Genomic DNA, 142,308 nt, shown 5'->3' on the forward strand with positions numbered 1-142,308 from the left:
ACATCTGGGATTAAAGAGGTCAATGTGCTGGCACCTGGGGCATGAGGCCTGGGCTGCCTGTGGAAAGGGAGCAGAGGAAAATTTGCTGAGTGTCTGTGTTGTCCTTGGTGGCAGAGCCTGCAAAGAGCCAGCAATGAAAGGGTTTAACCCTTGTGGCTCTTTAAAGAGAGGAGCTCTTTAAAGAGGAGCTATTTGGGTCTGCACAGGTGACCAAACCAAGAAGTCACTGCAGATGGAGAAGGTCATATTCAGAAGGTGGATTATTTCAGGAGCTGCCCTTCTCAAGGAAGGATAATGCTGTTGGATTCGACCTTCTGGGTGTTTCTGGGCATTTCCCAGGCACTCTGAAAGGTTCATAATGAGTAACTATAAAAAGGTTTATAATTGGTATTGCTGTACCAATGCTGTACCATCTCTGGTTCAGAAACAACTTGGGTTCTTGGCATTCATTTTCTCAAGGGAAGTTGATGACCACAAAGTTCCTGTGGCCTCTAGATTCAAATTATGAGTGCAAATTACCTGCACTGGCACTGCTGGCAGCCAGGTGCCTGCTTGGCATCTGGGCTTAAGGACCAATTATTTCTAAAGATGTTACCTCAGTCTTTTCAGCTCCAGGTGTTTGGGCAGTTTCTCAGATTCTTTACAGGTCCACAGCACTGTTGGGAGGTCATCTGAAAAGCAGGGCTGGAAGGGGGGAAATCCTGCATTTTGAGAGGCTTGGTTTATGTTCCTGGGTTGTTTGGATGGGGCTGTTTTTTGTTTTTTCCCCATGCTCCTTACCCTGCCTGCATGCTTTGGTTTTGGAAGCAGAGCTCCTGAATCTGCATTAACTTCTCCTGATGGTGGAGTTAATTCTGGTGCAGCACTTGGATGCTCCAGCTGGATGTGTGTTGATCTCTTCCTGCTCACCACCTTTGTCTCTTCTTTAAAAGTGTAAATAATGATGAGTCCTGGGAGTAAAGAGTGAGCTCAGGAAGAGCTTATGTAGTAGAAAAAACTGACTAATTCTTGGCCAGGGCAAGCTGGCAGAGCTCTGCTGACTTCAAGGGGGCTGAATTGATTGATGTTCACAATGTGGCTGGGCCTGGTTCTCCAGATGTTCTGGGGAGTGCTTGCAGGCAACAAATCCTGTCTGGAAACCTGGAGAAATGTATGAATATTTGTGGGATAAAGACTGCTGCCTAGGTCAGCAGGCCCAGCTCCAGGCACTGCTCAGCACAGGGCACTCAGGAGCCTCAGAAGCTGCCAGGGAGCCCCTCAGCAGCTGCTGCTGGAGATGGATTTATCAGGTGAGTGATCTGGCTGCTTCTCCGTGGCTCTGTGTCTGACACAAGCACCTATTATCTTCATTTGTAAAATTTCTCTGTGGCTCACCTCGGGGCAGAGACTTCAGAGAGCTCAATTCCAGGCACTTTGCTGCTTGACAGCACTGCTGGCAGAGTGCAGGCTCCGTGTCCCTGCCAGGCAGCAGATCTCTGATTATTCATCTGCTGTCACCAAGCAGAAGTCACCTGGGAAGCTGCTGGGTTTCTTCAGGGGATGCAGCCTTCAGTATGAGGTCCTTGTGGCTCTTACAGGAGGTCCCAAAAGGTCTTGAGCCCCATAGGGATGGAAGGGCAGCACCCATGTGTGATGGGCAGCCCTGGAGATGCTGCTATTCAGAGAAAAGAAGTTTCATCCCTGCTCTGGAGGTGCAAAGGGGTGCAGGGATTTACCCAAGGAGGGGTACAGAAAGGCAGTGGCAGAGCTTACACTGACAGAATCAGGGTCTAGTTTGGTTTGGGACTTTTAAAGGCCCCCTTGTGCAACCCTGTTCAGTGAGTTGGGACATTTCCAGCTGGATCAGGATGCTCAGAGCCCCGTCCAGCCTGACCTTGAATGCTTCCATGGCATGGGCCATCTACCAACTCTCTGGGCAACCCAGGCCAGCATTTTACCACCCTTCTAACAATTTTCTTACATCTGGTCTTGCCCTTCCTTCTGTTTATTGCCATTACCCCTAAAGTCCCTGCCAAAAAGTCTGTGCCCACCTTTCTCAGCAGCCCCTTTCAGCCACTGAAAGGATGCAAAGAAGTCTCCTCAAAGACCTCTCTTCTCCAGGCTTCTCTCAGCCTTTGCCCTCAGGAGAGGTGCCCCAGCCCTCAGACAGTTTTTATGTCTGCACCCCCCTTCTGCAGAGGGGTTTTAGCAGAGAGGAGCAGAGGGACAGAACCCCCTCCCTTGCTGCTGCTGCTTTTGGTGTAGCCCAGAGCACAGCTGGGCTGGGTCCTGGCACTGGGCACACAGCTCTTGTCTGCAGCACTGAAGCAGATGGAAATCCCATCTGAGGACTGGACCTCTGATGTCCTGAGGGATCAGAGAGCAGAAACTCTGTCCCTGTGCTGAAACCTCTCTGGTTCCAGGGGGGGATGGTCCCTGCTCCCCTCCAGGTTGGTCCCTGCTCCCCTCCAGGTTGGTCCCTGGCTGGTGGGTGATGAGGAAGAATCCCTGGAGGCTCACAGAACCTTTTGGCCCAGCTCTCTGGCAACCTCCTGCTCTGCTCTCTGACACCAGGAAGATAGGAAGGGGGCTAAGAGCCTCCTGATAATTATCTGGGATCTTTAGAAGTTTTATTTATTTACAGAGACTTTCATTCTCCTTCTAAAAGGCAGTGGAAGGGCTCTTCCTGGCCACATGGCAGCTCCAGCCATCAATCAGATCTTCCTAATGACCAACATCCTGCAGCAGTGAAGGGTCAGGATCAATCAGTACCTATTATTATTATTATTGCATGATGAAATTGTAATTATGGGAGGGAAACACCGTGTTAGACTGACCCATCCATCATCCCAAGCTGCACACTGAGCTGGCACCTTTCAGTCAAGTTCAGCAAAGGACTCCATGAGCCCCTTCTTCCCCAGCCTCCTGCCCACAGACACACTGCTGCCTGGCCTGACACAGGCAGGAGGAAGCTGAGGGGAAAGTGTGCAAAATAAAAAATAAAATTAAAAAAAAGAGGTTATTGCACTGAAATTCTTCCCATCAAATCCCTCAATGCCCTTCCTGCTTTCCTGATGCCACAGAGCATCCCCTCCCCAGCTCCTGTCCTTGCTCCTACATAAATGGGTCTTGGATCCAGGTAAATAAGGATTATTTCTTTCTGCTGGCAAATGAAAATTATTTGAATTTATTGGTAGATCACAAAGCTTAAAACCAAATTAACTCCTTGGAGTTTTGGTTGCCCAAAGATGAATTTATTTTGCTGGGAACAATCTAGAAATTTGGAAGTGCCTCTTTTGATCCAAGTGTTAAAAGGAGTTTGAGTCTGTTTTGAAAGGACCTGGGCAAAGTGCCTTTGGGGACTTCTAAGTGTATATATCATCTGAGAGAAATGAATGAAGTATTATGTAGTCAGCCAAAGAAAAGAAATTTTTTTTAAAATATTGGTCAGATGCTTCCCTCTTATTTCAAAGGGGTCAGGAAGGAGTGGTTGGATGGGGTGGTGGGGTGGTTGGATGGGTTTAGGTGACCTCAAGGTCCCTTCTAGACTATCTTCTGTGACCCTATGACATTAATCTCTGCTCTAATGCTCTGATCATCAATTATCTCTGGATAAAGCACAATGTCATTCCCTAACACCCCCCTGGCTGCCTTTGCTCCCAACCCCTCCCCCTGCCTGGCGATGCAGGAAAGGGACCTGGGATGCTCCTGTACCAAGTTTTGGGTTCTACTGAGGATTCTTTGGAAGCTGCTTCAAATTCTGTTGGGGCTGGATATCATCCCAGCCCCTGTGAGAACAGGGAGGAAAAACAAATGCTCATCAGACACCCTCCAGCCTTGACCTCCCCAACAAAGAGGGGTGGTTTAAATGGGTCCTTTCTCTGCTGGTGGGGGTAGAGGGGATCCAGATGAATTATATTTTATATATATATTATATATATGGGTATTTCATGGGACTGAAGAGCATCTCAACCAAAATAACCACATGGAATCTCCAGTCCCAGGGCAGATCTGATAAGGAGAACAAGGGAGTTGCTGCAAACCAGCAGTGACTTGAGAGCTGCTCTGCTTGAGCCTCTTGAGTAATTAATGGCTTTCTCAGACCACAGCCAATGCCACATCTCTCTTTTCTGTTGTTTAAAATATTTTTTTTTAAAAAAGAGAGAATTTAGTTCCCAGCCCTGCTTTTCCCCCTGGAGGAGGCTGCAAATGATCTTAGAAATCTCCCCTGCCCCTATGGAGTGATTGGTTTGGGTTTTGGTTTTTTGTTTGTTTGTTTTATAATTTAATTCTTTCCCCTTCCCTTTCTGCCTCTGATTGCTTTTAGATTCACACGATCAGACTTTGCACTGCCCTGTCAGATACTTCTGTGATGTTTAAAAGTATTACCAGTTTTATGCTTCTGGCAAGCTCTGCCTTGGGGAGCCCATGAGGCTGCAAACAGCCCTGAGCTCCTGGTCCTGAAGACTTTTGAAGTGTTTTTTTTTTATTATTGGAGGATAAAAACTTTCTAAATGCAGACCAAAACTGGAGAGCTGGGTGGAAAAAGGCATCACTGGGACAGCACTGCTCCAAACTCCTGAGTTCCCATCTCCCCTGGCAAGGAAGTCTCTCCATTTCTTAAGCAGTTATTCTTAGACCTTGTATATAAAAAAAATGTTAGCACAGAATTCACCATAACAGAACCCTTATTAACCCAGAGTGTGGGGGTTAGATTAAAAAATAAATGGGAATAAGAGTAGCAGTGAGCAGTGTCTGTAGCAGACATCTGCTTTCCTGCAGCCATCTCTCTCCTGGCTCCTCAGCTGAGCTCAGCTCTGGGATGGACACCAGGATGGGGTGGGATGGGATGGGGTGGGATGGGATGAGGTGGGGTGGGATGCGATAGGGTGGGATGGGGTGGGATGCAATGGGATGGGATGTCAATGCCCTGGTGGGAGCTGTATGCTGGGGTGGGGTTTGGGTTTGGGGTTTTCTGCTCCCCCATACCCACCTGCAAGCAGAGAGAGGTTCAGGCACCCATCAGGCTCCCAGGGACCATCAGCCCGAGACAGAAGTGGGTGGGGAGGTCAGTGCTGCACATGGATTAGCAAAGAGCTTCTGTCCAGGGGTTGTTCCTGGGAGTTATGACCTCCTCCAATGTTTTTATGGGGTGTGGAATGGGAGGAAGGTGTCGGAGTTGCTTGTTGGCAAGAAAACAGCATAAACACCCAAACAAATGGTGGTTGGTGGTGTTCCCAGTAAGGAGGAAAAGGTGTAGCAGAGTTTGGAAGGATTTTAATAAAAAGGAAAGTGGAGGAAGTTTTTTCAAAGGGATAAAGCAGTTTCAGATGGAGCTGACTGATGTTAGCAGGGATTTGGCAGGACAAGAGGAAAGCAGCCCATGGGATGAGAGGATGGGGGCTCTGAATCTGCCAGGATGAAAGGAGAATTTTTGATTTGGAGAACTAGATTCTCCTCTTTGGGACAGTGGATTAACATCTGGCATAGCTCCTGAGCTGGGACTGGTTGTGAACCCCAAGAGGTTTTGTTGGCATGTCCAGGTGGGGCTGGGGTTCCCTGGGAATCCATTTCACCCCCAGTTCCACCCCTGGCCTTGGGAAATGAGTCCAGCCCTGCAAAGGGGGATGCTGCTTCAGTCTGCATGGAGCTTCTGAAGGCTCTTGGCTTTTCCTAGTGAAAAAGAGACAGAGCCTGAGGATGTACAGCACATCCAAAGAGGAATGTTACCTCCAAAATGTCAAGGCCCAAGCCAGAAGCAATTTCATTGTCCTAAATCCATGCTTCAGCTCCTTCAGCAGGCACCAGAAAGCTGAGGATGCTTCCAAAACCTGGCTGAGGTTACCTGTCTGGGGCAGCACAGACCCAGATGTTAGGGGTGATACATTCAGGCCAAAATCCTGCTGGGTGTGAGCAGTTTGGCGTTTGCATGTTGTCTGAAATAATTTGTCTTCTGTAATAACCTTCTGAATTTCAGAAGTCTGAATTCTGAAATGATCTTCTGTAATTAGATCTTGATTCAGGCTGATCATGTTATGCCTTGTTAAACTCCAAGTGTGTATTTAGATCCCCACTGAACACCGTAGGACACAAGGAGAAATAGGAAATAGTTTTAGCAGCTTCACTAAAACACCAAACTGCAAGACTTGGCCTTTTTGCTGTTTCAGCCATTTTTCCCCTGGCCAAAGAAGAAATGACCATTAATCACTAACCATGAGCTGTCTCCAATTATTTTGCCAAGCTGGGAAATCAGTGAAAATGCTGCTCTGGAAATGTGAAAGCAAAAGGAGCCAGTCCGTGAGAGTGTGTGAAAGCCACTGCTGAAGAAGTGGTGACGTGGTGGCTGTGTTCCAATTTTCTATCTGTGTGTTGGGTTTGGGGTTTGTTTTTTGTTTTGTTTTGCTTTGGGTCCCTGTAGAAATTCCAGGACTGATTCAGTTTTGCAAAAGTCACTTAGATTCCACCAGGACTGAATTTGCAGCCTTGCTAATGTAATTAATGTCTAGTTAAGTGAGTGTGTGCCCTGAGCAGCTTAATAAGAAAATCTAATAATGTTTCCTACTGGAATGCTCCCTGTTAAATTGTCAGAGTGCTTTAGTGTATGTTTTCTGTAGGCAGCATTGTTTAATGGAAATGTTACACAAATTAGTATTAGGCCCTTGGTGAAATGGGAGCTTTAATTTAATTTGGTTTTACAGCCAGGATGCAGAGGGATGGCTGCTGTGGCCTCACAGTGGGCAGGATGAGGTTTTGCTGGGATCACCTTTGGAATGATTCCTGAACAGCCCTCACCTCCAGAGGGGCAGGGGCTGGGTTATTAACCCAGCTGTAAATGGCATTAATAATGTCCTTGTGGAGCAATAGCCTGGCAGGATGGGCTCCATAAAAATAGGAAGCCTGTGGCTGACCAGTGTTTTGGGTTCAGTTTTCTTGGGGTTTCTATTTTTATTTTTTTTTAAGGTGGGTAATAAAAGAGGAAAATGGAAAGCCTGTGCCTTGGTTTTTGTTTGGCCTGATGAGGGGTGGGAGCAGAGGTGCAGATGTTTGGATAAAGCCCTCTTGTTCCAGGCTCTGGTTCCTGAAGCCCCTGGTGGGTTTGTTCAGGGTTTAGCAGTGATGGAACAGGGGCAGGACCAGAGCTCCTCAGGATCTGTCTTTATCAGCCTGGGTAGGAGATGTTCCTGTCCCCTCCAACCTGGGCAAGTGATGAAATCCCAAAGAAAAGGAGCTGCTTCTCTATAGCTCCTTGGCCAGGGGGTCAGGCAGCTTGCAGGGCAGGAGGACAAGGCTTGGCACTGCCCAAATTTAGTGTCTGCCTCACCAAACCAGAGTAGCAAATGCTCACAGTATGGGAGGGGGATGCTGGGGATGGTTTGGGTTGGGGTGGTGCAGTTCTGAGAGTTCATCCATGGCAAAATGTTAACTAAATTGTTAGGGGTTCATCCTTTGGGGTTTTTTTGGCTTTTTTTTTTTTTTTTCTCCTGGAAAAAAAGAAGGGCTGAAGATCCCTTTGGGCTTGGGGAGAGCAAGGAGGGGAAGTTGTGTAGGAAACTGAGATGGTGCAGGCTCTGCAGCTTCTGTGTAAAGGGAAAGGTTTCCCTCTCTCTTCTGGCTGCTGCTTTGAGTCTCCCCAGGAGAAAACTGCCAGGCCAGGGGCTCTTCAATTTTTCATAATGCAGGCAAAGCTGTTTCCTGCCCTTGCAAGGAAAATTTCTTCTCCAGAGCAGAATAATTCCCTCCCATGCACCATCTCTGGGTCTCCCAGCACAGCTCCTGCTGTCTCTTTTGCTGCTCTGGACCCTTCAGAGATGTGGCTGCAGCAAAGGTCCCTCCAGGAGCAGCTCCTGATGGAAATTGGGAATTTTGTGTGGACACAAAGCCCCAGCTGCATCCCAGCCATGGCACATGGTGTGGCTGGGGTTAAGAATCTCCCAGGATCTGATATTTGTCCATGGAGAGGTTGCAGCTGCAATTCCTGATGCAGGGCTTGGAAGCTGCCATGGTTTGAATCCTCCTGTGATCTGGGGTAGTGAAACTAAAGGTAGAGAAATGAGAAAAGAGGATGAAAGGTAGAAAAGACAAGATAAAAATTGAGTATTCTGCTAGGTTTTATCCATGGTAAAACCCCAGTCTGTGAGTGCTGTTTGATTTTTTGTCAGAGATGCTCTTGTCACAAGGACCTTTTTCTGCAGGGACAGCATCTGTGGGATGCTGATAGGAGCAGGGTTTTGGATTTGTGCTGGGCTATCTTCTTTGAATCATGTAAAGAACCACTCTGAATCCCTGCCCAAAACACAGATGAAACCTGCAGCATGATAACAAGATGAGAAAGTCAGGCCCAGGCATTTAACCTGTTCCAGGCTTTCCTTGGCTGCCAAGTGTTCATCTCCAAACAGGAGCCAAAACATCCTGGGAGAGGTTCTTGCTGCCCTATTTCCAGCCTCAGACCTCTGAGTGTCCCTTAGCCAGGGACATCAGGTTTGGGCTTCAAGGAAAGAGCCAAGGCATAAATGTAAAAGCAGAGATTGTGTCAACCAAATACTTTGTGTTGGACCTTGCATTCCTCCCCTGGGACTTTGTTTCACTGATAGGAAACTGATTTTCTTGTCCAAAGCCACACCAAAGCCTGGTGGCAGTCTCTCCAGTTAAAAGGATGGAGGGGGCTGTGCAAGCAACTGCACAGCACATGCTGAGAGGTCCAAGCTCACCTCTGTCCCCAGATAAATCCACATGGCAGTCCCATCCCACTTGTTGGGAATAACCAGGCTCTTGGGAGGACAAGGAAGCAGGGAGAGCCCTGTGCTGGTGTTTTGGGAGTGTTTTGGGGCTGGTGATGCTCTTGGTGTTGAAGCATCTCTGTTCCAGTCCTGTCCCTTGGAACAGAGCAAGCAGCACTGACTCTGAGCTTTCCCTGTTCTTCCTCAGTTTCCTGAGCTCCCTCTTGCTTTGGAGGGAGCAGAAGATTTTGTGGTGGGGCTCAGCTGCCCATGCTGGAAGGAGGAAAAACCCTGAGCTCCCTGGGGACAAATTCCTTTATGGATCTGGTGTGGTGGGGAAGGAGGAGCAGAGCTGGTGAGGAAGGGGGAGACTCATCCCTGATGATTTTCATGGGCACTTGATGGGATTGGACTCAAACTCAAGCCAAGGGACTTGTCTTTGCCCCCAAAGCCTGGCTTTGCTCATACTTAAACTGAAGATGCTTCAGACTGTTCAGTGTTTCTCTAAGTTATCTGTGTATTCTCCCACCAACACAATAACCAATTGCAATATTTTTCCCTCAAAGAGCTGAGTTTAGTCCCTTATTTCATCCAGGCTTCAGAGGAAATGGAAAGGTACTTAACTTATGTTTTATTCATTGCAGTCACCATGTCTCGTTAATTTACTTACATTATTTACAGAATTTTAAAGTATTTTGTGTGCCAGGCAGCATCCCAGGCCCTATAAAAAGCTAATTTTCAAACTGTATCAGAGGCAAACATCTTTCCTGGGCCTCTAGGTAGACAAAGGGTCATCCCCATTCTTAATTCATTTTTCATGATTCTCTATATAAATGCAACCAAGGCTGCTTGAATGGCAGATCTTAGGCAACCCTCTGCTCCATGTTTTTAAATTTTATGAAGATCCATTGTGGTTGTGTTACTGGTACCATAAATTTAATTTTTGATCTAGTGCCTTTAATTACTAAGGCTGACTGAACCTGCTTTAAAGACAGGAATAACTCCCTTGGATCTCTGCCCTAAATGGGAACCAAACATAAGGTTCAGCAAGTTCAAGTAACTTTCTGAAAAGAAACGAGGTTTTATTTTCACAGTTGCTTCTTTGCACTTCCTGATTCCAGGGTGAGAGGAAGCAGGGGGGAAACCCAAAACCCAGAAGGCTCCTGATGCTTTGGGTTTTAATCTTGTTTCTGTAAGCTCCTGGCAAATTGGTCCCGTTCCCAGCTTTGGGATGTTGGAACTTTCCAAAGTGCTGGGACAGCTGACACCATAAAATGGGGCAATACCTGAAGATTGAAGGACTTTTAGGTCACCTAAATCACCGTGACACACCTGAGCCTGGGGTGTCCTGATGCTCAGTGGGATCCCAAGGTCTGAGGCCAAGGAAGAGCAGGACATGGCCAGGGCTGGGGAGTCACCACTGCCCACCCTGCATGGAGAATTCCCATCTGTGGCAGAGATGAATTCTTTTTTGCAAGGAACTGCCAAGGAAATGCCCTCTAAGCAAGCTGATGTACCCAGATACAATGGCAAGAGATTGTTGGGTTGGTTTTTTTTAAACTGAGAGTAATTATAAGTCCCTGTTTCTGGAGATAAGTGGAAGGGAGGGCACAGTTTCTTTAGGGGCTACACTGGAATGTTTCTGGATCTTGGAAACCTTCTTACTACACACAAAAGCTAATGTATTCCAAGCTGGATCTCCCATCTGATCATTTCCATTGCACTTGCTGAAGTGCATTATGCTTCCAGGATGTAATTTGCTTTAGTGAAATTGTCTTTTTTTTCCCCTAAATAGCTAGCAACCACTGGGCTGAAGACAGCTCTCCAGAAAGTGACCTTGAAGATCACACCCCATTACTGAGGCCTTGTTTAAATTGCAGAGAAATGTTAGTGCTGCATAATAAGATGTTGATTGTCAGGCTGAGCAAGCAAGCTGAGATGAAGATGATTTTGGGCCCTACTCTTTTTGCCTGAACTATTCAAAATGCTGCTCTTGATTCTCTGTTCATCCACTATCTCTCCTCTGCAAACTTCCTGGAGATAAGTGTCAGCTCTTCTTGGACAAATATTGTTCAGAATAAATAGGGAGGCAGAGGAAAAGTGTTTGTTTTATACCTTGGTGGGGTGATAAAAAAAAAAAACAAACCTGGGTAGGCTTCAGCTCCTTTGTGGTTTTGGTAGAAAGGGTTTGGGGTGTGTTAATTTCTTGTGAAATGAAATGTTAACAAATGTGTAGCGACAGTGGGAGACATTTCCTTTTCTTGCTTGTGACTTTTCTGAGCCCAGGAGATTTTTTTAACCTTTATTCCTCAAATCCCTGGTTGGAAATGCAATGAGGTTGGTGGGAAAATTGAGTGCAGGAACTACCTGCCTGCTGAGATGGGTTCTTCCCCCAGGTGGGGGCTGTGGTATCTGTGTCATGCAGCCTGCCTGAGGTGTCTGAAAATAAATACCCACAAAACTTCAGACACAGGGCAGCTGTCCTGGTTTGGGGCAGGATAAAGGGGATTTTCTGTCTTGTACTTTTTTGCTTTCAGCTCAGTCTCTTTAAGTAGTTGCACTTGCTGAAATTAACAGCAGGTTTAGGACTGATAACACTTGATGTTTATAGTTACTGCTAGAGCCTGGTGTGCAGAGCCAAGGACACTGCTCAGCTCTGATGAGAACATTTTACCGTCCAGGAGGATAAAGAGGTTCCACCTGCAGCCTCCTTTGGGGAGGAACAGACAAGATAGATGCCAGAATTGACCAAACAGAGGATTCCATCCCATACACCTCATACTCAGGATAAATTTGAGGGATCACGAGGGTCAAGCCAGATTTCCTGATTTCCCTTCCTCCCTTCCTTCACCCGCATCCTGGGAGGATTCCATCCCTTCCTCTGCCTGTGCTCCTGATCCATCCCAGCCCATATCTGTGTGTTCCTGCCTCCAGCTCCCAACTGCTGCTGACCCCAGGATTCCAGCCTGGACTTTCCCAGGGCTGCCCTGCAGCCTCGGTGGGGATGTGAGAGTTATTTGGGAAAAGGGGGAGGGATGTGGTTTCCATTTTCCTGTATATTTGTATATATTTAGTAATTTTTTCCTATTTATCATTCCTGTTTCATTAAAGCTGTGTAGTTTAGTTTCCAACCCATCAGTCTCTCTCCCTTATTCTCTCTCCTTTCTTTACCAGGAGGAGAGAGAGATTAATAGAGAGAATCTGTCACTCAGTTTAATTGCTGGGCCAGTGTTAAACCCTGACAGCAGCATCAAAAGTAAGGTTCTGATTTTTCCCTTAAAAATCCTTATTGCTTTACACTACATTAACAAGTATTTTCTTGGAGGGAGGAAGATCCTTGGCAAGTTGTTCTCATTCCTGCCTTATTCTTGGGGTTTTTTTCACCATGCTATAGGCCCACACAAGCTTTGCAATACCCTGCAAGCTGACGGAGATGACCTGGGATGTCCATGTCCTGTGGGCAAAGCTGGGAACTGCCAGCAGCAGTTGGAGAAAAGGGAGGAAAGCTGAGGTTTGCTTTTCTGTTTTCCACCTCCTAACATGAAAAAAAGCTAATAAGGGGGAAATCAATGGGGAGCAGCCCCTCCTACTTGGGTGTAAGTAGCAGATTTCATCCAGATCTCAGTAAAATGCATCTAATCCATGTGCTTTGTGTTCCAGTGCTCAGCTCCTAAGCTGCCCTCCAGCACTGGGTACCCAGCACCATCCCATCCCATCCCATTCCATAATGTTCTGCTTCTCCATACGTGACCTCCCTGCATTTTAGGGCTGTTTGCAGGGTTATCTGGGTGCACTGCTCTGGAAGTACAAGCTCCCAACAAGCTCTCCCTCCTGGAGTTTACGGCATTCCCTGTTCTGGCAGGGAACAAAAGGCTCCGACCTTCCTCAGGGAGGTTTCTCAATAACCAAGTTCTCCCTTCCCCCAGGGGCTGTAAATTCTGCTGAAATAGTGGTTTCATGACATGTCAGATGAGAAGCTGTTGTAGGCCATGGAATGATTTCTAATTGGACATGAACCAGAGGAAATGGTTTATTCTGGGATGCTCCCACCTCCCCTCCCGTGCCAAGCTCGCTCGCTGCCTGCTCGCTCCAACCCCACTGGAGATGCTGGGAGTGTCCATGGGGCCAGAAGGGGCATGGTCCCCCCCAGAGAAGGACACCTCTCCCTAAATCTTCTCCCAGAGCATAGAGAAGCTTTCACATTGCTGTTTGTATCTCCTTTGAAAGCTCAGGGGTAGCTCAAGGTCTTGGGACGTGCTGGAGATTTGGTGGTGTGGAAGGAGCCAGGAGCTTGGGACCAGGTGGGCAGTGCTGGAAAGGCCACAGAGCCTGTGGGTTTGGGGGGGTTGGCTTTGGGGAGAGGTCTGATGAGATACAGAGATGAGGACAAGCAAGGGAAACCACGCTGGTCAAACCAGATCCCAAAGCCAGCAAGTAAATGAACTGGGTTTGTGCCACTTCCCTTCAGCTCCAGCTTATGCTCATCTCCTTGTCCTTGTGAAGAAGGCAGGACAACAGGATTTTTTTAAAAATTATTTTAATTTTTTTTCTTTTTTTTTTTCCTTTCTTTGTGGTTTTTATTAAACACAATAAAAATTTCCCCTTTTTTGAGGATAAAGTCCTTCCAAAAGGGCTCTTATGCTCTTTCTTCTCTTGGTTATTCTTTCCATGCTTTGACATCGTTACCAGGTTCCTAACTGGGGAAGAAATGGTTCTGAGCCAAAATTTACTGCTGGGTTAAAAACCAAAAAGGTATTTTCCATGGCTCCATCTAAGTACAGCCCAACTTGGTTTTCTGTAGCTCCAGTTTTATAGGAGAGATTTCTGAAGTCCTACCCTGAGGTCACCACCTTGTGGGAAAGCAATATGTGGTCCATCAGACCTGTGATTTCTCCCTCCCCAGCCAATAGGGATCAGTGCTAATTTTCACACCACTGGGGAATGATCCTAATTAGGCTTATTAAAGGGAGTTCTATATTAATCGTGTGGCCAGGCTCTTACAAACACCTCTGCATGTGTACAAATGTTATTAACGGTGAGGGAGACCCTGCTCCAGTCACTGAGCATCTGTGCTGAAAGCTGGAGGGGTGTGTTGGGGCTGCTGAGAACAAGGGCTGTATCCAGACTTCCCCTGCATTTTAGGATTGAGAGGGCTCTCTGGTCACTGCTGTGGGGTTTGGGCAGATTGTCTGAGGATGGAAGGAAAAGTTTTGTATAAAATAAGACCTGAACCACTCATTTGCTCAAAGGAAAGCATGATGCCAAGATTGTTTTCTTTTTCTTTCAAGGAAAAGCTGGGTTTAACTCATTTTTATACCATGCTGTTGTGGCTGGTGCCTTCTGAGCTCCTTACCAAGCCTTGGCCCTGATGCACCAGTTCCAGTTTCCTCATGCATTTCAGCTACAAAACGATGTCATTTCTCTCTCTGTTCTGCAGCTCACGGGGAGTTGTGGAGAGCAGATGAGCCCTGGGCAGTCTGGCAGGGCTCTCCCAGAGCTTTACCACCCAGAAATGATGTTCCTGCCCCTTCTGCTACAGTGGAAATCAATGCAAGAGGTAACAAGGGGTTGAACCAGGCCAAGCATCCCCCTGACCTGTGACCATCATTGTCCTGGCACTGCCTTGGCTGAAGATCAGATGTCCCCTGGGGACACCCAGGGCTCTGTCCCTCACTCTGCTCTCACTGGTTTCATGCTTCACTAAGAGCATTTTTCTTCAGGAAACTTTTGAGACTTCTGCTCCTCAGGTCTCTGGGGCTGGGCTGTGATCTCTAGGATCACCTCCTGGTGAATGTCTTTGTTCTCTGGCTAATTGGAGCTGCAGGAAGGGGATGTGCACCCAAGCAGGTTGGATTCACTGCACTGTGTCCTGCTGAGAACCTCCCAGGTTTCCCAGGTGCCACGGCTCACTGTGAGCTTTCTCCTCAGGGCTATGGTTCATTAATTCATGAATTAAAGTCATTGCTTCTTCAGAGGGAGGCTATATCAGAGCATCCCTTTGAATTTCTTTAGAGTTCTTGGGTTTGGTGATTCTGAGCTATTCAGAAGCCTGGCTTTGAATGGGTTGGAATAGGTGGAAAGAATTAAATTGATTTTTTTTTTTTTTTAAGGGAGGGAAGTTTGCTTTAGGTCATCGATGAAGCAGACTGAACACCACCTGAGGGTGTTTCTTGAGAGGACTCCTTCCTTTCCACTGCTCTCAGAAGAGGAGGGCAGGCTGACCATAGGTGATGGGAAGCCCTCAGCCTGGAGCCAGGATGCAGCTGAACAGTGGCTGCTATCACACACCCAGAGCTGCCGTTTGCTGGGGAGGCCTCTAATGAGCCAGGAACACTGGAACCCTTCCAAGACATCACCCCTGTTGGCTGCCCTCCCATTTGGTCATGCTAAAGGACAAGGTAAATAGGCCTTTCATGAAACCCAACACCCACCCTACCTAATCCCCCCTGCTTCAAACTCGGGGGCTAATCGGTTGTTTTGACATAACTGGGATCCAAATTCTGTAAGGAACATGGCCAAGAAAAGTTCAACTCCAAGCCCGAGATTAATGAGAACTTCAAAGAAATTTACCACCAAATGTTACTAATTTAGTGCACCCTGTGTTGGAAACCAATGACCTAATTGGAAACTATATTCTTTAAAAGCCATTCTGCCCCAGCTCTTTAGCATTCAGGAGGTGGCTCCTGAGATCAGAGGGGGTTTATGTCATTTGGTGGGATGGGGGAGTGGGGTTCCACACCCACCTCCTTAAAACTGGGATAAAATATCCTGCTGTTGACTGTTTTAGGTGATTGAACTTGTAATGCACAAGAACTAACAGATCCATAATCAGACAGCTTCCTTCTGCTCTTCTATGAGGGAATGTAACATTACAAATCCTTTAAAGCTGGGTAGAGACATGAAAGGTCTGATTAACTTTGCTGCTGTGTTGCCAAAAAATCAGCACATTTCGGAAAAAAAAAAAAAAAAAAGGCAGTGTAAAAATGTCCATTGCTGCAGGAGGCTGCTGGTGGTACAGCTGCCTTGCCAGAGCTGCAACAAGGTCTAAACAAGCATGTCAGGAATCAGTCCTGCAATTGGCTATGGATTGGGATCAAACTGGGAAGAACACCTGAAGAGGAAATCAGATCAATCCCTTTTGTAAAACCCCACCAGCCTGCTCTGCAGCTCAGAGATGTGGGGCTGGCTTGAGCACATCTCTGTCTTCCCTTCCTCCTAGCACTGCAGGAGGATTCCTCACTTTCCTGCCAGGGTCCTTTCTGTTGCTGTCACCTCCAACAAGGACACTTGTCCTGCATCAGACCACACCAACCCTCACCCAGAAAGCCAGGATGGAGGCACTGATGTTGGAGACCCTGCAGGGTTTCCCAGAAGATGAGCTCAAGTAAGACTTCTCTCACCTGCTGGTGTAAGTTCACTGGAGATGTAGACTCCAAACCTCAACTTTCTGTATATAATGGAGAAGGAAAATTCCTCTGCCTTGGTTATCTTTAGTGTGACCTTCAGCAGTAGCTGTTTCTCTGCTCTGACAGCTCAGGCTTTCCTCCCCATCTCCTGTGCATTAGTGAGGATGCTCAGGAAGATCCACATCAGCACCAACCTGCTCAGACACCAGAGCTGGGCTGGAGGAACAGCACAGCATCCTCAGGGTGGGGGAGAAAAGGTTCCCTAGGGATCTGACCACCCTCCCCTTCTCATAACTCTGCCTTTCTGTGCCATGTGGGAATGAAGATCATGGAGAGGAGCAGCTTCCCCAAGCCTTGGTGATGCTCCAGCTGCAGGGATGCTTCCAAAAAGCCGGCACCAGATCCAGCTGTGCACAGAGGTGCTCCCAGAGGTTTGTGTGTGCCCATCAGACACTCCCTGAGACCTCTGGAGTTCCCCATCCTTGGGGAAATACTGAAGGCTGCCAGGCAGCAGAGGGGTTCGTGGGGAGAAGGGTTTTTTTTGTTTGTTTCAAAAGCTGTGAGACTTTCTGAAACGAGCTGGGCTTCTTGGAACTAGTGAGAATTAATTTCTTGCCATTGAGGCCACTGGTGTCTGAGCAGCAGTATCTTCTTAAACAAACCTGATGGATTGTTCTGGGCGTAGCAGCAGCTCTGGAAGGATATGTAGAGAAAGCTTTGGTCCCTGTAGCTGAACTCAGTTAATAATTAGAGATGTAGTGCAGCTCCTTTAGGACACTTGGGAGGAGCTGGGATACCTGGTTCCCAAACACAGCTGCCTCTCATGCTGCTCATACCCCAGTGCTAAGGTGGCAAACAGACCAGGAAAGAAGAAATGGCAGCTCAGGGGAGACCTCATCACTCTCTCCAACTCCCTGAAAGGAGGTTGGAGCCAGGGGGGGGTTGGGCTCTTTTCCCAGGCAACTCTCAGCAAGACAAGAGGGCACAAAGGGTCTCAAGTTGTGCCAGGGGAGGTTTAGGTTGGAGATGAGAAAGAATTTCTTTCTGGAGAGGGTGATCAGGCATTGGAATGGGCTGCCCAGGGAAGTAGTGGATTCTCTGTGTCTGGAGATCTTTCCAAAGAGCCTGGATGTGGCACTGAGTGCCATGGGCTGGGAACCACGGGGGGAGTGGAGCAAGGGTTGGACTTGATGAGCTCTGAGGTCCCTTCCAACCCAGCCCATTCTATGATTCTGTGAAATGCAGAGTTTTAACATAAAACTGAGCCATGAGATTCTTGCCTGTAACTGCAGAGAGGAGCTCGGGTACCCAATCTGTGAACCTGCTGTTCCCCAAGGATTTTTTTAGTAATTTGGAAGTAAAAGTTAATTTCTAATGGAGGTCAGGGGATGTCTCAGGCTAATAGTTGGTGTTTTCCTTTCCTAAATCAAAGTGGAATTCCCCTCTCTGCCTGACTTAAATGCAGAGAGCAGTTATCAGTTAAAAGAAATAAAGGAACAGCAAAAAGCAAAAGAGGACTTGACCAGGCTGGAGCAATTAGGACACATTCAACCTTTAAGAAAGATTTCTTGTTTTCACATCAGTGAAATTTTGCCAGTAACTGCTTGGCAAACATCAAGGAAGGTTTTTCTTGGGTTGTTTTCAGAAAAGAGTTTTAAAAAAAGAGGAAAAGGAAAAAAAAAAACCCAAACCAAACAGAGCCCTTTGCTGAGGAGCTGATTCCTGGTGGGGTGTGGGTTCCCCAGTGCAGGTCAGAGCTCAGCTGAGCTCTTGATTCCCCCCTTTGGAAGAGGTTTCTGTGCATGCCCTGTGGTACAAAACTCATCTGTTAGACATTTCTTAGTTTCTGCTGGAGAAATAACCCCTTTCTTCCTGACAGCAGCCCCATCCAAGTGATGGGGGGATGGATATTCCAGGGATTTCCTCTTCAGGGCCTTACAAGCCCTGTGGGGTTTGTGCCACCTTAGGAGCCTGGGCAGAGCTTGAAAGGTTTAAGTGCAGCAGAGACCCAATTTCCCAGAAAAGGGAAATTTGGATTTTATAAACCCCACGGTGCCCATTTTGCTCACATCCATTTTATGATTATAATTACTTAGATTACTTTTATTTTAGATGGAGAAAAACAATAATGAAAGGGTAACGAAATAAATAAATCTTAAAAAGCTCAGAGAAAGAAGGAAAACACTGTGGTTTCTGTTCAGAACTTTTAACCCTTCAGCAAGAGGGAAGGCTGGAGCTCTGGAGGTGGAGGAAAAGGCTGGAGCTATGTACAGACCTCTGAGAATTCAGTCTGCTCTTTTCATTCCTGCCCTTAAAGGAAGGGGAATCTCCCATGTCTTTTCTGGGCTTAAAGGATTTCTGATTCTCCAGATGTCTAAAAAATTGGGCATTATAAGTACACGTTTATAATAAATCTTACAGGCATACACACACGCACTAAATATTTCTGTGTAAGTATCATGAAGTTTATGTGAGTTTTAGAGGGCAAGTCCAAGCTCTAGAAGATCCTTTCTATGGGCACCTGTCAGTGCTGGGCACCCCAGAGCTCAAAGGCTCACTTAGAAATGTGATTTAGCACTGGGCTTGGTGAAGTCAGGCTATGGTTGGGCTCAGCTCCTTTCCAATGAGAAGGATTCTAGGGGTATCCCAAAACCCAGTGTTTTGTCATGGGTGAGTTCCTGATTCTCAGAGCTGCTTGGTCACTGCTGGGAATTTCCAGAGGACTTTGTCCAGAGGACAGAAAAAAAAAAAATACAGAGTTTTCTGCCAACAGGCAGTGCAATTCCCCCAGAAACACCTCTTGCAGAGACACCCTCAGCCTCCTTCCTCCTGGGGACCCTCAATGAATGATCCCCTGCTCAGAGCATCTGTCCCCATCCCTGGTCCAGCTTGTCTGACCCCCCTGCCAGCCATCCCTGCCACCCAGCCCTGGGTGATGCCCTCAGCACCCAAGGCTTTGGCACCCCCTGGGCCCCTGCTGGGCTCTGAGCAAAGCTTTGCAGCCTCCAATTCACCATTTTTATGTCAATGAGATCAATAACTAAGATCACCAGGAAGAAGCATTACCCGGATTGGGTTGGCTGACTTTTATTGACCTTTTCTGGGTGTTTGACCCCCCAAAAAAAGACCAGAGCATCTATTTCTGGATCACTCCTTAATCCCAGGAAGCCCAGTGCTGCCCAGCTCAGAGAGGATGGGAAGGGCAGGATCCTGGTATTGGGATTGGTCTCTGTGCAGTGGCAGTCAGGAAGGGAATGAAAATTATGATATGTTGCCATGGTAATGAAGTCCCAGGATTTGGCTAGGAGGAAAAGTGAGGTTGTAGCTACTTGTTCCTGAATTCCTCAGCAGGCTTTTCAATTCCCTGTTTCCTTTCAATGAAACTGGAGAAAGAAACTTGCAGTTCATAGCGGGGATAAAAATTTTATGAAGCTAAATCTAGGCAGTGTTTTAGTGTCAGTCAGCATTAACCCACAGCAGGAACACATAAATAATTGAAATTTCAAAGACCCCCAGTGCTCTGGGTAGGGCTGGTGCTCCACAGACAGCCCAGAACCTCCTGAGCATCCTGGGCTGGATGCAAACACCTTTCCCAGCCTCCTCCCAGCATTTCTTCTGGCCAGAATAACACAAGATAAATCTGAGAGGTTTCCTTTGGCTTGGAGCAGGCTGAGTTATTTAAGGCAGGATTTGCAGCTCTCTCTTGAAGCCCAGTTCCCTGTTTACCCCTAGGAGTCTGGCTGTGGTCAGCAGGATGCTTGTGGGATGGAGCTCATGTCTGGGAGATCAACCCTGCACCTGCCAGGACCCCAGAGCAAGGGAATCCTCAAGCAGGTGAGCAGAAAAAGAAATGCTGCTCATAAAAAGGAAAAAAGAAAAAAAAATAAAAAGAATCACTGGAACTGTAACAGTGAAAAGGCTGCAAAGCACTGCTTGACTGTGAGGTGAGGATTGGTTTCGAAAATGGATATTCAGTGGAGATTTCAAAGAAAAAAACCCCACTTTTTTGGTTGGTTTGTTGTTTTTTTTAATGGCCAACCCTGTACTTAGTGCCACCTTTCAATCTCCAACAAGCCTAAATAGAGCAGATGGAAAATGAACGGAAAATAATGGAGAAAATGATGTTAAACTCCAGATTTTACATTTTCAGGAAGAATAACACCAGGAAAAGGGAATTGCCTTGAGGTTTCCCCCAGATTTTACTTTAACCATTCTATTTTCTGCTTTGCTCTTCCCATCTCTTTTTTCCAGAGGCAAATGGGAAAGGGGGAGGGGAAAACAGATGAGTTATAGATGAGTTCTCTACAAAGCAGGGTAGAGGTCCTGCAGGAAAAGAAGTGGAAGCCCAGGAATTACACATGAATGAAGTCTCAGGTTGGCTGCTGCTGGATCAAGAGATTGAATTTGGGTCTCTTATGGGTTTTTTTTAGGCTATGAGAAGACAAATGTCCCAAAGGAAAGACTTTGTCCCCTCCCTGCTGTGCTGCACCAACCCAGACTCACCCAGCAATAGACTTGAGATGCTCTGGGATGCAAAGGTGGGAAACTGGGGTGGTTTCAAACAAGTTTTCTTTTCACTGTGAGGTTTGGAGGCCTTGGAGAGCTGGTCAGAAAGGGAAAATCCCTACAGGTGTCTTTGTGGTGTGGAATTTTTTGTGTTGGTGGTTTGAGTCCTCTAGCCCTCCAAACTGGACTGGATATTTTTCATTTATTTTTCTTAAATCAGAAATACTCCTATGAAGCTGTTTTCTTTCTTTTTTTTTCATGTTTTTGTTTTTTCCCCTTTTTTTTCTAATCATATTTCTCAATTACTGCTAAGATATACTTTCCACTTCCAGTGCAAACTTGAACCATCTTTGGAATTTGTTGTGATAGGCAAATTTGCAAGGCAGTGATCTGGCAAAGAGATATTTTTGGATAAACATTTTGGCTTAAAAGGTTTATCACTCAAATGTTTGCTAAGTCAAAGCCAGAAATCCAAGTCTCTGGTAACGTGTTCAGGAATGGGCTGTTAATATATCTGAGGTTAGAATTGACTCAAATTTCCTGCTAGGGACCATGATGCAAAACAAAAAGAAAATAAACAGGCAGAGATTAAATCTCAGCAGTTGCCTAAGAGCAATTCTTAATTAGACAAAAGCTTCTCCAAAACTTCTAATGGCTTTTTCTGACAAAGGCTTCTCTTTAGGTTAAGTTTCTCTAAGTTTTTTGTTTTTTTTAAAAGAGTAAAACTAGAGAGTTAAATCCTCAGAGGTAACAACGTGCCTCTTCAGCCCAAGTAACTGAACCTTTCTGCTCAGAAACAAACTCTATTATATACTGAAGGAATGAAAAGTACCAAAGGAAATGTAAAACTGCTTCTTGGGAAGGATGAGGAATGGGAAGAGCTCCCCTTACTGTATGTGTCCTTCCAGGAAAAACCTTCTAAACCCAGTTCTCATTCCCAGTAAATGTGTCATGCCTGCCCAGCTGAAAACCAGCTGTGTTTTAGCATGGGAAGTAATTGGTAAATTGTCTTAACCAGAGGTAGGATGGGTACAGGGAAACCTCCATGGGATCTCAGTTCCAGTGGTTCCAGGTGTCAGGAAGCATCTGACCAGGGATGGTTGAGCTGCTGGGCCTGGCTTAATGAGGGAAATAATTACAAAATCCAGGTCTCATGGCAAGGGCTGGACCTGCTGAGTCTCCATCACTGAGTTCTTCAGGGGGAGGTTGATTTAATCAGTGCCTGGCTGGGTCTGTTTTGGGTCTGTTTGCTCTTTTCTCTGAGTTCCCATGTGATTCAGCATTAATGAAGGTCTAATTTGATAGTGTTGTTGTTCAGGTAATACAAGTCTGGGAATACTGGCAAGGAAATTAACTTTTGAGGTCCATGCCAGTAGCTAGCTCTCTGAACCAGTTCTGGTCAATGAGAAAATCAAACAGAACTTTGACTTTTGCCTCAAAAAGAGCCACAACAACCCCATGCAGCGCTACAGGCTGGGGACAGAGTGGCTGGAGAGCAGCCAGGCAGAAAGGGACCTGGGAGTCTGGATTGCCAGGAAGCTGAACATGAGCCAGCAGTGTGCCCAGGTGGCCAAGAAGGCCAATGGCATCCTGGCATGTATCAGAAACAGCATCACCAGCAGGTCCAGGGAGGTGATTCTGCCCCTGTACTCAGCGCTGGTTAGGCCACACCTCGAGTACTGTGTCCAGTTCTGGGCCCCTCAGTTTAAGAAGGATGTAGAGGTCCTGGAACAGGTCCAAAGGAGGGCAACCAGGCTGGTGAAGGGACTCGAGCACAGGCCCTATGAGGAGAGGCTGAGAGAGCTGGGGCTGTTCAGCCTGAAGAAGAGGAGGCTCAGGGGAGACCTCATTGCTGTCTACAACTCCCTGAAAGGAGGCTGTAGCGAGGTGGGAACTGGACTCTTTTCACAGACGACCTTCAACAAGACAAGAGGACACAGTCTTAAGTTGTGCCAGGGGAGGTTTAGGTTAGATATTAGAAAGAATTTCTTCACGGAGAGGGTGATCAGGCTATGGAATGGACTGCCCGGTGAGGTGGTAGATTCTCCGTCCCTGGAAACATTTAAAAAAAGACTGGATGTGGCACTCAGTGCCATGGTCTAGCAACTGCTCCGGTGGGTCAAGGGTTGGACTAGATGATCTCTGAGGTCCCTTCCAACCCGGCTAATTCTATGATTCTATGATTCTATGATTCTGCAGATTCCCATCAAGTTCTCCTCAATGCTTGTTAATTATGTTTCTCTTCCCTGGTGAGACAAACTGGCTGAAGGGGAAGGACCTCAGTTCCCCCTAGCCCCATCTGTGCCTGGGAAGCACCAGGAACTCCAAAATGCTGGAGCTGGCATGGCCATGGCTTTGGCTGTGCTCATTGGAGCTCTCCCAGTTACCCCTTGGCAGGGAGGTTTGCTGAGGTGTGGTGGGTGTTTGAGCATCTGTTTTGCTAGGAAACTGACTTTGTGGAGATGTGGAGATGGTGTAAACCCTTCATCAGTGACAAAAGTGGAGTTAGATCAGGGTAACCCTGATGGAGATGGCTGAGCTCTGGGTGAGGGCTCCCAAACCAGAGCTCTGCACTCAGGGTGGTTTCAGCAGCTCAGCTCTGCTGACCACCCAGGCCTGGGAGGTGGAGGTTCTGGAGGCCAAAACCAGAGTTTAAAGGTTCTTTTGTGCTGTACCAACTTGAAGGATGTGCTTAAGGAAAAAATAACTTCTCGGCTCCTGGTGGATGGCCCCTTTGGCAGAGCCTGGAGGTGTTTCTTCCTCCCTGCCCCCTTTTCATCCTGCTCTGAACTTGGTGATCTGGGACAACTCTCAGCTGGCTCTGGAGAGGGACAATGTCAGAATGTTCTCCATTGCTTTTCTTATTTGCCTCCTACGTGCTCTTTGGCCAGAAGTGAGAGGGTCTGAGCCAATAACCAAAAATAGTCACACAGCCTTGGAGGAAGGTAAGATTGCCAGCAGGAGCTTCTCTGCAGGAGTCCTTGCATCTGTTCTAGCCCAAGATCCCATGTGATGTGGGGGAAAAGCAGTGTCCCACTCTTCCCATCTCCTGCCAAGGTGCCCTGGCTGCAGCTGGAGATGTGTGGGCTCCTCTCTGACTCAGGTTCCATCTCCCCAGGAGCACTGCCAGAGAATAAAAAGGAGGAGAAGCTTTTTGCAGCAAGCCTTGCTGAGGCATCCTGGTGGGTGACTTCACTGCTCCAGGCACTGGAAAACAATGCTCATGGTAAGCAGGGCCCCGAGGTGGGTGGGCATCCAGGAGAGGAGGTGGGAGGCTGATGGACCCAGTGGCTGCCAGCAGTAAGTCTGATCTTTTTTTGCACTGATTTAGAACAGGTTTGGTCAATGTCCTCTGCAGATTTTCTTTGTCCTGTGCTCACATCTCTTCCTTTTCTCTCCAAGTCTGTCCTCAGTGTAAAAGGAGATGCCAAGGTGAATCCAGGCATTAATTACACCATGGACATCCTGTTGCTTCAGACCCCGGGGTGTGTTTGCCTTGGCTAATGTTTCTGTCTGGAGATCGATGAGTGCCCATCCTGTTTGCCTTTCTCTGAAGATAAAATAACCTCCCTCCCCAGCACTCCTGGGATTAGATTCCAGGTCTGGGCAGCCCAGCTGTGACACAGGACAGGTGTGGGTCTGCAGGCAGGATGGGGCTCCAGGGCATCCCTGCTGCCCTCTGACCATTGCTCTTGGGAGCTGAACCATCCCCATGACCATTCCAATTAGTCTGGGCCTCTGCTCCCTGTGTGCAGGCTGTGTGCATTTGGGGAAAAAAATGAGAGGAGGGAACTGGAAGGCATTGCTGTCTGTGGGAAGTGTGGTGGAGAGAGTAATAGATGTGAGGAAGGGGGGGAAAAAACCCAACAAAGTATTCCAAGGTCTGTGCTAAGAATGGACAAACTGATTATATGCAACATATCATCAATCCCCTGTGTTTCTGAGCCCAGCTCAGTGCTTCTTTCTCTTAACTCTTATTTCTTAGCCTTGGCTGGGTCTGGTACTGTGCTGGGAAAGATCCCTCCCTGTAGGAGGATCCCCATTGCAGCATCCCTGGGAGAGCTGAGCACAAACCCAGCAGGGCTGTGAGGACTGGGAGGAACTGGGAGGGTGACACCCATGGAGCACCAGGCAGAGAGGAAATTGTGGAGCAGAAGCTCCATTTGGGAGCAGTCCAGGCTTGCTTTAAACCCTGGGAAGGTTCTGGATGGCCACAGTAGCTGCAGCAGAGGTTTGCATCCAGTCTGTAACAGGAAGGTTGGTGCTGAAGGAAAGAGTTGGGAAGAGAGGTGTTGGTTTCCTAAATGAAACTTAGATGGCAAAGCCAAGGGGGGTGACAGGTTGTAGGGCTGGACAAAGGGGCAGTGGTTTGGGTAAAACACAGACTCCAGAGACCCCTCTGATTTCCTGGGGGGACAGAAACAACTGGAGACACGTCAGGAGTCACAGTGCTGTGTCCCCCACTGCAGGGGGGAATTATTGTCACCTGAAGACTTTATTACTGCTTTGCAGGATGGGCACAACTGATTTTCTCTTTCCCTCTGGGTTAGGAAGGAGTCAGGGACAGCTGGGGATTCATCCTGCCCCAGGCTGAGGTTGCAAAACCCCCTGCTCTAGTGTTCAGCTGGGCACAGCCTGATGCAAACATTGCCCACCCAGGCAGTGACAAAGCCCAAAGCCCTTGTGACACCCCAGGGAGCAATCCAGAGCCAGTTCTTGTGGCTGTGTGACCCAGGACACTGCCTGGCCCTCTGGCCCCACCATGGTGTCTGTTCACCCAGCCCAGGGCACAGAGATTTCCATTGATGCTGAGCACAAGCCCCAGGCTGCAAGCTGTTGGGGATATAAATGTGACTTAGTTTTTCTGCACTGCTGTTTATTTTCAGTGTTACAGTAGATCTATCCCTGCTGTGTCTAACACCAGCAAGGCTGTGGAGACAAAGACTTAAAAAAAAAAAAATAATCCAAATTCCCGTGACCAGTTGTACTGGGGGGGAAGCTGAGAAAGTGGAGAGAAACTGCAGAACTTAACCTGGGTTAACTAAACAGACTCTTAAACTCTGTTTCAACAGAAGACTTCTAACATTACCTGCCTGGCATGCCATGGCCAGGGAAAAGGGGCACCACACAGTTCATCCCCGAGCCAGCTGCCACCAGATACTCTGGGACATGAAGCTTGTCAGGGAGAGCAGCTCCTCTGACATCCTTCATGACACAGGAAAAAAAGGAATAAAGGATGGGAAGGCTCAGATGACAGCCACTAAAAGGGCCTGAAGTGCAAATTCTTCTGCAGAATGGGTAATGCCAGAGGGGTTGCTCTTGGTTTATGGGTTTTTTTCCCTTCTGTAAAAGTAAGACTTTCTATAAAAGTGTTTTATACAAGGGTTGTGGTGGACTTAGTCCTTCAGCTCTTGATTCTGCTCAAGAGAAATCCCACAGTCTTTTTGAGATATCTCATGTGGAACTAAACCAGGCATCTTCACTGTATCCTTGTGCTGCCTTTGACACACAGAAGGCAGATCCCTCCAGGCTGTTGCATCCTCCTGCCTTCAATTGCTACCTGATTTTTCTTGCCCTTAATACCTGGAGAGTGAATCTTTTACCATCTGATTTTTCTCTGAGGACATGAGGGCCAGCCCTGCCTCTTTTCCTCTGAGATTTCTGTGTTTGTATTGGTAGAGTCCATTCATGGGAATTTTGGTCTTAAAATCCAAAGCCCTTGGACTTGGCTTTGATCAAACTTCTGTGTTTCCACCACATCCCCTTTCAGATCTTCCTCTTGACAACCAAATGTCCCTGGGAGTCTGCAATGGTTCCTTAGAGCTTTTTTTTTTTCTGGGAGGGTCCTGAGTGAAATGCTGGAGGAAATGCAGGGTTGTGGGGTTTTTTTTTGGACAGCTTCATGGTTAAAGATGCTTGACAGAGACTTGAGAGTGTTCTTCCCCCAGCTCTGTGTCACTGACCTCCAGCAAACCCTTTTATCTTCCTGTTTCCTATCTGTGACGATAGAAATGTTCCCTTTCTTTCTCCCTTTGTCTGTCTTATCTATTTTTATTTTAAGGTCTTTGGGGCAAGGACTGTCTCTTGGCTGTACAAAGGCTGTCAGACAAAGGCATCGACCTTTTTTTTGGCTCTCGAAGTGTTAATGTGATAACAGCACTACACCAGTGGATGAGGGCAAAATAGCAGCACAAACTATTTTGGAACAGAAAGCAAAGTATTTTCCCTTCCTCATTAAAGCTTTTGGGATGCAACAATGAAGGAACCAAACAAAAAGCACGTAGGGCTACGTGAAAACTTGCATGTTCTGCAAAACTCTCTAAAACAAAGTGTTTTGCAAAAAATGAGGTTATCTTCCCAGAGTTTCCGGGTTCTGGGGTTGGGTTTTTTTTTGGGGGGGTGGGTTGGGTTTGTTTGGTTCTTTTTTTTTTTTTTTTTTTGACTTAAACCAGAATTCAACCCCTGGGAAAGGAAAGACCCTTGGACTAAAACATCTGTAGCTGGCCAAAGCTTTTGAAGTCACTTGGGGCACTGAGGACTCAGGGAGAGGCAGCTTTGGCTCTTCAAAAAGCTTCAGGAGTTCCTGGGCCATGATCCTTGCTTGGGCCATGTGTGTTACCTGGCACTGTAGAAATGCCTCAGACTATTTTCAACCCTATAAAAATGTTTTGATGCAGTTTTGCCTCCAAGGAGCAGAAGGAAAACTTGGGAGTCTTGCTAGAAAATGATGTTGTTCCCATGGAGAAGGGGAAAATCCTCTCACTCTGCAGTTAATCTGCCTTTCCCCACACTCAGGGGCAAAGTGTTAATATGTTGTTTCTTAAAACCCTAAAATTGCTGCTATCCTTTCCCACATCCTAATTTAAAGCCATTCGTCCTCTTTCTGCTGTAGAGATTCAAATAAAATACAGATATTGGTTTTAAAGGTAAATTCCAGAGGTTATCCTGCTTTTTTTTTTTTTTTTTTTTATGATCAGGTGACTCGTCTGGTGGATGAGGGGAAGGCTGTGGATGTGTTCTACCTGGATTTCAGCAAAGCCTTTGACACCGTCTCTCACAGCATCCTCCTGAAAAAGCTGTCAGTCCACAGCTTGGACAGGAGCACCCTGTGCTGGGTTAGGAACTGGCTGGAGGGCCGGGCCCAGAGAGTGGTACTGAATGGGGCTGCATCCAGTTGGCAGCCGGTCACTAGTGGTGTCCCCCAGGGATCAGTGTTGGGCCCAGTTCAGTTCAATATGTTCATTGATGATTTAGATGAGGGGATTGAGTCCATCATCAGCAAATTCGCAGATGACACCTAGCTGGGAGGAAGTGTGGACCAACTCGAAGGCAGGAGGGCTCTGCAGAGGGACCTGGACAGACTGGAGAGTTGGGCTGATCCCAACGGGATGAGGTTCAACATTCCAAGTGCCGGGTCCTGCACTTTGGCCACAACAACCCCATGGGGAGCTCCAGGCTGGGCACAGAGTGGCAGAAAGGGACCTGGGAGTCTGGATTGCCAGGAAGCTGAACATGAGCCAGCAGTGTGCCCAGGTGGCCAAGAAGGCCAATGGCATCCTGGCATGTATCAGAAACAGCGTCACCAGCAGGTCCAGGGAGGTGATTCTTCTCCTGTACTCAGCACTGGTGAGGCCACACCTCGAGTCCTGTGTCCAGTTCTGGGCCCCTCAGTTTAAGAAGGATGTAGAGGTCCTGGAACAGGTCCAAAGGAGGGCAACCAGGCTGGTGAAGGGACTCGAGCACAGGCCCTATGAGGAGAGGCTGAGAGAGCTGGGGCTGTTCAGCCTGAAGAAGAGGAGGCTCAGGGGAGACCTCATTGCTGTCTACAACTACCTGAAAGGAGGCTGTAGCGAGGTGGGAACTGGACTCTTTTCACAGACGACCTTCAACAAGACAAGAGGACACAGTCTTAAGTTGTGCCAGGGGAGGTTTAGGTTAGATATTAGAAAGAATTTCTTCACAGAGAGGGTGACCAGGCTATGGAATGGACTGCCCGGTGAGGTGGTAGATTCTCCGTCCCTGGAGACATTTAAAAAAAGACTGGATGTGGCACTCAGTGCCATGGTCTAGCAACTGCTCCGGTGGGTCAAGGGTTGGACTAGATGATCTCTGAGGTCCCTTCCAACCCGGCTAATTCTATGATTCTATGATTCTATTCTCTCTTCAGCTGTATATTTGGGTTTGACCTCCTAAGATGCAACTTCTTGTGGTCATTTAGTACCAAATTCCCATCAGATTAAGCACAACCTGAAGGAACAAGAGGAGAATGGCAGAGGAGGGGAATCCAAGCAGCATTTAATTGTCTTTTAATTGTCTTAATTGTTGTCTTTGCTCTTGTTTCATTCTGAAAAACAGTGAATTATTAATGCTGCAGCCTGGCACAGCCGTGGGCTGCCAAAGATGTGCAATGCCCACTGCAAAGTCAGGAGATGGGACCCCACTGGTGTCCATCTGCCAAAGTTCACAGTGGGAGAATTCAACCCAAGCTCAGAACTTGGCTGCAGATGAAACTCCCCCATTTGTCATCAGGTGCTGCAGAAGGGACCTCATGTCAGGAAGAAGTGATGCAAAACCCATGGAAATATCCCAAATAATTGTCCTCCAGATTCGGTCATTGTTGGTGAGGTAAAACATTAACATTCTTTGATTGTGCTTAAGCACTTGCTTGGTTTGGGTTTTGTTGTTTTGGGGTTTTTTTTGCTGCAGTCCAACAACTTTAAAGCCTAAGGAGTTAAGAATTGCCCAGGATGCTAATGGGGCTGCTGAGATTCTTTAATGATTGGCATGGATTGGGAAGGGGAGAAACAAAAGTGAAGGAGGCTCCCTGGGAAAGGGGATGAGGCCACAAAGGGGTGAGTGGGCAACTTGGAGGAAGGAACTGCAGTTTTCACACACTTAGGTGTTTAAAGGGAGACAGGCCCTGGCCACAGCTGACTAATTTTGGCTAATTGGAACCTGCACGGGTCAAGGCCTGGAAGTTTTGCTGCTCTCAGGTCAGGGCAGCATCCATCACTTGCCTCTCCCCTGAGCAGTAGCCCATCCCCAGCCAGAGACAAGGGAGATGAGATGGAAAATTGGCAGGAAAATATTCCTTGCCTTGTATCACGTTGCACCCCTGTGTCTTGGTGCTGATTTCCCAAAGCTGGGCTGGACTACCAAGTGCTTAGTGAAACAATCTCCTTGCTCTTCCCCCTGCTTCAGGACCAATTTATCCCTGGGGATAAATAAACCTTAGGTTGAAATCTCAGTAAAACTCTTTCAGGTGATGCTGGTGGGTACCTGGGCTCTGATCTTCAGCAGCGATGTCTCTGGTGGAGCAGGGAGTGCAGCTGAGTGAATCAAACTGCCTGGCTGGAGTTCTGCTTCCAAACCATAAATAAAAAAGTCTTTCTTGTGGAGCAACAGCTCCAGAGATGCAGAATCCTCTTAGAAAAGGGAGGAGGCCTTTCTGGTGGGTGCCTGGATGTGTGAGGTCAGCCCTGGTGAGAGGTGAGGGCTGGTCCCCTGCCTGCTCCCTCCTGCCAGCTGGGCTGCTTTGAGGCAAGAGTTTGTCACTCTGATCTATTAATCCTGAAATACATCAGGCAAATGTAGGATTGTGATAACATCTCCCCCCACTCACCTTTTCACTCCAAAAACCTCATTGCAGTGCGTGCTTGTTTGACACAATTATTATCCCAGGTAAACACTGCATTGTTTGGGACACAGTGGCTCCTTAATGCCTTTTTTGCCTTTTTAAAATGATGATAATAGAAGTTTGTTTGACTGAAGTGTGGGACAGGGGAGGAAAGATGGTTCAGTGTTCCCAGTGTAAATCCCAAGGTTACCTGAGGATGATGGTTAATAAAATGTTCCAGTCTTTTTTAGAGCACTGTTGAAGTAGGAGTTTTAGGGGGTTTGTTGTTGGTAGGGTCTGTTTGTTTGCTTGGTTTGCTTCTTAAAAAGAAATGCCAGATGGACCTGTCAGTCTCTCCCACAAAGTTTGAACAAAACTCTCTTTTTTGATCCTTTTATTGCACAAGGCTAGAAAAAGGGGAGGCTACATGATGCTCTGTAGTTCCAAGAAGGAGGGACACCTGGATCGAGTCATTTCCACCAGGTACTGCCTGGTGTTCAGCACACAAGGGCTGGGTAGTGATGATAAATCAGAGCTTTCCTTAAAGTAAGCATGAATATGAGGTAAACCTAGAAGAATTTGGACACAGGATGTAAAAGCTTTCTGGGTTTATTGGTGCTTGCTCTTTCCCTTTTCCACACTTGGTTTCTGCTCAGATGTTGTTGCCCTTTGCCACGTGGTAAATCCAGCAAGTGGAGGGAATGACCCTGTGGCATTTATTTGTTTATTAACCTGCAGTGAGGATGTGGAACAGAAGAGGTTTCCCTAGGTGAGACAGAGAAGCAGTAATGAGTCCCTGCAGAGCTCACCTGGCTGGGAAATGCCCTAAACCAGGGCTGCAGGGCAGGGAGAGCTGCTGGGAGCTGAGCCCAGGGCTGGGACAGGAAAGAAGCAAGGGAGATGTCTGCAGCTTTGGGTGAACCAACCCTGGGGATGCCCAAGACAAAAGAGCATCGAGGTGGACCTGTTTCTCTGGTTCCACTCTTCCATGAGAACAGAGATAAAGATGTTCCCGTGGGATGAGCTAAAGGAAAGGGCCAGGGTGGGGAAGTGTGTTGCTGTCTCTTTCTCCTTATCCTCCAGGCAGCAAGGTCCCTTCCAAGGGAAGTTCTGGTGCCAAGCAGTACCTGTGTCTGTGCACCTTTTGGGCAAACTAACATCTGCCATGTGTGTTTTCTTATTCCACTCCAAGTGTGAGACCTAGAGACTTTGAACCAGTTGCTGTCTTCAATTGTACTAAAAAAGTCAAAGAAAGGCAACTTATGCTTCGAGGTACAAGGGCTCCAGGAAGTTAAAGTCAGTTTAGTTACCCAGTTTAGCCAGGGCTGGATTAAAATCCCCTTAATATAAGGCCAGGAAGATCCTGAGCAATGCCAGAGAGGTTTTGCATGTGAGATGCCTGTGCTCCTTCAGCATGGTGAGAACCTCCAGAGATGCTGCTGGAGAAGGAAATGGGAGGGAGCAGCAATTTGCTTTGGGGTGTTTCTGTTAAAAGAGTTTTTAATTCCTCCAGAAGTTTTCCCTCTGCACAGCTCCTGGGTCCTTGCTGCCAGGCACTGGTTGTTTCCAGACTGATGGGAATTGGAAATCCCAGCAGGTTTCTTGAGAAACCTCAGCAGTTCCTGCAGGCTTTACAAATGAATGTTTGTGCAGACTCAGGAGTTTAATCTGGTTAATAGAAGGTGAGCGTGGCCTTTTTCACAAGGTGTGGGGGTCACTCAAACAGCACGTTGCAGGAGTGGAGGGCTCAGTTCTCCAGCATACAGGTTGGATTCCTCCTCCTTCTGCCAAAACATTATTTTTTTTGTGTGCAGTTTGGTCCATTTATTCCCTTTCACCTCTTAGACCAATTTTTTTCTTTGCTTTCAAGACTACTTTCACACTTGACATTTAATGAAATTTTGGGGTTATTGGTTTTGTTTGTTTTGTTGTTGTTTTATTTTTCAGTGAAAGCTACCTTTTTGCTGATCAGTAGTTTTGTACTCAAAGAGTATTTCATCCTCCTTGAGTGTGTAGCTACTTCTGGAATACATCTCCATTACCTGCTGCCTGTGACACTGATGGATGTGAGCCATAGGAATGGGGAGGGGTCACTTAAAATGAAATTTGAACCAAGCTTCACCTGCCCTTGAGGTTCAAAAAAAAATGTCAGTCAGCTCTAAAGCTGCTGTTGTTCACATCACTGCACCTCTCCTCCTCCTGAGGGGAGAAGAACTGGATGCTCCAGCATTCCTGGTGGGCATATCCACCTTTTCCAACACAGCAGAGTGCTGGGGTCAATGAGCTGGGGCCAAACCCTTCCCAGGATTGGACAGATTGTGGCAGCAGGAGGATGGTCCTGTGTCTGGAGGACTTCATGGTGCAGAGAACTTGGGCTCCTTCATGTTGATGAGCGGTGTTGGGTTGAGGGATGTGCTGGATTTGGGACCTGAGTTGGTCTCTGCACCAGCCCAGCCCTCGTGGTGCTCAGTTCCCTGTGCAGCAAACTTCCTCAAATTGCTCTTGGACCTGGTTCCTTCATGAGATCTTGTCCTGACATGAGGTGCCACTCATCCTCTGATGACCTGGGGAACATATTGTGCTAAAATGGGGGTGGAAAATCTGCATTCTGTGGCCATTCCTCCTCGGTTTGGAGATGAGAAAGCTGAGGATGGGAGAGGTTTGCCAAGTGACCAAGTTTGCAGTGAGTCAGGAGGTTCAAAGGGGAACCTGGAAAAGTCAGGCACAGCAGTTTAATAAATGGGCACCCAAATGACAGGGCAGGGATGTGACTCCTGTATCCCACATTCTGCAGCTGGGGATGCTTGGTGATGGGTACAAAGAGAAGGAGCTGCAGGAGGTGGCCAAGCTCACGTGTCCTCTCCCAGCAGCATCTTCTGCTGCCACTGCCACATGTGACCACCCAGGGCAAGAGGCTTGGAGCTGGTAGGGTGATTTTTAGGTTACAAAGCTGCATAAGAAGCTGTGGAGAAGCAAAACAGGTTTGTGTGTGGGACCTGTGCTAGGGGCAAAGCCTTTGTGGGTAAATCCAGTTTAGCTCAGTCCAAACTCCCTGGCTACAGAGCCAGCAGCTCCAGCCCTTTCCCATCTGGAGAGCTCCAGGGAAAGGGCAGATGTCATGCTGGTGTCAACTGTTTTTACACATTTGGAAACATTCAGGTTTTCTATTGAAGCTGAATTTTAATTGGCTGATTTTGAATCGTGCTGACTGAGCACTTGGAAAAATTCACCTTTTTATTAGGTTGGGTTTTGCAGTTGCTCAGCCCCAGCTGAGGCAGAGGAACCTGGAACGCTGCTCCAGTCTTTCAACTCCACAAGTTCTCCTCACCCAGCCAGACAACCCGTGTTGTGTGTTTACAGATTTAGGAACTGAAGAAACCAGAAAAGAGCAAAAGAAAGCCGAGCCTTAAAAGTTCATAATTTCTCTGAAGAAATGGGCATTTATCTCTTTTCTAAGAGTAACAGTCCTTTAAAAAGCTTGAAGCATGACATGATGAATCAAACAGAAACAAAAGGCTGCTCCAGAGGGCTTGGCAAGGCACAGTTGAGAAACTCTGCTCTCCCTCCCATTGAAATGCAAATACCCCAAAACACAATCCCTTCAAAAGCCCAGCATCATTTGTTTCTGGGAAACCTTGTTATATGCTTTATATATATGTTTATATGTTTATATATATGTTTATATTTATATATATGTTTATATATGTTTATATGTTATATACTTTTTTTTTTTTTTTTCCCCCTGATCACTAGGTAGGCAGGGAGTGCTCCTGCCTAATCATGGCAGTCAGAGAGAATTAAATCAGTGTCACACAATCAGAGATGCTACGGCTCAATTTACAAACAATTTGCCTCCATCTCATTAGGGATTTTTATGGTAGGTCTCCTTGTGCAGCCCCAGCCTTCTGACACCAAAGTGGCAAAATCTGGTTCAGATGTGACAGCTGGAAAGAGCCTGGAGTCAAAATTATTTTATTATTTCATCTTGTAGACACCTTTTTTTTTTTTTTTTAAATAAAAGCCTCAAAGAGTAGTTGCAATATATTTACATCCCCTTTCTTTGAGCACCCTTCCTGCAGTGAGATGCTGAGTGCTAGGAGAGCTTTGCCTTGGCTGCTGCTCCCAGTGCTTTGCAGGATTTCTGGTGGCTTTCAGCAGAGCCCAGCTGTTAGCACATCTGCAGGTCCTCCCAAAACTTGGGCTTGGAGGTGTAAAAGCAGGGCAGGTGGTCAACATGAGGGCCAGAAAAGGATTTAAGGGAAATATCAACCCCACCTGCAGTGGTTGTGCTTCCAACCCAGCCAGTTCTAGGATTCTATGGCAGGAGGAGGAAATGAACTCAGGGTGAGGTTCTGGGGTGCCCCAAAGCCTCAGGGCCAGAGGGGTTTTGGACAGAAACAATTGGGTCTGCTGGCCCTGTAAGCATGGAGGGAGAAATGGGATTTAAGGGAAGGACCCTTGTACACCCCAGGCCTTCTGAAGCTTGGTCAGTGGGGGGGAGCTGGGTCTGATGGGGTCCTGATGGATGGGACCATCCTGTGCCCCTTGGGTTTTGTCTCTAGTGGGATTTGCTGAAGCTGGATCAGATTGATCTGAAAGGTTTGGGCAAGAGGGAAATGGAGGTGATGGGGTTGATTTGGGTGTTGGGTTTTGACCATCTGGTCCTGAGTCATTCAGAAAATATTCTGTTGGCTTGAAGTTTTTAATTCTTTGGAAGTCTTGCTAGAAAGGAAGCTTGTTCTCACTTTAAAAATAAATACATTGTTTCAAAGAAAAACTGAAATATTTTGCTTGGAAAACACTAATATTTTTATTGTATGGTTTGGGGTGGTTTTTTGGTTTTTTGTTTTGTTGTTTTTTTTTTAATCCGAGCAGCATTCCAAATTTAAACAATTTGAGTTTGCAGCAAAGTCTGCTTTTTGATGGGTAATGCATTCATTTGAAATGTTTGCCCAGCTCCAGATGGCAAATCACACTTCTGGGAGGAGGATGTGCTGCTGGAGCCTGAAATCCCCCCCAGAGCTGGCTGGGGACACATTCAGGGCAAGAGTTTGGGTTGAGCCCAGCCCTGAGCAGCAGCACTGAGAGGTCCCAGCTGGAGGGGACCCATCAGTCACTGCCTTGCCTGGGGACATCAGCCCAGGGGGCACTGGGGTTGTGCAGCAGGGCCCAAATTAAGATCTTTTGTGTTGGGAAGTCTGCCCTGGATGCAAGGCAGCAGAAGATCCCAGGTTTGCCTCTGGCTCCAAGCTGCCTTGATTCCTCTCCTGGTTGAAGTTTGTCCCACGTGAGGAAGCTTCAGGCCTGAGCAGGCTTTTATTTCTTTGGGTAAAAGGCCAAAATTAATAGAATTTTGTAATAATTCACAGTGACCCAGGGAGGTTTATCATGCCAAAGGCAACACAATTCACCCACTAACCACCTGGAGTGAGACCCTGGCCCCACAATGGGAATGGCAGCAATCCCATAACTTTTATGGAGTCAGGCTTTCATCCTGCTGCTCCATTGATGGAGCTGGGTGTCTGCAAAGGAGGGAATTCTGGGATTAGCACCTAAACTTCTGGGTGCTCCTCCTTGTAACTTTTAGGTAACTTTGGTTAGGAAGTCCATCAATGTCTGTTCTTAGCACAAAGACTCAAACTTTACATATACTTGCTAGTTGAAACAGTAGTTAACTCCTTTTTTCTTTCTTTTTTTTGAGTTTCTGGGTTTTTTTTTTCTTTCTTCCCCTGAAGTGGACTGTATGGTTTTGATCAGGAATAAATTGCATATAAAAAGGCTGGTAATCCAGAGATCTGGGTGATAATCCTGATTCTCTTGTAGAATTTCTGCCTGATATTAAATAAATCACTTAATCACTCTCTGCTTCTCTTTCCCCAGCTGAGAGACTGTGATGAAGAACACTCAGCACATCCACACCAGGGTTGCAAGGCTTTAATTGTACAAAATTTGCAAAGCCCTTTGAAATCCTTCCATGTGGAATGGTAGGTAAGTGCTGGAACAGCTCTGGCTGTGGCTCTGGGTGCTGGCTAAGCAAGATGTTAATGTTGTGCTGAGAGGAGGAGGAGGAGGAGGAGGAGGGGGCTTCATGGGCAGGGCAGGGCTGCAATTTGAGGATTTGTTTCCATGGATCTGTGGTTGGCTTTGTCTGGAGGGCTCTTCCCCCTGGGTGAGATCAGGGTTTCTGCTGCCCTGCCCTGCAGGGTGATGCTCAGAGGAGAGGTGACATTAAAAACCTGTGTCTGGCAGTGCCAGCAGGGAGCTGGTGTCCATGCTCTGACTTTCCCAGTGATGCTGAGTCCTTGCAAACAGAGCTGGGAATGCAATAACAGCAAAACATGCTCCTTTAACCTCCCCAGCACCAGCGTGTAAAACAATACCCCAGATAGGTACCCCCAATGCTTTTATAATTTATTCATTCAGCAATGTCTCTTGCTGCAGTTAATGCTGTGTTTCCCAGGCTGGGGCTGGCACATGAAGCGTGAGGAATCCTTTTGGACAGGTTGCTTTGCTCTGCCCCAAACAAACTCCTGTTATCTGCCCAGTGGCCTAAATGAGCTGAATCCTCTGGGATGTGCAGCTGGACCCTGGGGGACTCCCTGGCTGCCTGCCAGAGTGCTTGGGATCCCATTCAGCCAGAGGAGGGGTGAAAGAGATCCAGGCGATTCTTTCCAACAAGCACCTGGACTCTTCCTTCTCTCCTCCAGGATTTCAGATTTATGTGAATACCAACAACTGGGTATTTATAATCTCTCCAGTGTGCAAGGCTTGACCAGGTTGGATCCATGAAAACCTTCCTGTTTTCTTCCACCTGTTTGCCCTACGAAGAGCCTTCACTTCCCTGTATGTTTCACTTCTCTCCTTAATAAGGTTTTGTGCCTGTGTCCTCTGTTGGGATCGAAGTGCAGTTCTGAGCAGTGTTCTCCAGATGAAGCTGATGGAGCAGACTTTCATGACTTGGGCCAAATCCTTAGGATGCCAAGCTAGAGGAAACAAAAGGGATGAATAAATCAATGGGTTTTCCTTTAGAGGAGGATTTTAATTCATTGGCTTTTCATGGTCTGGAGATCTCAAATCCCCAGTTCATCCTAGTCCACTGAAGAAACTCAAATTATTTTCAAACAGAGGGGTCCCCAAAGCTATATTTTACTCCCAGAGCAAGAAGTCCAAGGGTAAGTGTTAATCTCAATCTGATTTCATGTGCAAAACAGCTGCTTGGATCTTGCATCTGTCTCAGCTGGGGCTGCTTTCTACCCCTCTGCTTAGTGCAGCCAGAAAGTTAATTCAGTGCATATTAGGAAATTCCTCAAACACCAGGAGACTTAACACCCTTTTTTCCATCAAACCCTTGGAGTTTGTGTTGATATTTAGAGGTGTGAGGCTGCAGCACCAGGGAGTGGAATGTTTCCCTAATTTATTGTAGGGAGCTGATCTGGGGTGTTATCTCCCCAGACCAAGCTGTTCTTGTTTCACTTACAGCCTAAGTGCAATATAACTCCAAGTCACAATGCATTCCCTGTTAGGCAAAGCCCATAATACTCTCCTGTGGCTGACACCTGAAGTAAAGTATGTGTCTGCCAGCCTCCTGGAATAATTTGCCAGTGTATTCTAATCGGGTTTGCAGAAGGTCCATGTTTATTTCTAGATGGGCTTTTCAGCGTGTTGTCCAGCGGCCGCGGTGCCGGGGATTGGGATGGGATGTGGGAGCTCTTGTGTTGGCCTTGCTCCTGCCTCTGCTGGGATTTTGGGTGAGTCTTGGATGGCAGAAGTGCCCCTGGGTCTTGCATTACCCCATTGCAGAGGGTGGGAAATGGGTTACATGTGAGGAACATCATTCGAGTTAGAGAAATGTTCGTGTTCCTTCAAGTGCAAGGTCTGGGAAGGGAAGTCTGGGTGTGAGACAGTTGCTCTTTTTGGCTCAGAAGAGGAAATGGAGGTCAAAAAGCACTTTGGAGCTGTGGCTTTGGAGTTCCCAGGGCTCTGTGCAGGGGTGGTTTCCAGGAGGAAAGCAGGAGAGCTGGGCAAAAGGGAGAGGACCCAGCTGGCCCCATGTGCAATCAGAGCTTTTTGGTAGCAAGAACAGCTCAGCTCAGCACAGGAGCTGAGGGGCATTGCAGCATCCCTGACAAACCATTCCAGGGAGATGGTGTAGAGAAACAAGATAAACCAGGTGCCTCGAGTTGCCAAAGAGTGGGTGTGAGTCCACCTGTGCCTGGTTAGGGCAGGCCCCCTATTACCAGGGGGCCAATAAAGGTGGGACACACACCCACAGAAAGAAGCTCACTCTTGCGTGAGGCAATGGTGAGGCCAGCAGCTCATCGGGCCTCAGGAGCAAGAAAGGCTCCTCCTGCTACATCTGGTGGAGAATGTAGGCATAGACTTCTGTCTAGCCTGTGCTTCCGAGCTAGTCAAGAGAGCGTGCTGGTAGCTCACTGAGCGGCAGACCAATCTTGCTAGTTCCACTTTGTGGGCAATAGACTTAGAGCACAGCTCACGAGTCTATATCACGACACCAAGAAGGACTTGAGGCAACGATCCCTGAAGGAAGATTCATCTTGCTACAAGATGGAACGTCAGCTTGAGAAGCTCCTGCCAGCTCCAGGGCTCTCTATCACATCCAGTTTTGAGGCCCAGGCTGGGTCTGTGTTAGAAAGTGCTGCAGAAAACGTGTGACCAGAGCAACAGCCAGGTAAGAGGATGGAGAGCTCCAGTGCTGGGTCCACACCAGAGTTTCCCCTATGGCTAATCCATAAAAAAATCCTGTCTATTACAGAGGTGGAGGAAAGTGGGCAGGAGGCAGCCCAGGGGAGGTGTCAGATCAGAAAGCAGCAGTAAACCCAGAAGCTTTGGAGCATTTAGATGGCTGCTGAGCAGGGTCCAGAGTCTGCTACTTGCAGGAGGTTTGGCTGCCCTCCAAAGGGTTGGTAGGTGATTGAGAAATGTTCCTGCGATAAATGGTCAGGTCAGGTCCCTGAGCAGAGATGTACTCAGTGGCTGGGGGAGGGTGGGAAAGGGCTGGGAGGTTATGTACACCCTCCCACCTTGCTGCTAGCCCAGCCAACAAGTGCATGGTGTCCTGGTAGCATCCCTCTCATCGAATCCATCCAACCACCATGGGCTGAAAAAAGGTCAAGCTTTGACCTCGAGGTTGTTAACAAGGGTGTCTCATGCCAGCAGATGAACTGCAGCAGAACTACACCTACACATGGGTTGTATCTGCTCCCTCCTGCTCCTTAGGGTGGCTCTGCTTTTTTTTTTTTTTCAAAAAAAACCCACCCCAACCCTGACTTTTTTTCCCAGTAGCTCCCAGGGCAGCATGGAGCAAGTGTGACAGAACCAAAGATGGGTGAGCTTGGGTGTCTCAGGTCCTACACAGCAAGATCTTGAGCACCTTTGTCTCGGGAGCCAACAGCTGTGTCAGGGCTCAGTCCCACTGAAACCCATCCCTTTGAGGATGGCCACAAAAAGAAGCCTCAGGATCCTGACTTGCATACAAACCAGATCTTGTTTAATGAGCATCAAAACCTCTGGATCCCACTCAGTGCTTTTCCTGAGGATGGAGGAGGTTACTCAGTAACCTGCCCATTCACAAAGGTACTTTTGTTCCTAATAGGGCCCGAAATGTTACGACCTAATGTGTAACTTCCTGCTTTATTCATGTAGCAGCATGGAGGTTCCCATGTAAGGACCTGAAATTGCCTCTTCTGACCCATGGAGCAAAACAGCAGCCCCGGCACCTGCTGGGGGAGGAGCAGCTGTGCCAACCCCAGCATGAAAACCCTGCTGCTCCCAGGCTCCTGCTTGGAAAGGGGGATGGCTGGATCTTAAAAATATCTGCTGGGATGGGATGAGATGGGATGGGATGAGGGAGGCAGCACCCAGAAAAACCACTGATATGGAGCCACCTGGACATGCCTGGGAGGGGTACGGATTTAGGTGCTCCCCAGAGACAGAGGTGTTGGCTTGGTAGGAAAATGTGAGCTCCTGACTCTTTTAAGGTGCTTTATGGTTTTTAAGCTGTTGTTTTTCAGTGAAGGAGAGGCACCCCCATTAGAGAGGAGCTTCCTTTACTCTGTAGGGAAAACAGTACAACCAAACCAAAGCAGTCTGTGGGAAAAGAAGGGAGGGAAAGTCCTGCTTTATCTCCTTCTCCAGAAGCAATGCTTGAGCCCTCCTGATTACCTGAAGTTTGAGTGTCACTGATACTGAGATATTGTTTGCTTTTCTAATCCCAGCAGGGGATTAGTTTGAAGCACAAGAACCAGGAGCCTCCATAATACCAGAGTGAGGCAGCGAAACTGCAGCTGATGCTGTTATTCAGCTCAGTAACTGAGTCTTTGAGGAATTATTCTGCATTATTTGCTTCTCTTGTATCGCATGGCAGGAAGCACCACAGGATAATTACTCACATTAGAAATGCTCCCTTTGCTCTGCTTTCAGCATTTCCCGTTTCATCTTCCCGGGTGCCCTGGGTCAGAGGAGCATCCCAGGGGCTCTTTTGGGGTGTTACAAGAAAGGGGTCTCCTGGCAAGAGCTGAGACAGCCCTAAAATGCAGATGACAACAGGGCAAAGATCACCCAAGGCAGGGACAGGGTGATGCCATCTGCTTTATCTCCAGCTTTTGTACTTCCTCATGTTTTCCTGAAAACATCTAATAATAGGCAGAGGTTTTCACACTTTTTGGTGGAAAATTTCCTTTCCTAAAGTATGTGAAGTAAGAAATAACTGAAACAGGGATGGGGTGGGCACAAAACCATGGAAAAAAAGAAATCGATCTGGGGGCTTTGCTTTCTGTCTTTTCCTGGATAAACTTCCAGTGCTTTTTCTGATTTTATCTGACCATCTCCTGGTGTAGAGGACACACACGTCCCCTCAGCTCACTTCCACTCCTGCCCACCCAAACCCAGCCCAACCCAGCCTTGCTCTGCCTGCTCAAGATGCTCCTGGGTACCACGTGCGATGTGAGGCCAAGTAACACCCTTCCCAGCTGTGCCCTGGACTGCCTGGAGATCTTGCATTAATTCCACATGACTGCTCATCCCTATGGCAAATTTCTGAAGCACAGAAGGCAGGGACCTACCCCTACATGCAAACTGCAGCAAGTGGGGTGAGCTGACAGATCCCTTCTGGTGGAACATCAGTGTTCCAGCTGTGGGTTTGGGGGGTTGTTTCACACGGATGCTGCTGACCTTGTTTATTTTTCCTTTCTCTGCCTGACGTTTCCACAAAGATTCTTGCATTTCTCAGATAGACTCATTTAGTGGCCTGAGCTCCTAATGAAAACCTTGACTTTTCTTTAACCTTCCTGAGGAATTGCTCATTAGTGGGAACCAGTGCTGCTGCCTTGTACACACAAACCCTTGGCCAGGCAGGGAGGTGCTGCCTTCCAGCAGTGGGAATCCCACTTGCCCCTTTCTTACAGACCTTGGTAGCTCAGAAATGGCAAAAAAATGTAGACCTTTGGTCCCTTCAAATGACCTGGACTCTGGCCCCGTGAGATCTTTCTAAAGAACTTGCAGAAATCAGTAATTTGCTGAGCAGGGGCATCTCTGGGTTTCAGTTCTTTAGCAATCAGGGGATCTCAGTGTTGCACAGGGAGGGGGAAATTCCTCCCTTTGGCTGCTTCTTCCTCCTGTTCTGTGCTGCAGTGAGAATGGCTCAATTCTTCCTATGCCATAAGCAAAATGAGAAGAAAAGTGGGGTTTTTGGGGTTTGTTTTTTGTTGTTGTGGGGGTTTTTTTTGTGTGTGTGTGTGTATGCTGCCTTATTTTAAGCTCTGAGCTCTCTGACAAGTTGGCTTCCTCAGAAGGAGCACAAGTTTCCTTTACAGCATCTCCAGTTGCTTTAATTCCTCACACAGACAGAGGGCTCACAGTCTCTCCCCCCCCCAAGCTGTGTTATCACCAAAATCACCAAGTTTCTGTTATTTTTCCTTGATTCTTATTCTCACTGCTACCAAAGGCACAAGGACAAACAGCAAAACTCATTGCCCAGGTCTGCAGAGCTCTGCTGTAGGGCTGGCAGGTGTGGGGGGCAATGAGGCATCCCCTGAGATACAGACCAAGGATGGCCAGGGTTGTGGAGCAGAAAGTGACATTAAAGCACAGCCCCTGGTGCATTTCTGTGCTCTTGCCTTTAGCATTTCTGTTCCCCCTGCTTTTCACCCCTGTGTCACACCTGGAACACAAAATGTTCAGGTCTGAGCCAGGCTTGGATGCTGCAGGTGACTTAGATTCTGAGGTTGTGCCTGGCTGACACTGCCCCAGCACCTCCAGCTCTGGCATCTGAACTTTTCTGACCCCTGAAATTTTATTTTCAATAACTAGAAGTTTTGTGTGAGGTAAAAATTAAAAACCAAACACACACCACACCCCCCCTCACACACACACACACACACACACACATCACCAAAGAGCTGAAGTAGGAAGAGCCTGGAAGTGTCTGGCTGAGCACACTTGGTAGCAGTGGTTTTATTGAATGAAGACTTCTTCCCAAAAAAATCCATTAATCCTTGAGAAAACATTTCCCATCTTCGAAGTTGTTTTGATATCACTTGGAAACAAATAGTGTTGCAAACCTATTAGAGACAAATCTGGGAATAATTAGAATAAATGGAACTGAAGCACAAAGCTTTCTCCCTCTCTCTCCTCATGCTCCATGCAGCAATTGTTCCAGTGGGAAACAGGTGGAAGAAAAATTGAATTTTCATTGCATTCATTTCTAATGATTGCTTCTTATCTCTAATGGGTGTGGAATGTTTAATCTTTGAACTACTGTGTCAAAATATATTTGTAAGATAGATCAAATTAAAATAATTCCTCCCCTTTTCCTTCCCAGCCTGGTAATTGCTCTGTTTTATTATATATCATGGATGGATTAACTTTTAATCTCTTGTGTTGTATTCACAGCCCAAATGACTGTGTGCTGGGGAGAAGGAGAGGAGGAAATAGCAAAATAATTGTTGCATTTCTGGGTCTGGTGATGCTGAACCTGCAAGAGATGACAAAGAAGTGCTGCAGGGCCAGGCTGGCTGCACTGATCTGAGCTGCCTGCTCTGCTCTGGGGACAGCCAGGGTGGCCTTGGGTAACAGAGAAACTGAAACCACCAGAACTGGCCCAAATTCTGCTGCTAAGAATGGGAGATGGAACAAAAAAAAAAAATCCTTGTAATACCTTATAGTTTTGGTTTTTTATTTTTAATTCTTATTCCTAGCTGGGAGTTTGGTTCAAGTCTTAAATAGTTATAAGCTGAAGTCAAACCTGGATGTGATCTTGAGCTGAACCTTGTTTAGATCAGAGGCAGGTACCTGGATCACAGGGCAGTGTTTAAGCACAGTTACTGGCAAAAGGTGGAGGTTTCAGAGCTTTGCCTGTAAGACAGATGAAGTCCTGACCTGACCCTCTGTCCTTCCCAGCTTTGGAAATTCAAATGGTTTCTTTCTTTCATGCAAGACAAGAGCTGTGTGGAGGGGCAGCAGATCTCCTCTGAGCTTTATTTTCTGTCTGCAGATGCAGAAAGCCTCCATTTCCATTTCTGTTTCCCAGAACCTGGTTGGGTTTTCCTGATTTCATTTCTAGGGCTCCAACCTGCTGCCCTGAAGCTGCATTTGGGAAGTCTCCTCAATGTTTCTCTGCAATTATTTGCTTTTTATTTCCTGCTCCAGCCTAAGGGTCAGCAGGCCCAAGAAGTGTCCACCCTTTTTTGCTGCTGCCCTCCAAGGCCCCTCAGTAACCACTGCCAGAGAAAGTTGGCCCCCAAGGCTTAAATTACAGTGAAGCCATGGATAGAAAATACACCATGAAATTTTATGGCTCCTGCGAAGGGGCTGCCATCTGCTTTTTCTTTTTTCCCCCCCTTTTTTTTTTTCTTTTATAGCCATTCCACAGTCTATTAAACCATTACTGTCTGCTCCCCCACTTCCCACCAAGCTCTGTGTCCATTTCAAAATACACCACTTTGGGTTTCAAAGCAGCCCTTGGGAATTCCCCAGCTCATTCGTGCTGTGCAGATCCTTACTGATCCTTTTTTTCTTTTAATTGAAATGTCTTTGTTCACATCTGTACAAGGTACATACTGCTCTCAGCTCCTTGGCCACTCTCCTCCACTTGCTCTTTCTTCATGCAAAGCTTTCCAGTCTTTCTGAGATGAGCCTGAGCAGGAATTGCAGTGTCTGGTTGTGCCTTGCTGCTCCTGCTCAGAGGGATATTCCACATTTTCAGCCTGAATGGTGATGTTTGGGTTCCTCTTGCCATGGGAGGGGAAAGCTGCTCTGCAAAACAAGCTGCAGGGCTGAGTCCTTCCCAGCCAAAGACTTTGCTGGCTGCAAACATCAAGCCTGAGCCCCAAGTCCTCTGTCTCCTCTTGCTTCCCTCTACTGCTGCCATTCCATCTCCTCACTGCTGCTGGGTCAGCAGGGAACTGGATTCCCCTTGTTTCTGGAGATTGGTTTTGCACATGTTGCAGGGCTTGGTATTTCTTGGGAGCGTAGGGTTTGCCTTTCCTTTAAACATTTGGGGAGGTTTCATATCTCCTTCCTTTCCACCCCCCCTCCAGTTTTTCTTTGTGGAGGGTGGAACCAAACCCCTTCAGCTGTGACAGGTGGGTCACTTCTTGAGCTGATCCACCTCAAAACCAGAACAACTTTCTGTGGTCAAAGTGTCTCTGGAACTCAGGAAGCTGCTCACAGGCTGCAGGTGCCAGGGGCTGTGATTTTGCCCTGATTTTGCTGGCTCTCCTGTGCTGACCAGTGGATAAACCCACCCATTTTTCTCAAGGAGCTCTTCCCCCCACCCCATCTCTGTGTCCCTCTCCTGCTGGTCCCCTGTTGCAGGAGCATCCTCAGGACCCAGGGCAGCACTGAGGCTGTGGTGTCAATATGAGGGTTGCTGGGGACTGCTGTCACACCAGGCAGATGGCAGGGTAGTTATTTCACTTACTTGATGCATCACATTCTCTTATATTGTTGTTTTTTACATCGCAGTTGTTTCCATGGCTCGGGGCCATCTGCAGCATCTCAGGGAGCAGGAGGCCGACCCCATGGAGATGCTGGGAGTGTTTAATCCCCAATTTCTGCAGGAACACCTTGGTGCAAACTCTGCTTCCTCCTTCCCAGCTCCAAGTCTTCCTCCCGAAGGCACCGCTGCCTTTTTGCAGCCCCGATCCCGGGTCTGGGGCTGAGAGCAGAGTAACCACCAGAGGGAGATGAGAATGGCTTCATCTTGGTAATTCTCATTTTATCTCTGACAAACACCCATCAGCCCTTCAAAATGCACAGTTCTAGCCAGGCTGCAGTCTTTCTCAGGGACCTTTCTCTACCTGGGGGGGGGGTCCTTATGTCCAGGAGCATCTTTGGGGTTTTATTGCTGTAAACCACAACCCCCACCGTAGCACTTCAACCCCAAAGGCAAAGCTGCACTGGTGCCTCAATTTAAACTAGACAGGAGCTGTTCCTCTGAGAAGTTATGGGATATTTGGGACTGATTGCCTTGTCTTCAGCTTTTCCACCTGGGACAAAACCAGTTTTAGGGGTTTCTGTAGTCATAGGGAGGGTACAGGGGTGCCTCGTCCCTGATTTGAAGCAGAATTATCTTTAAGTTGAAGGCTAATCTGTGATTCCAGGGTCTAACTGGTAATTTGAAGACTGAAACTGGGATGCTAAATACTTCCCCACCCAGATCTTGCTTGGTGTAGAACATGGAAATGCACCCAGACAGTGACTTGAAGTAAGTTCATATGATTAAAATTAAGAACACAACTATTCCCAGGGTTTCTCTCAAAGATGTTTTTTCTCTTCTTCCTTTCTTTCCACCTTCCTCCTGTGGTTAAAAATAAATAAAGAGGAAAGGAAAGAAAAGCTAAAAAATCAGCTGTGTGTGTGTGTGTGTGAGGGAAGGATCATTGCACACTGAGCCCCAGCCTCTTGGTTAGAAACAATGTGAGAATTTTCATTACTTGGATTTAAAAAAAAAAAAAGAACCCAACCCCTGAGCAAACTGAAACCTCATGTGCAAACTGTCAGATTCTTCCAGAAGCTATTTTTCACTTGAAAGCACTTGCTCACAGAAAGCAGTTTGCCCAGCCTTATTATGAACACAAAAGCTGCACCTAATTGGTTTATATGTTGACAGGCATCTTATTACTGAGAATAACACAGTGTGAGTGTGTGTGTGTGTGTGTGTGTGTGTGTGTGCCCCCAGCCTGGGCTTGGGGGGGGGGATGATGGCCCCAACCACCCTGCAGGAGGGAACTGGGTCCCCTGGCACCTCCCAGCACAGGGGATCCACTGCTGGGAGAGAGAAAAGAGGTTTTGGGGGGCTTCAGTTTTCACTTTCCCATTGCAAATCAGCTCTTTGGGGTTGTAACCTGGGTGCTGGGGGTGTGATGTGCTTGTGGCTTCAGGGCTTGTCCTGGTCCAGCTGGGACATCAAGTGTCCTGCTGGAGCTTGGATCTGTCTCACGGGGAAGGTTTGGGGCTGAACTGAGCTAAACCAGGGTGTGTTGGGTGAATCCATCCTGGAGCTGTGGGGCAGGAGGTGCCCAGAGGCAGCGTGCTCCTGGTTTCCTCTCTCCTGTGTGGTCAGAGGTGACACCTGGAATACTCCAATCATAAATGCCCAGGGCATGGAATTGTGTGGACTGAGGGGAGTGACTTTTTTGCTTCCTGCTGGCTGAGCTCTGGCACGGAGCTCAGGCACTGATTAAACATCCAGGAGGATTTCCAGAAGTGTCTGCACAGGGAAGGTACCTGAAACCTCCACAACCTTGGCCTGTTTAAAAGCCTTGCACCTCCCAATCCCTATTCCCAATACTCAATATTCCCAATATTCAATCACCAATCCCTATTCTCTGCTGGGATTTGGCTACTCCCAGTTGGTAAAACTTGGTGGCCCAGAGCAACCTCCAGCCCTGGGTAAATGAGAGCTGTTGGAAACCCAGGACAGAAATCCAACAGTGACAGACAAACTGGGGCCTTCCTTGCCTTAGGGATTTGCTCCAAACCCAACTCCTGGCATATGGAAACCCCAGGGGTAGGAAAGGGAAGGGAAGGAAAGGAAAGGAAAGGATGCTTGCACCAATCAAACTTGCTCTTCCTCAAAGCTGTCGTGGAAACTGTTAATTCAGATTAATCCCTAAGTGATGCAAAAAGGAATATGGATTGCTCATAGCTGCAAGGCTGGGGTATTTGTAATTAAAACCTGCCAGCTGATAGAAGACAAAGCCTGTGACTTGGGTGGCTTTTGCTTTAGTGGAGAAGTCAGTGCCTGGCAGTGGTTGGAGAGGCTGAGCCCGAGGGTTTCCCTGGCAGAGGAATCTGGGGGCTCTCCTCAGCTCTGAGCTGCTTCAGGGCACAGGCAGAGCCAGAAAGCTGAACCCTCCTGCAGCTCAGACTGCAGATGCTGAGCTCTCTCCTTGCCTGCCTTGTTCTTTCCAGGGCTGGGCTGAATGCTACCAGCATCTGTCAGCCCTGGGCAGGCTTCAAGTGCTCTTAGAGGCATGAGAGGAGTCTGTGTGAAAGGAGCTGAGCTTTGCAGCTGGGAGGGATGCTCCAGCTTGGGATCTTTTACTGAAAACTGGTAGTAGGCTTCCTAGGTTATATGTTTATTCTTTCTTGATTTGTTTGCATCCTTTGGTCCAGAAGCCAGGAGTGGTTCCCCTTGCACGGACTGGGAGTGGCACAGAGCAAAGCCAAACCCCATGTGGCAGCATTGATTTTTTTTTTCTTTTCTTTTTTCTTTCCTTTTAAACCAAAGCATCTGTCTCTTTTCATGCTGTCCTCCCAGTTAATACCAGTCAGAACAGACACTGAAAATCTGCAGTACCAAGGAACAAATGGGTTCTGGAAGCAGAGGGACTGAAGCCACCAAAGGGCTGTCACCCCTTCACCCTCCACAGAGCCCTCTTCCAAAGCTGAGATGTGCTGGAAAGAAAACTTGTCCCATACCCTAACGCCTCCTAGGGCAGTGAGGAATTATTTTTCAAAAGAAAAAAGATGTGAAAATGTCAGCAGACATCAGAGTATTCACAGCACCCAGCTTGCTAGACCAGAGGCTTGGGGCAGACAGGTTGAAATGCTCTGTGCATGGCCACGTTTGGCTCTGTCAGTGAGAGGAATCAGCAGAAATCTTAACCCTATGGTGGGAAATTCAGAGGAGCAGAGGATGGGGCTGCCAAACTCTGGAGGAGTTCAAGCAGCTCAGGGCAGCCTGGTACTGCCCAGCTTCAAAGCCAAAAATCACCCTGGGGAGATGTGAACCTCCAGCTACCCGGGCTGTCTGCAAGACAGGGACCTTCTTTGTGGAAAAAATAAAGCAATATATATAAAAATATATATATATATATATATGTGTGTGTGTGTACATATACACACACACACACATCTATAAATTATATCTCTATTTTTGCTGGCATATGCTTGACTGAGCACATCCAGTGCCAGTCACACGTCCCTGAGCAGGGGTGGACGTGGCAGAGAGATTACATTTAATAAAGCAGTGGATTTGCAGAGCAGGCTCACACGTGTTCCTCAGCCTTTCCTCAGGGCTGGAGCAGGCGTGGGGCTCTGAATGCCACCTGGCATTCCCAGGGCTGTGGCACCTCTTCAAATCAGTCAAACGTGGCCTTGATGTAATAGCCAGCGGTGAAGCTCACCAAGGGATTTGCTGCTGAAGAGGTTGCAGTAAGCAAAAAAAAAACCAAAAAACCAAAACCAACACTAAATAAATAAGAAAACCCCAAAACGTATTTGCTATAAAATCAGGGCTTTGATTAAAAAACCAAACTCCTAGCAGGAAAAACACACCAGCATCCTTCACTCAGGGTTTTTTGAAAGGTTTCATTTCTCAGACAGGATGGAAAAATTTCAGCACAAATTCATCTTTAGTGCCTGAGAGGCCCCCACACACAGGAAAAATGTCCCTGAGGATGTGCCTGGGCTTTGCTGTGGTGACAGTGGCCAGGACAGGACACCTGGCTCCAGGGACACCCAAAGCAGGAGGTTGTTGTCACCTTCACAGGTGCAATTTGAGGCTGTCCTGACTCAAAGAGGCAGCAAAATGGAAATTCTGATTTTTGGACAGTAAAACCCCAAACGTGTTTGTAAAATAGCAATAATCTCCAGCTCCTGGCCAGAGGAACTGGTGTTTAATTAGAATTATTTACCAGCAGAGGTGTGTGTGGGCAGGAGTTTATGATGGCAAAGGGAGCCCTTAAGACTGTAGGAAATCCAGGCTGGGAGAACCCTGCAGTCTCTGGTAGGATTTTTCACCTAAATGCTCACCTCGGAGAGGGAAACAAGAGGATGTTTTCCTTCAGGCTGCTAAGGGGAAAGCTACCCTGGAAAATTTTTAATTTTAGGTGTTGAAATTCAGCTATTTCCTGTGCTAGACATTTGTGGGACACATACATCACATAACTGAAACTTCTGGAAGCTCTTATAAACTGAACACACGCACCCCCCACCCCCTTCCCAATGTCATACAAATTGGAAAGCTGCTTGGAAAGTTGTTTTAAATAGTGTGTGGGATGGGAAATGAATGTATATCTGCCTAAAATCCTTGTTGGTGAAGCTGAGGTGCTCCTCAGCCAGCCTATTTCTTCTCCTTATGGCCAAATCCTGCTTCACACCAAGGCTCTCTCTGTGTGGCTGAGTCCTTGCCTATAAATCAGTGATAAACCAAAGCCTTTGGTGCAAACAAGCATTTTTTTTTTTTTTTTGCTCTTTCCCACTGACAAAATCAGCTGCAATCCTTGCCTGAATACATGCCTAACTATGCTCTCCAATTAGCCTGCTAATTAGACCCCCTGGTATCTGTTTAGATTATTAATGGAGCCGAAAGAGGTTTTTTTAAGGCCCATTAGATAGAGCTGAACAGATAGCTTTGGGGGGTGGAAGATGCTTTCAGGGAGAGGGTCACGTTTTCTGCTTTGCTGCATTGAGCTGGGAAGATTTTTGCTCAGAAATCTGCTGTGCTGGAGGTCTGGAGGAAACCAGATGCCCCAGTGTGTGGTACTGGTGCTGCTGGGAAGGGGAGGTTGATGGGAGAAGTGGGGATCCATCCCAGGTGGAAAAGAGGAGCACATGGGAGAGGGAGGAAGGTTCCACTAGGGAAAGGGAGGTGGATTTATTTTTTTTTAAAGCTCTATTTGAAGATAGAATGTTTCAGGCTATTCCAACAAAATGAAACATTCCTGCTTGGGCTTAAGCTACTCCAAAAGGAAATGTTTCATTTTGATTTGCCAGATGAAAAATGCAATTTGGTTGGGGGGAAAAAAAGAAAAGAAAAGAAAAAAAAAAAAAAAAGAAAAGAAAAGGAAAAAAAAATGTTTCCCACGATGGGGTTTTAGCTTTGGAGAAATGTTTTATTTTCTGTCAGAAAAAAACCAGCTCCAGTGGGAAGTCCCCTGGTGCAACCTGCTGTGGCTGCTGGGCAGGAGCAGCAGGGCTGGGTTCAAGGCTTCCCCTTTGCCTTTGATCAGGGTTGATTCATTGCCTACCAGGGGGTGCTCTGTCTCCTGGAACACTCCATTCTCTGCTCTTTCCCCCCTTCTTTGCTGCTCTTTCTTCTGGGGAAAGTTGCCATCAGCTTTTAGCATCCCAGTGGGCATGGAGAAAGGCTTTTTTACAGGTTCCCCCTGGGCCTGGCTTTTCTTTTTCAGAGGCTCATCCTGAATGAAAAACCAAACCAAGCAAAAAAAAAAAAAAAAAAAAAAAACAAAAAAAACAAAACCAAAAAAACCCACAAAAAACCAGTTTCTTTCTGACCTGGTGGCCCTGGAGTTATCTTTGTTTGGAGTACACAGTGCTGTGCACGCCTGCTCACACCCATGACATGGGCCAAGGGAAGCAGATTCTCTGCTGAGCAAGGACAAACTGCTCCTTCATGGCCAGAAAAAAAAGAAATAAAAGGAATTTCTCCCTCGGGGGCAAACACAGCTTTACCCCTGGCACAGCAGCCTTGGGGGTGGCTGCTCTCAGCACCCTGAGGTTCCCAGGTGGGTTTGGGTGGTGGGCATCATGCTCACAGGCACTGCAGGAAGGGGTTGGATGTCAGCAGAAAGTCTTGGGGCTGTTTGACCCCTGCCACTCCCTTGGTTTGGGTTTGTGCTGGGTGCAGGCACCCACACCTCATACCCTGTGACCAAAGGCACCCCCAGCCTCACCCAGGAGACTCCAGAGCTCTGTGCTGCAGTTTGGGGGTTGCCCTTCAGTGCTCTCCTTAGCAGCAAACACCCAGATGGTCCCTGCCTCCCTCCCAAGCTGGCTGGCAGGGCAAGGGCTCCTTTGGGTGCATGGCTGGGGATGCAGGGGGGAGAGGGGAGGCTGCAGGGGGGTGACAATCACATCATGTGGGTGACAATCAGATGAGCTCACACAACACCAGCCCCCTCTCAGGGCAGCCTCAGCATCCCAGCAGGAATACTTGGGGTCCATAGGGAACCACTGGCTTGCCATGGACCCCTGAAGAGGAGAGAGGAATAATGGGGGGAGAGGGGTTTGGGCAGAGCCCTTAAGGAGTGGCTTTTCAAACTGAGGGGTCCCAAATGTGCAGCTGGAACTGAGCAGCCAAGTCAGACACAGAGAAGGCTGGAAAGTTTCAATCCTATTTTCTTGGTTTGGTTTAATACCAAAATCCCCCAGGTCTCCTTATCAGCTGCTCACATGGTTTCCCCCCAGTCTTCCATTTTTCATCTCTAGTGATGAGATTTTGTTAATAGGGAAATTATTTGGTTTTGATTTGGGGCAATAGAAATGGGCTTTGGGATTGGGATGGGGTTGTTTGTTTGGTTTTTTTTCCTTTCTTTGCTATAATTGCAACATTCTGGGGACCCATTGAAGACTGAGCCCCTAATAGCACCAGATCCAGATGAGGTTTGGAGAGGGCCAAGATTCCTGAAAGAGCATGAGATCTTTCAGTGTTTAGGTCTGCAGAGAAGTCCTGACTTCTGCTCCTCAACCTTCACTTTTCCTAGGCCAGGTTTTTCTGGGCTTATAATGAAGAAAAATGGAGCAGGTCTTTTGGAAGGAGGAGTGGGCAAAGGTATAAATAGAATTATGACTTTGGTCTGGCCCAATGTGCTGCAGTCTACTGGCATGTTGTGAACTGTCTTAAGACCTTCAAGGAAATAAATTGCTTTTTAGGGTGCTGCTGAGAACTACCAGGAGGTCTGGTTGTTTGGGAGATGGATAGGACTGCCCCAAGGGCAACTCTTATCAGGACAGGGGGGGCTGTGACAGCAAACATTGGGTTTCTTGTTAGTCCAGAGTGCACATCCCTGGCAGCAAACTGAACAGAACAAATTGTCCTGGTCATGAGTTGAAGGACACTGACCTGGGAGGAGGCATTTACAACACACACCATCACCCCCAGGCCTCCCTGATAGAGATGTTGGGGCTTGTTCTGCCTATGCCTGACCAGCTTCCTCCTCTCTGACCCTTTCTTGAGGCTCCAGCAGCTTCACCCTGACTTCTTCTCCTTGACTTCATTTTTTTCAGGGCAGAACTTCAGGCCTCTGACCCCTCTTTCTCAGAGATAATTTTCCCTGGTTTGTTCTGCCTTGAGGAAGAGCTGCAGAGCCCATCTCTGAGCCAGCAGGAAGCCCAAAACACTGATTTAAATCCCTATGTTTCCAAAACAGGCTTTTTTTTTTTGTTTACCTTGCCTCTGTGTTACCCTCCTGCTCACAACTGGGAGGCTTCCTGCCAAAATACCTCCAGCAACTTGCTTTCCAAAACATTGCCTTTCAGAGAGGAGATGTGATCTTCAGCAAACAAAAGCCAGAGCTCAGGAGGCAGCCAGGCTGACATCTCTCACTCTGATTTGAAATTGAAATTGCTTTGGGGAAAAGGTTATTAGTAGCAAGTTGAAAGAGATAAAAGTTGAGCATTAAAAAAACCAAAACCAAACAAAACATTTTTGGTTGGCAATGTCTAAGAAAACCTGCACTTTGCCCCAGCTCTCCCAGGGCAGCCTGCAATGAACTCCAACCTGCAAGAGAAGTCCTGTGGTGGCCACTTCCAGTTCCAGTTGTGTTGGTTTTTTTTTTAAACTTGAACAATAAGTTTGATTTGCATCAACCCTGGCCACATTTCATCCCTCGTTTCACTTGAAGCTCTGTCAGCATCTGGGGGAACACAGACAGGGAACCCCAGTTTCAGTTACCTCCCAGTGGTTCTCAGTGTTTTCCCCTGCTCTGTGCTAAAGGAAGGGTTTTGTTGAGAGTTGGAATGAGAGATGGAATTGCTTCCTTGAGCCAGGGTGAAGGTGGTTGATCCCCCTGAGCTGTAAGATGAAGTCAGTGTTTGTGTCCTTCTGCCTTAGATTCCCCTTCCCAAGTTCCATGGAGGTGGCTGTGCCATGAGCTCAGGTGTCAGACTGGTGCCCCAGCATCTGCAGGCTGAACAACTCAGTGCCTGGGGAAAAAACCAACCCAGGAAACATCTCCAGGCACTGAAGAGCCAAAGCTGTGTTTGCAGATCCTCTTGCAAATCCTCTTGCAGAGCCCTTGTCCCCAAGAAGCCACCACGCAGGGGCAGGAGCTGTGTGGCTGCTCCCACCTATCCTTCCACCCCTGTCTTCTTGGGGGGTTTGAGCAGAATCCCCTCTGGTCCCCATGGTGAGGAACCCCCCCAGCAGAACTGGGTCCAGAGGGAGCCCCAGCATCATCCTGGTGAGCAGGGGCTGTGGTGTGACACGTCCTGTGGTGTGACACGTCCTGTGGTGTGACATCTCCTGTGGTGTGACATGTCACTGCCACCAGGCTGCTGTCCCTGGGGCCACAAATGGAGCAGGGAGGAGGTAGGACCCTGGGCAGAGGTCCTGCCTGTCTGTGTCTGTGTCTGAGTGTGTCTGTGTGTCCTTCCCATTGTTTGTGCAGGGAATGGCAGAGGTATCCCCAGGGCTGAGCTGCAGGGACGCTGGAGGTGGGTTCTCCTGGCACTGCCTGCCCAGGGGTGTTTTCTCCAGGATGCCTTGGGATGCTGCAGCTCTTGGGGATGGTGCTGATCAGATGGAGGCTTGGTGGAAACCTTCAGAGCACTGGGCTTGTTCACTCCTGAATTCAGCCCTGGGCTGCTGCTTGTTCCTCCTGTTGTGCAGGATTGCAGTGCAAGGCTCTCCCCAAACACTGCAACTCTGGAATTAGGTCAGGCTAAGGAGAGGGCCTTGTTCAGCACTCCAGATGTCTCTCTTTTTTTTTTTTTTTTTTTTTTTTTTGTCCTTTTATTTTTCCAAAGCTGAATCCTTTATTTAAGCTCTCCCCAGAAGCCTGGAAAAAACAAAGGCTTGGATGTGTTACACAAACCCTAAGTCCTCTGCCTAACCTTCTCTCAGCCACATGTTATAAATAGATCACCTCTGGGGCTGCAAAGAGATGTTTCTTTTTCAGCATTGCCTTGAAGCATAGATCCTCAGGAGGAGGTGTGGGTCCAGGTCACGAGTGGGCAGAAGGCTTCAGTCCCATATGAAGGGTTTGGACTTGAAAGGAAATTATTGTGAATCACTTCAGATGAAATTCCTCCCCTTTGGATGGATCCTGGGCTCTGAATATGGGGCTGGTCCTCCCACCCCCAGCTCTTCCACCTTTCCTGGTGAGCATCTGCATCAGTGTGAGATTAAATGAGGGGCAGGGCTTCTGTTAAAATCCTGAGGCTTCCCTAAAATGTGACTGCTCAGCCAGTGCCCAAGCCCTGAGTGCCTCTGGTGTCATGAGAAAATCCTAAATCCTGGAGTAGGGTAGGGGGCTGGCAAAGGTAGAGGTGAGGAATGGGAGCCAGGTGGTGGTGGATGAGTAAGGATGTCAGGAAGCACATTCTCATCATGTAATCTGGCCACTGAGAGGGAGAATGAATCAATGTCACCTTGAGTAAGCATGGAGATCAGCCTGGTCACATTCCTGAGATAGCTGTGTGAAGATCTGACACTGTTTTTCATGGCAGACTTAAAACAGAGTCCAGAACCAAGGGTGTAACCCAATCTCAGGAGTAGTGGGAACGTGAATAAGATCAAGGTCATCTCAGGAGGTTGCAGAAGAGAAGGTCAGATGTGGTTTAGCAAGTGCAGAGGAGCTCAGGTTGATTCCACTGTCATCTCCGTGCCTGGGACAGCAACTCCTGGTGCTCAGCACATCCCACCCTGCAGACCAGAGTCCCCTTTGCTCCAGGGATCATCTGCTGGCATGAGATGAGCAAGATCTGCAGTACCTCTGGGAAAGGGATCATCCCTTGGTGCTCTTTGCACAGTGCCAAGCACTCACTTTGCAGCTCAGCCTTCGTGGTGCTGGATTTGAAGTAGCTTTGACCTGTGGCTCTCATGTGGCTTTAAAAGCCCCAGGACTCCCCTTGTCTCTGGCTGGTGTCTGGGACAGCCCCAGCCACATGGCCATGCACTGACTGCTCCATATTAAATCAAATTCTGGTTCTTTCTCTTTGATGTTTTCTGCCAGGATGTGGCTGGGGGGAGGAGATGCTGAGGGGGGGGATATCCCTGAGCAGGGTCTCAGGAGCTGCTCTGGAGCTGAGAGGACCATTGGAGAGATTTGAGCAACAGCTTCCACATGGGTCCCTCCACATCACCTCCCATGGGGGCTCAGTAAAAGTTCCTGGTTCAGTCCCCCTTGAAAGGGCTGATAAATAAATACCTTTTGCTCTGCTAATACAATGAAGTCCTCTCAGCCCCACTAAATGTTTCCAGAGGTTGCTTGGTTGCTTATGGGGGTGGGAGGAAAACCCAGCCCGTTTCTAATTGTCACATTCAAGCCTTGTGCAGGCAGAGATGTTTTCCATATGGTGAGGGGATCCGAGCTGCCCAGCTTGGCACAGCCAGCCAGTGGATGGGAAAATGATACATTTAATTGTATGGATGTCATAGCTCTGGAGTTGTTTTCTTAATCCCGGAGTTGGAAATAAATACAGAAAATCAGGAATACACAGCTGGCTGGGGATGATTCAGAGAATTCGTGGTCTCCTTTCTTGTGAGGAGTTGGAGGGCAAACACATGGAGGAGGTTCTCATCTCCAGGCTGAACAGGACATTTCTGAGCTGGGTGGAAGTTTGCTGGGTTGGGCTTATGGAGATTTCAGCCAGCTGAAAATTTGGCCTCGTGTTATGAAACGGGATTCTGGAGTTTCTTCTCATTTCAAAGGAAGCACTTTTTGATGTGTGGAATTGGACTCTATAAAACCCAAGTGTGGGGGAGCAATCCTGCTCCCAGAGCTGATTCCTTCTTCTGCTCCTGCTCAATCCAAACTTTACTTCTCTCTGAAGGTTTCCCATTTTGCTGAGCTCCTGCTGGAGTGTGTCCATCCCCAGATCCAGTTTGGCAGAGTTGTGATGCTGGGTGTTGCTGGGCTCCTGTCCTGCTGCCCCTGTGCCCATGCAGAGGAGGGCAGAACCTCCAGAACCTCAGCATGGAGGCAGCAGCAGCATTAAATGGAAACCCAAATCCATGTGGTGGGACAGGGATGCTGCTGTACACTGAAGGAGGGGTTGTGAGGGTGTAGAGCCTGGGCATGGGAACAGAGCTGCAAACCCAGCATCTTCCATCTGCCTGCCAGGCCCCAGCACTGCTGCACAGTTCTTGAGGGTTTTTTTCTTCACAGACGTGAGCTGTGGGGCTCCTGTCCATCCCTTCTGCAGGCTGGTGTGCACTGACAGCTCTGTGACAGCCTGGGCTCAGACCAGCTCTTAGCAGAGGGCTTGGATCTCCCCCAGACTAAAACCTTGTGTTGGGTTGGCAAATGCCTTGGTACTGGTCTGGCTGGAACCACTACACATCTGCTCCAGTCAGGAATCCTGGGAAACCAGGAAGGCAGGTAACCTCCCCAAATCCCAGAGAAATTTGCTCAGGAAAATCTGAGTAAATCAGGATTCCCCAAGTGGCTGCTTCTGCCAGGCAAAGACATCAAGTTCCCAGGGAAAGCAGAACCATGGCTATCTGTAACCCAGCCTGGCTTCTAATAGTGATTTGTTTGAGCTCCAGAGTGCGAGCTCACAGGTTTAACTTTCCTCCCAAGCTGTTTATTACACTAAATGCTCCTGATCAACATCCTCCCCAGGTTTTCTTAGCCTTCAGACAAGAAATAACCTTGGCTCTTGCCAGCAGTGATAAGAGAAATGTCTTGCTCTGACTTAAGGCTGATTACTCTCAGGTCACTCCCAAGCATCCTCTCAATCAAAAGTGGACCAGGAGCTCAGGAAAAGATGGAGAGGGAGGTCAAATGTGCATTTCAGCCTGTGCTGTTATCTCCATGAACTCCCCTCTTCTTTACTCATATTCAGCCACTGACCTCACCAATTTATGGTCCAGAAGTTTCTCTGCATGTCCCTGGTGGAAATTTGGGCTAAATTTGGCACAGGCAGCCACTGTGGGAAGGGATTTGTCTTCTCTATGTCCCACTTTGGGAGGGGTCAGGGATTCTAACAATAATATCAGTGACCCACCTTCCCTTCTGTTGCCAAGCACTTTGTCCTCATCCACTTGGATTCGTTCTGCTCCAGATCCTTGGGGCTGTTCCCTGGGAATAGTGAGTGCCATGGCTCTCATCCCTTCCCTTTCAGGAACCCTCCCATTTGGTACTGACTCTATTTAATATTTCATTCTGCATTTTCATAGCCAGGCACTTAGAGGCATTAATTATTAAATGGCCACCTTTCTTGAAGTGAATGCAGAGCTAAAGACAACAGCTGATGGTGTTTTCCAAAGGGGGAGTTGGCAAATCAGGGTACATTGCTCTTACAACTTGCAAATGAAACTCTCAAAGGCCCCTGTGCCCCCTTTTATTATTTTTTCTTTTTTTTTTGTGGTGCTCAATATTTTCAAAGTCTTACTTTCTTCTTATGTGCAAGATGGCACCTTCAGAAGCTCTCAGTGCTGACCTAACCTTCTTCTCACCACAGCCTCTAAGAAAATAGAGCTGAGCCATTTCAATCCCTCCCTCCTTGCTCCCCTGGATCCAGGACTGCAGCATTATTCCCAACCTTTTAACTGCAGCTACATCAGGTCAGTGAGAAAAGCTTCTTTTAAACCTCAGCTCTATTCATTTGGAGCAATCCTGAAGTCTCAGCAGAGCTGCTCTGGAGGCACAGGGTGGATGAAGGCAAAGTCTGGTTTGATGCTGAGTAAAAGATTTTTGTCTTCACCCCTTTCCCATCACTGGGGCCAGGTTCAGGGTGACCAACGTGGGGTGCTGGGACAAGAAGTGTCCAGGGTAGGTGTGTGTGAATGTGTAAATGTGTTTTATTGTAGACAGATGCTGAGGGGAGGCCTGAGGACTCATCAATAATAGGCTGGGAAATCTCAGTGTGCCAGCATCAAGGAAGCTGTGAACAGGAGCCAGCAGTGTGCCCAGGTGGCCAAGAAGGCCAATGGCATCCTGGGCTGGCTCAGGAACAGCGTGGCCAGCAGGTCCAGGGAAGGGATTCTGCCCCTGTGCTCAGCTCTGGTGAGGCCACAGCTTGAGTCCTGTGTCCAGTTCTGGGCCCCTCAGCTCAGGAAGGAGATTGAGGTGCTGGAGCAGGTCCAGAGAAGAGCAAGGAGGCTGTGAAGGGATCCAGCAGAATTGCTGTGAGGAAGGGCTGAGGGAGCTGGGGGTGTTGAGGCTGGAGAAGAGGAGGCTCAGGGGAGACCTCATCACTCTCTGCAACTCCCTGAAAGGAGGTTGGAGCCAGGGGGGGGTTGGGCTCTTTTCCCAGGCAACTCTCAGCAAGACAAGAGGGCAGGGTCTCAAGTTGTGCCAGGGGAGGTTTAGGTTGGAGATGAGAAAGAATTTCTTTCTGGAGAGGGTGATCAGGCATTGGAATGGGCTGCCCAGGGAAGTAGTGGATTCTCCGTGTCTGGAGATCTTTCCAAAGAGCCTGGATGTGGCACTGAGTGCCATGGGCTGGGAACCACGGGGGGAGTGGATCAAGGGTTGGACTTGATGATCTCTGAGGTCTCTTCCAACCCAGCCCATTCTATGATTCTATGAAAAGACAGAGGAGCTGGATGTTGCTTTCAAGCACAGATTTCCCATTTCTCTCTCCTGGCTGCTGTGATGCCTTTGTTTTGGGGAGCCAGGTGGCCCTTCCAGGCTCCTTGCTGTCTGGGCTGGCAGGGCCACGTGTCCCTTTGCCACCAGTGGAGGAGCAGAGAGGCTGAAGCAGGAGGTGCCAGGTCCCACCATGAGGATATTGCTGCTTTGCTCCCTCTTAATAATTGATGTTTCTCAGATCTTTGAGACTGAGAGAAAGCAACCCAGCTTTCTGGTGAACCTGCCTACATCCCTCCTCTCCTCTCCTCTCCTCTCCTCTCCTCTCCTCTCCTCTCCTCTCCTCTCCTCTCCTCTCCTCTCCTCTCCTCTCCTCTCCTCTCCTCTCCTCTCCTCTCCTCTCCTCTCCTCCCTCTCCTCTCCTCTCCTCTCCTCTCCTCTCCTCTCCTCTCCTCTCTCTCCTCCTCCTCCTCTCCTCTCCTCTCCTCTCCTCTCCTCTCCTCTCCTCTCCTCTCCTCTCCTCCTCTCCTCTCCTCTCCTCTCCTCTCCTCTCCTCTCCTCTCCTCTCCTCCTCTCCTCTCCTCTCCTCTCCGTTCTCTGGGGTTCTCCTGCCAGCCCCACTGGCTGCTCATACCCACAGTGATCTTGTACCTTGCAGGAAAGAATGTAATTATTATTTTTTGGGGGGGGGAATTGGGGGAGGAAATCAGGGGCAGGTCCTGGTGTCTGTAGGAGCCACCTGAACAGCTTTCCTGAACTACCAAGCTCACCCTGAGCACTCACCCTCCCTTCATTAGTCCCAACAAGATTGAGCAGGATGGATTTGCTCCTGGGTGGAGCTGGAGGAAAATAATAAACTGCTGTTAATGAAGAGAGAGCTTCAGTTTGCTGTGTCTGGCAGAGTGTTTTCATCTTTTGTACTTCTGGTAGTTGGCATCCCAGGCAAGACTGAGGGACTTCAGTTTGGGAGTGGTAGGCATGCACTCAATTTGCTGCCTACCCCTGGCAGAGGATCAAGGCTGGAATTTTCATTACACTTGCTTTGCCTGCCAGAAAGAAGCACTTTGATTTAATTCTGGTGGCTTCTTGTTCAATGCCAAGCTTGGAACGTGATGCTCTGATGTCTTCCAGCTTCTTAAAGTAACCACAAGGTCCCGCCAAGGAAATCTGTATTTATACAGCAGAGGAACTCTGGAGTCACTTTATTAACAGGAATTGCTGCCATGCTCTAGGTGGATCCTATGGGCTGGAACATCAGACTGACTCCTTTTGTAATCCTCTCTACCAAGCCCTGATAGGATCAGAAATTCAGAATTCCTCTGTAACTATTCTTGGAAGTCTCATCTTGTTACAAAGCAGCCACCATTTGCTTCTCCCTGGAAGAGGAGAAGGGATGCTACCAGTCCTGAGCAAACACTTTCTGGTGTAAATGTCCCGTGAGATGGCAGACTGAGCTTTTGACAAGATGACATTTTTCCTACAGAAAGCATCTGCTCCCCTCAGAATGTTGTTTTCTTGCCAAAGAATACCTCAAAACCCAATTGTATTATTTGGTTGGACAAAAATCCAAAAGCTTTGGGGTTTTGGCAAAAGATTTTAAGAATCCAACTGAAAAAAAAAAAAAGAAAAAAAAGGTTTTGTTTTCCAAAAGCCAAGAGGCTCAAAAAAAAATTATTTTTTTCTTTTTAGTTCTGTTTGAAGATTAAGGAAATTGGGTTTGTGACCATCTTTTCCCCACGATGGAGGGGACTCTCTGTCAAACCAGCTCTAGATGTGTTAGAAGGTACCTAATTCCACCAAAGTTCTGTCAGAAGCCACATGTCCAGGCACCTTCAGACAAAAATCAAACTTTTTTTGCAGACTCACTGAATTTTGTTTGAGATGAAACCTTTTCTGTTTGTCAGCCCCACACCTGAGCAGCCTCACTCCCTCCCTTTCCACATCCAGGGGAATGGATGTGGAGATTCCCACAAAAAACCCCAAGCTGGGCACGTTGGCCTTGGAGGAGCACGAAGGAGGGAACTCCATGAACCTGGAGCAGCAAATGAGAGAAAGAGGCTGTGGAAGATGGGCACACATCTAAAACAGGACTGAGGACACAGGTTTTCTGCCCTGGGATGTGGGGGGATGTGTGGGAACCTGTACAGGCTATGGGACAGCTAAAAGCCAACCTGCAAGCTCTGTCTTCCTTTCAGCTCTGTCTGGGACACTTTGGATTCATCCAGTCTGGGAGGAACACCCTGAAAATGTTTAGGACTATGAGAAGTCCCTTTCCTGACAGGACTCACACCTCTGGTATGTTGTTTCCATTCCTTTGGTATTGCCTGTTATATTATGCCACAATATTAATGTATTAATATATTCATAGAATGTCAACATTTATATAGAATACAATTAGTGTTTTAATATAAAAGCCAAGATGAAATGAATCAACATGACATTTGGAACAAAACCTTTTGACACTAGTGAAATGAAAAAACCTTGTGGAAGAGGTTTTACCCATCCTCCCCCCACTCCCACTCCCAACTCTTCCACTCCACATCTGGGGTCAGACTTCATGGCCACAAGAAAGTCACCTTGGCACTGACCATATTTAAGTTATTTTCCTTAAAGAAACACAGGTAACTCTCACTCGAGCTGGATCTCAGTTTACTCAAGGAACAGGTCAGAGGGCAGGAGGTGTCCATTTTTCCCTGGCCCCTAATTTTATCCCAAAAACTCCACTTTCTATTTTCTCGGTTAAAATATTTTCTAATTTTTTTCCCAAACCTATCTTCATTTTGCCATGAAATCCCACCTAGAAATCTCCTCAGAGTCTCTAAGCCCATCCTGAAGCTTGTCTGTCCCCCCCCCCTGTGGCACAGCCTCACACTTGTGACATTTCAGCAGCTATGAAATCACACACCCCAGGCAACCCTTTAGCTCTGCTCTTCCTTTCTTTTGCTTTCTTCACCATTTGAACCATGACCTGAAGTTTCCAGGAATTTCCAGGAAATCTCACGCAGCCCAAACATGAGTTTATTTTGCAAATGATTCTTTCTGGGAAATGCAGGGAAAGAGAAAGCCCTATTTTCATCCCCCCCAAAAGCCAAGATGGAATAGTTTACAATCCAGTCTTGGTGGATGGGAGGCTGAGGTATCTTTATTAAAGATAAATGTTTCATAGCAAAATACTGAGATTTATTTCTATACAGATATTCACAGGTAGCAGGAGCTCAGATTTCTTTTCAGCTGTACTGGTTTTGTACCACCAGGAGAGCCCAAGGGGATGAATCCAGAGGTTCCATGGTGTGCAGGAGGAACCAGACTTAGCAGTTTCTTGTGCTGGCCATCTTGTAATTTCAACCATTTCTTAGGTTCTCATACACATTAATTTGGGGATCTGGTTTGGGACAGTTCTTTGTCTGCAAGGCCTCAGCTCCTGTGCCAGACATCCAAAAACCACGGATGTGCAGAGGTTCCAGGGGCAGAGCAGAGCTCCTGGTGCCTCTCGGAGCCTCAGTGCCTGCAAGCACAGACATTCCAGCTGGGAAAGACACAAGAAAGGAACTGCTGGAACATTCCTGTTTGCTCTGCACCAGCAGCAAAACCCCCTTGGCATGGCCATGGCTTTCCCTGAGCTGTCCTTGTTATTTGTATTCATTTCTTCTCAGCCAAAGCTCTCTGAGTGGCTGAGTTTGAACCACTTGGAGTTGAGTCTCCAAGTTTGAACCCCCCCAGCTGACTGTGATTGCATTTGCATACATGACATCCAGATACAGAAGGATTTAATCAAAATGTGGCTGCCAAGTGAGGACCTGTGAGTGTATGTTCATTAGAAAATCATTATTAAAGCCCTTCCAGACTGGCAAACTTCAGTTCAGAATTAAAAGTGAGATTATTTTTTTCACAGTCCCATTGAATATTTGCAGTAATTTCAGATGCAAGAGCCAAAAAAATAAATCAATGCCAGCTTGCAGAAATATGAGTTGGTAGAATGGTTATTATTATTATTTATTGGATTGCAGGGAGGGATCTTGGGGAGTTTGTCTTGATCTGTGAGTTACAGGAGCACGAGCTCTGGAAGGGGAGGGTAAAGGGGAAGGCATTCACATTCAGGGCACTGCTCCACTTTCTCCCCATCAGATTGAATTTCTGTAGAAGGAGAAATGAAGGAAAAGCTGAACAGATCTCTACAAGTGCAGCTGCAAGCAGAGGGCTGAGGTTCAGATTCACTCACCACCAAAGGTTGTACCACTTCTGCTCAGCACCAGTCCCAGACTGGGAGGGGTTGGATACCCTCACCTGAATGGTTCCAAGCAGGTGTTGATCCTCAGGGAATCTGTGGGGCCACAACAAAACTGGTTGTAGGCACCTGGAGAGGGTTAGATGGACACACAGCCACAGAGAGACAGATCTCTGGTATTTTTTTGGTTTTTTTGGTGCAGGTACCTTGGATCTGTCCTACCTGGGAGAGGGTTTCATGGAGCCCCCAGAGCTGGGGGAAAGCTAAGAGGGGAAGGGGATGGTAGGGGAGCCCCTTGGTGAGACCAGATCAAGTTAAATCAACTTAATGGTTTTGCTTAAACACTCATTTGCCAAAATTCTCTCTCCAGAGCTGTCTTTAAATAAAGGAAGAAGAAATCCAGCAAAATGAGTTCCCCACAGGAAAGGGAAGAGAATGGGTGAGGTTTGTATGGACTCTGCTGTAGGCACATCTTGTTATTAGAGATAATTGGGCAGCACTGGGGTGACAGTGATGGGATGAGAGATGGATGGGGGGGTGGGAGTGTGGATGGATGGGTGGATGGATGGATGGATGGATGGATGGATGTGCCTATCTGAAAATGCTCCCAACACATCCTTTACCCACAAACATGGTCTGTGAATGCAGCTGTGGTAATTTTGAAACATTAATAAATATTTCAGGGAAGATAAGGATGGAATTGTCTGGTAGGGGAGGTTGTTGATCCCCTTTGTGAAAGCTGATGAAGGTCACAAGCACAGAAATGATAAGACAAACAGTGAATGTGTAGAGATGGCTCCAAACCAGGTTGAGACCAGAGTTGTTTTGGTACAACAGAACTCCCACAACAGCCTGAAATGATTGAGAAGCAAATATTTCTCTTCAGCAGTTGTAAATCTTTTACTAGCAGATATTATGGGTGCTGGAGACCCATCAGATGTAGCCCAGAAAATCCCCCTCTATATCAAGCATTTCAGTAGGAGCTCTCATGAAGGAAGATCCAGGGGGATGTAGGAATAACAGATACCTGCCCTTGGTTAAACTAAAAAGTCAGATGAGCCAAAAGGCATGAAACTCCTAATTCTGCACAGTGCTGGAGGGTCCAGAGGGTTTGTTTCACTTCCCTTCTCCCACTGTTTTTCATCCCTTCACAGTTTAGCAAGGCCACCAGAGACAAGTTTATGTTACTGAGCTTTAACTCTTCATCTTTAATCCATGGACTGCTTTGATCATTAATGTAATGTAGGAATAAAAACTCCTCAAAACTCCATCCTAGCTCTGATAGATCATGCTGAACCTCAGGGAAGCATCTGGGGGAACTGGTGTCCCATGGGAAGGGGATTTCTCCAGGGCTTGTCCCACAATCACACTGTGGCTTCCAAGGTTTTCCAAGAGCTGGAGAGCAACTGGTTTGGTCAGTTGGTGATTATTCAAGTAGGAGATTTGTTGAGTGCTGGCCAAAAGCTTAATGAATAAGAAAAGCCTCAGAGGACTGTGGGGCAGCCCCAAAGCTGAATGTAATTACCACCTTATTTCTAAATTAATATTTTGTTAGGGGGTTGGGATGGAGTTTACTTTCCCTCCCCCACCCTCACCATGGAGCTGGGGTTGTTCAGCCTTCAGGTTTTGCTGCAGATGTCTGAGATTGTTCAAACCTGCAGAAATTGGGACCCTTTAAAATCAGAGGGCAAAAAGTAAAAAGAAAAAAAAAAAAAGGAAGGGGGGAGGAAAAATAGCTGGGAATGGGTGAATGCCATATAAATAGCAGTAAAACTGTTAAATCTATTTGCATTTCACACCCAATAATTTTAGACTCCACCTCAAGAGCACTGCTTGAAAGTCAGCACTTTTAATTGTCCAGTAAATTTCCTTTCAGACAGCTGCTTCATAAACTGCTGTTGCCTGCACAGTGAGAAAAAACAGATAACTGATTTATCCTGGGATGGAGACCAAAAATGGCCATTCCTGTGCCACTGCTTCCCCCCTCTGTTTCCCTTAAATCAGCTCTGGGGGGGCATTTGCTCCCAGCTCTACAAGCTGTCCCCAGGCTCAACAGCCCCAACCTCCCCAGCTGAGATGTTCCCTGCCCACCATAATCTGGAGGGGTCCCTGGAAGGTCCAAAGCCCCCCCCTGCCCATCACCCCCCCACACTGGGATGTGCAGGACCTTGGAATCTCCTCACCTCCCCCTCCTTTGCCTGCAGCCAGGGATGCAGCAGCAAGATGCTTGGGGGGTGTGTGTGTGTGGTGCTACTGCTGATAAGTAATTTTATTTTTTTTAAACCTGCTGCTTAATAATTACTGCTTCCTTATTCACTTTAAGAGGTCCTCTGTGATCACAAACAGATCTATTTACCAGCTAATGTTTGGGTAGGTACAGTAAAGCAACCACCAGCTTCATCTATTGATGCATGTGTTTTATCATGCATTTAATAGTCTTATTTCTCCATAATGAACGAGTCCTCCAGTGGGAAATAAATTGAAATGCCAGTTTGGGGATCAATCAGTGCACGCACTCAGCCTCTCTAATGGGAAGGTTCATGTTCTGGAGTGAGGGTGTTTGTCTGGAATTGTCTGGCTGCACTTGGTTATTGCAGGTTTGGGCTTTGTCAAGGTTGAGGTCTAGGAAATACTTTTTTAATAGAAAAAAAATCAGAGCTGAAAGAAAATGTAATCAAAATACTCATGGCCCTGGATGGTCAAGATGCTCTTTCCCATTGCCTTCACTTGTGAGATGTTTCCTTTAGGGAAAAGACCTGAAATACAGTGCCAAGGGGAGCTTTGCTGCCAAATAAGAGGAGTCCTGCTTGAGGCTCAGTCGCTGAAACGTTCCATTTGCTTTCAGCCCAGCAGCTGACCAAGGACCAGAGAACATTCCCACCACAGCAATTCCACCCAGATTAGAGGGTGGGCACTTCAGGACCTATCAGGTGGGCAGCAGAAGAGAACTCCCTGCAGACTGGAGGTGACACTGGAGCCTTCATCCTGCCCTGGGTGGGCTGAGGGGCTGGGGAGTCCTGGGGGAACGTGACTTTATTTCCAAGGTGTTCTGTAGTCCTCATCCCAAGATCCTTTGAATCCGTGAGGTTTCCTTTTTGCCTTCACTGGGTTGCACTGGGGGTCCAGTCGGAGCAGGGGTGCTGAAGGGGTTCAGGATCAGAGGGTCAGTGACAGCTTCAGGGTGAGTTTGGGTCCCTTTGCCTTCCCTGGGGCAGAGACTTGTCCTTGGGGTAGGGTTCATCCCACGTAACTCATCCCACCAAACCTGGGCTTCCTCCAGAGTCAACAAAGAGAGATGAGCAAAAGGAGAGGGGATTCACCTCTCCAGATTCTCCCAAATCCTTTCCGAGCCCTTGAGGGGGGCTCATCCAGACCCACCCCAGGAGCTGGTGAGGAGCACAGGGATTGCTCTGAGTGTCAGCCCTGAGTGTGATCTTCAGCCAAAGCAGTGATGTATAAAGTTCATTTGCCATAAAATATGTTCAAGTCCTTTTTTGTGTGTTTTTACAAGGAGAGCTTTAAGGGGTCGTGCTGGAGGGTCCAGCTCTGTCATCAGGGTGATGGATGTCACTTCCCTGGTGGTAAAATGAAATGAATGAGTTTTATCTGCCAGGCTGCTGAGCTCAGGGTGGAGGGAGAGCTCAGCAAGGGCAGGGCAGTGGCTGTGATGGGGGGGAGGCTTTAGGTTATTCCTCTCCTCAGCCTTTATCACTCAGGTTTCAAGGCTGGGGAGAAATTTGTCAGGGCAGGTGTCAGGGATTGAATGAAACATCCCCAGGAGTGGATGAGCCTCCTGCCAGTGAGTACCCTTGAAAAGAGCTGTTCCAAAGGCTGGGAAAGGGAGGGCTGGGAGGAGGATGGATGGAAAGAGCTCTTCCTGCGGCTTGGGGAATATTGATCTTGTCATTAATAATGTGATGAACCTTAAGTGAGATTCAGGTGTCAGTGCCAAGGCAGGGTATTTCTGTCAGAAATGACCCAGCAGGCAAGTTGAGACATTAAGCAGGGTGGAGGGGACAGAGGGAGAAGGAGACAGAGGTTCTTGGGAACCTGAGCTTTGGGGGAGGGAGGGAGGGAGAGAGATGGTTTCCCCTTGGGCTGGGGCTCAAGGGAAGTTCAGTGTCTCTCCAAACTGCAGAACTCTCAGCACCCCCTGACAAATGCAATGAGAACCCTCATTTCCTGACAAATAATTGCAGTGCCTTTTGCAAGGCTGCATGCTGACCTCTCCCTCCTTCACACCAGGACCTGAGAGGTTTGTGCAGCCTTCCCCGTTCCTTCGTTTGGAACATTTCTCATTTTTAGTGTCATTTTCCTTGACTCCTGGGAGCTATTTTCACATAGTACAAAATTAAGATTTTTTTTTTTCCTTCCATCCCTGAAAAATTTTCAGGTTTCCTTTGCTCCTGGAAAAAAAAACACCAAACCTAAAACCAAACCAAAACCTAACCCCATAACATCTCTTTAAAAAGCAGGTTTTTATGTCAGGCTGCTCTCGTCCCATAGTGCTAGATGTTATTTGTTGAGTCAGGGCCATGAAGGCTCTCGAGTAGGAAAATTCTGAGCCCTAAATGGGGATAAGACCTGGCCAGGAAGCAGAGCTCCCAGTCCTCCACGTCCTCCCAGTGGTTTGGGTACAGGGCATCAGCATCTGCCTTGCAGCATCTTAGGGTAGGGCCAAGCCCAGGGTTTTCTGGTGATGGGCACAAAGAGATCCCCTCCCTGTGCCCAAAGAACCCAAACTGTCATTCATTATGCTCTAAATTCCTGATTTGCAGCTGTTTAATTTTAGCTTTTATTTGCTGGAAAGATGGACAGAGATGTTCTTATCCCAGGTCTGGGACAAGGTGCTGAGTGATCTGTTCTGGCTGCCTGATTGAATGTTGAGCATCTCTTCGACATCTTCCTCTAACTTCTCACCAGCCTCCAGGTATCCTGGTGGAATATTACATCCCCTTCCTCTGCCAATCCAGCTTTCTTGGTTAAAAGATAAGAAACTGGGGGCAATAAGTTGAGTACTTGAGAAGACCCAGAGTGGATTTGGTACCTGGGGCTTTGTTAGTGGCTGGTGACATGAAGGGGACTGAGTTCTTTCTGTCTTTTCTTTTGCTGGTCACTGAAAAATGTGTGTGGGGCAGCAGCATCCCAAATCTTGTGTTTAATCTTTTTTCCCACTGCCATTTTTCCCAAAGGTCTTTGCTGTGCAGCCTTTTCTCTTTCTTCTCAAGGTTTTGGGAGGACAGGGGAGACCTCTGGCATTTCAGATGGTTTTAAAATTCACCCTGGACCCTGCAGGTTGTAACCTTCAAATTCCCTTCCCGTAGCAAATATCTTTTTTTTTTTTTTCATTCAATGAAGCTACTCAGCTTGCCTTTTTTTTATTTTTTTTTCCCAGTCTGAATGGAACACAGAGCAATGGAGATATGTGCTCCAGATTAGATGCTGATACAATGCAAACACACTGCAGAGGAAATCCTGGCAGGGTCAAGTTTCCTCCCCAGATTGTATCTCTGTACTGCCTTGCTCAGCATGGTAACTCAATATTATTTAACAGTTCCCTTCCAACCAAGGTGAAGCTCTTTTCCAAAGCATTAAATACTGAAGCTAATTACATCTTTATTTCATTTAATATCCAGAACATTGCACATAGATTTCAGGGAGTGGCATGACCTGATTTACAGACTTATCACCACATGTGCAATGCCAGCAACCACATAAACATTTCTTTGCTGCTTCCAGCTCTGTATTTTCAGCCAGCCTGGGTGAAAAGATGCCACCACATCTTGTCCTTCCCCCAGGAAAGCCCAGCAGCCCTGGGCAGCCGTCTCCTGGGTAATTATTTGGTCTCTTTAGAGAGCTCAGAGGCCAAAAGCCCAGGAGAGGTTTGAAGTTGAGCCTGGCTGGCAAGGACCAGAGAGGTGGGAACAGACCTCAGAAAACCAGTTTGGGCATGGGACTGGGGAAGGGACCATTCCACTGCTGGAGAGATGGAGCTGGGGAGGTACCAGGGGTAACACTGAGCTACACAGATTGGAGCTGGGGCTTCCTCCAGCACCAGGGCTGTAAAAATTTGTGGTTCCTGAGCTGGAGAAAGAGGCTGATGCCACCAGACCTGGGCACGTAGCATCTCTGTAAGCTTGAGCTCTTGTTAGGAGCTGGCATAGCAGTGACTGATCCAGACTCCACCAAGCAGAACCAGTCTCTCCCTAGCCAAACAGGGATAAAATAAAATCTTTCACAGCACCCAGAGCAGAGCTGAGCAGTGCCCATGGGATGGGGTGCCAGGGCTCTGGGATTGCTCTGCAGCCTTCAGCAGCACTGCAGTCATCACCTGGGAAACCCTTACCCCCACCAGAAAGATGAGCAAATATAATCAGCTAAATCACATTCCCTTTCCCCTGCCCAAGCCTTCTCTTATACAAAAATAACCACTTAAGAAAAAAAGAAAAAAAAGAAGGAATTAAAAAAAAAAAATCAAATCAGCTGCTCTCTCCAAGCAAAGCTGGTGTTTATTGCCTGGCCAAGACTGACAAAACCCTCCCCCTTTTTTTTTTTTTTTTTTTTAAATCAACATGAAAACCACCCTTCCCCTGCCCAGCAGCCTGGCCTCCCACCCATGACAGCCCTTTCCCTCTCCCAAACAGGCAACGGATTTCAATTTAGCTTTGAGCCAGGGCAGCTCAATTGGGTTATTAAATTTCACACACTAATTGACACGCCTGCTGTAAAATATAACTTGCACAAACACAATTTATCCTAATGACAGAGGGAGGGAAGCTTTCTGCTCCAAGTGCCCCTCTGGTCCCCCTCTCCCCCAGCTCCCATGGGAACAGGGCTTAATTGCACCTCCAGCACAAGGCTGGGGAGCTGGGGTTAAAGAGAAATAAATCCTGGAAAACTGCTGGGATGGTTCCTGTTTCAACAGGGAGGGGTGATCAGGTTTGGGACCCTGCTCCTCTCCCCTGGACACACAGAATAAACCCTTCATGGCAAGGGATGAACCTCAGCTCTGCAGCTCTGCTTGGAGATCTTCCTCTCCTGGTGATGCACACCCTGGCTGCTGCCCATCACCACCCCACGGGCCTTCTCCACCTCCCAGGCTGCTCCCAGGAGCTGCCATCCTCCTGGCTCCATCCCACAGCTTCAGACACAAACCTCCCAGCACCTTTTTCTTCCCTTTTCCCCCAGGATCTTCACCTGGGGAGAAGCATCCTGGCCAAGCAGCCCCATGTGGCTGAACCAAGGGATAGGGGCAGATGCTGACCAGGCTCCCAGGATAAGCCCTGGCTCCTCTGCTTCCCCAGAATTGTTTTCCCTACAAAAGTTAAAGCTCAGTCACCTCTTTTTTTATTTCCTCTGGAAGATGTAGTTAAATAATTGATGAGAAGAGAATCTCAGCAATGCTGAGCAGTTTAGCTGATTCTGCTCTGTAGTTACACTAACAATTCACAGCAGACACTTTAATAAAATAACAACAATAATGAATTACACTTTTCCTAAACATTTCCCAAATGCTTTCACATTTTAAATTCAGTTCTCCAAGCACAGGCTCCTGGGGGGCAGCCAGGAATGGGGCTGGGACCCTTAGAAGGGGCAGCTCTTACAGTAATTCCATATTCCACTAAGAGCTGAGTTTAGAAACCTGGTGGAGTTGCAGAGCTGGGCTTGGGTCTGATGTCTTTGCATCAGTCCCACATCCTTCTGGTGTAAAATTCAAGTGACTCAGAGCTGTTTTCTAATTTTAGCTGCATCTGAATCACAATGTCACCATTCAGAATTGGTTGTGTGTGACAAGGAAAAATCTGAGTGGCTTTGGTGGCTTTGGCTTCTTTCTCCTGCACGTCTCTTCCTGCAAGGTTCTTTCTGGATGTACACAGAAATTACAGAGGCAGGGAAAGTATAGGTATATCTGGATGGCTTCCTTCTCCTCAGCTTTGGATGAAAAGAAGTCAGGAAGTTACAGGGGAGTAAATAATCCAACATATCCAGGCTGTCCCTGGCAGTGATTTGGACTTGAAACTTCTACTAAAGAGGAAAAAATCCTGGAGTTCTTAATGCCAGGAGGCATCTGAGGGCCACAAACCTCTGTGCCCATCCACAGCCACCAACGTGGAGCTGCTCCGATAGCAAACCTGAAACCTGGGACTGGCTCCCAGCAGACATCACCCCCTTTGCCCACCCTGGGAGAAGGCAAAGCTCTGTCCCTGCTGCCCTGGCTGCTCATTAATGCAGAGCATGGATTTCATTACCCTGATTGCTCAATTCTGTTATTAACAAGGCATAAATCTCCACATTAGTGCTTCTCAGCCTTTGGGTCACAACCCCTGGGAGAGGTCAGCAGTGGATGCCCAGCCTGGGTCATGGCCCTCAACCCACTACTTGTCCCCATAGCTGAGGCTGTGGAGATGGGCTGGGGGCCAAATACTGAGGCTGCCTGGCCCCTTACACCCGTTTCCAACTTTCCTTCCACATTACTCCAGTCACAGCCGGGATTTGGGGCCCTGTAGCTTTGAGCAGTGATGGATGCACAGGGCAGAGCCCACCCATCTTCACCAGAATCACAGCTCCCACCCTCAGGGCCCCACAAAACCTCCCTGCTCCTGCTCTGCCCCAGTAGGAATGGGAAGGAACACAGAGAGGGCAGCAGATACCCTGCTACCTGCCTCTTCCCACCACCTTCCTTCTTCCCTCCTGCTTTTCCCCCTCTTTTGCTCTGACCCCAGTGCTGGATCAAATTATTTGATGTCCCTCTCCAATTTTACCATCAGAGATGGCAACAACGAGGTACTGAACTTCATGGACCCCCTCCAGCCATGTCCTTCCCCCCACACCCTGTCCCACCCTGTGGTCCCCAGGAGCTCCCATCTCTGCTCACTCCAGCCCTTGGGTGGCTGCTGGCAGCAAGGACCCATCCCAGGTGGGTCTTGAAATGTAGTATTTAAGGGTGGAAAATATTTTTGGCTGGAGAAGACCTGTTCCCTGCTGCATTCCTCAGAATTCCAGGCAGTTGGGGGGGGGAAGGGGGCTGTGCCAGCAGAAGAGAGCAAACTGAACAAGAACCCTGAGGAGTGATGGCACTTCTCATGTCACAGCTGCCCCAGAGCTCTCACTCAGCACAAACCTCTCCATACCCCCAGCTCCACTGTGTCTTTCCAGGTTTGCTTTTTGGTTTTTGTTATTTTTGTTTTGTTTGGGGTTTTTTTTATTTGTGGAGGGTTTTTTTGTTTGGTTTTGGGTTTTTTTTTGGCATCGAATAGGGAAAGGTATGGAGGACCAGGTGGCATCCATCCAAAGTTGGCCATTTCTGTCTTTATGGGCATTTTGTCAAGCACAACTGCAGCCAGGAACTCTACAAAGAGTAATTAAGCACAAGCTGTGGGCAATCTCAACGTGCTTGCCCTCTAACCTGCGGGCACACAGGAAATCGGAGAGCTTGCTAATAGGTTTTCAGCAGCTGAGTCCATTTCTGGCCCAAAATCTATTTGATATGGCTCTCAGATAACGCTGGTGATTATTTTCCTCAGCACTCCAATGCTTCCTGTTGTGTGAGTCCTGACTACAAGAACAAACAAACAGCAAGGTGGGCAGGGAGCTGGGGAAATCGATACCCAGGGCCCTCAGCAGGCACTGGTGTCAACTGGAAAGGCAGCTCTGAAGCAGAGTAATTAATTAGGTAAAATGCAAGGCAAGCTGAGAGTCCTAATTAAGATGGGGAGTGACAGTCCAGAGGTCCCTGGCCTGCCCACTCCATTTTCTCAGGGCTTGTAAAATGTTGGAGGGAGGGATCATCCCTCCCAGCTTGCAGGTGGCCAGATGGGAGAGCTTGGGGCTCCCTGGATCAATAACCCATCCCAGCCATGCTCCGTGGCACCTGCTCCAGAGAAAGGAGATCAGGATGGGGTGGTTCCAGCAGTAGCATCCTCCCTCCCCTGTTCCATCCACAGGGAGTTTTCCTCCTTCTTCCCCAGGGGTGGAATTTTGGTTCATGACCCAAAGTAAGAGGATCCTTTCCAAGGAAGTCACCTTCCAAATCATCCCTCTTACAGCCCTGGGTGCTCAAGTGACCATAAAGGAGCCACAGAAACAGGTAGCACGGGGTCTTGTCTCCTGGTCCTGTCTTGCAGCACTGAGGAGCTGCTTCCTGGGAAAGGCTCTGGCTGAGAGCTCACTCCCCAAATTCCTCCTCTCCATCCAGAAGTCTCTGGGCTGGGGTCTCAAGCAGGCTGTTACACTGCTGGGGTTGCCAGGATCTGGAGCATCTTTGGCTGAATCCCTCCCAGGCCACAGAGCACAGTGCCCAAGGTGGCTCTGAACTGATGCTGTGACCTTATCCAAGTCTTCTCCTGTCACCCTGATCCCATCCCACCAGGAACACCCCAGAGAGGGGCTCAGCACTGACTCCTCCAGGCACCAGCTCAGTCCCAGGAGGGGGAATGCTGGGCATTTCTTTTTGACAGTCAAATATGTTGTCTCTGCTGGTCCTGTTTCATGCTTTTCCTTTTTAATACTTTTGTTAAGGTTGCATTTAAGGGATTACCCTGGGGAGCTGACAGCCAGCCAGGTCTGTCTGCTTAGCACTCTATCTTTTCTGCAAACACCCTTGCTCTGAAGCATGTGAGCCCAGGATTAGATGCACAGAAAGAAACAATTCCCTGTGACTTGGCCTGCAAAGGCTTTTGAAAGTGAAGTTATGGCTGTTAAATGTTAACACACTATAAATGCCTTTCTTTACCCTATCTTTGCTAGCAAGTGATGACATGGCTCTTTTATGAGCGAGTCAGACAGAAGCTCCCAAACCTAGAGAACTGTAATGCTGTTTAATCTCCACTCCAAGTGGTGGGGGATTTTCACACAGGCTTTGTCTGCAGCCTTGCTGTGGGATGGCTGAGAGCTCCCACTAAGGCAAAGACATTTTCAAGAGAAAAGATGAAATCGTCAGGTCCACCCCCAGCTGTGTGAGGCCTGGGAACCCTCTGGGCTTTCCCTGGGCCCCCTGTGCCTGCAGAGCTCCTGCCACCCTACCTGTCCTTTTCCCAGCCTCAAGGACGAGTGCAAAGTTGCTTATCAGCCTGTAAATCATCCCTGGCAATAAAACGTTGGCATCCCCAGCAATAGCTTTTGTACTAATGTACTGCTTTGCAATTGCTGTGCAAGCTCCAACATGTTAATGACACAAATTCATTACAATAAATGAAGACCCTGACTGGCCAGGGGCCAGAGGCGACTCAGGATTGAAAGAAAAAAAAAAAAAAATAGAAAAAAAAGGTTGCTTTTGGTCCTGCCAGTTGGCAAGTTTGTGCTGAGAAGTTGGCTGGATTGGCTATAGAGGTTTTGGAGAGAGGTGGGAAGAAGTGGCTGCCAAACCTGGCAGGGAGCTGGGATACTGCTTCCCAGGTGCTGAGGGAGTGGGCAAGAGAATCAGGAATCCAGGAGGGAAATGGCTTCAGCACCAGAGTGATGGGCTGTGGAAAGAGACTGCACAGCTTTCAGGTGGGAAAACCTGTTCCCTCATGTGAAGGTGTCATCACAACCCAGAGGGAGGAGGGGATTTTGTCAATCTCTGGATTTATCTGCTGCTCTCTCTGAGTTTCTGCTGCTGGATCCATCCCTCTGTATTTGTTGCTCTAGCTCTGCTGCTGTCTCTCCTTGGGCTGCTCTTTCTGCTGGGGGTCTGTTTATCCCTGTGTTGACAGGGGATACAGATATTATTGGATGGCTCAGATACTTTATTGTGAGGGATTTAAAAATCTTTTAAGTTCAGTTTAGCAAAGGGAGTGCAGGGCAGTGTGTGCCAGATCAAAGGCAAGACACTTAATACCAGAGGACTGTTTAATTTAGTAACAAGAGCCAGTGCCTTCTAATTAAAATCAGAGCTATTCAGATGAGAAGCAAGGCATAAATTTTTAAGGATGAGAAAAATTAACCATTGGAACAAGTGATCAAGTGAACTGATGCGTTCTGCTACTTGCAAACAAAATGCTCATAATTCTGGAAGTGAAATTAGAATCAACTCCATATTATTATGTTAAAAGTTGAAGGAACTCCATATTTTATGAACCTTATTCTACAAGGGTCATGTGCTGGGTATGACCTTCTGGATGTGTGCTCTGCAGCCACTGAGTCCATCCATCCACAAAGCATCAGCCCAGCACCTCTTGGCAGATGGGCTCTGGTTTGGAAAGGCAGGATTCAGACTTGGGGATGGACAAAACACACCCAGCTTCTTCTGCTCCCTCCTTTCTGTCCAGAGATGTGGCCCAGGGAGGATGCAGTATGGTGTCAGGAGATGCTCACCTATCATTGCTCAAACTTGTGAATTAATTCATGCTGAGAAGAGAGAGGAAAATGAAATCAAATCTTCAGGAGGGACACCAGGCAGCATTTGCAGAAGGAAGATCCATTCTGTGATTCTGGTCTATGTGAGCAAAGCTCATGCTCCTGATGTTGCATCAGAATATGTCTCTATGTTTAGTTCTGCAACTTTGGTTTTTGGAATGATTTGGAGGTGGATGGCAGAGGCAGAGCCAGCCCTGCTCTCCTCCTCCTCCTCCTCCTCCTCCTCCTCCTCCTCCTCCACCAGCAGCTTTCAAGCTGTGACCACCTCAACTTCATGGCCCCTCTAAAAGCTCTGCTAAAACTCTGCATTTTTCACTGGACTGCAAACAGGAGTCAAACTCCTTGGCTGTTCTTGTTTAGGAAACACCTTTTTTTCCCACCTCCTGAGCACAGATCCTTTTCTTTCGCCAAGAGGAACATAAATCCAAGGTCCCACCCTGGGGCAGATGTTGAGCAGCTTCCTGATGCAGCTCTGCTGGGATTCCCAACCATCCCTGCAGGGAAATTGGAAGCTGAGGGCAGCTGTGGGAGGTAGGAAGGTTCTGGTCAGACCAAGGAGGACACTGAAGGCTTTCCCTTCACAAACCCCCAGTAAGCATCCAGGCTCCAGAGGAGTTTGCTGCAAATTTAGTGGCAACTTCAGGGAGAATGGAGGTTGATTAAAGCTCTCAGCTAATTACTCGTTTAAGTGCAGAGCGTGTGCTGGAGGAGAAGTGTTGCAAAGCTTTCTAAAGCCTGGAAAGCCCCGTGCTTCAGCCAGAGCTGCCAAGGGAAGGGCTGTGCCAAGTGGAGCAGCATCATGGTATCAGTGGCAGTAATTACAGAGAGGGAAGCAAACACTCACCCCAGCCAACTCCAGAGGTGCCACAGCTCTGTGCAACTGCACCTCTGAGCCCTTGCCTCTGATGGGACCTTGGCTGGGGCTGAGTTTACAGATGGACTCTTTCGTAGGTTCCTGTGTTGAAGTTTCCCATTCCCTGCCTCTGGGTTGTTCAGCTCAGGGCTTGCTGGGGGTGAGCTCTGCCCCCAGTGTTTAGAAAATCAAGTGTTTGTGTGCAGAGAGTGGGGCTGCGGGATGCTGAGGCAAAGCCCTGCAGAGTGGGGTGCGTGGGGAATCTGTCTCTGCCACTGCCTTTTGGTGGCTGAATCTGCCCCAAGCTGGTCCGAGGACTTTGAAGGGCAAAGCATTGATCTAGTGAGGGAAGAACCTTCTCTGCTTTCCTAACTTTGGGAGTTCTCAGCTGATTTCACACGGGAAAAGAGAGTCCAACCTGGCTCCTGGCAGCTCTCCTCTTTCAAAAAACCCCAGTGGAGCAACACAGAAATTCAGTCCAAAGGAAGAACTGCTCTGGCAGTGTGGGATTAGAGGGGTGGGGTAATTGTCCTGGGCACCATGTCATTATCTACAATTTCCAGGCCATCACAAATAGCACTCAGGGTCATTTCTCTCCTATTAGAGTGGAGCTGGGGGGTGCAGGGGGCTGAGCCTTGCATGGGGCCACACTGCAGACCTGTTCCAGGAGCCTGACTCTATTAGCACACAAATTGCAGGCTTTCAGGACCTGTCTTCCAAAAGGCCCCTAAATACACTCCACTGGAACTAGGAAGTTAAACATTTAAATCTAATTGTCACCCAGACACCTTTGTTTGTGTGATGTGAGTTTCTAGGGAAGTTTGCCCACTCCTTCAGTCACTTATTTGTCAGCAAGTCAAACACAAGAGTCAGGTTTGACATTGTTTGTTAAGCTGAGCCCTGTTATTTCACTTCTCTCTCTCATTTCTGCCTCTCCCTTGCTTTGCTCAGCTCAGGGCATCTCTAACTCAGGAGGTTTTCACTGCCATGCCCAGTGCACCAGGCTCCAAATGCCACCAAAGCCAAAAGCAGATGAACTTTCTGGATAGAGGAAAACTGCCTGAATGTCATTACCTGCCAAGAGAATTGCCTCCATTATGTCATTTGGCTCCACTCATGGCCCATTATTTTAAGAATAGCTCTTGATGTAGGGGGCAAAGTATCCTTTACCTGCCCTGCCAAGGTGATACCTGCTGAAAAACACCAGGGAGTGAATGTGCAGTGATTAGGGAGTGCAAGGTGCACCTCCCTCTCCTGAAAGTTGGGGGGTTTTTTTCCTCAAATAACTGTGGATCGATTCAGAGCTGAAAAAGATACTTGTTTTCGAGTGCATTAATCCTTCCTGGAGAATTCCTTGGCTCTAGGCAGAGGCAGAAAGACAAAATAAAGCAAAGTCTTTGGGTGAGAGCTACTCTAAAGGCTGAGGGGGGGCTGTTGGGCACACTGGGAAAGGGAAGGGGAGGCCCCAGGTGAGCAGATCTTCAGCTTGGGTGGTGATTTGAGTCAGTTCCTTGTGGGGCACAAGCCTACAACCCGCAGGGAAAGTGATTTAAGGAGCAGGGGTTCAGCAGGGTTGATGTTCTTATCAACTGATCCCTGGTGTTTGAGCTTTCCTAATGAGGGGGTTTTGCTTTTCCAGGGCTTCCTGGAGGCTCCTCAAGGAGGTTTCTGTGCTTCCATCAGTGTTCAGCTTCAGAATCAAAAGGAAGGTTCCCATCCCCTGGTGGAATGAGTGTTTACCCAGGGGTGCTGATACCCTCAGAGGCTGTCACTGCAGGATCCAAACCAGAACTGTCCAGCCTCTGATAAAAAAGGCCAGATGTGCCACTTTAATTAATGCAATTTGATAAACACTGGAACAATTACGTGCAACACGATAGCAGGGTAATCTTTGGGGCCAGGAAGTGCCGTCCCTGAGGCATCCCCAGCTGGGCCAGCTTTCCTTTTCCCTTTGCCATCTTCATAAATAGAAAACCTGGCAGGATCTGCAGGGCAGCCCCAGCATCAAACTGAGCAGGAGACTGACAGCACGGAGGCAAACACCCAGGGAAGGTGAGGGACAGGGGGCTGAGAGGTGACAAGGGACACTTCAAACACACCCAGGTCCAACCCCCACACCCCAGCCCTCAGGGACACCAAGGGACACAAACAAACACCCTAACACCTTGTCACAAATGTTTTTTCCCCACCACAAAAAGGACATTGAGGGGATGGAGAGTGTCCTGAGAAGGGAATGGAGCTGGGGAAGGGGGTGGAGAAGTTGTGAGGGCCCTGGGGGTGCTGATCCTGGAGCAGAGGAGGCTGAGGGGAGACCTTGTGGCTCTCTGCAACCCCCTGAGAGGAGGTTGGAGCCAGGGGGGGTCGGGCTCTGCTCCCAAGGAACAAGGGATGGGACAAGAGGAACTTTTGGCACAACTCAAGTTGTGCCAGGGGAGGTTTAGATTGGAGCTGGGGAAGAATTTCTGCCTGGAAAGGGTTGTCAGGGCCTGGCCCAGGCTGCCCAGGGCAGGGCTGGAGTCCCCATCATCCCTGGAGGGGTTTCAGAACCTGGGGATGTGGGGATGAGGGACATGGGGTGGGGGTGACCTGGGCAGGGATGGGGGAAGGGTTCTGGATGATCTGAAAGGGCTTTTCCAACCCAAACTGTTCTGTGATCCTGGGACCTCCAACCCCAAACACATCTCATCCTCTCTGCCTCTCATGGTCCCTGTTCCTCCTCTGAACGTTCAAACATAAACCAGAAAAGCTCCAAAGTTTCTCTTTAGACACATAAACCCTCTGGGACTTTCCCCTTTGAGAACTACGGGGGGGTGAGGGGGTGGAGAAATGAAAAAGAAAAACAATAATGAGGGGAAAATGAAGAAGATTTTTAAAAGCCCACAGATTTCAGAGCAAGTGATGGGAAATTAGAGCTGTGTGATGGATGGGCTCATTTCCCTACCTGACAACCTAGACAGCTCAATGCAAAAAAAAAACCAACAAAAAAATACAATGTTTGGGTTTGATTTGTGTTCTCCCCCTCCTCACTGTACATAAGCCCAGAGTTGTGTGTGTGTGTGCACACTTTCAGAAGGAAAGATGTTGCTTTTATGTTGTAAAGAACAGATATCTCCTTACCACCCACTAACAAAACTGTCTGGAAAATGGCAAATGCAATTAGAAAAAGTATTTTGAGAGAACTTCTTTCAAACTAATTTTTTTTTTTTTCTTCCCTGGAAACTGAAAAATAACAAATCTGGTACTTTCTAGAGGATGAGCTCATTGTTCACTGGCACAATGCAGATTCTGCCCTAGCAGAACTGTAGGAGGGAGGACTCCCATCCAGCCCTCCAAGGATGCCATCAGGCCTGAACTGAGTGGCTGAGAAGGAAGCAAGCTCTGAAATTGTGGCACTCATTTAGAGTTTTTGTCTGGTTGTTTAACTTCTGTAAACTGAAGACAATTAAAAATCACCACAGTGAAGATGAGAAGGAGCATTGGCCTCTCCCAGCCTGCTCCAAGAGGGGAAAGTTCTTGCTGACTGAGTTTGACAACCCCTGAATATAAACAGCTGATTGGAACTGATGAGAAATCCTAAAAAATAAGAAAAGAAAAAAAATGGGGAGAAAAAACAGATGCTCCTGAGAAGCTGAGTGAAGGACTGTCAGCCTTGTCACCAGAAATGGGAAGGAGGAAGGGGCAGGATTAGGTCAGGAAGCAGCAAGAGCTGGCTGGGGAGGAAGAGACAGCACCAAGGTAGAACATTTCATGGACAGATCATGTCACAGCCCTATAGCTGCTCAGAAATGGGGTGAAAACAGTTCTGGGCATGTCCTTAAATTGTGAGCAGCACATTGGAGGCTGGAATTTATGATAAATGAGCTGATAAGTCAAGCTGGATGACAGCTGTCACTTTTACAGACAGGGTACAGGTCTCACTCTTGCCCCAGTCCAGAAGGGACCAACTTGATCATCACCCTTGGAGTTGAAAGGCTGAGTTGTCCTTTCTCACCTCCCAGGAATTGTCCACCCCCAGAAGTCATTTAGTTTGCTGGCTTGGAGCCTCTCCAGGAGAATGGGCTTTGGAAGGAAAAATGGAGGCAGTGGGAGAGATGTCCAGGCAGGGGTGGATGTGCCCTCAGCTGCTCTGATGGGCTGAGCTCTTGGGAGGATCTGCAGGGAGAACTTTGCTTCCAGCTTCACAGAGAGGATCAAAATACCCCTGTGCATGGCAGGAAACAGAACCTTGGGTTTACCCACTGCAAAAAAGGTGTCTCTGGAGGCAGGAGCAGGGACAAAGCAGAGGGGCTGGGATGCCACCTGGGCTTTGGGTGTTGAAACTCCTCCAAGTCACCTCAATCCTTTTGCATATGGCTCTGAGCATCTCTGAAAGCAGGATGAGGCCACTTACTGACATTAAAAGGCCCTTTGGGACCAGGGTGAGAGTTGGCAGGAAGGGTCCATGTCTGCCTCCTGAAGGCAAGAGCAGGGGGGGGTGTCTGGGAGGGCTTCCAGGGCTGCTGTGCTGCATAACTCAGAGCCACCACCTCCCCCAGCTGACTGAGAGAGTCCAAATCTGCAAACCCTTCCCAGTACCACCACCTCAGTTTCAGGGAAATGCTCCCTTTCAGGTCGGAAATTAAAAGAAATTAATATGCTACTCAGCAAGATTAATTAATTAGCTAATGTGCACACATCACTTAGGAGTGGTAAAGCCCTAGATGAGTCTTTATGGCTGAAGAAATATTGGGCTAAAGCAGCTGGATTCCTGGCCAGTAAATCTGAGAGTGATGGTGGGAGCTGATCTGGAGATCAGGGTGCCCAGAGGGGAGCAGTGCCAGGGCCTGGGATCAGGGAACAAACCTGCTGCTGCCTCCAGGGGGAAGGACCTGAGGGGGCAAAGATCCTCAAGCCCAGAAGTCCATAAAGTTGCTGAGTTCTGAAGATTCCTCCCCTGCAATCTCAGAGCCATAAGAAGGAGTCACCTCGAGGGGCTGGTTACTCACTGCACCCTCCCCTGCCCTTTAATGCCTCAGGTCCCTCCCCTTTATCTCCAGGAGATGGATGGGAATGTTACTGCATCTTAGGGAAAGGCTAATCCATTACTTTAACATTAATTTCTGCCATGTTAATAACTCTCCTGGGGCACAGACTGTATTTAAGGGGCAGCTCCAGGTGTCATTTCCCACTTCAAAACTGGACGTGGTGCCAGGTGCTGTGTAGCACAAGGAGAGTTCTGTCTTAGTTTGATGTTTATTTCATCCTGCAGCCCTCTAAACACCCACTTTTTACCTTTTTACATGCTCCTCTGTACTGAGGACTGGCTTGGCATGAAATTCATCGTGTTTCAATTTTCACTGAAGGGAATTAGGTGCTGACAGGACCCGTGAGCTATGGGAGAGCCTGGGTGCTTCATGGCTTTGAGCTCTCAAAAACCACTCTTGCTCCTCAAAATGGATGTGGAGCTCTCAATGCTTTTAAATTACAGCCAAGTGTTTGTCTTCTCTGGCTTGTTTGAAATGGATTGGTTTCTTTTTTTTTTTTTTTCAAGCAAGCCAATATATTATATTTAAAAAAAAAAAAACAACAAAAAACACCAACAAAATTACCCATAGGTGACTTTGAAAATCCAACCTCAAATATATCACAGTGATTTTGAGGAGGGACTTATTGTCTCAGGGATGCACTTTACCACTTCACATCTTCACATCCATCTCTGCATTTGTCTCCTGTATCAATGGAACAGCTCTTCCCTTAATGACCACTTCTGCACATTGCCTCCTCCCACACCCCTTTGCAGCAGGACTTTTCCTTGTCATTCCTTAACAAATTATTCCTGTTCTCCTGGACTCCTGGATTTCATTCCTGGCACTGCTGACCAGGTGCAAAGTGACAAAGGGAGTGAATGGTGGCACCTCCCCTTCTCCTGATGGATCAGGTACCCTGCAAGGAAAATGCTCTTTAGAGCAAAGCAAATCCCATCTCCCAGCCCTGGGACCCTGCTCTCTTTTGGCAGGAGGTTTTGGCAGAGGTGCTGCCTGCAGTGGCACCTGGGGGCTTCCCAAATGCTCTGGTGGGTTATACTGGGGCTGGAGTGGGTCAGCACCAGTGAAAGACCTTCCCCACACATCTAACCCAGACTCTTTGCTCTCCTTGCTTATCTAACCCTGAGCTTTGCTGAAAGTCAAGGCCAGGGATTTTCCCTTCCACGGGCAGAGGGTGTGGATGCTTCGCTGCATCTTCTCAGGTCCCTGCCTTTATTTTAGGGCTGTGTTCTTCCTCATCCCTAAAGCTCAGCTGCAGCCCCTTCCTCCAGGTCAGGGGTTCTGGGCCTCTCATCTCATTCTCTTGTTCCTCTGAGCTCCCACCACTCCTGCCCTATACCTTGTTTAGGGGATGAAGTGCCCCAAAACTGAGAGATCTGGGGTGGTACTGAGCAGGCTGGAGACAGGCACTGCCTGGTTGTGTTGGGTGCTCAGCCTGGGCTGGGGATGAAGGTCCCAAGCAGAGGAGAGCCAGGGAGCATCACAGAAACCTTCAGTGGTGCCTGGCCAAGTCTTGCAGAAGCAGGGGAAAAGCACCCAAAGCTCAGGGAAAGGCTTCCTTCAAAGCCTGCAGGAAAATGCATTTCTCTGATACATAAAAGGCCTGCAAGAAAGAAACCCAGCAGCTGTTTGCACAACTGCAGATAAGGCCTCACAAACCCAAACCCAAAGGGATTTTATCCCCATGAGTTGTGCCTAGTGAATAAAACTGCAAGAACAAGCACAAAGAGAGGGAGAGAAACATCTGCCTTTGGAAGTCTCAGGTCTCTTTGGGCTGGATCCTTTGGGCTGTGTAAAGTTGTGTAGCTCCACTAACTTCAAAAAAAAAAAAAAAAAAAACAAAACCAGAATCAGGCTCTGGTTTACCAGAGTTGAGCTCCTGAGCTTTCTGATCAAAACTCATCAGTGAGCAGGAGCTGCAGGCAGGGTTAGACAAGTTTGCTTTTTGCTTTGCTAGCTGAGATTTTACAGAAGGTTTTTCAACCTGGGAGGTATTAAAGACACTGAGGTCTTTCAAGTGAAAGCTTCCTGAGAGCAGAACAGGCCCTGTTTACCTTCTGCAACCTTCAGCTTCCCAGCATTTTCCTATCTATAGAGCCTGGCAGAACAGCAAAGAGAGGAAGATGTTTCTGCTCTTCAAAAGGCCTTTTTTTCCTGCTTTATTCAGCACTTTTAAGATACTGGTTGGAGTATATCTCCATAGGTACCTTCTGCAAAGCAATAGTTTAATATTCAAAGGAGAAAAGGGGTTGCCTTGCTCTGGTTTAATGATGTGGAGGCATTGGCCAAAGCCTTGGAAAATGGTGGGGGTGAAGGAGAGGTAAAGACGTTTTTGGAAATTCCCCCCTCATTGTTTTTCTAATCAATCATTCCATATTTTGAAGATAAAAAATACTAAAATCAGAAAGAGGGGTGGGAAGAAAGGACCCACCTCATAGGGAGTGGAGGTGCAATATTTAACATCAAAAATCGTCGTTTCCAAACTTGGATGGAATGTAAACTCTGAGATACATCCAACCACCTCTTACAGATGGTAGGAGTAGATGTGGATGGATGCAACTCTTCTTCTGAGTGCCAAGAATGCTTTGGAGACAGAGGTTTTCTGCATTTTTCTTGGTACAGACTCTGATCTTCAGAATCTCACTTTAAATCTTCAGCTGGCAGTGCCCTGGGCTGACCAAACCAACTCCTGTTTGGAGAAATAAGAACTGAATCCTTCTTCTGCCACTCCATAACTCCCCATTGAAATAAAAACTTCTAGAACTTGCCAAGTCAGTGGAGCTTTTGCCATTTCCCTCCTTTTCAGTGGATTTAGCTGTCCACAGATCTCAGGAAAGCAAGGGACACTTCCAGCTTTTGTTGGGAAATTTCTTTTGCTCCTGAAAGCAATCCTGCAATGCTCCACAAATGCCACATTTGCTGCTCCCCCCAGCCCTTTCATGTCCCTCTCTGTTTAGTCCTGAGAAGCTGCAAAGCTCTGGAAAAAAGCTGGATGACAGCTCTGGAAAAAACTGCAAGTTCTGGAAGATGTCAGGTGAGAGGAGTCATTTCAGTGCTGGGTGGTTCTGCAGCACCTACAGACAAATGGATGTATCAGGTGGATGGAGTTTGGGCAAAGGTCTTTGGTTTCCTCTCACTGCTTCTGGATCTGGAGATTTATTTTTTATTTTATTTTTTACTCGAGATCTTGAGTAGGGAAGTTCCCCTGTCTCTGGCTGCTATTAACTTTTAGAGGATAATCTCCTTAACACCATAAATGCGAAACTGCTTTGCCATGCCCTTGGCAGGTATAATTGCCTGTAGCCCTGTAAAGAGTAACAGCCATCTGGCAGAAGGTACTGATGCTGTGAGGAGATAAAAAAGATGGGCAAATCCCCCAGCACAGGTTGCTTGCCTGGCAATCTGCTCCAGCCCCTCTTTGCAGCTGCTTTCAGTGTCCTGGCAGGAGCAGCTTTTGGTTTTAGCCAGCACAAGCCCCACCTGAATTTATGACAGACAAGGAAGCTGAAATACTTCTGCTTTGCTGGAACTGGCAAACAGGTAAAAAGGAGCCTGGTTGAGATCAAACCTGTGGGTTCCAGGAGAAACCTTGCTCAGGTTCTGAAGGAAGTACATCCCCTGCTAATAGCATCCTGCACATCACCAGGGAATGCCCTGCCTGCTCCTCAGCACCTCTGGTTCTCCTCATCATTATAATCCTTGTAAAAAATGGCAGATTAAATGCAAAGAAGAGCAGACCTGGAAAGGAAACCATCCCTGTTATCCACAGAACCAGGGCACTGGGGCAGCCAAGTCCAAGCTTCTCCCGGGGCATCTCTTGGCTTCAGCTTTGATCCAAAAAACTCTTGCTTGGGTGGGAAAGACTCCAGCTCAGTTTAGTCACTGGCATTTCTGATAAGGCTGCTGAAACAGCCCGTGGGAATGGTGGGCACTGGGAAAACAGGAATATTTTCCAGCAGGTGCCATACTCATTGTACAGCAGCTGCCAACACGGCTGCAGTCGAGTGGCACCTGGAAGGATGTGCTCAGGAAAAATCAGAGAAAAATCAGGAAAAATCAGCCGTGGCTGTGACCATCCAGGTTCTGGAGCAAGGAAAAAGGATGTGGAAGGAGACAAATTCCCTGGCCAGTGCTGTTCCCAGGCTCTGACAGAAAGCGGGAAGCCTGAGAGCTCGGAAAGAGTTTTCATCCAAATTCTATGACCCAAGATACCCAAATAAAGTTCAGATCATCTTCTGAAAGTCATTCACATTTAACAACCCCTGCAGGAAGGTCATGGCCAGTGGAGCAGTGGAGCAAAATCTGTCTCCAAACTGTGAGAAAAGAAATTTCAACTTTTATGTAAGTGAAGAGCTGTGCTCACAGCCTGGTCTGAGCTCTGCTCATGGTTTTACCATTGCAGCTTTAAAGAAAAAGTGCTGCCAGTGCCCAGGGATGGTGCAATGGCACAGTTTTACCTTCTGGCCCATTTTTGAGGAAAAAGCCTTTTTTCAGGCTTTTTACCTGAAGTCTACCAGTGGGTTCTTAACACCAGCCAAGGTTAAAAAAAACAAAACCAAAACCAGGATGGTCTCTGCTACAGCCAAGTCTCCTGAGGATGCCTACAGGAGGTGATAACAGCCACCACCAGAGCAATGCAGAAAAATTTAGGGAGGAAAAGAGCTTGGTTCACTCCTTGCTCTCAGTGATCTTGTCTGTAACCTCTGGGGGAGATCTGAGACATCTCCTCCCAGACAGCTGGATTCACATGGCCAAGCTCTTCTCCACAAACTTCAAACAAAGCTGCACCAAAGAGAAGTTGCTGCATCCCACTGCCTTCCTAAATCCTGCCCTGGTGAAGGTAAAATCTGAAATCCCTCTCAAGAGGATTTGGCAAACTCAGCCCATCCAGCAGCACGAAGCTGCCCCAGGCTTTGGGGCCACCTCCCCCATGAGATCTCTCTGACACAACTGCAGTGATTTTATGGATGCCAACTCATGGCTGGGATCTGGGGATCATTTTCTAAATGTCATCTGACTTAATTTTACTTTTTTTTAATCTGTAGACAAGTTGTCAAGGACTAAGACTGTCACAGAAGCATTTAAACAGCTCAGCCCTGCCTGCTGCTAGGTGCTGGTACAGCTGCACCCTCACTAAAAGTCTCACAGGAGGATTTGCTCCAAATGATTCATATTTAGCCCTTTGCTTCCCCCTAAATTGCTTTCCCTGACCTCATTTAATAGTTTTCTGAAGGACACTGACACTTGCTTTTCAGATTTCCATCTAATCCTTCTCCCACTTTGCATAAATCAGGACTAACTGCACTAAAGTCTCTTTCTTCCCCAAGCATTAAGCAAAACTGCTAAAACCACCAAGATTTATTTCAAACACTGGCTTCAGTCCTAGCAGTAAGTAACTCTGTGCTCAGCAATTGCTCCTCACTTCCAGGACCTGGGCTTTGCTGCTCTGGGTGCTCCTGATGCCTGCCAAGAGCTGGGCTGACCCTGCAGCCTCCCAGGATCTGTCCCCCCCCCCTGCCCCTCTCCTAGCCCCAGCTCATGGTGTCTGCCAGCAGCTCCTCCTCCTTGGTTCTCTGGGGTTGAAAGGGGGTGGTGGGAGCCAGGGGGCTGAGCAGGCAGAGCCACAGAAGCCTCTGAGATGCTGAGAGCCCCAGCAATGGGCAGAGACCTGAGGCAGTCCCTGGGCTGGGGGACTTTGGCTTCATCCAGCCACAGCTCCATGGCATGGGTTGGAGCTGGTGTCATAATGTGCTGCCCCGAGTCCTGAGCTCCCATTCTGCCAAAACCCCATTGCTGGAAAGGTTTGTTTTCATCATGCTGCTGTTGTCAACCTGGTTTTGTTGAGCTTCTTCCCTGCCCTGTGTAAGGACACCTCTACATCTCTGCCCTTCCAGACCTCTCCTACACGCTGTCCCCACTGCTGGCTGGGGTGGCACCAGCCAGGGGACTTCATCTTGCTTTATGAGATGAAGAGTAAAATGAGGACTGCAGAGCCAAATGCACCTCTTAATCCACCTCCCTTCAAAATCCCTGCTGGAGCCAGCCCAAGGAGCAGGGCTGCTGGCAGGATGGGGGTGGCTTCAGCCGCAGAGCTGTCCCCCTGCACCCCAGGACCCTGCTGCTTTCTCTCTCACCTCTTTTCCTCCAGCCCTTGCAGTCCATGACACTGAGTTCATCCCTCAGCTGCTTGGTGAGGTTCCCCTGAGATCCATTCAGGGCAGCCACAGCTTCAAGTATTTTCCATACCAATTCCCCTCCTTTCCAGGGAGTTTTGGGGCCCTTAAAGTCTGCACTAACATTGTGATCAGCAGACAGCACTGGCTGAATTGCAGCTCAAGCAGGGGATGAAACAGCAATCCCTCCCCAGCCCTGTCCCAGCTGAGCATCCCATGCCTGTGCCTGCAGGGTGGCACAGCCCTGATCTCTGAGCATGTGTGCACCCAGCTCCTTCATGGCATCACCTGCATCAACCCCTCCAGAAAAAAATAATAAAAAAAATAAACCCACCATATGCTATAGGAAGAGAAACTAAATCTGTCCTGTTTACCAGACCATCACATCTCTGCTCTGGGGCTCTGGGGGCCTTGGGGGAATAAGAGTCTCACAAACCATTTTCCAGGCTTGCTGAGCAAACAGAGATGAAGAGAAAAACCCAGCAGCAGAGTCACCTAAGAGCAATGCCCCTGAGCTGTCTGCACTGGGGAGGATTTCTCATCCAAGTTCCTTTGTGTCACTGTTCACTCCAAAGTCCTGCAGCTGGGGAGAGGCAACAGCCCTGGTGTGTGGGGTTGGATTTGTGATTCCCTGCAGAGGGAGGGGCCCCTGCCCTGCCAGCACACCCCAAGGCATGCGCCTAACCCTATCTTGGCACCTAAAGGTCCAAGCTCACCCCTGACCTGTCCTCTGCAGTGCAGGCAGATGGAGCCCAGCTTTGGGACTCCCCTTGTAGGGCAAAGAACAACCTGTGGTGCAAGGCAAAAAACAGAGAGAGCAGAGCAAGGCAGGCAGTGTGATCTCCAATAGATTGTCAGGGTATCTGTGTAGATACAAATACACAAATCCTATCCTATTCTTCCTATATTTCCTATACACCTACACATATATTTCCTAAATTCACCTATCTTTCCTATCCTATCCTCCTTCCTACCCTATCCTCTTTCCTATTCTTCTTACCCTTCCTATCCTATGCTATCCTATGCTATGCTATCCTATCCTTTCCTATCCTATTTTCCCTATCCTTCAAATCCTATCCTTCCCATCCAATCTTATCCTACCTTAGCCTATCCTAGCCTACCCTATCCAAGCTTGAGGCATGGATTCAGCATCTTATGGAAATCCATTTAATGAGCTTTCTTATCCCTTCCTGGTGTTTATCTCCCTTACACACAAAAAAATCACCTCCCCCCCCCCAACTTCTCCTGGCAGCAGCATCTCTCCTGCTGTAGAGCACTGGGAGGGGGTGTGAGGGGTTGGGGTACCCTGTGCTGGCACATGGCCAGGGGGTCCTGAGCCCTGCTGGGGGGCTGATGGGGATGGAGCCCTGTGGGGATGGAGCCTGGGGTCTGCTGGGCAGGGCTGGGGGTACGTGGTCCCTGCCTGCACCCCCCAAAGGTCTCTGTCACTTTAATGACCACCAGCATCACACAAAGCCTGAATGGTAAAAAGGGGGGCATGGGGGGGGGAGAGAAGGGGGGAAATTCACTGGGGATAGAGAAACGTGTGACAAAAGCTGCAGATATTTTCATCAACCAAAGGCCAGGACATAATAATAATAATAATAATAATAATAATAATAATCACTTTCCCAGCCCAGAGGAGAAGAACAAGACCAAGGGTTTCTTTTCAAGGAGCTGAGACAATGGTGACAAAGGGCCACACAAGGTCAGTGACACTTCTGCAGCTCATGTCAGCTGAGGAGCTGGTCCTGATCTGTCATCTCCCTGCTGCTCTCTGACAACTGAGACCAGGAGGCACAATCCAGCTCTGTGTTCCTGAGCTGCAGAAACCTCAATGGGGCTCCACAACACAGAGCCAAAGGAGCCAGAGCTCAGCTGCATTCCAGGACCAGGCTCCCTGCCTCCTTCCCTGCCTCCTCTCTGGTGATTTGCCATGACTGTCACATTTCTGTGCCCCTACCCTGTGCCTTCATCACTCCCTTTGGCTCATTTGCATGGAGGGGAAGGGAGAAAAGCTCTGTTGACTCTGTCCTGAAAAGTGCCAGGGGTTGGCATGCTGATTGCTCTGGTCATTCAGAGAGGGCTCTGGAGGTACAGACACTTTCAAATCCTCATTTGAAAAGAAAAAAAGCAACAAACCAAACCCAAACCCCAACCAAGAAGTGGCAGCATTCTTCTATGTGGGGTCCCAGCCAGAAAATGTGGCAATAATTAGATCCCCTCCTCAGGTCACTTCTGACCAGCTGGGATTTGCTCCTGGAGCTTGATGCTCCCTTGGCTCCACTCAGGTTGGTGTCAGGATGGGACAGGGACATCCCATCTGTCACCTGCACATGGGATGGACACCCTGCAGGAACATTCCAGAGGGTGGTCACACCAAGCTGGGTGACAGTGCCCCTACAAGCTATGGGATGGGGGCTTCACCATCTCTTCCTTCTGCTGTTTATAAAGCTGGACAAGAGGAGCAAGGGAGCACTGCAGAGCCTGTAATGGCATGAGTGAGATGGAGCCAGAGCTGCTGGGTAACACCTTAACTCCCCTTACAGCCACAAAACTCAAGGATTACCAACAATTTCCCTTCAGCCTTCAGCACTGCTTTTGTCCTAGGGTTGCTTCTTCCCTAGATTCAAGGGCAAAACAGATCAGGGTTCAAGCTTCATTTTAGGCAACAGCCTAAAAAGTCACCCAGCCCAGATGATCTCTTCATGTCCTTGGACAATTTGCATTCTTCCTGCTCTTCAGCCACCCCTCAGAAACTCATGGTCAGAGCTCCCAGGAGGGCAGTGGGGGGGTGTAGACTGCTCAAGATCAGGAGCTGGGCAGGAAGTCCAGGTGTGGACCAAGATGGTTTGCAGCCACCTCCTTGTCATTAATGTCCCCTCATTAGAGATTTGCAAATGACTGCTGCAGCTCAAAGGAAGTTTTGTGCCTGCCCAGGAGACAGGGTGAGAGCCTCAGGGTGCCACCAACCCTCCAGGTCACCACAGCCCTGGTGAATCCTGTGCCCTCCTGCCTTGGATCCCAGCTGAGCCACTTCTGCAGCACCCAACACCACTCAGGGCAGAGCCTGCACTTCTGGGAGTGCTCTGGGTGCATTGTAGTTCTTTTGTAAGAGAAGTCACAGCAGTTTTCCAAAGCCCCCTGAATGGAGGCTGCATCCCTTCCTACCCTGCCAGTCCCCCCTCTCTGCAGCTCTTGATTCCTCCTCCCAGCTGGTGGTGGCTGATGCTGTAATTCCCAGGATGAAAGCATCCAACCTCTGTGCTCCCCATGGCAGCAACTTTCCAAAGGATGTGCCTGTCAGGGGAAGCACCACTTTAATGGTTCTGCCCCATTCTGGTGCTGGTTTCACTGGGCTGAGAGGCAGTGGGGGGATTAAGGGGCTCCCATGTACCCTTTTTTCCTGTTACCCACCACTCCTTGCCCTTTGCCTTCCTCTCACATGCAGGATGGGGGGACATGGAAAGAACCCCCCCAGCAGTTCCTGTGGCCATCCCTGGGCCAGGACTTGCTGCTTTGGAGAGGTTTTGAGGGGGCTGAAGGGGTGAGTGAGCATCCTGGTGGGGAAGGCAGGAGTGAGGGGGGAGGAGGGGAGAGAAACAAGAGTAAACATGAATTGGGAGGATTTTCAAAGCCAGCAGAGGGCCTGGAAAAGGACAGGCTTTGAATTCTGCATGTTCTTTTAACTCAGCCTCTGATTTGAAGAGGCCCCCGAAAGCCTGGTAAGCCTCATTGAACTTGAAAAGCTACAAGCTTCCTTTCTTCCCCATGTGCTTTGTCTTCCCTTATCTCATTCAGGGGACACATTGCTCCCACCTCGCTGCAGAGAGGACCCGGACACAGCCCTGGGCATGGAGGAGAAGCAACAACATCACCTCAGCTTCCCAGGAATCCCCCAGACAACAGCCAGGAATCATCAGGGAGGTGCAAGGCTGCAAGGGTCAGCTCAGATCCAGGTTAATCAGGGGGGGCTGGGGCTTTCCCCTCCCCAGACTGAGCAGCCAGACCCAACTCCCAAAGGAGCTGCTAAATCCAGGCTGCAAACCCCTTCCTGAGCCCATCCTCAGAGACAGGGCTTGGTTTTAAGGGGTTCTCCTCCAAAGGGGCAGATCCCACATTGAGCCCCTCACAAAGGCAGCCCCAGAGGACCTGAGCTCTTGGGGAGAGGGGAAGGTTCTGAAGGAGCTCCCACCTGCCCCCCCACCTCACTGGTGCTGGCTCCTGAGGGTAAAATCCTGAATATTCCCAAGGGTGATGGGGCCAAAGCAGATGGGGAGGTGCCTGGGGCTCTCCTCTGAGGTTTTGCACAACTTCCCCCATGATGCCAAATCCCTGTGCCCACCTTGCTGCAGGGTTCAGCTCCAGGCAGCTTTTTCTGCAGGTTTGAGCTGAACCCCTCAACCCAGGACCCAGGGAGGACTCAGCAGGATTGCTCCATCACATCCACCTAGCCCTGAGGCAGGATTTATCAGTTCCTGGCAACAACTCTTGCCTTCAGTGAGGCCAAGGGTGCAGCCCCTGGGTGCTCATCTTGTATAGAAACCTCCTAATATCTGCAGGGGCTACAGGAAATCTGGGGGAGGGCTTTGGACATGGGGGGGGGGCAGGTTGAGGACAAGGGAAATGGGTTAAAATTTGAAGAGGGGAGATTCAGGTTAGACATTAGGAAAAAATCTTTAATTTGGGGGCCCAGGTTTCTCAGAGAAGCTGTGGCTGCCCCATCCCTGGCAGTGTCCCAGCCCAGGTTGGATGGGGCTTGGAGCACCCTGGGCTGAGGGAGAGATCCCTGTCCATGGCAGGGGGTTGGAATGAGATGATTAAGATCCCATCCAACCCAACCCATGCTACGATTCTATGGTCTTACTGGGAAGGACAGAGTCCCCAGATGTCCCAAAATACCTCAGGGGAACATTATGCTGCCAGTTATAAGCAATGCCCCCTGTCCATGTTATCCCCTGGTGCTGAGCCTTCATAGCAGAAATTTGCAGGGAGATCCTCCCCTGCAATCTGCAAAGAAAAACCTAAAAGTCAGGGCCAGTTGGGTCTTTTCTGATGGATATTGCACTACAAGGCAGCTCCCTGCAGTGCTTCTCCCACGGGGTGAGAAGGGAGAGGGTGAGGGTTTGGAGGCTCTCCCTCCATAAACAAGTAAAAACTCAGCTATAATGAGAAAACCTTTTGTGACATAAGGACCTCTGCATGTCAAGTAAATTCATTACACAGCAACTCGAATGGCTCTGATGGCCTCGGAGTGTCTAATGCAATCCCAGAGGGATGGGAGAGGCCGTACAGCTGGGCTTCCCTGCTTAAAGAGAGCAAAAGAAACAAAAAAGGGGGTGACAAGAAACTGAGGGGCTTTCTCCCAGGCACAGCAAAGCCTGCTGGAGTTGGAGGGTTCAGGAAACTCTCTGGAACTGATTCTGGAGCTGGCAGTGTTCCCTAGGCAGAGTTCCTGGGGCTCCCCTGGGATATCTACAACCCTGGGATTTCTCCCATCCCTCAGCCATCACCTTGCAGGGGGAGGTCTCCTATTAAACACAGAGGAAGGGACAGCAAACCCTGCAACCCCCAGACTCATGAGATTGACTTCCAAGTACGCAAACCCAGGGTGGGTTTTTTCCTTTGTGCTCTGGCACCTTCGTGCTTCCCCTGTCTGAACTGGGAGCCAGGGGTGATGGGGTTTGCTGGGGTCAACCCGGACTAAACCCCAATCCCAGATATTTTAGGGCAGTGGGATACCTGGGTCAGCTCTGCAGCCATCCCAATCCCAGATAATTTAGGGCAATGGGATACTGGGTCAGCACAGCCATCCCAAGCTACTCCCCTGATCCAGAGAGGGTTCCTCCAGGAACTGTTGTCTGCCTTGATGGGACTCGTGAGGATTTCTGCCTCCTCAAGCCCTGCTGGGAGAACCTTCTTTGTCTTCTCTTCCCCTCTGGGTTGCTTTTCCCCAGCCCCTTCCAGTTTCCCAGGGCCCTGACTGTTTCCCCAGCTCAGTCTGTGCCCCAGACCTGCAGATTGACACTCACAGAATGAGCCAACCCAAGAGCCTGGTGGCCTGGGGACTTCAGCTTAAACCTCTCACTTCAATTTGGAGCTTCAACCTTTCCCCAAAACGACACAAGATCCCTTGCAAATGAACTGGAAACACCATCTTGAGGATATTAAACCACCTCTTCCCAGGTCCTGAGACCTCCAAGTCCTTCCCTCTGCAGCTCTCTCACCCCCAACCCTGCAGACACCTTTGGAGGACAAATTCACAAGAAAAGGAATTTCTCTCAGGGGTGACAGATAATCCTAATAATCCTGTAATAATCCTAAGTAGCAGAATGAAAAAAGTGAATCTAAATTCTCCTTGGAGAGTTTGCTGTTAGGACATCAACCATGCCTGAGAGTGATGGAGTTCAAGGTAGGCACTGGCAGTAGATTTTGGGATAATTTGGGTTTTTCATTAATAAAGTTGGAAACCCCAGCCCCATGGTGTCTGTTTGTACTCAGGTATTTGTGCTATACATCAGACTAGACAACAGCCTGTTTCTCCTAAAGTTATGGCTGAAAATGTAGGCTTTGTCCCACCCAAAGGGGAAATTCCAAATGAAAAGGAAAAAAAAAAATTCATTTAATCTGTGGATGAATTAATTGTGTTGGGCTCTGAAGGATTGTCTGTCTTCATTATTTTAGTCTAGGCTAGATTAGATTAAATGAGATTAGATTGATGGATGGGGGAGGAATGAAAGGACAATATATTCTCTTTTTAAAAGTAATATCCAAACTAATTACAGTCAGATGAATTTCACAAGAATATAAATCTCACTATAGTTTGGTGACCACCAAAGGCTCTTTAACCTTGAAATGGTTGGGAATGAATTTTAAACCACATGTAATTACTCCTCCACACCAGGTAACTCCTTTACAATATCCTCCTAGCACAAAATCCTTCATACTGAAAGACATCCGAGTGGATCTCTCTGAAAACTTCAAAGACTTCACAAATAACAGGAATTTGGCAGCAAAAAGGTCCTTGGCTCAGGAGATCTCATTGCTTTACAGACAGTTTTTTGGGCTAAGTTTCAAATGATTTTTGTGTTAAGGCAGAAATACATCTGTCTGCTTCTGTGCAAAAGGAAAAAGGATTCTCTGTGGTGAGATGACACCTAGAAGGCAATTCCTGACTGGATCAAGTGCTTTTCCAGCTCTTCAGAACAAAGGAGTTGGCTCAGCTTGGAAACTCAGCCAAGTCAAATTGCAGAATTCCAGTCAGTTGACAACAATTGGGAGTTTCTGAAAGCAAATCCATTCCTTTACCAAAACTGAGCAGTTTCAGCACAGAAAACATCACCTGGGGCTTAAAAGATTTAATTTTTTTTTTTTACTGTGCACACTAGAAAGATTTCCCTCTGTCCAGGCTCATCTGAAATGCTCTCTAGAATTCAAAAGGGGTTGAAAATTTAGTCCCAAACATAAATTCCTACACAGCTTCAGGATCCTGATCCATATCTGGTAATTAACCAGCTTTAAATATCAGCAAACACGGGCTGCTGGATGAGGAATAGTATAACTGAGCCAAAGGCAGGCTAACCTGGTGTTCCTTATCTTTTTCCTTTTCTCCCTTTTTTCGTTGTTCTCCTCTTTCTTTCCTTTTTTCCTCATCCTTCCCTTTTCCCTTTTTTCCTCATCCTTCCCTTTTTTCCTCATTCTTCCCTTTTTCCTCATCCTTCCTTCTTTCCTTTTTTCCTCGTCCTCCTCTTTCTTTCCTTTTTCCCTCATCCTCCTTTTCCTTTTTTCCTTTTCCTTTATTGTCCCAATCTGGCATTATTTAGGCCATATTTTGCAACTGGGAATCTCTGTTTTGACCCAGTTCAGCTGTTCTCTCTGTTAGTCCCCCACCACACAGCTGTGGTCCTTCTCTACTGGCAGCCAGCAATCCCCCAAAAATCCCCAAAAAAACCTTACAGTGGAGTTTTCCCCACTCTTCATTATCCCAACACTAAGAATCTTTTTCCTTCATTGACCTTTACTTTGGAGCCAGGAGATGATGGAAAACACAATCCATTGGTTCTTTTGGTTTTGTTTTGGTTTTTTTCTTAATTAGATATTATCCAAAAGACATTTTCTCTCCAAGCAGCCAATAACCCCACTGCTCCTTCACCTGCAGTGACTGCACCTGGATTTCTGGGCTCCATTTCAGCCCAAGTGTGAATTTGGGAGCCCTGGATACCTTGTACCCTGGTGCCAAAGCCAACACCCCCCAGGGCAGTGCCTGAGCCTGCAGGACAGGGATGGGTGACACCCAGGGATCCAGGGCACCCAGCACTAGGAAAGCTGCTGCTGCCTCCCAGCAGAGCCTGAGTTTTCCCCTGGAAGGAAATTCCAGGTTGTCAGGGTTTAACACTGGGCTGGCAATTAAACTGAGTGACAGATTCTCTCTATTAATCTCTCTCTCCTCCCTGATAAAGAAAGGAGAGAGAGTAAGGGAGAGAGACTGATGGGTTGGAAACTAAACTGCACAGCTTTAATGAAACAGGAATGATAAATAGGACAAATTACTAAATCTATACAAATATACAGGAAAATTGATCCCATGTTCCTTCCCCCCTTTTCCCCCAATAACTCTCACATCCCCACCGAGGCTGCAGGGCAGCCCTGGGAAAGCCCAGGCTGGAATCCTGGGGTCAGCAGGAGTTGGGAGCTGGAGGCAGGAACACAGAGATATGGGCTGGGATGGATCAGGAGCACAGGCAGAGGAAGGGATGGAATCCTCCCAGGATGCCAAAGGAAACAGGGAATGGGTGAAGGAAGGGAAGCAGGAAAGGCAGGAAGGGCAGGAAGCTGGAAGCTCTTGTGATCCCTCAAATTTATCCTGAGTATGAGGTGTATGGGATGGAATCCTCTGCTTGGTCAATTCTGGCATCTCTCTTGTCCCTTCCTCCCCAAAGGAGGCTGCAGGTGGGACCTCTTTATTCCTTCTGGAGGGTAAAATGTTCCTCAGAGCTGAGCAGTGTCCTTGGCTCTGCACACCAGGCTCTGGCTGGAACTATAACCATGGAGTTATCAGTCCCAGCAGCAGACACTGACTGAGAAACCTGCTGTGAATTTCAGCAAGTGCAGCTGCTTACAAGAGACTGAGCTGAAAGCAAAAGTACAAGACAGAAAATCCCCTTTATCCTGGCCCAAACCAGGACACAGATGAGCACCAGGGCCACCCAGCCCCTCCAGACACCCCCCAGCTTTTTGCAGCCCATCCCTCCTGCTGACACCTCTTGGCTCCTCTCACTCAGAGCTGGGGTTTATAAACCTAGGGTCTGGTCTAGACATCACTTCCTGAGCCTGAGCAGCACCTTCTGCCTGCTGGGGAATGAAATCCTGCAGGATTCAGGCTGCTTTCTGCCCAGCAGATGGAGGGAAAAGGCACCGAGAAGAGACCTGAATGAAGATGTTACGGATGCTGTGAGCCAGGATAGCTGCAAAAGGACCCAGGGAGGAAATGTACTTGATCTTATCACCTGGTTTATACCACAGCCTTGTTCAAGGCTAATGAATAAGCTAAGAGATCCATTTCTGGGTTTCTAGGAGGAAAAGATGGATGATTTGAGGGGAAATCCTGAGTCACACAACTTGTCACATTGCAGCAGTAAAATCAATACATCTTATTTTAATGGGATTTCCGGGAATTTCACACCATTCAGTAGTCAAGAAGAGTGACACTTCATGAATAAAGCACCAGTTGGGTTTGGGGTTTTTTCCCCCCTCTGTGCTCGAAACCATGGCCTCAGTGTCATGTAATTGCATTAATAAAGCATCCCTGCCCCTAGGAGCTGCATTACCCTGGAAAACCACCAGAACAATTCGGCTGAGTCCTTTTCCATGCTTGCAAAAATTGGAGCCCAGGTGGTCAGGAGCATCACTCTGACACCAACACAGACCCCACGAGGAGGAAACCTCTGTTCCCCTTGGCACCAGGGAACCATTTGGGTTGGAAAAGCCCTTTCACCTCCTCAGGTCCAACCATTACCTGTAGCAGGAGGAGCCATTCTTGCTCCTGAAGCTCGACGAGCTGCTGGTCTCTTCCAGGACTCCAGCCACCACACAGCACTTCCAGGGTAGAAGTGTAGCAGGATGAGCCTTTCTTGCTCCAGAGGCTCGACGAGCTGCTGGCCTCTCCATGCCTCGCACCAGAGTGAGCTGAGGTGCCTTCTGTGGGTGTGTGTTTCACCTTTATTGGTCCCCTGGTAATAGGGGGCCTGCCCTAACCAGGCACAGGTGGACTCACACCCACTCTTTGGCAACTCGAGGCACCTGGTTTATCTTGTTTCTCTACAATTACCCCAGTACTGCCAAGTCCAGCACTGCCCCATGGCCACACATCACCCCCTGGATCCATTGGGAGACCTCAGTCCAGAGGGTCCCTGTCCTTGCCTTTCCTTCCACCGAGTCCTCAGAGTCATAAACTCAGCACAGTTCACCACCTCCTGCTGCTCTCAGAAAAATATCAGCCCTAAAGCAAACCCTTTACCCCTGAGAAGCCAAACCCAAGCCCAGCCATCATTTCATGTTCCTCCTGGGAACCTTTCAGCCATACCCAAAGGCACCAAGCACATCCATCTCCCAGATGGAGCCCCAAAAGGGGGTCCCTGTTCTTCTGTCAGCACCCACAGAGTCATTGACTTACAGGCACCAAATCCCTCTTCCTCCTTTGGGTGTCAGATTTACCAGCCCAGCCCCACGAGGAACCTAAAGGTGTCCCTGATGTGTGGATTTGGCTGAAGTTATGGATGCTGAAGGAAGTTCTGAGCACAAAGCTCTGTATTTTTTGAATTAATGCTTGAGTATCCTGTCCCACTTAGTTTAACCAGACCTGCTCTGCTTCCCACCGTGATGGTTCTCATCCCTGATCCTCCTCTTCCCCAAACTGGGATGACCTCAGCTGCATCCCTGCTTACTACTCCTTTCCATGACAATTTAGCATCCTGGCTCCAAAGCCTCTTTGATCCTGCAGGGCACACACACCTAGGAAGAAAAACTATGCCTCCTTCTTTCCAAAGAAGTGATTTTGCCAGCCCTGCTCTGCTGCAATCACAGCCTGGGTGCTCCAAAGCCTCCCATTTAATAAGGTGGCTGCAAAGCTGAGGAAAACCTGGAAGTCAGGAGAAAGGCTCTCAGAGCCCTGTCCTGTCCTGGGGCAGGAAGTGGGGATCAGGGAGCCAAACTCCTCATCAGCACATGGGAGTGATGGGAGGGAGGGAGCCAGGAGGAATCACTCCTGGAACATCTTTCTGTTGCTCAGACTGAGCACCTCTGGTAGCACTTTTTTTTTTTCTTCTTTTTTCTTTTTTTTTTTTCTTTTTCTTTCCTTTTTTCTTTCTTTTTCTTTTTTTTTTTCCTTTTTTTTTTTTCAGCCTTGTAAATCTAATTCTTTCAGAGCAAGGGGATGATTTTTGAAGTGGGGGTTAATCCAAGTGTTAATCTTCTGCGTTTCATCTGAAGTAGAGAAACCCAAACCATTACAACATCTCCCTTCTCAAGCCAGGCTCGTGGGTGACTTTGAAAACTTTTTTGCTGATGTGTCTGTCTCACCAGCAGTGATTTCTGGAAGCCCAGCCCAGCCACACAACCTTGCTTGGTGCATCAGCTCAGCCAGAGCATGTATTCCATACCTGCAACCACAGAGGAAAGGAAAAGGCAAGCTCCCCAGCAGCACCCACTCCTTCACCCTCACCCCCAGCACCACCACTGAGAGCACAGAAAAGCTGGAACAACTTCAGCCCAGCTTCTGGAGGGACCTCAGCACCTCCTGCCCTCCCCCAGAGCTGTGTGGTCTCTGGTGGGAAGGGGTTGGATGTCCCATTGCTCCCCTCTCATGGGGCTGGGTTGGAGGGGCAGATGGCAAATGGGGATTTTGGGGGAGTTGTGTGTAGCTTTTCTGTAATATTTGCATCAAAGAGTTCCACGAGATGCTAAATAAAAAAAAAAAAGCCAACTCGGATGGAGAAGCTTTGTTGGTCCAGGTGGGCACAGGAGCACACCCACATCCGCAGGGAGAGGGGGAAAAGGGGAAGGGAAAAGTCTTCTAAGGGGGTGTCAGGCCTCTGGTCAGGCATCTGTCTATCATTTCCTCTTGGTCCTCAGCAGCACAAATCATCCAGCTCCAGCTGGGTTATCTTAACAAGCAGGGATTCAGAAGATCAACCTCTGCAATTCCTGAATGTGCCCAACCTTTACCAGAGCAGAGCTAAACTTTAGGAAGGAAACTTAGGTGAAACTTCTTAGGTGAAACACCTTTCCAGGTGTCCAAACAAAACAAGCACCTTTCCAGGTGTTTCTTACCTGGAAAACCTGTGTTGCTTCTTCCATCCCTGTTTCTCCAGACTTCTGCTTTAGCTTCCTGTGCTCAGGGCTGATTGCAGAGCTCTGGCCATCATCTCCCCACCACACAAGAACCTACCGAGGGTTTGAATTCTGGAGATCCCTGCTCAGGAGGCAAAACCCTCCTGCCCAGCTGTGCAGGGCCAAGCCACATCTGTCCCTTGGCAAGGGTGACACCAATGGTGCCTCCCGTGCCCTTTCTACCCAGGACAGAGCTTTGCTGCTCCAAAGGCCCCCAAATGCTGCTCCTCACACCCAGGGGAACCTTGGCTCTGCCCCTGGGGATGGAGAGCTGGGTTCAGCCCCTTACTTCCCCTCAGGTGTCCTTAATAAAGACTGAGAAACACCTACAGGTGCCCAGCTGAGACATGGAAATTCCAGCTGTGGGGAGATCCCTCCTGAACTAGATTCCTGATGGAGATGGGTCCCTAAAGATAGGAGAGCTAAAACCTGGGTTCTGCTCCAGCATCCATCCCCAGGATAATAATGGTCCCTGCTCCCAGCCCCTGCCTGGGTACTTGGCTCTCTCTGCAAGCTCCTGGGGATGGGAAGTGGCTCCTCTCATCTTTTTGTCCACCACAAAGCCCTCATCCCAGCTGGAATCTGAACTGGGAAGATCTGCTAGGGAAAAGCATGACTTGTGCCATACAGCTTAGTGTGGACTTCATGGAGTTTGCCCATCCCTTCCAGAAATCAGGCAGAGAGTTATCAAAATCTCACCAGGAAAAAAACCAAACCAAAACAAACCCAAAAAAACATCCAACCCAAAGCTCAGGTGCTGTAGCAAGCCATTTCCTGGAAAGGAAACAACAGTTTTTACAGGTATAAGTGAAGCCAGATTTTCTACAGATGCAGAGAAATTCTTCATTTTGCGAGTTGGAATTGTTGTTGGGTTTTGGGTTTTTTCTGTTTTTTTTTTTTTTTTTTCCATTTTTTCTTTTTAAATGGGGCAGGGGAGGGGAGAGGAGGTGACAGGAAATGTAAAAGATTTTGGAAACATGAACTGAATAGGTCAAGGCACGTCATTTTCCTGAACCAAAGCAGGAGGCAACAGCTTGAAACTGAAATTAAATAGACCACCTGCAAGAAAAGGAGAGGAAGGAGAGATGGGGATGAGGGGAGGGAGGGGCAGTGCTGGCATGAATATAAACCACAGAGGTTTTAAAAGCATCCGTCAGTGAATTATTAAAGATGCTGTGCTGCTCATTTCAGGTTTGGACATCTTGGCAGTTGAGATGGGAAAGGTGCCAAGGCACATGAGCACCAATTCAATACTTTTTTTTTCTTTTTTTTTGAATGCCTGGCAGGCACCTTGCCTTGCAAACACCAACTCTGCTGAGTGCTTGGAGGAGAAGGGAGCGGAAAAGGGATCTCCCCCCAGCTCTGTCAAGTGCTGAACGTGATGGGGGTGTTTATGCAGAGGGCTCAGGGTCTACTTGGAGCATTACAAAGTTCTCTGCATTTTCCCTGGCTAAATTGTCACTGCAGAATCCCCCTTCCCCCCCCCCAGCCATGCAGGGCACTCCTGTCCTCTGGGCTGCAGCCTCCATCAGCTCCCCAGCTCAGCTCCCAGCTTCTCCTCCATACTTTGAGCTTTTGCCTCTCCTGACCCACATCTCAGCAATCCTCTCTCCTTTGGCCTTTCTCAGCAACCACCTCCCCCAGGCCTTCAGGAGCATCTCCCTGGTATCTCAGCCCAGGGCTGGTTCCTGTCCTCCCCCTGCCCAGACACAATAAATCCTTTATCCCTGAGACAGGCTGGGGGCTCCTGCAGGAGAACTGAGGCACATCCCTGGTGGCCTTGGCACTGCTGCCTATCTGTCTGGGCCATTCCAAGCCTGGTGCCTGGGGCTCCCTGTGCTGCTGTAAATCTCATCTCAGCACCCGCCCCTCCTGCTTCCTCCCTCCCCACTTTGGCCAACACTGGGAAATGGGGAACGAAGCAAAGGGAAGCTTGGCAGAGGGTAAATCTGATCCCTCCCCATGACCAAGCAAAGGAAACCACAGGGGCTGCCTTGAGAAGGGTGCAGAGAAGGGAGGAGAAGGTGGCAGGAGCAGGGGAGGGGAGAAACCCAGGAAACCCAGGAATTGGCAGGATGTTTGTAAATAAAATAATAATAACCGGGGAAATAAGCTGAGATGCAGAATGTGAGTGATCCTGGAGACCATTAAATGACAAAGTCACTGTGTATGCCAACAAAACCCCAGCCCTGATGCATATTCATAGCAGCCCAACCACGTCCCATCCTGCCAGGACCCAGGGGCTGGGCTTGGGAAAAGGCTCCCATGGAGCCAGGGGGAGACTCTTTGGTGCCTGACAAATTTGGGAAGGCTACAGGCGTTGAAATCTCTCTTTGTTACTTAACAAACATGGAAGTAAGGGAATGCCATACCTCTTGTTATGGAAATAGCATAGAGTGCTGAGGATATATGATAAGTCTAGGAGAGAATTACAAACATTCAGGGCTGAGCCCTTTGAAATCTCTGGGAGTTTTGCCACTGATTTCAATGGGGGCTTTGCAGAGCCCCTACAATGGGTGCAGTCATTTATCTGCAGGTCTCCATGGGGTTCCCTTGGCCTGGGCAGCCCCACTCCTCCCCAACACCTGGGAAATGGGTCTGAGCTCTTCTGGATGTGAGCATCATCCTCACTTGAAGGGGCAGGTGCAGAGGGGGGTGAGAGCCACAGGTAGAGGCAGGGACAGGGCAAAGAGAATGTCAGGGGTTGGAAGGGACCCCCCTGCCAGAGCAGGACACACAGAACACATCCAGGGGTGTTGGAAAGGCTTCAGAGAAGGAGATTCCAGCACCTCTCTGGGCCAGGGCTCCCTCAGCCTCACAGCCCAGAAGTTTCTCCTCCTGTTGAGGAGAAACATGTTTCCCATGTTCCAGCTCCAAGCCATCATTCCTTGTCCTGTTCCTGGGCACCCCTGAACAGAGATTGTCCCCTTCCTCTTGCCCCCCAGCCCTCAGCTATTGAGGGACATTCAGAGAACCCCTCTCAGCCTTCTCTTCTCCAGCCTCAACAGCCCCAGGGCTCTCACTCTTTCTTCCCAGCAGAGATGTTCAGAGTAGAAGCAGTGAATTACAGAATGGCACAGGATGGATTAAAGGCACTAGAATTATGGATTAAAGGCACTAGAATTAAAGAACTTGCTCTCTTGGTCAAGTTAGGGTTGGAATTTCCAACCCCAGCTCCACCTTGGAGGAAGGCATTGGAGCGAAACAGATGACTTGGGAGTTACCTTAATTGCAATTATCACCCCTGACCCATCTGACTCTTGCCAGGTGATTTGTCCAGCCAGACCCTTCTCTTTATGACTGTCTTTAAGACACCCAGGAAGAAGAAAATAAAATACTGAGGATGGAGGAATGGAGACAAAAAAAAATGGTCATAAATCTGTCCTGCCACTTTGAGGAGCAAGTGGCCCAAAAGCATTTAGAGCAGGGATTTATCCTGTCTGTGTCTTCCACCTTGGGAAGGCAGAGCTCCCAGCAGGGCAGCAGAGAGGATGGGGAGAAAAGAACCCAAAAAACCAGCCAAGGACTTACAGGAGAAGCCACTGATGTGAATGACAGTTTGCTGGTGGGAATAAAATGTTTCTTGTTTGTGCCAAGATGGAGATAACGGAGTCAAGAGGTCAAGTGGTGTGGGAATGCAAAAGCCCTGGGGGAATAATGTAGGAGGATAAAAAATGAGGGATGGGGGGCAGCAGTGCCACAATAGACCAACTCCTGATCCAGAAAGAGCTCAGATCTTGTCTGTATTTAAATATTGACTGATAATTTCACTCCATTACCTCCCTGGCCAAAAGGGATGGAGATAACCTCCTCTGCCCAAGCCCTTCTTCCTCTCCTGAGGGGCAGGTCCTGTGTTTGCTGATCTGGGGCAGGGGAAGAGTTGTCCTTTCCCATCCATCAATCTTTGAGTCATTTGCACAATTCATGGAGCTATTTAGATACTCAGGCGTGACCAGCACCCAGGAACTGACCCTGGAGCCACTGGAACCCTCAGATGGGAGTGAGGGGGCTTGGGGGGAGCAGCAGGACAGGGAGTGATGCTCAGGGCTTCTCCCAGGGCTTCAGGGCCAGGTCACCCATGGATACCTCTGTTCCATCACACCCCTCAGTCCCTGGCATTTGGGAAGGGTTTTACAATTTAGATGTAGTGGTGGAAAGGTGGAACAGAGCTGGGTCCAGGGCCCACAGTAGAGCTGGGCAGTGAGGAGGAGGGGGACAGCAGGGAGGGTGAAAGCAGCCAGCAGCTGCAGGAATCTATGGCAAGGAAAAGGCTGTAAAAAAAACCAAATAACCCAAACCCATGTGGTTTTTTAATTACATTTTCCCTCCTTTCACCCTGACACAATTTGCTTAGCAGGAGGAGGGGCTGTGCTGAGGCTGCCTCCTCCCCTCTGCCTCTCTGAACACTTCTGGGGGGAAAATTTCCAGTTCTGAATTTCTTGTCAGGTGTGACATTAGTCCTGGGTCACCCACGGGGAGCAGAAAGCACCCAGGGCTCCCACCCACCTTTGTTTTACTGTCCAGCAAAGTGCTGATCAATATTAGTTATTGATCAGGGATTATCTGAGCTGCAGCCCCAGGGCTGGGACCTCCTGCAGCATGGGACAGACAGGGAGAGGTCCCCAGGCACCAAGTGGGCATCAGCTGCACACAGTAAGGGACTCCCCAGCTCTTTCCATGGGATAATGAGGACCATCCTTCAAGGAAAGGGGGGAAAAATCTATTTATGTGGCTAATAACACGGGAGGAAGGAGGAGGTTAAATAGCATGGATGGGCTTCTCATCATGTGGGAGGTGTAGGAGAGGACTGCTGCATTTCATGGTAGGGAAACTGAGGCATGGAATGTTAAACAACTTGCCTGAAGTCCCTGGGCAAATCAGAATGGAAGATTCAAAAGCTGAGCCTGGCTTCCCTCCCTTTTCTCTCCCATTTCCACATCTTCCCATGGCTGTGAAGCCATTTGCACTGATGTCCTGGGCCTGTTTACTGAATGCTGGAACTATTTATTCCCCTTTCATCCAGGCACAAAGTCATTTGGAGATGCTCTCAGAAAAGCCCCCAAATCCAAACCAGCACCATCCCAGCTGCCTGGCATCCCCTACCACCAGATGCCAGAGCTTGATGTGTCAGCAAGAAAAGGATCAGCTGCTCCATGTAACTTGTTGAGTTTGCTGTATCCAGCAGAAGGAAAACCAGGAGGCTGGTGCCAAGCCTGGTGTTTAAATAAGGTGTCTGGTGCTGGCAAACATGTGTCCAGCTCTGGCTGGGTTGTGCTTGCTGTATATTACAGCAGCTTCCCTGGCTCACTGTTACCAGATTAACAGCATGGGAATGTTCATCCCTTTAATTCTCGGCAGTCTGAAACCAGAAGGGAGCATGGAGCAGGCTGACAAAGCAAATCTGCTCCATAAACCCTGCTCTACCAGCAGCTTTTTTATTAAAGGAAGTGGGAGGCACCCTCAGCTGGTTCCTCTGGCCCTTGCTCATTAGGAGCTGGGCAGTGCTGCCCATGGAGGGGAGGAGAGCAGTAATAATAATCACAATAATCATAATAATAAAGGAATAAAAGTCAAGGTGTCAGTCAGGCTGCTGTTTCATTGCAAGCAAAAAATGTGAGCCAATTTCCTTTCCAGGTTTAAAAGAGCAGGAAGCATAACCTCAGGGTACAACCAAATTCAAGGCAAGTCTGAGGCTTCTCCCACCTCCCAGAGAGGAAAGGAGCTCAGGACACAGCTGCCCCAAAATCCTGGGCTGAGGTTGGCTCCAGGTACCAAGTCTCAGCCTTACTCACAAAGCCACAGCCACACTGCTGAGTGCATTCTGCAGCTCCAGAAACCCCTGGAGACCAAATCAAAGGAGAAGATTGTTTGCCCACAGTCACACAGCTCAGCCCTGAGCCTCTGGTACCACCCCAACCCATCCTGTTCTGCCAAACCAGAGTGCCAAGAGCATCCCCCCTGCTCCAAACCCATCCCAGCATCCAGGTTCTGTGCTGCCCACTGCTCCAGCAGAACACCAGCTCAGAAAAACACTCACTGGGGGAAAACACTTGTTATCCACAGAAGCAACAGGGAAAAGGGAAGACCTGGCCCTGCCTTCCCCATCTCCCAGCAGCTTTCACTTTGGAAAGCAGAGGTACAGGGATCCAAAGGTTGGTGGGAAATCCCAGCAGGTAGAGTGGCTCAAGGGGCTCAGACAGTGAGCAAAGGGGATGGAAAAAAGCAAAGCATCCCCCAGCTTGGGCTTCCCCCAAAAGAGGTGTTTGTAAGGACCCAAACTTGTCTGGTACCAAACATGAGGTGAAGCCCAGCAGCTGGGGCTTTAGCAGGGGTGGCCTCAAGGCATGGTGAGCTCATGATTTTTACTTCTACCTGATGATTCATGAAAAAATCCCCAAGGAAAACACCCCCAGAGCTGCAGCAGGACTCTGACCCCAGCATTCAGCACACCTGGCACAGGACCCACAAGCCCTGGTTTGCTGGCCCCACAGTTACCCCCTAAGCAGCTGTTTTGGAGGCTGCATGAGAAACACATGTGAGTGTAAAACACCTCCCTCCTCCTCTTCTCCTGTTCTGCAGACTGCTGTAGCCCTGACCCCATCCCGTGAATGCTGCTCTAAACCCCAGAGCTGGGTGATAGGGATGCAGGAAATCCTTGGATTTCCCAAGCTGCAGCATGGGTGGGTTCCATCCCTCATCCCCCTCCATGCTCCTGGTGGGATTTCAATGCCCTCTGTGTTTAACATTGAGGTGAGGGATGTGGTCACCCTCTGAGGACATGCACCTCAACATCAGCTCCTGAAGGCAGAGGGATGCTGAGTGAGCCTGAAGGGTTCTGGGTGAACCTGAGATCAGGGCTTAAAGCCAGGTAAAACCTGATGAGAGCAGCTCTGGCTGGAGCAGGGCCTGATCCAGAGGCTGGAATGGGATAACTTGCACCTCCATGTAGCGGGAGAAGCCATTCTTGCTCCTGAAGCTCAACGAGCTGCTGGTCTCTTCCAGGACTCCAGCCACCACACAGCACTTCCAGGGTAGAAGTGTAGCAGGATGAGCCTTTCTTGCTCCAGAGGCTCAATGAGCTGCTGACCTCTCCATGCCTCACACCAGAGTGAGCTGAGGTCTGCTCTGTGGGTGTGTGTCCCACCTTTATTGGCCCCCTGGTAATAGGGGCCTGCCCTAACCAGGCACAGGTGGACTCACACCCACTCTTTGGCAACTCGAGGCACCTGGTTTATCTTGTTTCTCTACACCTCCAGGTTGCCAGTTAGACTTTGGCTCCAGTGGGGAGAGATGGAAAGTCACTGTCTGCTGGCCAGAGGTTGCTCAGTCTCCATCCTCAGGGATTTTCAAGACCAGACTCAGGAATCTGCTCTGACCTCAGAGCTGCCCCTGCTTCAAGCAGGATGTTGGACCAGAGACCTCCTGAGCTCCCTTTCAACCTGAATTATCCTGTGATCCTCATCTCAACAGTTTCCCAAGTCACACAGCACAGCCTGATACATTTCAAAATAAAAAAAACAGCAATTTTTTTTTTCTTTTCTTTTTTAAGAATGGAAATGTTCACGGGGGAAAGGCTCAGTGGTGATTATTGATGCCCCAGGAAAAAAATCAGGGGTTCATCTGGGCTGGCACATCCCTGCAGTGCCCCTGGCTGAGGCTACCACTGCTGAGCACCTCTCTGTGCTCTCTCTGCCAACACTGATTTCAACATTTCAGTAGCCCCGTGGCCACCAGCAGTGCTGGGCAGGATGCTGGGGCATCCTTTTGCTTGGGCAGAGGTGGCTGGGGACAACCTGGTTCAAATCCCAGCTACCCAGCAGGGTGAAAACTGTCTGCACTGGTTTGCAGTGGGGATATTTCTGTGTTGGAGCTGGCAGGGGACAGGAGAACCCCCAGGGGCTGAGCTCAGTGCCACTCCTGATGCTCTCAGGTCACTGGATGAAAGTATCCAAAGAGCTGTAAGTCCTGCAGCAGCCAGGACAAACACCTTCCAGCCTGCCAGCATTCCCATGAAAAATTGAAGTGACAGAGACAAACAAACAAAAACCCACAGGTTATAAACAGGGAACACCAGTGCTGAGCTTCAATATTTGATGCACCAAGAGCGTGTGTAAAAAACCCTCCAATTATACATTATTAAACCCAGCTCTTTGTCAGGTGTTGTGAAAACAAATGTAAAGAGAGCCCAACAAAGGCCACGGGGAAGCAGGAAAAAAGAAGAAAGGCAGCAAAGGGAGCAGAGCCTGTGCCCTCCCACCCTGCAGACCCCCAGCCTGATGGCTGATGCCCCTGATGCTCAGCCCTTCAGATGCCAAAAGCAAAAGCTCCCTCTTGGTGCAGCCCAGGAACCACTCCAGGGATGGGGCAGAGGGATTTAACCCTTCCCACTGAGTGCTGAAATGAGCTGGGTGCTATTTAGCTGTGCACTGACATCCTTCAGGGGAGCACCTGAGGTTATGTGGGCTTAAGCCAGATTTCTGGTCCATCTTTTTGGTTGTTTTTTTCTGTTTGTTTGATTTTTGGGTTGGTTTTTTCAAGGTTTTTTGGTTGGTTGGTTGGTTGTTATTTTTTTTTAGGTTTGGATTTTTTTGTTGTTTTGGGCTTGCGGGGGGTGTTAGTTTGGGGTTTTTTTTGTTTTGTTTTGTTTTTCTGGGGGTTTTTTGATGGCTTTAATGGCTAAAGCCCCAAATTAGCACAGGAGGCCCTACACAAGGTCCACCAAGGCTCTGTGACACTGGGGACAGAGGGAGGGCACCCACAGCATCGTGGGGTGGTGGGGCAGCAAGATCTGAGGTGCCTCTGGGGCTCTCCAGGTGAAGGGTATCTCTGTCAAAATGCAGATTCATTTCTGGCACAGCAGTTTGTGGGGAAGGCTTGGTTTTGACAGACTGCTTCTTTGAAGGCTTTTCTGAAAGGAAGTTTTGAAGTAATCCCTCTGACATTCTCAGGTTAAAACCCTTTGCTTTTTAAGTCCAAACCAAGATTTCAGCTTGAACAGAGTCTGCTCCAGCCAGGTGATGTTGGGTGGCAGGAGTTACAAAGCCTCCTTCAGAGAACCTTCTGGCCACAGCCTGACTCAGGAGGATAAAGGCACAGAGAAGGATTTTGTATTGACAAAATAAGCACTTTCTTCCTTGAAAGCTGCCTCTATCATTTATTTAAGCATGGTCAATATTTATCAGGGTGCTAACATGCACATTAAACTTATTGTGGGTCTGATGCCCCGGGCTGCACAGAGCCAGGAGAGCTCTGGAGTGAAGCATGGCAGGAGCTACAGCAACTCTGCTCCACTTGGGATATTTCTCCAGCCCCTCCAGAAACACCCCTTATCTCCAAGGCAGACACTCCAGGTTTGGCCATGAGCTCTGAGGCTCCCAGGAGGTGGTGAAGGTGTTGGCTGAGCTGCCCCAGCTCAGAGATGGGTGAGGAGGAGATGACAGAGGGGAGATAACCCCTGGCACCAGCACCTGCCCCAGGAAACCTCCTCCTCCATGTAACATCCCCTCTCACCCTGCCCTGGGGCTTTGCAGACCCCAAACTGGGCTGGCTTGGAAAAGTTTGGATGAGGTGGGGAGAGACAGGAGGAGAAATTATGTTTGAGCCCTTGCATTGGCAGCCTCTGACCTTGGAGAGTGGGAGAGGCTGAGGCAGAATCACAGCATCTCCTCTTTGCCAGGGGCTGGTGACAAAATGCTGCAGCTCCCAGCACCATCCTGCCTGCCCAGTTTGCTCCCTCCCAGCACTCCTGGTTTCCACTGGGCTCAGACTCTGCAGATCCCACCGAGCTGTTTCCTCCCCAGGTTGGTTCCTGCTGATGCACATCCCTGCCCTGCTGCTGATGGGAAGTTTTTCCTCCTGTCCCCCTTTGCCCTGGGAAAATGCAGGATTTGTTGACTTGGAGGGGAAACAGAGTGTTCATCCCTCTGGCTGCCTGCAGGGATGCTCAGCCACCCAGCAGCAGGGAGCTGCAGAGGACACACAGGAGGGGATTTCAGGGACTTTGCATCACCTATTTCTCTGCAAACCCAGACACACGTGCCATCTGCAGCCACCTCCTTTGCTCTTTATTTAAACCCAGGCATGAGGCCTCATGTTAACACTCAGCCAGCAGCTCTGGAAAAGATCCAGCCCTTAAGCTGTGCTTTGGAGACTTGGCCTAGGGACACATCTCCTTCGAAGGGACCCAACATCACACCCTTCAGCATCCTCTTGTCCCAGGACCAGCACCTTGATGCCTGGGAAGCTCTTATGGTCTGAAGATATTAAAGGCAGCAGGGGGATGCCAAGGGACATGTGGCCCTGGGGAGGTCCCAAGGGACTGAGTGCTGCCATGCAAAAGCCCCTGGGGAGCCCAGGGGGTGGCAGCAGAAATTGGTGCACCCCAAAGACGTGTCCTGGTCCTGGCTCTGGGGAACATCCCAGCTGGAATCTCCCCTTTCCTCTCCTGGCCCAGATCAAGGGATGGGTTGAGTTCTGTCAACTTCCACCCTGGCCATCCAGCCAGTGACACCTAAATATTCCCCTTCTGCAGGAGACAAAGGGAAGGAGGGCAGCCTGGCTCTTGTCAAGTGTGGAGCTGACAGCTTTACAGCCTCACTGGGGAGAGGAGCTGAAAGGAAGAGCCTCAGATTTAATCTGTGCTGACAGGGGTGGGTGCTGGGTATTTTTGTAGTGGAGGAAATGTATGGAACAGGGGAAATTAGACTGGGAGATGATAAGGATCTGAGCCTGACACAGCCAATTAATAGATGTTTACAAATGATACAAGCTGATAGATCAAAGCAAACGTACTCCTTTTAAAACTCTGTGCCTTTCAATCGTTTGGAAGTGTCCCCCTTGGCAGTGGCTGCCTCATCCCTGAGCTCAGAGCCCTCTCCAGTCCTTGGCTGGACCAGCTGAGCACTCCCAGTGCCTGCCAAGCCTGAGCACAACACTTGGGAGTGATCAGGGAACTCCCTGAACAGGTCCAGACTCACATGGTTCCAGTGCAGGGGGCAGAACTTCTCTTTTTTTCAACAGACAGGGAACATTTATCCACCTTACACCTTTGCCTGGATCCAGAAAAATCAACTGGAAAAATGTCTGAGATACCCAGCACAGAGGGAGAGATCCCAGTAGCCCAACACTGTGTCCAGCACCTCATCCATGGGTACCCCAGGGCTGCTCCAGAAAGGATCTGGGTTTGTGTCCTGCCTGGTGGAGGATGCTCAGAGGATGCTCAGTCAGTGCCATGCTGCTCCTGCTCTTTTGCACAGTCAGAAAACTTGAGCACACTTTGAGTTCTCTGCTCAGGCTGACACAGAGCCCAGCACTTAATGCAGTTTTACCAGTGGGAAGGACTGAATGACCAAACCCCTCCATTCATACAGACACAGAGTCATGGGCTGCTTGGGGTTGGAAGGGACCTTAAAGATCATCAAGATTCAGCCCTCACCCTTCATGATCCATCTGCTGCTTTCCTCCTTGTCTGAATGGATTGTGCTACATCTTCCAGAGACAAAATCTAGGTGCAGTTCTCAGGACTGAAGCCAAGGCTGCTTCCTGCAGAGGCAAATCCCAACATCTCACCCTCCAGCCCAGGCACCACCAGACACGACCCAGCTGGCCCCCTGTCCCTCTCCAAGACATCAGACCATGCTCCAGGGCAAACAAACTTTGTCTCTGGGGAAGGAGCAGTTTCCTTGCTGAGCCCCCAGTCCCCACCATCCCACACCTGGAAGCTTTGTAGGTTTATCTCAGGGGCCAGAGGGGCAACCTACCCACAGCCACTGGTAGCCCAGGGTAGGCTTGGCAGGGAGACAGCTCTGCAGGTCAGCAGCAGAGCTCTTCCCTGGGCTCACACCACAGGGATTTAAACCAGGAATGGTTTGGCACATCCCTGCAAGTGAGGTGGGAAACCAGCAGCTTGCAGAGTGCTTGTAACACAGGTGATGCTGGTTCCTGGGATGCCACAGCCAGGCAAACCCAGAGCATCTCCTGAGGCAGCTCAGCCAGGAGGAAGCCTCCAGCCTCCCCTTCCCAAGCCAGGGGCTGCTTTGGCTTTGTAGCCAGAGCACTTGGCAGAGCCTGGGCCAGGGGTTGCCCCACTCCCTGGTGGGTGCAGGAGCCCTGACCTCACAGGAGGCAGGAGACTCAGCAGGGCAAGTGTGCTGCTCAGGAAGGCTGAGCTCAGGCACGCATTCCAGAGCAAAATGGGCACAAGAAGAAAACAAACCCTGAACCCATAAAGGATGAAAAAAATTTCTCCAACATGAATTTTCCAGCCCTGCACTCCCCTCCCCACTGCTGTGTCAGCTTTCCTCCCTGCCAGCTGGGTCTGCAGATGGGGGCTTGCTCAGCAAGCCTTGCACATGAGAGCAGCTCCCACCAGCCCTGGTTTCCCTGCCCCACGGGTACTCCCAGCAGGGCAGGCAGAAAGCTGCACACTGGGCTGGAGCTGCTCCAGTTAGGGCAGGACAGCCCAGACTGGGATGTGGAGCTGGAGGCCTGCAGGGCTGATGGGAAAGGTTGAAAGCTTGAAGAGGGGAAATTTAGGTTAGACATTAGGAAAAAATTGTTTCCTTTGAGGGTGCTGAGCTCCTGTCCCAGGGTGCCCAGAGAAGCTGTGGCTGCCCCATCCCTGGCAGTGTCCCAGCCCAGGTTGGATGGGGCTTGGAGCACCCTGGGCTGAGGGAGGGGTCCCTGTCCATGGCAGGGGTGGCACTGGAGGAGCTTTAAGGTCCCTTCCAACCCAAACCAGTCTGGGGTTCTGTGTTGCTGTGATTATCTGAGGTGCAGGAAGGTTGCTGCCTCAGCTGAGGAGGTTTTGGAGGATTGGGTGCAGACCGAGGGAGCCAGAGCTGTGGCAGTGGTCTGGGGTGGGGGGACAGGCAGGGTTGGGGGGTGCAGACCCAGAGGGAAAGTCCCCAGAGCTCTGTCCTATGGCTGGGGGTGGGATGCTGCTGGGTGACTCTGGGGGTCTGGGCCCCACCTCTGCTGAGCTGGGTGAGGTTTCCCCAGTGCTGGGGGTGGGGATGTAGTGATGAGCCTCTTTTGGCAAGGAAGAACCATTCCATGATTCCATGATTCTATGAAACACTGGGCCCACACAAAGTGCTGTTGCATGGGGCATGTGCTGTTTGTTTTCCTAACCCATCTGCCAGGTGGGCTGGAGGTTTATCCTCCATATAACTTGGTTGCCCCTAACTCAGAATTCTATGTTTTCAGATTTCCTGATGTAAATGAAAGCCTCAAAGGCCACATTTGGAAGCAAAGTGACAGACAGGCCCTGCTCAAAAGGGCTGAGCACACACAGCTCCCATATACTACAGAAAAAAAAAAAAAAAAAAAAAAAAAAAAAGAAAAAAAAAAAAAAGATTAAACCCTGAAGTTATTCACAGGACAGACCCAGTTTTTCTGGCTCCAGCATGACAGACACCAAATCCCACCTTCTAGCACCAGTCTCAGAACTAACCAGGTACTGGGAGGTCAGGGAAGTTGGACATTGCTTCTTTAACCCCCAAATGGATTTCTCTTTGTGGTGTCCTTGGCCATGACTCCTGAGTGATTCAGCAGAACAGCTCCAGGGCCAGGTTGGGCAGTGTTATCCCAGCTATTCCTGCCTTGCTGCCCCTGGCATTTACACCAGAGCCCTTAGCACACATCATCCTGCATTGCTTTAATTTCCTATTAAAACAATTACAGCCTTTTGGCTTTGGGCTTCTTTCCAGCTCCAGTAAATCTCCTCTGCAAGGCAGGCAGCGTGGCAGCACCCTGGAGCACAGCACCCATTCATTATCCTGACTCCAGGAGAAAAACACTCAGGACTTCCCATGGAAAACTTCTCGATAGCCACAGGCAGGGGGCTCAGCAAGGGACGAACCCACCCGACCCAGAACAGACACATTTTGTTTTCCTCTCTACTGATGTTTTTTTCTCTGCTGCTCCAGGCCCAGCAGAATCCCAACATCCTGGCTGTTCTTTAATCCAGGAGGGATTGCTGGGATGCTCCCCAGGCTGGCAGGGATGCCCAGGGAGCTGTTCCCATGCAACATCTGGATTCTGCGGGTAACAGGTCCCTCAAGTCCCAACCAGCAAAAGGAATGGCCTCAAGCTGCCAGGGGAGGTTTAGACTGGATATTAGAAGAAACTTCTTCACTGAAATGGTAATCACTGGCCCAGCCTGCCCGGGGAAGTGGTTGAAGCATCATCCCTGCAGCTGTGTCAAAGATGCATAAATCATAGAACCATAGAATGGGCTGGGTTGGAAGGGACCTCAGAGATCATCAAGTCCAACCCTTGATCCACTCCCCCCGTGGTTCCCAGCCCATGGCACTCAGTGCCACATCCAGGCTCTTTGGAAAGATCTCCAGACACGGAGAATCCACTACTTCCCTGGGCAGCCCATTCCAATGCCTGATCACCCTCTCCAGAAAGAAATTCTTTCTCATCTCCAACCTAAACCTCCCCTGGCACAACTTGAGACCTTTTGTGCCCTCTTGTCTTGCTGAGAGTTGCCTGGGAAAAGAGCCCAACCCCCCCCTGGCTCCAACCTCCTTTCAGGGAGTTGTAGAGAGTGATGAGGTCTCCCCTGAGCCTCCTCTTCTCCAGCCTCAACACCCCCAGCTCCCTCAGCCCTTCCTCACAGGATCTGTGCTCGAGTCCCTTCATGATGTGATGCTTAGGAACAGGTTTTAGCACCAAGCTGAGTTGGTGGAGTTGGGTTAATGGTAGATTGAGGTTCATGGTTGGGTCTGATGATCTGAAAGATCTTTTCCAACCAGCACAATTCTGTGAAGGGAAGGAAGAGCCATGAAGGCCACGTCAGGGCAATGTCCTGCCAGGATCATGCACTTGATTTGGACTCAGTGAAAATCATCACTTGCCTGCATGAGCTATTCCCCATCTCACAGAGCCAGGACAATCCATCTTGCCCATCATTGCCCCCCATCCCATCCCATCCCATCCCATCCCATCCCATCCCATCCCATCTCATGCCATCCCTCAGGTGGTTTAGGGCCACCTCCAATCCCTGCCAAGGCAGCCCAGACAGCTGAGCTGCATTCAAATAAAAATGGAGCTTGGAAAAAGTTCAGTGCAGATCAGTAGCCTGGGTTTACCAACATAACTCAGCTACTCTGATTTTACCTTGCTTCCAGGTGCTCAATTGCTGGGAAACCAGATTTCCCATAAGCCCAGGTAGTATTTTCAAAGGTGTTTAGGGACATAAGAGCTTGTATCTCACAGACCTACCCTGAGATCTGGGTCTGGGCACCCAGCTCCATCACAGCACGTGGTTATAGGATCAGTCTGAGCTCCTGTCTCCCATCTGGGACCCAAAGCACTGGGGTGGATCTGAGCCCATGGATCCAAATCACTTTGGAAAACTTTGGCACCTCAGTCACCTGGATGCTATATTTATATTTAACACTGACAAAATCTGAGGTCTGCCCCCAGGTTCCCCTCCAAGTGAGAATCCTCAGCAGTATCAACATTTATTTTTTAAATCTGTTCCTTGGATAAGGCACAAACCCAGAATCCTGAGCATTTTAAATATTACAGCTCCTACAGCACTTTCATGGAGGAGAGGTGTTAGCCCCAGGACCTGGTTGGGTTCCAACTCAAGCAATTGCATTCAGCCTCAAACTCTTCAAATTCCCTCCCCAGTTTCTGTTTCATTTTGTTTTATCTCTCTCTGCTTTGACTGAGCACTGCAATTTGATTCATTTTCTTCTATTTACAAACCTATCCCAGCTCCACCAGTGGCAGAAATGGCAGGACTTGTGTTGTCCTCCTCCAGGAAAATAAATTAAAAAAAGGCAGTATTTTCCTCTTAAGACAATCCTTTGATCTGCCCAGGTTTTTTCTTTTTCATTCACAGTAGCATTGAGATGAAAATATTATGCAAAACCCCCTAAAAGTTAAGGGGAAGAGATCTGCAGAAAAATAAGTTTGATGCTTGTGGGCTCATCATCCAAAAGGATGTTGCTGATTTCAGATTCTCTGTCTACCAAGGCAGCAGATTTCTCACTTCAGTCTCCCCTGACAGAATAACAACAATAATTAAGAATTATAAGTAGAACAGACACATTCCTGTAGACACCACGGAATTTCAGCAAAAAAGAGACTTTTCACATTGGAGTCATCAGATGCATCTGCAACACTTGAAAAAAAACCCCAAATATTGATTCCTAGCTTTAATTTCTGACTGATACCAGCAGGAGCTGAGACCTTGTGCTGCCAGCAGGACTGCAGAGCTCTGCCCATCAGCATCACCCATGGGTGCTGCCACAGCCAGGCTGTGAGCAGGGAGAATTCCATCCCACCAGCTAAAACCTGCAACAGCAACAGCTATTGGGCAAAAAGCTGGATGCTGATCTCCCTGCAATGCCTGGGGAAGTCAGGGATCATTTTCCTGCCTCTCGGGTCAGTAAATCTGGGGGGGGTCACAAGGTGCTGGGGTCTGCTGAAAACACCCATGAGATCAAGCTCAGGACTTGGCCAAGAGAGGCAGGACTGAAATGGGGTAACTGGTCCTCAGCAGCCTCCTGGGAGGGAACAGCCACTGAATGTCCTGCAAAGGGCTTTGTTCTGTCTGCTCCTTACAAAGGGGATGAATGGGGGACACCCAGGATCCCTCCCTGCCTCCTTTGAAGGGCACTGACATTCCTGGGATGCTTGAGAGTTGGTGGTGTTGAAGGCTTTGAAGTGAAGTACTTGAGGAGTCTATTTTGACTTCCCTGGGTGACTCATGAGCAGCTCCCTATCTAAGATGGGTTTTCAGCTTCCTTTGACTGCTTTCCAGAAGAAAGATGTTTGCTCAGCCTGGCCAGGGACTGTAACTTCTCTGTTCACCATTCATCCCTCCTCCTGAGGCTGGATGAACAGCTTCCTACCTCCGAAGGGGTTCAATGGTTCAGACAGGGTTTTTCAGGAATGAAAATGTCTCAAAGGCAATTTTTTTTTTTTTTTTTGTGTCATTAGGGCCAATCTTAACCCTTTGCCAAGCCCCTGCAGCCCCCAGGGAGCTGGCTCAATGCAAGGCACTTATTTATCTGGGAAGCTGCAGCAGATCACAAGGCACGCAGCATCGAGGCAGAAAAGGGAGGTCTCCTACCCTTCTGCTGGGATAGAATAAGGCATGAGAAACACTTCCACAATGTACAGATGGGAAGAGGATCAGTGGCTGTGATGCCAGACCTGTGCACAGGGTCATTCACCCAAACACCAGCCCCAGGCTCCCAGATTTATGACTTTCAGCTCCTCTCTTGTTCCCAGGCAATGCAGGTGGACACTGCCCATACCCAGAGCCCCATCCCAATGGAGCAGGAGCCAAAGGAATGGGCTCAGGTCCCAGGAGCCAGATCAACACAGAGACACTCACATTGATGGTGATGTTCCTGTCTGCCATCCACACACAACCCTTTCTCTAAGAGAAGATCCTTAAAAAAATAAATACCCATGAACATAGGAAGCCAACCTGCCAGGCTGTGACAGGAGCAAAAGGCACCAACCCCCTCAGGTGTCACCTTGGATGTGATTTTCATGGAAATTTCCCTGCTAGGTGACAATTCCTTGGGTCACAACAACTTCCCTGGCTGAAGTATGAAAGTTTGACCCAGGAATTAACAGGTTCCCAAACCTTTTTTTTTTCTTTTTTTTTCTTCTTTTTTTTTTTTTTTCTTCTTTTTTTTCTTTTTCTTTTTCCTTTCTCTTCTTTTTTCTTCTTTTCTTTTTTTTCTTCTTCTTTTCTTCTTTTTCTTTTTTTCTTCTTCTTTTTCTTTCTTCTTCTCTTTTTCTTTTTCTGTTTTCTTCTTTTTTTCCTTTTTTTTCTTTTTTTTTATTTTTCTTTTTTCTTTTTTTTTCTTTTAACCTTCATGATTTCCAAGCTCTGGGAAATGAATCCATCCTCAGTGCCCAGAGCAAAGCACTGCAGAGAGGCACAGGAGATGGAATGCCTGACCCAGGCTGGTTTGGGGCCAAACCAGGGCTTCCCTCTTGGCTCAGCATGCCCAGGGGAGGAGGTGACAAGGATCAGAGGAATTTCAAAGTACTGAAATGCCACGACCCTGACTCCAGCATCACTCAGAAAAATCTTTTCCCAGAAGGATTCCCTGGGCAGTGCTGGAGCAGGAAGGTATCAAGAGTTTCAGGAGATAATGCCTGATGTTGTTGCCCCAAGGATGAGCCCATGCCTCATTTCTGAAGATCAAATCATTCTTTTTCCCTTTACCACCTTCCTCCTCTCAAATCCTCTCTATTTTTTGAGAAAAAAAAACCAAAAAAACCCAACAAAAACCCAAACCAGGGCCAAAAAAAAAACCAAACCAAACCCAAATAACTGTCTGGAGGAGAGAACACTTCCCATTGCTAATAGTTCAGGTACCTTGGCTAAAAGATTAAAACCATAAAACCATTAAACTCTGGTGCTCAGAAGCATTTGGGTATCTGGGCTGGGTGGCTCTCTTCTGTCTTGGCTTAGAGACTGTAGGAAAGGAGAACATGGGTATTGGAGAAGGACTGAAAATTGGCCCAGCCACTTACTTATATATATAAATATATAGAAATATATAGGTGTGTGTGTATATATATATATATATCCCCATCAAATGGGTGCCTGGCTGCCCAGCATCAGGAAGCAGGGGTTTGCATCCCTCTCTGTCACCCCCAAGCCTGGTTCCTAGCTCTGAGCAGCCACTGATACATCAGGTCCAGGTCCCACTGCTCTGTCTGCTGAGTTTTTTCTCCTTTCTCCTGGGATGAACATCCACACTTCACCACCCAGGGGCATCTGCTCTCTGCTGAAGTTCTGAGCAAGGAGGAATGAGAGGTCCTTCCCTCCTGGCTGAGCACTGCAGTTTTATTCATTTTCTTCTATTTACAAACCTATCCCAGCTCCACCAGTGGCAGAAATGGCAGGACTTGTGTTCTCCTCCTCCAGGAAGAACAATAAAAAAGGCAGTATTTTCCTCTTAATGCTCAGAGAGGTCCTTCCCTCTTGGAGATACCACTTGATTGGGGTCAGGACTTAAGGAATTCCTGTTCCAAAGTCTCCCTCAGAGCCCTGGTTGCCCATCATCAGGTGGCTCCTGTAGCTCAAACCCCCAAACTCTCCTAAATCAGCCTGGGGGTGACATTTCACATCACTGCCTGGCACAGGAACACTGGAAAGTGAGGTTTGCACAGCAGGCTGGGAGCTGAACTGCAGTAATCACATCTTCTGCTACAGTGAGACTGGACCATGGGAAGGAAAGGAACCAGGGATGCTCCATAATCCTTTTTTTTAGAGGCCTTCAGGGGACCCTAGTCCTGCAAAACCTGGGAAGGTCTGAAATGGGTCATTGCCTAAAGCTCTGTGGGCCACATTAAAGCTTTTCCTATAAACTTGGAGACAAATAATAACTACTTGAAGGGAAGATCTCATCTCTGTGTGAACAGTGACTCTCTAATTCTTCTCCAAGACAGATCCCCTCAGCTCCAAAACCTCATGGGACATCCACACCTTGGCATCTCCTCCCTCCTCCTATCCTGACATCTCACTCATCTACTGGAGCAAGGGAAGAGAACATGCACCCCACAAACAAAAGTCAAGAGAGGGCTGGTTTGAGCCTCAATGGCATTCCCACATTTCCATATTTCCAGATTTTGGGCTCTATGGAGAGAGCATGAACCCTCCTCCACGTCCTGCTCCTGTCTGCAGCTCTTTCACGCTGCTGAGATTTGTTGCTGGATAATTCTCCACGACCATCTCCCCACAACAAAGCCACCCCCTTTAGATGTGGGCAGATGAGATAGAAAATGGGTGGTTCAGGCTGATTTCATGAGGCCTAATAAATCTTCAGTAAATTAAAACTCATCCCCCTTTCCTCCCCTCCCCAGGCCTTTGTCTTGCTAATACACATTAAGCCCTGCCTGGCTACACACTTTGAGGCATTTTGGAGGTGAGGTCTGTACAAAGCTGCAGATGTGGGAGCTTTAAAGGACCTTTGGCCCCGGTGTTACCCATTAACATCAGCCATGCCAACACAAGAATCTCACCATGGTTCTCTCCCCTCAAAAGGGCTCCCAAGTAACAACCTCGCCTTTTGAGGAGGGGAAAGAAAGAAAAGAACAGAAGGAATGAGCAAAAGAGAATGAGAGAGAGACCTTCCAAAAGAGGTGTTCCCTGTAAAGCTAATTTTGTCCCTAAATCATTGTCTGAAGCTGGTTGCTAGTTAGGAATTGCTTGAGAAATCAGTGCCCCTCTTTGGAGGCAGATGCTGGCACTCCCAACAGCACTTGCTGATATATGATTCATTTCTCTCATCTCCACTGACCGTTTCCACCCTGACCTTCCCAGTTCCAGACCTTTGAAATAAAGACCCCGAATGCAGCCCCATATTCAAAGAGCCACTTTTGTCCCATATTCAGGTTTTTATTCCTCTTCAGATGCTCTCTGTGCTTTCCACCCCTCTTTAGAAATCAAAATCAAGCTGCCACCCAGGCTGGAAAGAAATTGACAGGTCCAAAATGTCTCTATGACTATAATAACCAACCAAAAAGTGTCTCTGGGAATACAATAACCCTTCTGGAGTATCCCCTTTTTGTCCCAGTCTCTTTCATCCTCCTGGTCCCTTGGAGCCCTCTGTACCTGCATCCCCTGCCCAGCACCAGGCAAAATGCAGCCAGGGAAGGCCCATAAGGAATAAACCTGCTCATTTCCAGTGGGCAAAGGTTTCAATAGAAGCTTCAGGGCTGTGAACATTTCGTTTCTCTGCCGGGGAGGTTCAGGGAGGACTCAAACAAGAGGTAACAGCTCTGCCTGCCCGGGTTTCCCAGCAGAGCCTGCACCTTCCAAGCCCTTCAAGCACTTTGGCTAAAATGTAAAGAGAAACTCTGTGGCCCTCTGTGGGTGCTTTAGAAGTTGTAAGGTGTGATGAATGAGCTCTAAAAAACACAGATCAAGAGGAAGATAGCGGGGATGAAAGGACAGACAGTGAGATCAGCAGAGACATCCTGGGATGAAAGGGCAGGTGAATGGGGAGCCAGATCAGACACTTGCCAGAAGTGGAAGGCAGGAAATCCAAACTTGTAGGTGTTTATCCTAAAGCCCAGATCTGCACCTGTAGAGGCTGCTGCCTTACTTCTTTTTTATTCACTCCTTTCATAAGCAAATTTCCCAGCCAGATCAGGAGGTTTCCCTGGCACAGGGGCTGCGAGCATGAAAGAGAAATGAAACAGACTGACCAACCCCATTTATACATATATATAAATATACACACATATATATGTATTTAAATCTCAAAGGGAAGCTTAGATCTCCATCCCTTTTAAATCTGGGGCAAAACCACGGGGCACTTCTCATCTCATCAGGTTCACTTTGTCCATCCCAGTGAGCAGGGACTGAGCACTTTGCAGAAGCCACAGACAGAACCAGGGGCTCTGGAGGATTACAGGGGGGTTTGGCTCTGGAGTGTGAAGCTTGGTAACTCTGGAGTGTTGCTTGGATTCTCCCTGTCCAATTGGATAAACACGAATGCCCCTCACTGTGCTGGTGAGCTAACATGAAACCCTGCAATGTCACCCCAAAGAATGGCAAGGAGAGGTTCACCAGCCACTCACCAAACCCAATCCCAACAACACCCTAAACAAGTCAGATATTTATCTGGGGTTGTTCATCTATCCCCAAAACACCCTGAGATTGGTCAGCTTCTGGTGCATTCCTGCAATTACTCCTTGGGGTTCATAGATTCATTTCCTGGTGTCCTACCCATCCTTTCCTATCAGATCCCAGGGAGCAGCTGCTGCCCCCTGACAAGCAGCCTGGAGCTTAGAGATCAGCTGGAGAGGCACAGGGGTCTTGTGCTGCCTTCTTTTCCCTGGCAAAACTTCAGACAAGTGGAGAAGTGAATCCCCAGAGATGTAAAATCCACCCCACTCACTTCAGTGGAATTTCAGCTTCAATCTCCTCATATAACTTTGGGCCTTGGCTTCCTCTCCCAAACTCTCACCCAGAGCTACACTTTTGTTTTCTCTCTCCAGCAAATGAAAATGAGTAAAATTGCACTTTTTTTTCAAGACCTTTGTAAAAGTCTTTTTCAGCAGGCAGCTGGGCCATAACAAAATATGCAACAGGCTCCAGTTTTGCCAAGTAATTAGGCTGCATGTCATCCTCCTATGGTTTCATCCACACACCAAAGATTCCTGCATTTATTCCTATGCCGTTGACCAGTTTTGTTCCAAACCCACTACAAAGCCCAGTTGCTCAATACCTCTGTTAAGGCATAATAAAAAGCCATAATGTGGAGTGATGCTGCCTTCCTCTGAACCTTAATAATTTGAGCCTTGGTTAATTAATGCACATTGGCTTTGACCTCCTGCACAGGCAGAGAAAAGATCCTCCTGAGATCTGAACACCTCCTGGAGAAGCCTCTGCTTGCCACCAGTAATAAAGGGGTGGAAAAGATCAGATCCCTATCTGTGGTGTTTCTGTGTTGTGCCAAGTTTAGGGGGAGAGAATTCCCTTGGGGGTGTCTGAACTCAGGGTCGTGGTTCCCACCCCAGCACTGGGCATTTCTGTGTTTGGCTTTTCACACTTTGCCTTGAACTGGAAAAGAGTCTTGTTGGCAGCTGGCTGGGGTTTTCACTCCCTTAAGTCAAACCAGGAAAGGAGGATCCCAAAGCCATTTCAAGACATACAGAACTCTGGCAGCAAATAAACCAGGAGAGGGCAAAATCTGTTTCACTGCAAGCACCGAAAAGCCTCCAAGTGGCTACAGAGCAATAACTTCTCTTTTACAAAGCACCCTCCACCTGAGATCCTGAAATACATTGAAAACAAACCCACTCCATCCTCTCACATCCACCTGGCCTGACCAACACAGACCTCTAAGATTTATGGCCTCATCCTGCTGCAATCTCCCCCTTTCCTTTGGAGCAGGATGCCATTCCCCTGGCACAAAACCCCACACAGCCCTTTGAAACACTTGGCAAAGTTTGGGGCTGGGAGGGGCGTGATGGAACCTGCTCCATTGGAAGGGAAGCACAGAACTATTACTGACTTCAAAGGCAGTGGAACTCAGCCCCAGGCTGGGAATTAGCTTCGACATTAATTGAATTAGAAGAGGGGGATTCCCTCCAAGGAACGGCTGCTTCCTGGACCACGGGATGAGATTTGGAAGGAACACGATGAAAACCAGAGTGAAAAACTAGAAAACAGGTGTGGAACTCAGTGGCTAGGCACCCCAAATGGCCTAGATCCAGTGGAAGAGAACAAACCACTTCCAAACCAAATTATTCCATGATTCTAAGTCTGTATAGAAACCCCAGGGGAAATCTGATTTGCCTGAACACAGCTCTGCTGAAGGACAGGACAAGGGCAGAGGATCCTGAAAAGCAGAATGGTTCCTGGATCAGGACCTCAGCTCCCACAGGTCAAAAGGAGCATGTGAGGATTTCTACCCTCTAAAAAATTTTTAAAAAAGGGTAAAAAGCAAAAGTAAATGTGAATTAACTATGATTTAACTCTCTGGCAGCTGGGAAACTGCAGCTCCTCAAGGTCTGAACTCCTGCATTCAGCTCCCAGGGCTGGAAATGCCACTGACCTCAGGGTTTGAGATCTCCCACACGAGGTGTCCCCAGAGCTCATACTTCAGCCTTCTCTACATTTTTGCTCCCTCCAGTAATCTGTTGGGCAAGGCAGATTTTGGTCAGGATGCTTTCTCTACCAAATCCTATTTCTCCAGGATGATGAAGTCCCACACATCTCTGAGACTCCTCTGCATTTTTGGGTGCAGTCTCCACCTCTTTGTCCCTTTCCTCCTCCATTTATACCCATCAGCACTTGTGGGCTGGAACAACTTTTCCCAGCACTGAGAAAGCAACAAATTGGATTTACTTCAGCTTCTGAAGTGCACTCAAAAAACTCCTTTGAAGAAATAATTACAATCAATAAACTAGATTCCTCTCCACACAGAATGACCCCCCCCCCCCAAAGCCTCAGCACCCTCTGGCATCTGGTCCAAGTCCTAGAAGAATAATCCTCTCCAAACATGCCACGAGCCTTCCTTTTTGACTCACACAAAAATTGGGCAGAATTTACCATAAATAACCACCCTGTCCGAGGAGGATTTTGCCATTTGCTTCCTCCTGCAGCACACCAGGCTCTTCCAGAGACAAAGCTCAAGCTGTTGGAAGCCCTGCTCTCCTCTGCCTGACCAAAACCTTCTCAATTCTCTCCCCTCCCAGAGGAGAAGGGTCTGAATCAGAGATCTGGGGCTCAGGGCAATTCTTGGAGCTGCCTTTCCCAGGAATTACAGTAACGCAGGAGGTGAAGGTGTCAGCATCAGATAAAAAGGAATTCACCCAGCTAGCATATCTGATCTCAGCATATCTGATCTCAGCTTAGGTTACTTGCTGTGCAAGGACCAGCAAGATGCTTCAGAGCAGCCACTGTGCCGGAAAAAGGAAAAACTTAAGAGGCTCAAATGTTCTCCCTGTTAGGAGGTGGGAAGGGGAAGCTGGTGATGGCATCAGAGAGCTGGGATCTGTGGGTGATGGAGCCTCCATGGACCACAGCCCAGCTTGCTCTGGTGCAGAAAACCCAACCCAAGGGATTAACAAATCAGGCCACAGATGTCCAGACCTCAGTTTTTGCTGTTGGTCTGCTGGGATTTGTCTCAGGGATGGAGCCCAGACTTGATTCCCCGAAGAAGGAATCAATCAGGTTCCCAGGAGGATTTCTTTCTGGGCTGGCCTGGGTATTTCTCCTCCAGGCTGAGGTCTGGCAGTGCACCAAGCCTGTCCATAGCCAGGTTCTGCCCCTTGGCTGTAGCTGGGTCTTTTCTCTTTCTGCCTTGCACCTTGCTATGGGTCCTGGACACAGCACTGAAAATGTTCCTCCAGCTGGTGCAGGGCCACTGCAGAAAGCTCTGTTCATCAGCAGGTGTCACACAGCCCTGCCACAAAGAACCAGGTCCCTATTGCTGGTTTTTGTGTGAGGGATGTAAAGGGTGAGGGCATTCAGCTGCCCAGGGGCCAGGGAGGGAACAGCTCCCCCAGGTGTCTCTCTTCCACTTTCAGAGCAGGTTTCTGCCAGCCTCCCTCTGATGGGGGAATGAATGCTGTTCTCTGCTATTGCACATGAATGGCCATCAGTCCAAAAGGTGCTGAGAGGATGGCCCAGCTGCCCAGTTTGGAGAAGAAAAGCAGAGTGTTGTGACCCCAGCAAAGGGCAGGACCCTGCACTCCACCACTGCCCTCTGCTGCCAAAGCCTTCACCTCTGACACCCCCCTGCCCTTTCTCCGGGGTCTTTCTGCAGCCAAGGCCACTGAATTCACATCACTTCATGAAAGGCCAGGGGCTCAGCTGAATCCTCCTCCTCTGCAAACACCACAGCTGGGAAGGAGATGCTGAAGCCCAGAGCCTTCTCTGGGGCACAAACAGCAGCTCATGGTCTGGATGGTTCTGGGCTGAATATGCCAGAGGTAAGTTTTGTCCCACAGAATGCATCATTTACTGCTGATATGGGTGGCTGAGCTTGCCAGGAGTGCAGCACCACGGGGTGATGTCTGAGTCCCCCCCTTGGACAAGTTCCCTGCCAGGAGGTGCCCTGATCTCCTTGTTTGTCCTTACTTGTCCCTACATTTCTTCCTCTGAGCTCAGTGAGCAGCACAATGCTTAGGATGGAGGGCATGGCAGCCTCTTGGCTGTGTCCTTTGGGTTTTCCTGCCTTCTCTGTGCCTCACTGCCCCTGAGCATCCACTGCTCCAACATGTCCCTGCCCGAGCAGTGTTCCTGCAGCTCCCAGAGGACTGAACTAACCTCAAAGCCTTGCTCTAGCAGATGAGATTTCTGTGCTTTTCCAAGAGAACAGAGCCAGGCAGAGGCAAAACTTCAGAAACACCCCATGAATTAAAAGAATAACAAGTGAAACACAAGCTGTGTGTTCTTCCTGGCATTTATCCTGCAGCTTCTCACCACCAGCAGCAGAGCAGCTCCGGGGGACAATCTCTTTCCCTCTTTGCTCCTTCCCTCCCTCCCTCCCAGCAGCATAAATAAGGAGAAAACTCCACCCAAGTCAGGGAACCGACACAGAAACCCAACATGAGAGGAAAAATCAGACCTTCAATTGACACAGGCAAACCCTGCTTCTATTCACTTGTCCCTGTGCTCCTCAGTCTCATTTACAGAGGAGTGAACGCACAGAGCTCCAGCTCTCCCGTGACAGCAGCCCAGATTTCTGCCCAGAACTGAGCTCAGAATGACCCCATCTGCTCAGTCACTCCCAGAAGAGTGATTCCCCTTTTCCCAGACAGGGATAATTTTGGAGCAGGCTGGCACAACCCCCAGTGCCCACACCTGGCACCTTTCCTGGGATGCTGCGGGGTGCAGGAGCGAGAGAGCTGTGCAGGGACCCACTGACGTTTAACCTCCTCTCAGGATGGCCTCTCAAACAGGAGAAGCTGTAAATAAATAAAGCCAAAAAGGATCTCTGACCATCACCCTGTCCTCCTCCCCTCTTTTTCTTCCCCCCAGAAGCCTCCCTCCTCTTTCACAGACATCTCCTGCATCAATGAGCGGTACCGGAAGGCAGCAAACTTCCCCCTCCCCACTCATGCGGAAAGCAGTGGCACTGGGTTGCAGGAGCCCGCCTTGCCTGGCTTGATTTCAGCTCTGCACAATTGTTCTGGCCGGAGAAGGGGAGGGGAGGAGGTAGAGATGGAGCATTGTTTGCAATTCAAATGGCTGGACCTCAGGAAAAACCAATAAACTGAAGTCACTAGAGAATTTCAACAAGCGGGGCCACTCGCCCGAAGAGGAAACCTCCTCCCTGTCCCTGGGGGCTGTTGAGGAGCCACTAGACAAGAGAATAACCAAGCACTCGTGAGGCTGAGAGCTTTTCACTCAATGAAGTCCAAACCAAACAAGTTCCCCCTTCAGGAGATGCCTTTATCCAAACACTTGGAGCACACACAGAAAGGGCTCGGTGGTGCCTCTGGCTCTCTGCATTTCCTACATCAGGCCTGGGTTCTTCTCCCCCTCCCCTGCCCATCACTGGGCTGGGCTGTGGGCTGGGGGAGGTTTGGAAGCACTCTTGGCACAGCAGAGTTTGTAAAGCCCTGGAGATGCTGTTGGTGGGAGGGGATGTGAAAATTCACCCTCTGTAAATCCCCATTCATGTAGGAAGTGTGGTGCAGGAATAAATTGCTCCAGGACTGGATTTATAGGTGAGGTGGCTTGTACCAGCTTAGTGTTTAATTTTCAGTTCAGCTTTAACTGCCCTTTCTTAGGAGGATTTAAGGATTTCCATAACTCATTCCAGCCAGCTCACCACGGTGCAAATCTCTGCCCCCTCCCTCAATCCCCTGGAGCTCAGAACGAACCCTGCCAGGCAAAGGAGAGGACAAGTTCCTGCAGCAGAGAGGCCACAGCTCTGCCACGTCCTCTTGGGCATCATCCAGAGCTGTTCAAGGAGTTCCTCATGGCCAGGCAGCAGTGCTGACTCTGCCTGCCCCACACAACCATGGAGACAGAGAGAAGAGCAAGGGGATGATGCCAAGCACCAGACCCTCTGACACCACCCAAAGGACCTGATAAACCAGAGAGGGGGGGGTGGCTATCAGTGATCCCATGGGTGGGACAGCACTGCTGAGATGTACACAGAAAAGAAAACCATGAGGTGATGGTCCTCTCTGCTTCATTGCCTTGTTTTGGAGGTTCTCACTTTGATGCTGAAGCAATAACATGGGGAGACTGAAAGAGCTGATATTAACTGAGCCAGAGAACTGGCCCTAAAAGCCTCTTTATTCCCCCCCCCCTAACCCAGTCCAAGCCTTAGCCTGAGCTAGCTGGAACAGGGCACTCAGATTTCTGCTTTCCATCCCTTCCTCATGTCTCTTTTTTCCTCCTCATTACTTACTGTACAATTTCCTTTTCCCTCTTTTGCCATTCCTTAAGAAACTGTTTGGCTTCCCTAAACCAGTCTGATGGTTTTGCCCTCTTGCTGTGAGCAGCCACCCAAAGACACAAGTGCCCCATCCAGCTGCATCTCCCCCAGCCCCACCTTGCTGAAGGCTCCAGGTCCCCCAGGGGATGCCTTTTCATCAGCCTTGCTTACAGATGCCACATTTTCTCCCATTAATTTCTTTTTCTGCTCTCTTTTGCTTATTCCACGTTATCATCAGGCAAAAACAACCAAGTGAGGTCAGGCAACAAGGACAGGAAAAAGTTCCTGCCCTCCCCCAGCTACATTACCCCAACAGAGGTGACAATGTGTGAGGAGTGCTCACAGGCACTGAGAGCCACACACAGAATATTAAGTGGATACAATCACACAACACCCAGGTTGTTTTCACTTCTTGTTTGTTTGTTTCACAATAACTGAGGAAATCTCCCCAAATCACCTTTTGCAGGATTGCCAGGAGGCCAAGTGGAACCCATGTCAGGCAGATCCACTGCCCAATCTCTGCTTCCTTACAAAACACAACTTTTTCCCAGTTTTCCCAGTGCAGCCCAGTAAGTTCTCACTAGTGCAGCAGCATCCCAACAGCTTGCACCACACCAGAGCTGGTTTGGTCTTCCCAACATTTCCTGCCCTTCAGATGCTCCTGTTTGTCCTAACTGTACCTCTGGTACCTCCTGGGATGACAGAAGGTGACAGAGTTCCTGCTGCCTTTGCACAATGCACCTCAAAATAGATTTATATGAGGAAATCCATCCAGAGGGATGGAAATGGTTGGGAGGCAGCTGCCACTCAACATCAAGATCTTAAGGGTTTGTGTCAGAAGACAAAAGTTTTTCTGGATTAACTACAGAGGAATATTTAAGGTGGACATGTTAAACTGCAAACAGCTCCTGTGCAGATGCTCTTAGCTCGAAGTAGCTTTAAGTTAATGTAATAATATAGCTCAATGCACTTGGAAAAGAAAGGTAAATGCAACAAATCAGCTCTGAACAAAACCTGCTTCAGTGGTGCTGAGCTCCTCCATGAAATACATGTATTTATATAAACTATACGTGTGCCTTTGTAACATGTACATGCACTAATAATATTTATATTATTGTAATAATATTATTATACTGTAATAATATTTATATTCTTTTTTTTCCAGAGGAACATTTTTCCATGGCTGCAGCCCTCTGGCTTAGGCTCTCTCTCAGCAATCCTTTCCTAAGCTGTGCTTATCACCAGCCAGCCCCCTCCATCACCATTCTGCTCCTGTTTCCTTCAGTTTGCTGATTCCTGGATCTGATTAATGGAGGTGTGAGGGGTGGGGGACGACAACTCGGACCCCATTGTTTATGTCTTGCTGCTAGGAAGGGGGACTGAGAAGAATAAAACCCAACCCTAAAGCAAAGCGTTAGCCAAAAGAATGCTTTTATTGCCACCAGGAGTAATTCAAACCTTTTGTGGTGGTTTGGAGACAGACTTTATGGTGGTCAAGCCATACAGAGCTGGTTGGATTTAAAAAACAGGCAGGATATTTTATGACCATTAATAAAGGTTTGTAGCCTGCATCCAAACAGGGGAGAGGTGATCACACCTCTCAAGCTGATCACCTGCACTGGGCAGAGAACTGACTGCTACCCCCATCCACCCTCCCCACAGGAATTACTGCTAGAGGCATTAAGGAAAGAGTGGCTTTTACTCTTTTTTTTTATGCTTTCTCTGAAGTATTGGTGGTTGCTGGTGCAGTGCACAGGATCCCAGGCTCAAATGGGCCAGTTTGGGCCAGTTTGCAAACTGTACAGAGCTTCACAAAATTACTCTGGGTCAAATCTCCCCTCCCCCTGAGACTCCAGATAGGATGTACTTAAACTGGATGGAAATTACCTTGTCCCCCCATGTAAGGCCCCTCACCAGATTGCTATAAAACGAGGGCACTGACTCCTAAAGAATTGCACTTATTCATAGATTTTAGGGCTTTTGTGGTTCTTTAGCTTGACCTGCTGCACAGCCCAGGTCAGGGGACCACCCCACGGTGATTCCTGCTTCAGGACCAACAGTTGTGGCAGAACTAGAGAGGACTAAACCTCCTGAATTGGGTTAATAATTCAGAGCAACAAGAGGGGGGAGTTTATATAGATGTATATATATATATATATATATGTATGCATCTACCTGTCCATCCATCCATCTTTACCCAGTGCCAAGGCAGCAGCTCTTCAGAAGTGCCACTGCTTTTAAAAAATGTGATTCATATTCCCCATTCTTCAGCACTTTTGCTGTGCTTGCAACACTGAGGTTTGCACCATTACCAACCCAGGGCAGGAACAAACCATCTGATTTTTCCCCAATACAGGACACCCACACTGAGCCCACTGCCTCTGGGTTCTGCACATCACCCCAGAGATGATGATTTCCAAACCACCAATGATTTTGTGTATTTTAAAATTTTAAATACTGGTTAAAATGACTTCTAACTCTTTAATACCACAAGCCATGGACTTCCTCCACTGTTCTTTTGCTTCCTTCATCAGGTTTTCTGTGAGCTTCGATTTCTAATTTATCTGGCCTGATAAATGCTTCCCCCTCCCATCCCCTCATATTTCACTCTCAGGGAATTGCCAGCACTCTGCATTCCTCCATCTCCAACTTCAACCAGAGCAAGCACATTGGTTTTAATGGCTTTTAAATGCTTTCACAAAGCACTCCTGCCTGCTCTACCCTCCCAGCCCTCATCACTATTTGTCTCATCCCTCCAGAACAATGTATGAACACTTAGATCCATTTCCAGATCATTGAAGGAAATATTGCACAGCATCAGGCCCACCAGCCCAGATCCCTTGGGAAAGCCACGGAAACCCTTGGAGGTAATGACAGCCCTCCCTCTGGGATCTGCCAGGGGCTCATCTGTCAGAAGCCAGCTGGAAAATCCAGGGCTGAGAGTCAACTTCTTCCCAGCCTCAGCCATCTGAAGGTGAGGAGCTTGGTCTGAGCCATGTGCATGAACCTCTATCACAGAGAGGAGCAGAAGGTGCTTTGGGCACCTTCAAACAGGAGGTTAAAGCTGCTGGAGTTGCCATCTCAGTTTTGACAGCAGGAAGGGGAGCAAGGAGACCTTGAGACAGCTCCAGGGAGGTGAAGCTCCTGTGTCCAGCCCACCAACCAGCCTGCAAAGCAGGCTTCCAGTTCAAAACTATTGGCAAAGGGAAGAAGCAGCCCCTGGTCAGCCTGTGTCCTATTGTCTGATGCTGCTTTCCTCCTGGATCTCACCCCTCAGCCCTTCTTCCAGCAGAGGTGGTGCTGAGTCTGCTCCCTGATCCATGCTGGGCTCCACCAGCCTAGTTGGTTTAGCTGGTAACTAAAAGTGTCAGATGTACAATTTGCAGTGATTTCTGGGGCAGAGAGGAGGTTCTCCTGTCATCACTTCCCACTCCTTTACATTCTGAAGGCTGCTACCAATGTTCTGGATGGATCTCATGTCAGCAGCATCTCCCAGGGCATTATTAGCCTGAGCTGGGTCACTTGCTTTAAAGCTACTGATGCCTAAGAAACACATCCTGCTTTTCCCAGACCATCATTTAGCCCACTCTATAGTGCTAAAATAAATCAGAATGAGTGGTTCTAACATTTGGGGCTTGTAATCCTCCCCACAACAAGCTGGTAGTTCCAGATGGGTTGAAACAGAGACTTTTTCCCCCCCGTTCTCTTTTCCAGGCACCTCACAAAGGTTTAGGAACAATTCAACAGTGTCATTTCTTCTTAAGCTTAGATTAATGCCAGTGATGTTGATGTAGCTGTGATAGTTTAAGGCTCTATTAATTAATTAACCTTGTCTCCTGATTAATTTTGTTCTTGACATCTTGATTTTGTACTAAATTAATTCTCATTTATTTCCCCTTCCATCTTACTCCTTGCTTCTTTTCATCAGGTTTCCCTTAGATTATCTCCCCCCTCTACTGAAACGGAGCTCACCCACCCCATGCAGCCCCTCCAGGGTTGTTTTATGTCCCACAGCACCCACCCCTCACCCCCCTGGGGGGCTGCCAGCTTCTACACCCATCTTCTTCAGTGGGACGTGGAATAGGAGCCTCAGAAGAGTTCCTACAGATGTTCTCTGGCTTCAGCACTCTTTCCAGATGTTACCTATGGTCCATCCATCCATCACCAGCAACCTTTTGTCTGTCTTCTTCTTCCACATTTCCTGAAGCACAAGCTACCACTCTTGCCCCTGTCCATACCACAGATGCTCCACCAGAACTCTCACCAACCCCCCCCGTTTCAGTCCAGCAGTGAACCCAAAGCCCTTCTGGTTTTTGGGCCCCATTCACACAAAGTCAAGGGACACAAGCCCAAGTTTCTGGGGTCAAGAACAAGCAGCTGCCAGCAACCTTGCATCCAGCCAGCCAGCAAGGAGACCTCTGGGGACAGTGGCACTTTCCCAGCCCTGCTGGGAGTTTGTGACCCAGATGCAGGGATTTGGGAAGCATTCAGATAGGAGGTGCTCAGTTAAACTCAAGTTTCAAGCCCTTTCCAGGGTTCCTTGCTGGATTTTTATCAGCAGCTTTCCTCCTGCCCTGCACCCCCATTCCCCCCGCCACACCCCCCAAAAAAAAGTAACTCAAATGGGGTTTTCTGCCTGGAGACTGAAGGAGTAACAACATAGCCCTCAGTCCTGCCAATGAGTGGAAATAGTCCAATGTAACCTTAATTATTATGCATTGTGAATACCAACACACCCTGGTTATTACAATCACTGTCCATCAGTTCAGATCCATGCAAATCCCATGCTTGGTGAGTTCCATTTTATGATGCAAACGTAACCAATCAATACAGGGATTTTTTTTTAATGTTGTTTTTTCTTTATTAGAGGGCCTTTTGCTTTTTTTCAGGGGGAAAAAAACCCCTGATCTTGCACATCCATCCCCTCAGCTGGAATAGATGTCCATAACTCCCTTCACTCAAGTCAGCTCTTGCTAATTTACACTGGGGGAAAGCCCAGCTAGAATAAGAAAAGAGGAGCTAAAACCTCAGCCTGCAGTCAGAGCAGGACACTTCATCCCAGCAGAATGGGTAGAGGAGAGCTAGGCAGAAACCCCATGGGAAGCCAGGAAAGAATTTTGGGTTTGTTCAATGTACATGCTTAGGAATGGGAGAGAAAATTCTATACATTTGGAGCCACAAAAGATTTCTCTGGCCAACATAGTGTAGCAGGAGCTTTAAAGGGGAAAAGCAGTTCACAGACTCTTCTGAATGCATCTCCAGTAGCCGGGTTGTTAAGACATTCCGGGCTGTTAATGTGTCCCCATTGTAACCAAACCTTTAATCCTGGGCCTGTCAGACTTGAAGGAAAACTGAGGGGCTGACAGTGCTGCAGCAAATGGATTTTCCTTCTCTGCTCTCATCGCCTCCCCCCCCTGCCTTCCATTTAAAGTTAGAATAATATTGAGTCTATTCCTTTCAGAGCTTGCAAAACAAATGGGGAAAAGAAAAAAAAAAAAAAGAAAAAAATAAAAAGAAGAAGAAAAAAACCCATAGCTGAGATGGACAATCTTCCCTTTCCAAGTCCCAGTCCCCAAACTTGGCATAGCCTGGTCAGCCCCGAGCTGTCTGAGAGCTCTGCCTCCCCAGCTCTGCTTATAGAGTTCTCAGGAGTTTATTTTTCTTTTCAGACATATGAGAAGAAACACACAGAGCCACATAGGAAGTGTCAGGCAGTGCTTTGCTTTGGGACCTTTCCCCTGTGGGCCATCAGGACTGACAACATGACATCTACACAGATACTTTTCCTACATCTCTACCATGCTTTTTAACTCCTCCACATCCCTTACAGCCTTTCCTCATCAGATCTTGGTCAGGGATATCCATTTTCAAAGCATGACAGGTATGGGCTGTGGGAGGGCCATCTGCTACCCAGCATTCTCAAAACCTCCATCCTTCCAAGTTCTTCTGTCATGGTTTGCTTTGCTCTGGCTGCAAACTCTTCCTGGCATGGGAGGTGCTGCTCAGAGGATGTGATGAGACCTTGACTCTGCCCCAGAAATGTTGAGACCCCCCCTCTTTGCTCAGACAGGTGGGGTACAATGTGAGAGGAGTGGGGGCTGCATTAGGGGATGGAAGGTGGACACCAGGGAAGGGACCCAAGTGCCATTTGGACTGAGCACAGTGCCAGCACCCGGTGGTGCTTTTTTTACTGCCTAAAAGCTCCATAGTTCTGCAGGCAAGGCTGAACACAGAGCCTTTCCTACAACCTGGCCTGTCAGGGTATTCACCCCCAGTAACCAGGCTCCTCTGGCCTCTGTCTGGACTGGGTTTGTGTTGCTGCAGGGTACATACTGGGTGTGTGGTGCTGGGTCAGCACCAGCATCTGACTGACTATGGAATGAGAAGCAATTAATTGGGCATCAAGTTTACAAAAGCATGAGCACATTGTTCAAATGGTGATATTTCTGCATACTAAGGCACCAAATGGGGCAGGATCAGTGGCAAACAAGACAGAGCTGGACCTCAAGCTGGGTAAAAATTGTTGTGTCCCATCTGTAGCTTTGTTTGAAATCACTCCCAGGTTCTGTATATATAAACCCACTGATAAAGGGGTACAGTTTCCCTGTGTCTTTATCCTAGATGCCTTATAATTGCTGGGACTCTTTCCCTTCAAGTCTTTAAAATGTACCTAAATAAAAATCACTGCTAAAATCCAGTTCACCTTTGTAAATACTTCCAGTAATTCTGTTGTGCAGAACATCATGAGATCTGGACTTCTAACTCCAAGTCTGAACACAAAAATAAAAGTGCATGGACAGAATTTCCCCTGAAAAAGAACTTTGCTGGTTTTACATCTATCTGGTGGGTATCCTCTAAACTTGGGGTTATGCAAAGAACTTAATGATTTCAGGCCAGCACTAAACAGAAGGTATAAAAAACCAGGTAACTCTTTAGATATGCATTAGGGACCCCTCCTTTGTCAGTCAGTGCCCAGCCAGGAGGTCTGGTAGAGAGGAGGAATTCCACTTTCCCTCTTGGTGTCCTGCACCAGAGAGGAATGAGCCAAGCTTAAAGGGAAGAAGGAAGCATTTTCATGCCTCTGGGACTGACAGCAGCTCTGGACAAGGGATGAAATAATGGTGTCCTGGTTTGGGCCAGGATAAAGGGGATTTTCTGTCTTGTACTTTTGCTTTCAGCTCAGTCTCTTGTAAGCAGCTGCACTTGCTGAAATTCACAGCAGGTTTCTCAGTCAGTGTCTGCTGCTGGGACTGATAACTCCATGGTTATAGTTCCAGCCAGAGCCTGGTGTGCAGAGCCAAGGACACTGCTCAGCTCTGAGGAACATTTTACCCTCCAGAAGGAGTAAAGAGGTCCCACCTGCAGCTTCCTTTGGGGAGGAAGGGACAAGATAGATGCCAGAATTGACCAAGCAGAGGATTCCATCCCATACACCTCATACTCAGGATAAATTTGAGGGATCACAAGAGCTTCCAGCTTCCAGCTTCCTTCCCTTCCTGCCCTTCCTGCTTCCCTTCCTTCACCTGTTCCCTGTATCCTTTGGCATCCTGGGAGGATTCCATCCCTTCCTCTGCCTGTGCTCCTGATCCATCCCAGCCCATATCTCTGTGTTCCTGCCTCCAGCTCCCAACTGCTGCTGACCCCAGGATTCCAGCCTGGGCTTTCCCAGGGCTGCCCTGCAGCCTCGGTGGGGATGTGAGAGTTATTGAGGGAAAAGGGGGGAAGGAACATGGGATCAATTTTCCTGTATATTTGTATAGATTTAGTAATTTCTCCTATTTATCATTCCTGTTTCATTAAAGCTGTGCAGTTTAGTTTCCAACCCATCAGTCTCTCTCTCTTATTCTGTCTCCTTTCTTATCAGGGAAGAGAGAGAAATTAATAGAGAGAATCTGTCACTTGGTTTAATTGCCAGCCCAGTGTTAAACCCTGACAAATGGTTATGGTCTCAGTAAAGGACTGGGTCCTCCCTTCCCTCCCCTGTAGCAGAGGGTGTGAGGTCTGTGCCCCAGACCACAGCCTGGGTGGCTCCTGGCTCCCTCAGGGAACCTGTCCTGCCAAGCATTGCCAGGGGCTGTCAGTCCAGAGCTTCTCACTGCCTCTGAATTGATCTAAGGAGGTGAGACATAATGTTGGGAATATTATGAAATGGAAATGAGCAAAAGCAGGAAAATCAATTTGAGAACTTGGTTCACGTTTCAAGGGAAAAGAATATTGCAAGAATCAGGTTAAGCAAAGCCCCACTGAGCCACTTATTGATTCCTTAATGAACTTGGGGAAAAAAAATATAAAAAAGAAAAGAACACAGAAGAAGAGATAAAAGAACAGATTCCAGACAGAAATGGTCATGCAGTTTCCTTGTGCACCTAAAGAAAAAGTCAGGAAACCTCCAGAGAGCAGGGCAGGAGACAGAAACACGTTTGTTGGAACAGTGATGTGGCAGCAAAAAGGGGCTCACAATGTAAGGGAGGGCAGAGGGAGTGGAAAAGGCCAAGAAGAAAGAGAAAACTTCACAGAGCAGAACCTCAAGAACCTGTTCTGAAATGTCCAGCCTGCTCATCCACCTGGTTATCCCAACATGCTTTTGATTTGCACCAATTGCTCAGCTGCTTGTGCCACCACAGAGCCAACACAAGCAGACTTTGAAACCCATCAGGTGAGCTCTGTGCCTGAGCAAATAACTATTACAGAGGCATCTGACAGGCAAATCCCTCATATTCCTAACTGAACTGAACTGCTTTGGCTGGTGTGTGACCACCACTGCCACATCCTGGGCTCAGTTTCAGCTCCAGAAAAGCTCTCTGCCCGAGGCAGTGATATTGTTACACTGACAAAAACTTCCAGCATGGACCTGACCCCAGGCAAAGCCCTTTGGCAGCCCCCCGGCTGACAACACCTTCACCCTCCAGCAGTGTGTGTGTCACAGGCCACGTTCCAGCCACCCCCAGGGGAAAGCTGTGCCCATGCCACAGCCTCTGCAACACAGAACAACTCCTCAGCTCTGTCCAGAGCCCTGCAACCCAGCAGACAGCCCTGATTCAGTCCCCTACAGCCATTCCCCCTCCACAGCTGGGGAGGCCAAGGGCCAGGCTGGCTGAGGAGTGTGTGATGCTCAGATGGTGAAACTTCAGAAATGCCAGAAGGCTGAAAAGGGACTGCCCTGCCCCTGCCTTCCCGGGTAGATTCAGTCATATGAAATAAGTGCTATATGCATGGACAGAGAAAGCAAATAGGAGACAGCTCCATCCCATGTTTAATTAAATCCATGTGAGGCAGTGCAACTGTGCAGCTTTTTCACCAAAAAAGAGAGCAAGAAATCATGTTCCATTGTTGGCAGCTGAGCTGGTGAAACATCTCTGGGCTAAGGGAGAGCTTAAAGTGATGCAAAGAATGAACCTGGACCACATAGATACCAGAGGCTGAGATCCTGGCTCAAGGAGTCAGGAGCACACAGGAGGTCTTAGAGGCACTGGATTTAATGGTATAAAGCAGAGCCAAAGACATGGACAGAGGAAACACCAGGGCCCTGACTGGCAGAGCAACCCCCAGTACCATGGGGAGACCCTGGGAGTGCAACTCTGCTAAAGCTGCAGTGCCCTGCCTCTGAGATGGGATGGGATGAGATGAGGAATCAGAGAAGCTGGGAGCACAGCTCCGAACTCCAGAGGAAATTACAGGCAGGTTTCCAACCAAAACCATTAGAAAGAAAATTCAATAGATGGATGAATACCCCTTGCATCACATCTCATGAGAGTTTGTCCCCAAAGCAGGTCGTGCCCTGAAGGACACTTGGAACTGGACTGACCAGCACCTGTTCCCCATATTATGACAGTAAATCAACACCAATCCCAGTGTTTGCCTGAAAATCACTGACTGCAAAGTGCAGCAGTTGAGGGTATTTGTCCCAAAGAGGTGACACAGTGAGCAGTGACCTCCAGGAGAGGAGCTGGGGCCATGGGAAAGAGGCAGCAACCCAGAGTAGCTCCCCTGTGCCTGCCCCCAAACCTCGGCAAGGAGCAGGCATGGGGGAAGGGGGAGAGAAGAGCTATTTCCTGAGTAAGTAGAGCTCTTTCTCTCTCTTTTTCTAATCTATGGAAAAGTAGGAATGCAAAGAAGAGCAGAGAGGAGGCTTTCTTCGCAGCAGGGGATGCTGCCCGATGTGGGGACAGCAGCTCAGCTGGGATGCTGCAAACCCGGAGCTTCTCAGGGTGTTTGCGGCCGGAGGAGAGGCAGGGAGAGCAGGACCGGTTTAAAATGCAAATTCCTCCACTTTTTTTTTTTTTTTGGGTGGAGGGGTCAAGGTTTGCCTCTTTCTTCCTCTCCCTCCCCCTCTGCCACTCCTTCCCCCCTTCCTCGCCGAGTTTTGTTTCGGAAGGGACTGTAGATGGGACAAGGTCTTTGTGTTGGCCATTCAGGGGAATGAAAAGGCTGAGGAGTCCCAGCGGAGGGAACAAACTTTTGGGGGTCAGCGCGGTCAGCTTAGAATAAATGTGTCGTATTGTTTGTATTAAGGACATGATCCCAGCGGGGTGCCCGGAGCCACCGCATACAACATGAAGAACTATTTATTCAACACTGGGATACCCAAGGACACAGGGCTCCTCTCCCAGGGAAAATACAAACTGCTGCTGCAAACGTGCCTGCCTCTTCCTAGCAGCAAAACTTGTGGGTGTTGGGGAAAAAAAAAACAAAACACCTCTTTTTTTTTTAAAAAAATAATATATAAAATATTCATCATAGATAAGGAAGGATTCTGAGCACTCAAAAATAAAAAAAAAAATAAAAATCCTCAGAAAGCGGCCCAGCAAAGTGCCTTTTTCTTGTTGCTTTTCTCCAAAAGATGGACAGTTCAGGTCATTAAAGGCCTAAGATAGAAACAGTTTCTCTTAGCGCTGTTTGAAAACAGGCTTTTGTTTCCATGGAAGTGGCACAGCCCTTTCTTGGGTCGGCTCCACCGCAGAAGTGGCCCACGGCAGCGGGGTGGGAGTGGGAACCCCCCAGAAACCCACGTGAAATCCGACTGGAAAAGCAAAGACAAAGGGGCTGGGGGCTTGGCAGACTCTGGAGCCCCCAGGAGGGCAAAGAAGACCCCCAAAGGAGGCAGGCAGCTGGGGAGGGGAGGCCACCCTTCCCAACAGAACTCTCATAAAGGGACTTTAGAGACGCCCCTGGCTGTTAAATGATCCCCCCCTTGCCCTCCCTCTCCCTCACCGAGTCAGACAGAGGAGCATGTGTTCCCCCAGAAAGCAGCTTTTCTTCTCCCTGACCTGGCTCCCTCCTTTGTGGGCAGGAGGGGCATTTGGTTCCATTGGTGACCCAGAGCTTGCAAACCAGGAGTTCATGAAGTTGGGTGATTAACATCAGAGGAACATCTCTTGAGATGAGCTCCAGCCCACACGGCTTCATCATGGCCAGCTCAGCACAAAACAGGGGGTCTGCAAAGACCAGGAGCCCAGAGCTCCCCAAAAAGCAGCAGGATAAGTTGGGAGGTAGCCACAGGAACTCTGGGCTCCATCACAAAATCACAGCTTCAGCCCAGCCTCGAGGGGAAAGTAAAGCAACCAGAAAAATGAGAAGAAATAGGGTTTCTTCTACTCCGAGGAGACCACTCCAAGGGTACAGCCAAAATTTGGGCAGGGAAGGTTTGGAGCTCGATCTGCAAGCACTGAACCTGCCCGAAGACATCAGCAGCTTCATACTGGAGTCCTGGCTAGACAGCTGAGGGCTCCCAGTCTGTCCCTGTAAACCTGGCCCCCAAAAAGGGTAATCAGACCTTAAAACACCACAACCAGCCCCACCTGCAGCAGCCTTCAGGGAGAAGGAGGGCAGGGACCTCTCTGCCTAGGTCTGCAATCAAAGGACTCAGAGCAGGGGTCTCAGCATCCCCAAGGCAGCCTTGAGGCCAACCCCTGGCAAAGAGAACATGAAAAATCCAGGAGAGGGCATGGCAAATGGGGCCAAAACCCAGCAGAGCCAGCAAGGGTGAAAAACTGAAAATCTGAGAATGGCTAGAAAAAAAAAAATTTAAAAATCCTCTAGGTTTTCACTAAGTTTCTGCTTATGAAGCTGGGATCCTCTTGGGAGTCCCCCAACACGGGACACCTTGACTTCCCACCCCCTGCGTGCTGGATGCCCCCTTCCTTTTTTTGTTTTTGTCCACCCTCTTGCCTTTTGTGCCAAAGTGACACAGACTGATGAGGATTATTTCCACAGTTTCCTCAGGGACAGGGGGGTTTCCCCACTACCCTTGTTCAGGGACAATAGACCCATTAAGCTTCCTCCCAAGGCAGGGGACTGGGGCATACCTGGCCCCCAATGTGGGAATGGCCACTGCCCCTGCCAGCCATTAGCATCTGAATGAGAGTGATGCCTCCAGAACAACAGGCAATTATCCCCCTGAAAAGCTTTTAAGTGGCATTAATTGCTGGCCACAGAGTCCAGGCTCTCTCAGAATGAACCGTGTTGACAAACAGGATAAAATATGTTGGATTTCCTACAGGGATAAAATTAGTAGGATTCCTTCAAAGGGCAAGCTCCACTTTCATCTTCTGTCCACACCTTGGGATGGCCCAGGGACCCTTCATTTGGCTCTGGTGGCTTTGTAAGGCCCCTGGAAAGGCACCCAGGGGACAGGGAACACCTGCCTTGTGAATAGCTGGATGGAATCAGCATCTCTTTTGTCCCAAATGTCTCCCAAAGCCCAGGTGTACCTCATTGTCATGCTCAGAGATGTCACAGCCCTGCAGCACAACCTCGGGGGCTTTATCTTCTGCTGCTCTTGGAACAGGGTGGGAACCCAGGGGGGTGATGGGGGGGACGTGTAGAGTGAGAAAGGAACATGAAGGCCTCCTAACCTTTGTAAATCAACACCAATGGTGCCAAATAAATCCTCAGTCTTGCCTGTTAGGTACCTCCAAGAGGGTGAAATGAAGGTAATAACCAACACTTTCACTTGACTCCCTGGAAAATCACTCTGAAGCAGCCTCTGATACCCAATAGCTGGCAGGATTGCAAGGCTGACCTTGCCCATGTGTACACACACACTGCTTTCTAAGGGCCTTTCCTGCCCTCCAAAAATTCCTGAAGCACTATTTGTGCCCCCAGGAACCTCATTTGTGTCTGTGAGAGCTACCAACCCTTCTCTCTTCATGGCCAGAGGACAGCAGGGGTGTAATTCTCCCATCCTAAGGCTCTCTGTAGTGTCAAAACCCAAGCAGGCAGCCCCTGGAAAGGTGGGAAGGACATCATTAGACATCCTTTCCCTGAGAATCAACCTTCCTGGATGGCAATGATTATTTTCCAGAGCTTTGCCAGAGGTTTCTCCAGCAGTGACTTCTTGGTTTTCTAGCATTGACCCCCAGTACCCAGAGTCTGAGTCTGTTATTGTCACATTTGCCACAGAGACAACAGACAAAATGCTCATGTCCTTGGGTCAAATAACTCCTCTGGTTAGAAATAGCAATAAGAAACAAAATGCCCTCCTCCTCCCCCCCCCTCAAGCATTAGTTTATACTTGAAATTAGGAGTTTATACTTGTTTATACTTACTCTTTTACACTTGAAGTTACAAAATCTTTTTACAATTGAACCCATGGACATCCCCAAGGAAAGAGGAAGATGAAACTTTCCCTGATATTTGGTTGCATTACAACCCTGAAATGTGCTCCCTATGCACTGTGGCTCCAAAACTTCTAGAGGGTTCCCAATAAATACACTCCATTTTATGACTCAGAGAAAAAAAACCATATGAAAAACTCTGGTTTTTGCTAATTTAGACCTCCAGCTCAGCAAGTGCATGTGGGTGGCCTTTTGAAGTTTGAGCAGATCTTCTGCTTGAAGAAGTTCTGCACAGTTCTCCCACTGTCAGTGGCACCAGGCCAGCCTGCACCAGCTGAGGACAAGCCCTCTCCCATTTATCCCAGCACAAAACTCCAAGAAGAACTCAGAAAAAGTCAGGCATCTGCAGAGAAAGCTTTGAAAAAAAGTCTCTGCAGAGTCCAGTCGATTGAAACTGCAAAGCTTTGCCTCCAGCGTGTGGAGAAGAATGGACCACGCAGTCAGAAAGCCAAAATATTTATGTAAGCTCCCACCAAGTGTCCAAAAAAAGACCTCCCACAAAATGTCTGTCCAAGAAAGACAGTGCTAAAAGAAACAAGCATATGTCCCAGCAAACAAAAGATGGACCTCATGTGCTGCTAATAATATTCAATCATCAGGA

At 48.5% G+C, this 142,308-nt stretch overlaps 1 long non-coding RNA gene across 3 annotated transcripts; it reads left to right on the forward strand.

Moving 5' to 3' along the window:
* The first annotated feature begins 38,766 nt into the window (after positions 1 to 38,766).
* Positions 38,767 to 99,640, forward strand: LOC115599302. 3 transcript variants are annotated; one of them, XR_003988292.1, is made up of 5 exons: positions 38,767 to 38,913; positions 58,119 to 58,221; positions 61,384 to 61,483; positions 91,601 to 91,758; positions 99,383 to 99,640. It is a non-coding gene; the product is annotated as an uncharacterized LOC115599302 (long non-coding RNA). The 3 variants fall into 3 exon arrangements; XR_003988294.1 differs by lacking the exons at positions 91,601 to 91,758; positions 99,383 to 99,640 and adding an exon at positions 66,259 to 66,881; XR_003988293.1 differs by lacking the exons at positions 91,601 to 91,758; positions 99,383 to 99,640 and adding an exon at positions 62,842 to 62,861.
* The last annotated feature ends 42,668 nt before the right edge of the window (positions 99,641 to 142,308 follow it).

The sequence above is a fragment of the Calypte anna genome, chromosome 18 (assembly GCF_003957555.1).
Source record: "Calypte anna isolate BGI_N300 chromosome 18, bCalAnn1_v1.p, whole genome shotgun sequence".
Classification (NCBI taxonomy): domain Eukaryota; kingdom Metazoa; phylum Chordata; class Aves; order Apodiformes; family Trochilidae; genus Calypte; species Calypte anna.